Source organism: Tympanuchus pallidicinctus, unplaced genomic scaffold (assembly GCF_026119805.1).
Source record: "Tympanuchus pallidicinctus isolate F22 unplaced genomic scaffold, pur_lepc_1.0 scaffold51, whole genome shotgun sequence".
Lineage (NCBI taxonomy): Eukaryota > Metazoa > Chordata > Aves > Galliformes > Phasianidae > Tympanuchus > Tympanuchus pallidicinctus.
In genome coordinates this window covers 84634-225473 of record NW_026294771.1, presented here as the reverse complement: position 1 = coordinate 225473, position 140840 = coordinate 84634, and the positions used below count along the sequence as shown (strand labels likewise).

Here is a 140840-nt window from a genome sequence, read left to right as displayed (position 1 = left end):
TGAGCCTCTGTGATTCTTGATGCTGGTGCACATCTTCAAGCCCCAGCAGAAAGCAGTGCTGGGATTGAAATGGGATAAGCCTGGCCTCAGAGGGCAGAAGCAATGTGCCAGTGCCTTCCAAGGCAGAACAGAACAGGGGAAAAGGTGACTCAGGATGTCCCCACATGGACAGGAGACACAGGGGGGCAGGGTGCAGATGTCCTGGCACACAGAGTTATGAGATGAGGACATCTGGGTGGGGACAGAGCCAACGCCATCCCCTGCAGCCACAAAGCTACCCCAATGTCACGCAGCCAACAGACAGCCCTCCTTCACTCATATGGGAAGGATTGTCCACATAACAAGCAAAGACAGAAGAGACCTCCAAAGCACAACCCACTTCACCTCCTTAGACAAGGGGAAAACCTCCTCATCATGCACAGGGCAGCAGAGACAGAAGGGAGATCTGCTCTGCCCCTCCTCACACCTAAATATCCCCCAGGTGACCCTGCTGGGCCACAGCCAGAAACAAAGCATGGGGATGGGAGGAGAGGTCTGGGTTTTAATAGATGTGGCCCTACAAGCAGAGAGAGGGAAACAGCCCCAGGTGGGTGCATTCAGGTAGAGAATTAATGGTGGAGACAGTGTGAGAGTTGATACCTCAGCAAGGCAATGGTCTCCTCCATGTACGTGCAGTTCCTACTGATGCTGTGTTGAATCATCTCTGTAAGTGCATGAGGGGTATGAAACGTTGCCCAAAACATGCTGAGAAAACCCAGATCCAAGAACCTGAGAGTAAGGATGCAAAGGAGGCACTCAGCAAACCCCATAGCAACCCTCAGTTAGGAAAGCCCGGGGATAAATGGGGGACAACTCCCTGATTTTCCTCAAAGCATTTCTGTGAAATGCAGTTTGCTACTGCACCACTGATGCAAGATGCAGTGACCATTTGCAAATGCTGCCAAGGAGCCACAGGGGCAAACCACAGTGCCCTGCTATGGAGAGGCTGCCCTATGGCCAAGCAACAGCACCGCAGCACCGAGAGGGTCTGTAGGAAACCTGCCAGCAGCTCATTTTCCTGCTCTTTTAATTATTTCCTTTATTTTAGTATGAAAGGGGAAAGAAGAGTGGGGAGGGGGGGGTGAATGATTTACGGAGACCGGGAGAAAGTGGCCGTGCTGGTTTCCTTCCAAACACAGCTGAAGACAAAATCACCATGAGCAGGAAAAAGCCTCCCCAGGACCTGGCAGGGATGACTTTCTCCTGTTTCAAAGGCAAGCGTGGGACAGATGAGGGAGATTTTCATTCCCAGGCAAATGGAAGTCCGGCTTTGCGCCCGCCGTGGGATGGGACTGCTCCAAAGAGATGGGAAAAGTCCTCTGCTCAGGGGCAAAAAGCAGCTGAGACCCAGGCCTGGGCTGCAAGGTGGCTGACAGGGCTCTCATTCCCTTGAAAGGTGGAAAAAGCAGCACGGTGCATTCACTGCAGCCCTGGGCTGACTCATTTTTCCCATATGAAAGACAAAGCAGACGTAAATCCTTCTCAGATACGAGCTCCCAGGTTCGTTTATTACTGTCTCATTTTAGAATAAATATTTTATCCATTTTTATCTCCAGCTGCTGCGTGTTGGAAACGTCTCCTTTTTGTAGTCAAGAGGGAAAAAAAAAAAAAAGTATATATATATAAAGAAAGAAAGAACAACCAAGAATGAAATTTTCATTAGATGCAAAACGAGACTTTGCCGTGCTGCCGAGCGCAGCCCCCGCTCCCAGCTGACGGCCGCTGGAGTTTTGCTGCACAAAACTACCGGATTAAGTTCTCAGGAATAAGGAGTTCTGGTTTTGTGAGCGGGGCGGGCGCCAGGAGGGTCGTGGGAAGGCAGTGGGGATGGCAGCCCCCTCCCCACCCTGGGCACATCTCTGCCACCCTCAGTGCTCAGGGCTGGGGCAGTCTGTCTTCAAGCTCAAATCCATCCCACGCAAATTCGTTATTCCCCTGCGCGGCTCCGGAGCTGGAAGGGTTTTGTTCCATCTCTAATTGCTGCAGACCTGCTTTGCAGCCTGGAATAATCAGGGTTTTTCTGCAGAGATGCTTCGGTTCAGCGCTGGAAAGCACCCAAAGGATCGCTCACATGGCTGCAAGGTCAGAGCCCGGAGGTGGAGAAGAGTTGCAGATCCACACATGGATCTCAGCACCATTCAGGTTTTCCCAAACATCCCATGGGAAGCAGCACCCAGCAGTGGGCTGAACCTGCCCATGCTTTGCAACACCGAGTGATGGAGGGCAGCCTGGGCTGGGGATGCGTTAATTATTATGGGTGCAATGAGGGAAATTAGTGAGGGAGGGATGAGACTCACACGGAGCTGGCAGTGGAGCTGGTGAGAGCACAGTGATGGGACTGCAGCACCCATAGACCCTCACCCACCCATTCCTGCTCCCATCTCTGAGTCTGATGGGTGCCCTGGACCCACACTGCACAGGGACATGGGGAGGACATCCAGCCTGCTCCCATCCATGAGTCTGATGGGTGTCACAGTCCCACACCATGCGTGGGGATGATGGGCAAAAAGCACGATCCTGCTGGGGGTGGATGACAGCCACACAGCTCTGAGAGGGGGGGAGGGAAATACCCCCCATGGCAGAGCTGCCTGCACAGCCTCAGGAAAGCACCACCAAACAAACAATTTCCTCCCAAAGAACCTCAGTTTTACACTCGGAGTGAAAGGATTGAGACATTTCATGATTGAGCCCAGGCTAAGAGTTCCTGGGAATTGCCTGCGCAACCATATGGATTTGTTCCATGGCTTAAAAAACACAAACACAAAACCCCAAAGACACCACCCCCCACCCAACCCAGCCCCAGCTTCCCACCCCCTTCCTTCCTCCCCTCTGCTCAGAACGCGCCAGGGCTGCTGGTTTCAATTAGCTCCATGATTAACTTTCTTCATTTTATGGGCAGCTCCTGCCAGGCGCCCCATTGCCACCCCATTGCTGGTGGGGGCACGGTGATGACTGTGTCCTTGCCCCACTGGCGATGGGGTGGATGAAGCTTTTTCAGCTCAGCATCCTGTGTGGTGAATGATGGCAGGCAGGGAAAACAAAAGGAAAAGGGAGAGAGGTAGAAAAAGGAGACGGAGGCAGAGAAAAGTGATGGATGGGGGTCAGGAAAGGCTGGGCAAGGTGGGATTTGGGGAGGGAGGGAGTGGGGGACCTAACGCTGCTTTGACACACACAGCTGCTGGGGGCACAGGGGAGGTGTGAAAGGTGAGGGCAGCAGGTGAAGGGCTTTATCTCATTGCTTCCACAATGCCCATGGCCTGGGATTCAGACCCCCCAGACTCCCCTAGGGTGTAGCCTCATGGCACCTCTGTTCCCCCCACAGTACCCTGTACCCATAGGAACCCAGCATTGCCCAGTGCTGCTCCCTGCTCCAGGAGTAAGGAGGGCCCCTGACCCCCACTGCCTCCCCCCCAGACCCTCCCTCACTGCAGGGTCCCCTCGCCAGCTGTGCTGCCGTCCCAACCCCAGCCATAAATCCTCCCCCAACATCGAACAGGCGCTAGAAACTGATTTAATTCTCATTTCCTTCTCTCATCTCAAGATTGAGCCTTTAATCCCCACATGCAAGCACTCCCAGACCACTCATTCCCTCTTTCCCTCCCCGTCCCCCTGCCAGCATCCCATTGGGATTGGGCAGTGATGAGGGCCACCTGGGCTCCAGCATTATTTGCCCCTTTACCCACTGTTCATTTGCCAGGAAAATGAATCTATGCAGCTTCTTGGGGAGGGGGGACACAGAGTGATGCCTGTGGTGTCCCCGTATAGGGCTGGCTTTGCTCAGCAGCCCCATTGTTCCCTACAAACGTGACACAAGGATGCTGCGCATCCCACGCATCCGTGCGGCTGAGCTGAGCGATGCACAAGCTGGAAGTCAGAGCTCAGCTTGGGATGCGTGCAGTCAATTAGCAGATTGGAGCATCGCTGGGAGCCAGAAAGCCTCAGAGAAGGTTTCTGCCAAAATTTACATCCCAGCCCCTCGTTGCATGATCCCCCACCACATCCAGGCTTCTGCTTGCAGCTTCAGCTTTGCTAACTGCTAACACTGGGTTGAGATGGGACAGAGTGAAGTGGGAGAAAAATGGGTTCTGAGAAAGAGTGTTGGACTCTGAAATCTGACCAAAAAGTGGAGGTGGCTGAATCCAGAAGCTGGGAATTCCAGCTTGGAGGAGATAGTAGGTGGAGGCTGCAGATCATCAGTACAAAGCAATGGGGAGCTGGGGTGGGGGAGCAGAGGTGTCCTGTACCCAAGCTGGGGATGCAGGGGACAACAGGGACACGGACACAAGGTGGGACAGGGGTCTTTCTGCATGCACCTCAGGACTGTCTTTGTCCCAAGTAAAGGCAGACACCTGTGTTATCAAATGGCATTCACCTCACCTCTCCTGGCAGCACTGTCTCTCACAGTGCTTTCATCACAGGGAGCAGAGATAACCCCTACCTGGAGCTGAAGATAAGATCAAGTCAGCAGTGCTCAGGACATCTGAAACCAGAGAGATTTTCTGGTGCCTTCTGCCTTTTTGCAACCCAGCTCCCTCCCATCGCTGCATGGGGTAGCACAGCCCCAAGTGGCTCCAGCAAGGCTTCTGGTGCTTGTGTGGCTTCTTTGTGCTCTCCTTCTGCACGTGAGGGATGAAATGGGGATCCTTTCAGCACATCACATCCCATGGGGCTGCTGGCAATTGGATGCTGAGAGCTTGGGAAGCCGGGCTGCTTCCCCACGAGGCTGCTGCAATGTTTGAGTATGGGGTCCCTGTGCCTCCAGCCCATCCTCCCACCTATATCCACAGCAGCAGCTGGGAAGCAGCTCCTGTTTGCAAGGAATAAGTCCCAAAATGCAGCTCAGCCTTATGGGCAGTGCCAGGTGGGCACCAGAGCTTCAGGTCCTGGCTGGGACGGGGTCCTGCAGCATGGGATCACTGCATGGAATGCACCATCCCCTGGGGCCGCTCGCTTTGAACCAACCCTTGGTGGGTGCAGAGGGCTGGGCGGCAGCAGGTGGGCGCTTTTCATCAGCCCAGAGTCACTCAAACGATGACTTTGTTCCCCAGAGAGACCTGCCCTTTCTTTGAAGTCACTACGAGTCCCCCTAAAAGAAGGAGTCTTTTATGGGAAGGATAATTGCTCCTCATTGCACTGGGGAGAAGGAATCAAAGGCGAGCAGCCTCTGGAGCATCTTCTGTGGGTAGAAGTGTTGTCTCTGGCTGCTCCCACCCCGCGGCTGCCTCGGTCACCTCTCGGTTTTCATTCATGATGTTCCCAAAATAACTTTGCCTTTCTCATCAGGACAGGAAGCTGTAAGAAGCAAATCCAACCCTGAGCCTGCTCAGAACGCTGATTCCTTCGGTGCGCCGGGTCAGCTGAGGCTGCCAGCGTTTGGGTAAGCAAAAACAGCAGAAAGGGCTTTTTAATTTCCTTGAAGCACAGCAAGTTGTCCGAATTTTGGCACCAACGTTGCTCTGCGCTGAATTCACTCGCAGCATCCAGCTCCCAGCGGGTTGCATTTCAGTGGATCTGAGCCTTCATTTGAAGCTGTGCATCACAGAGTTTCAGCGCTGGCCACCTATGGGGTTTCCACAACCCCGTGCCTTCCCTTGATCCCAGCAGCATCTCAAAAATTTAACACTACGCATCCTCACTGCCCATTGGGTTGGAAAGTGCTGGTGCTGTGGGGTGAAATGGGGCATGGGGAGGGGAGGTTTGCAGGTCAAGTGCAAGAACCTTTGGCCAACTCAATGGAGGGTTGGCCAACCCAAGGAGGTGGAGTCATCGCCCTTGGATGTGTGTTCAAGAAACATTTAGATGTTGTACTGAAGGATGTGGTTTAGTGGGAAATACTGGTGATAGGTGAATGGTTGGACTGGATGATCTTAGAGGTCTTTTCCAACCTTGGTGGTTCTGTAAGGAAGGTTTGGCCAACTCAGGGGAAGGCTGCCACTGGGAATTGGAAAAACCTCAGTGTTCTGGCTGTGGGGTGCTGGCTGTGAGGCTGATCTGGTGCTGATTGAAGGATGTCCTCAGTGTGGGTGGCTGTGATGCAAGGTTTGGATGCGGCCATGTGGGGAGCACATGGCGACAACATTGGCCAGGTGCACAGAGTGGAGCCACGCTGAGCACCCACTGCTCCTCCACTCCCCCAGAGGCTTGCAGGGAGGAGTTTGACCAGCCTGCAATCGCACAGTGCTGCGACTGTTGCAGTCCATGGGCTGGAGCATGTGGCATCCTATGGTGAGGGATGGATGAAGCCTTTGCCCTCAGCCCTTACCTTGCTCAGAGCAACTGCAGCAAGGGCAGAAACTACCAACCCAAGCAAGCAGCCCCATCTCTGCATGCAGGAGGTGGCACCGTGCACAGCCCCGAGAGGCACAGCTTCACACAGCACATCTGGAATAGGATGCACTCATCACACATCTGCCCGCCGCCCTCCAGCTGTGCTGCGATGCACAGAGACAACCACAGCTTCCCCCCCCAACCCATGGGACAACCGTGATCCAGTGCTGATGGAGAACTAATATTTTCACAAGTTTCCCAGAGAGCACAAAGGGAGCCGGGCCTCCGCGGCCGCCGGCACATCGGAAACATTCACTTTCCCCATCTCTTTTACACGCCTGTTATGCAGTGGTTTTAAGACACTCCTGACCCAGGCTGTCATATTTTAAGACTTCATTTTCAGCGCTGTGGGAGCTGTTTGGGCGAGATGGAGCTCTGCGTGCGTGCGTGGAAAAGCGCCGCCGCCGTAAAACCACATGGGAGCGTTTTCTTCTCTCAAAGGATAACAAAAAATGCATTAATGGATTATTATTATTAAGCTGGAGGAGTGACAAATAATCCACCTCTGAAGAATTCCACAGTGAGAAACAGCTGTGTAGCATTCGGTCATAGCAAATTGTTTTGCAAAGCCCGGCAGCTGGCCGGCATGGAGCAAAAGAAGGGGGAAAGGAGGGTCTGCATACAGAAGATGTTTCATCTGCCAGGTGAATCGTTTTGCTCGTTAGTTAAATGATTGGCACCAGAAAGAGGTGTTCGATGAATTTGCAGCAGATAAATAGATGAGAGGGGGAAAGCTGATATCTGGCCAAGGCTCAGCACCATCCTGCTGAAATCTGGTGTTGGTAACAGAGCTCCAATCTAAACACGTTCCACATGAGTTTGTGTTTCTCTTGCAGCGGGATGCAGCAGCAGAGACTCAAAAAGTGACCTCAAGACTTTCACTGGGATTGAGAAATCTCTGCCCAGCCCGTTGGCTCCTCTCCCCCTACAAATGGACAGAGAACAAAGGAGCATCTTCTGTGCACGAGCACTGCAAGTCGCAGTTCATCTCAAGATAGAGCCTGAGATTTCCCAACTCCTGCTGCCACGCATCTCTTTCCTTCATCAAATGGAAAATGACTCAAGGGGCAAAAAAAAAAACACAACTAAACACCCATCTGTGTGACCTTCAGCTGCCCGTTGGGGACGTGGGGCCTTTCTGGGCACAACAGCAGGGAAGCAGCCGCTCGCTCCCAGCGCTGCCTCTTCAATCCGGCACCGAGATGCGACGCTGTGATTTTGTTAATTAAAACATCTCCGTCTGCTCGATGTGTGCAGGGACAGAGCGTGGGGATGTGACAGCAGAGCGGCCCCGCTGGCTGTTGCTGACACATGCAAAACGAAAAGGAGCGATGCTGGGGATGGAAATGAAGCCTTCTGAAGGAAGGATTGATGCTGTTGCCTCCGGCCCTGCAGGCGTTGTGTCTCAGGCTGTCACTTTGGTTCTCTGACCCCAAGCTCCTGGTGCTGTGGGATCCGTTTGTCCGTCCCCAAGGCTGACACCACATCATGATGCTTTCGACACCCATCAGACGCCACATCCCCACCTGCTTCCCCTCCGCTGGCAGCTGAGCAAACCCCTCCTCTTCTCCACTCCTGGTTTATTTCTGGAGTTGGAAGAGCCTGGAAACATCCCCATCACCTCCCTGTGTCCTCAGTCCCCAGTTCCGCACACCCCGAGGCTTTGGGCACCCCCAGCACAGCCTTACCTGGTGATATGGAGCAAGGCAGCAGTGGGGTCTCCTAGGAAAATCCAGCAGTGGGCTCCTGTGCCAGAGACGTCATGCAGAGCTCATAGGAGATTTTACATGATTTTATTCATTGTTTCCTCCCCTCTTGGCTGACACCCCGCTCCATACCTGCTGTGCCTGTGGGGCTCCTGGCTCTGCTCTCCCACCCATTCCGTGCTGCAGCCCTCATTGGATGTTCCCACTGGGAGAGAGCTCACCTGGACCCACAGCATGTTCAACACTTTGCTAGGACCGAGGGGAAAGGAAAACACAGCTTTGTTACCCCTAATTGGAACAAACCCACAGACCTCTCCTTGGCCCCTGGCAGCAGCAAGCACTTCCCAAGGAAACCAAGAACACTCCCTACACCTTTCAGCCTCCTCCATATTCATTTAAAACCAATTAAACTCCACCACACCTGGCTTCCTCCCCATCTCCCCCCTCAGTGGATGCAGGTGAGCAGGGCTTGGGGATGGACAGAGCCCTGAGCACGGTGCAACTCCCCCCCCCGGGAGCAGTAAGGAGCTTTTATCAGCTCGGATGGGATTTCCAGCGGAAGGAAGATAACGGATACAGCTTTTCCAAGGGAAAAAATAAACAGCCCCAACGATGGAGACAATGCTGCTGGGTTTTACTGCTCTGTAAATCAACCCCCCCGAGCCCCAGGGTAAATCATCGCCTCCCCTCAAACAAAGTCCAGCTCTGGGACAATGGGAACTGAGGGAAACATTATCCCATTTTCCGTCTCTGTTCCCCCCCCTGGGAGGAGATTCGGGTTTTTCCAGTGAAAGGCACCGCAGATATTTGGGGGGTTTGGATTTTAGCAGCCGGCACCTCCCCTGCTTTCCATCAGCTGCAAACTCTCCGGTTCCAACGAGGGGAAGAAACAAATAAATAAAAGCTGCTATAAAAGCAGGCAAAGATTTGGGGTGACAGAAAACCTCAGCTTCCTGTTTATAACCAAAAGAAGAGTTGGAAGGGGGGGGGATGTTTTGATGAACTTTAATCCACTCTGCCCTCTGACACTGCCTTTGCCCAAGTGACCCCGTGGTTTGGCTCTGTCCCATACTGCCCATGTTCCCTGGGATGCTCCAGCAGCACCTCCACCTCTTCTGCCCCATAGAGAGAAGAAGAGCTGGGAACAAGTGGGTGCTGCTTGAAGGAGGTGCAGGGTCCCAAACTGCTGTGCATTCTGGGCACAGAGAGGGCTGGAAGCGACCTGGATGCAATAACTCATAGAAAGAACCCATGCTGGTGCCTCTGCAGACAGCACAGAGTTCAGATGTGAAATCATCCCCCCCCACCCCTAAAGAAATGCCTTTTCCCTGTGACATGAGCAAGGCCTGGCAGGCAGCAGCTGGGATAGCTCAGATTTACCTCCTACCTCCCATCACTCCCACTACCAGGTCAGTGATTAGCATGTCCCGTCTCCCCAGGTTGTGCTCACTGCTTGCAGATGTTTCTTGCTCAGCAGCAATAGAATCACCCTCCCAGGGGCTGGGGCTGCATTGCTCCTTGTGCTGCTACAGGGTGACAGCCCCATGCCCAGCACGTAGCGGGATCACAATGGGACTGCACTGATTTTCCCATGTTTGAGGCAGAAAATGGCTGCTTCCTGCACCTGTGCACCAACCTCTGCATTTCTGCGTCAGTTCACAAATTCAGCCTGAATGTTCCACAGGAAGGCAGCCAGCAGGACTTGCTTGCATCGTGCACTGCCATCAGCAATGGTGGCAAACCTCATTTTACCAGCAGGACAGTGCTGTGGGAGCTGGGTACCCAGCTCCTCTCCCAGATTTCTGCATTCTTTATATTTTGGGGCTCATGGCCCCAGTTCCAGCACGGATGAGATGCAGGGACCTCCCCTTGCTGAACCCGGGGTGGCTGCAGCTCTGTCCCCACCTCAGATCCATTCTGGATCAATGCATGTCTAGGCAGGAGGTGAAAGGTGAACACATTAAAATACACTTAGCAAACACCATCTGCAGAGCTGGTGAGAAGGTGAAGGCAAGAAATCATTGTCCCGGAAGGCACAGTGAGAGAGAGCTTCATCCCATGGGTGATAAATGTGTGGATGTGCTGAGCTCCCAGCAGTGAACCCAAAAGGAGTCCAGAGCAGAGAAACTGTGCTGTGGGTGAGGGGAACTGCGGAGCAGAAAGCAGAAATTGCATGGGAAAAAGCCTTTGGCTAAGACAGCCAAAGCCCTGCATCTATCCCAGTCAGTCTGTCCCCAAAATCAGACAATTCATGCCAAATGCTGGGGGTGGAGAGGCCACAGTTTGCACCTGATGGCACCTAAATCCCAGCCTCGTTCTGCTCATTGCATTGCAGAGAGCCATGTCCAAAGCAACAGAGCCAAGGAAAGGTTGGGATCAGTGCTCAAAGCAGGACTGATGGGGACAAGAGGGAGGTGGTTTGGATTCAACAAAGTATCACTGCAGAGCACTGCGCAGAGCTGCCAGGAGCATCCATTGATTGGGGGAATTTATTCCCTGAGGACTTACAGGAAATGGTTTGAATCAATTTAGCCCCAATTATCACACCCATCACATAAGCGCAAGGGAAGAAATAGCTTTTCCAGGCAGCAGAAACCTGTTACAAAGGAGTGCTACCCGAAGGAGAGCTCGCAGGGATCCTTGAGGACGCCCCAGTATTGCCAACAAAGAGTGTAAGTCCTCAAAAAAGAATAAAGCAACCCCACTGGGGAACAGCCCAGCATCTCCATGTAGGACTTCTGGCTCTGTTAGAGGGCAGAGCAGCTTCCCAAACTCGTGGAAACACTTTTGTGCCTTTACAAAAAGGAATCTGTTACAAAGCGCCCAACCCTGAGCTGCTGGAGGCGAAGCTGTCCCACTGCATCCCCAGCTCAGGGATGGGATCATGTGCAGCAGTGACAGCCCCTCTTGTAGCAGATGCACCTGAGGGGTTGTGCTTCATTCTAACGTGAAGAAAAGGGGGAAAAAATTAATTAAGGATGGTAGATTTTTTGGCACCTGGATCTCAAAAACTTGCAGAAGGAAGCAGAAGGGAGCACTGAGGAGGTTGGTGGCTGTGCAGCAGCAAGGCAGTGCTGGTTCTTGGTTTATGAGCACTCAATGCTTCTCAGTTGCCTTTGCAGAGCAAATCAGGCAGCAGAACTCCATGCAAAGGGTGGCCATGGTCTAGGCTCACTGCCCACAGGGATGTCAGCACCAGGAAACACCGCAGCCCCATTTTGTGTTATAAACACCACTCATGTCTTAGTGGGATTCGGGCACAGAGCACTATGAGGAATGAGGATGCGCACCCCAAAAACTGCAGTCAGATCTCCCCACAGCTTGCACTGCTCCATGGGAGGCAGCCATGGATGAGGGGATGATGTTCTCCAAAGGAGGCACTGAGCCCTATTTGGCTCTGTCCCCATGCCACATTGGCTTGGGACAGCTGGATGGGCTGCAGGGCCACCTGCCCGCGTGGCATCGCCATTAGCTGCCAGCTGTGATGTTGAAGCATGGGGATTTCAACTTCAGAAGGAGGAATGAGGAGTGAAACAAAAGACAGAGGGATGCCCAAATGGTGCTGCTGGGGAGGAGCGGGGAACCTGCAGTGCTTCCAGTGCTGAGGTCACCACCTGCAGGGACCCACCAGTGCCTCTCAGATAGTTGAGACCCGAGCACCATCATCTCCAGCAGAGTGCATCCAGAGACACAACTCGGAGGGCAAAGCCATCAGCAGAGGGAAACATCCCCAGAGACCTCCCACCAGCAGCCAAATCCCAGCTCCCTGAAGAGCAGCCTCTCCTCCAGCACAGAGCACAACCAGGCCTCCAGGCACTCGGGTAAACACTTCGTTCCTCCAGAAGGAGCCAGGAATTCATGTGACCCACACTATTTATTTGTGCAAGTTCATTTCTCTCGTCCTGGCACTGCTCATCCCGCTTTCACACTGACTTTAACTTGGAGACCAAAAATCACTGACCCTTTGTGTTTAACCCCTCAGTGCCTGGGGTCCTGGGCAAGGAGTCAGCCAGCGCCGCTGAGATTCTGAATGCAGGCGGATGGGAATCCTATAAATACTCCTGACCGTTCCCTACCCCCTTGGATCCTTCCAGCAGCTCTGCCTCCTCCGTGCCTTTCCCAGCCCTGCTGTCTGCTTCTTGCTACCTTTTCCCTCTGACCACATTTGGGCCCCATTCTCTCACAGTCACAAGACTTGGGGGGCTGCAGGGAAAGCTGGGCATTGAGCTGTGGATGTGTTATTATTCTTGGCCCCTGCTGGAGGGGAATGTGCTGCCAGCAGAGCCTGGGGGGCCGGACTGATAGCAGGAGCAGATACTGGGAGCTGAATGCAGTAACAAAACATCTGGATGGAGCAGCACAGCACCGAAATGCCCGGAGTCAGCGGGCACAAAGAAGGACCAAATGTCCCTCCTCTTTCTCCCATCTCCTGGGATTTGTCCTTCCCCAGTTCCTGGAGCAGCTCAGCACAGTGCCCACAGAGCAGACACAGGATCATGCCCTCCTGGCTCTCTCCATATTGGCCATGGAACAAGCATGCTGCTCTCTGCCCATCCTGTTTATTGGAAAACACTCAGCTCCCAATAGGAATCATCTGACAAAAAGGCAGGGCCATCCCTGGACACTTTTCTTGTAAAATGATGTCACTTCATGCTGCTTTACCCCAAGTCATGAGCTTGTGTGACCCTATCAGCACCAGCAATCCTGATGGCAAACCCTTTTGCTCCCAATCACCACCTCCCACGGTGAGGCCCAGCACGTTGGCTGCACCCAAGCTGCACTCACACTGGGGGCATTTCCAGGCCCGCCTCTTCCCAAACACCATGGGAAGGGATGAGTGGAAAGTGCCTCTCTCCCTTTCATTCCCAGAAAGGATGTTTTGGCTGGGAAGGAACTCATTGCACTGCTCAGCCACGCTGAGAGCCAAGTCCCAAGATTTGGCTTGGTGAGAAGGTCACAAGAGCTGACCCCGTTCAACTGCTCATAGCCAGGGGGGCTGGGAGTCCTGGGGGCTGGGAGCCCTGCAGGCCATGAGCCACAGCCCCAGCAGCCTTGCAGCCACGTGCTGGGTGCACATGGAGCCCCACACCACACACAGGGGTCCCCAGGGTATCCCTGATCCAGAGCAATGAGAGCTTGGTGAGATCGCTGCCATCTGGCTTCGCTTTCTGCTATGGAGCTCCAGACTGAGCAAAGAGAAAATAAAGGATAAAGCCATCAATTGAGACAAACTCACCCCAGCCCTCACCCATCGGTGCAGGGGCACAGCCAACCCTTGACTCAGAGCTCCAAAGCCTTCAAAGAGTTCTTTGTCTGCAGCATCCCCACCAGCACCAGCCCAACCACAGTGTGAAGCTGTCTGCAGGAAGGGACTGCAGGCAGTGGGGATGCTGCTGGGTCCCCTGGGCATAGGGGCTGTCACTTGGCTCCTTCTACAGCATCCCCAGCACAGCACCATCCTCCCACAGGCAGCAAAGCATCCAGCAGCTCTGCTCGCCTACATCAGGCTGAAACATCTTTGGATAGCTGTGCATGGGAAACACACACACTGCTGGATTTAAGCAACCATTGGAGCCATTCCTCCCATGGGATTTGGGGCACCAGCGCCGGCAGAGCAGCCTGGACCCCCCTGATCCCACTCTCAGGAGCCAGAAACCAGGAACTGCTCCCTCCAAAGCAACCTGCCGCTCTCACAGTCCCAAGCTGTAATTTATTCCATCAATCTTTGGATTGAGTCCTACATAGATTTCCAGTTTCCCTGGGAGGTTCGGAGTTTTTCCCTCCCCCCCCCCCCCCTCGCTCCCTTTGGCATCAGCTGTGCTTTTGGATGGGGAGGAGGGGAGCGGGGAAAGCAGCCGGAATCGGATTGCAACCTTCACACGTTTCCAGGATTTTGGAGCCACATTTCCCACCACGAAGGCTGCAAACCTCAATCTGTCAGGGCCACCTAAACAGAAACACATGGCTGCAGCTCAGCTTGCCAGCGAGCGACGATAAAGAGAGGAATCAAAGCAAAGGGAGAAATTAAAGGAATCACCCATGGGAACGAGGGGTGAGGCACAAACAGCGTGGGGCAGCCAGCCTGGGATGTGGGCAATTTGATGCCTTTTGCAAAGATGGGAGATGAAAGATGTTTGGAGTTGTAAAGGAGGGGAATCTGAAGCCTGTACAACACGAAGTGGGCAGGGACATGGGACAGGCCTAGGGACTGGGGGTCCACGATGCCTGAGGACTGGATGATGCCCTGTGCAGTAGGGCAAACTGGGGACAGCAGCATCAAAACAGGAGCTTGCATGTGGGCTGTGCATCCTTACACACCATTCCAGGGGAAAAATCCCACAGAAGCACTTAAAATATTTGCATTAAGTATCCTACAAGCCTATCAGGATTAATAGCATTACAGCAAATACCAGACAAATTAATAACCATTAGATTGTCATGTAAAAGCACTCCTGGAGCTGGCTGCCCTAAGCCTCGCTGTAAATCACTTTGCTATCAGCAGCCAATCCTTTGTTGAAGATCTGAGCTCTCCTTTTAGCAGCAGCACCTCACAGTGCGTGTAAGGGCATCTCCACAGCGCCCTGCATTGCATTGAGTGGGCACTGCCCAGCACTGGGAGGGAAACCACAGCTGGAACCGTGCAAAACGGGAATGGGTTTGCATCAATGAAACATTGCAGCACCCAGTTCTGCCCTACTTGCTGTCCTGCATGGGGCTGAGCTTGCAGAAAGATGCCCACACGTTGCCTGGGAAGGAGGAGGGATGCTTTGAGGTTAATGGGGCACTGGGAAGGATGCAGCTGATTCCCAGCTGCCATAAATCCATGACCTGCTCCATGTAACCCACTACCCTGGCACAGTTTCCTCCCCATTCCCACCCACTGAGGCGATGGCAGCGGCAGTTCTGCAGCTGGGGGTGTGCAGAGAACCCTTCAGGGTCAGCCCCTTGAAATTAGGAACGGTCGTAGAATGACAGAGCAGCTTGGGTTGAAAGGGATCTCAAAGACCATCTGGGGCCAGGCAAGGCTTCCCTGATACCTAACAGAGAAGCAGAAGGGCACAGGATGGAGAGAGTTCACTTCTCCAAAGCAATTACATCACCCCGCCTCCTGAATAGCTCTGCAAGTTGACCTCCACCACGTTCAATCCCTGAGATTAATTACCGGGGTTAATCACAGCTCTAATAACCAGCTTAGTCAGCATTACGACACCTCATCCTGCGGCTCTGCTGCTTACCTGGAAATACAATCCTGTCCTTTCCTGACCCGTCTGGGCAGAGAAGCTCCTGCCTTCGTGGGAGCGCTGTATCAGCCAGGATTTACCTTATTTTTTCACACCATTATGGTTTTGCCCCCTGCCCTTAGGCCCAATCACCCATTCAACCCATCCCAGCTGCTATTTCTTCCAGTTCAACCAGCATTTGACTCCATTCCCAACGTTCCACCGACCGGCAGAGCCTCTGTCACACGCTTGACCCCCCCATGCCATCACATCCCCACTGAATGGGGACGGACCCATCCCAAACCCACAGCCCAACCGCTGCCCTCTGAGCAGACAGATGTTTCCTATAAATAACCAAACAAGGAGCACAAAAGCTGCAGAAATATGGAGTGCAAATCCAATTAGGTTGGAAACATTCCTTGCTGGGTGAGCAAAGGGTCTGCGGTTAATCAGCTTGCACGGTGCATCACGATGGGAGCAAGGGAGGGATTTGGGTCCTGCATTCATCCCCAAACCCAGATGGATGGGGCAAGGAAAGCTGTGATCCATCCCCATCTCTCTGTCTGCTTTAGAAGCAAGAATGTGAAAACCTGAGCCAAAAGGGGGAATTCGCCAAGGGAAGAAGGGGAAAGAGAGCTTTGGAGTTTTGCTTTATTTCCTATAATAAGGATTGATTTCTTTCCCGCCGCGCTCTCGGATTTTGGCTCGGGATCTGGGGCTTCTCCAGGAGCCGGCCTGCAGGGTGGGTTTCACTTAAATGGACAATTTGTCGCCTTAATGCTCTGAAACCTCAAAAGCCACAGCGCAGTGGGGCTGCGCGGCTGCTCCTTTCCCATCTCAGGTCAGAGCCATCCAGGAACCACAGCACTGCAGCGCCATGAGTTTCTCAAAGACCACCCCAATGACTTTTGGTGTTCAAAGGGGGGTAACCTCAGAACAGATCTTAAAAGCAGCCCCAAACCCCAGCACAAAAATCTGTTAATCCAGCAGCAGGAGTCTGGCTGAGACGCAGCAGTGGAGAGGCTGAAGTGGAGCAAATTCAGCCTCCAGACACGGCTTTTGTTCTTAAATCAGAGCAAAAATTAATCAGAGACTGGTTGGGAAATAAAAATAAAAAATAAAATAAAAAAGAAGAAGAAAGAAGAAGAGAAAAAAAGACAAATCTTCTCATGAAGTCATTCAGCTGCGACTGGAAATTGTCCTACAGGGTCAGCCCTGCCGATGAGCAGCACGAAGCTGAGCTGTGGGTTTCTGTCCCCGCTCCAACGGCTCCTTATGCATTTTGCATTAAGCAGTAATTGGGTAAAACGCATAAACAGGCACTGGCAGCAGCACTGAGCGTGGGTCCCCTCCTCCCCGGGATGCTCTGGAGCCTGAGGGGTGCATGCTCTGATCTGGAGTGCAACAAGAGGTGGTGGAGCATCGCCCATCCCCACTGAGAGCCCCACATGGGGCTCATCAGCAAAGATAATGGCAGGTCTCTCCAGCCCCTGCAGTCCCCCCAGCCTTTATATGCTGTTCTGGGGTGCTTCTCCCAGTGCTCTTGCTGTTCTGAGCTGCCTATAGCAAGCATCCTATAGCTTGGCTGTGGCCTCAGCTAGTTGGGAAGGGGAAGGATAATGATCATAATAAATAATAAGAGTAAACCAGCAATCTTGCATTCACTGCAAACTCGGTGGCCCGAGGAATCCATCAGGAAGGCTGCAGCGTCAGTTTTCCAAGCACGAATCCATCTGGGTGGTTCCCCAGGGAGCCCAAGCATGTCACTATTGTCACCATTGTCACCACGCGTGTTGCAGAGCCCCAGCCTCCCCCTGTGCTGGCTGTGGCAAGAGAAAACGAAGTGGTTTTGGGGTTAAATGGATGCTATCAAGCAACGTTGAAAACATTGAGCTACAGCTGAGTCCTGGAGGAGTTTAAAGGTGTTAAAGCCTCTTTGCTCGTTAAGGAAAGCCTCACTTCCCCACACCCTGACCCTCTGGCCTTCCCACGCAGAGCAGGAAGATTTAAAACCAAAAAAGCAGAACCTGAAGGCAGGCAGGCATTCCCCAAAGCCCTTGAACAAGGCAAGCTGCTGCCACAGCAGTGCAGGGCAGGAGTTTCTCATCAATCACGGCTGCATCCGCCTGCCCCACGCACCAGGACAGGGGTGGGGGGGTGACTGGGGGTGGTCACAGCAGTGAGCACAGCCTGGGGGTGGGAGCAATTGCTGCTTTCCCTTGTGGCTCCAACCTATGCTGTGCTTTGGGGAATAAACCCAGAGCAACCCCATGATATGACTGGGTTGGACAACCACACCCAAACCCACTCTCAGCTCTCATGGGGATGGAGCTACAGGACCCCATGTTTGCCAAGAAAGCAAAAGAAAAAAAATATTAATAATAAAATCAGATCAGCTTTAGGGTAAGAGAGCCCTGAAAGGAGCTGTGTCTGCTGCTCTCATAGGAGGAATTACCTCTCGCAAGAAGCCCTGCTGCGCTTGAGCACTTGGGCAGATGTAAAGCATTAGCAAAGGGCCCCTCGCCTGCAGTTTGTTTCATGTTCTGATGCAATGCAAAGCTGCAGCTTTCGAGTCAGGGTCCCCATCCTGCCCGAGGGCACAGGGGCTGCAGGGGGGATCTGGGGGCTCTTGGAGGTGTGATGATGCCCTGGGGGGCTCAGAGCACTGGGGTGGAGCAGCAGAGCCTGCACAGCAGCCTGCTGCCCATCAGAGAGCCATTCCATTTTTCCAGGAAGACAAACAAGAAGAAAGCAAGCAGCTTTGCCCCTTCCCCACATATTTCACAAGAAAACAATGTCTTTTCCCCCCCTCCTTTTCACCAGTTCTCATCCCAATGCACCCTCCCCCTTTTCCCTGTTCCTTCTGTGTTTTTTCTTTTATGTCAATAGGGCAACATTTTCCATGGGGCAGAAGTAAAAACCAACCCAACGCTCACCCAGCCCGCCCCAGTGTGAAGAACCATTCATCATCAGTGTTATGACACAGACCCCAGACGGGGGGCATCTCCCCTCCACAGCTCCCCCAGGCACCAAATCAGGCTCAGCCCGAGCAGCTCCAACCTGGAGCGGGTTTGGAGCTGAGTTTTTTGGAGGTCACAGATGGTAAAACACAGATCCCTGCTTTTGGAGGAGCAGATCAGCCCCCAGATTGAGCTGGTAAATGCAGATCTGCCACAGAGGATGGGCTGATCCCCTTCCCAGCAGGGCTGGAGATGACTGGGGCTGCACCATCTCATTTATCAACACACGGACGGAGCAGAAATGGGAAACTGGGGCAGAATTGGGTGCCATCGGTGGCATCCTCCTGACCAACGAGGTCCTGGCAGCTGCAGGGTATGCAGGGCAGAGGGATGAGCACTGCAGAGCACCCAGGAGGGAGAAACCCCTGGGGATGGAGTTGGAGGATGTGGGAACACAGTGAACAGAGCCTTATTTTTGCAAATATTGGTGCTCCATGTACAGGAGTGTTGGGTTTGCAGCTTCAGCTGCCCCAGCTGCTCCTGAGCTTCCCAATCCTGCACTGCTGGAGATGCACACAGAGCAACTCCTGTAGGGCCAAGCACAGCTTTGAAGCACTGAGATTCACTGCTAAGAGTGAGTTACCTCCTTTCAGCCCATGTTCTGAGCTGTAAAGATCTCAGCCTTTGCTCTGTCTGGACTAAAATAGAACCAAGATCTTTTTGCACTCAGATTTTTTTCCCAACCTTTCCAAAGGAACGCAGAATATTCCGTCCCTACCAGAAGTATTGCAGCTTTCATTTCATTCCATGCTGCCCACTGCAGAGCCAGGCACAAAACCCCAAAGGCTGCAAAGCACGCAGCCTTCATGCCAACAAACTGCACGGTGCCTTTCATGATGATAGGACCAAAAGTATAACTATAGGGCACAACCCTCTAAGATATCACTGGGATGGGGACCCTTTCATCTCCATCATTCTGGCTCTTCTTTGGGTTTGGCTCTGCATCATCACTGCCCTTTGGCAGCACTTGCTGAGCCCTGCACTGGCAAATCACAACACTCCATCCTGCCTGCAGGGAAGGAGCTGTGCCAGATGCAAACACCACAGCACTCAGCAGGGACACCTGCATCACCTGGACGTGCCTCTCTTTCCCTGCTTCCCAGTCCTGCATGTGCTCTGCTTTCCTCCAGAGGGATTTGCAGTGAAATGAATGCTTTGCTGGGAGTAAAATTGCACACGCTGCAGCCAGAGTGCAGAGTAGGGTGGCTGATGGCAGGAGGAAAGCTGTGTGGTGGGCTGAAGGATGGATGGAAAACACCAACCAACCCTCAATCTCTCCAAAAACAGGGCTGGGAGAGAGGAACTGCTTGAGAAAACCAGGCAGCAAAGCCTATGGGGAGCTGGGAAATAGACAGGGAGAGGAGTGCGCTGAGGGAGCCCCTCTCCCAGCTTCACACGAGTTCCAATAGCACTGCTTTGTTTTCCCCAGGATTATTTCTTTTCCCATAGAGAGCCACATTTTCTCCTCTGTTATGTTTATGAAGCGTATCCAGCCTTGGGGGGCAGGCAGGGAACCGGGGACACAGTCCCTCCAAGCCATCACATGGGTACCCCCAGCACACCAGGCAACCAGGGACCATCAATTCCCATTCCTCCTACAAGCAGAGCCAACTCCTTTTCTCCCCGGTTTGCTGGGACTGAGAAATCAATGCAGATAGGGATGAAAAATCATCAGACCTCTGCACAGCACTGCATAACAGAACCACCCATCTGATGCACACATCCCCATATCCCCAGCTGTCGGGGTTCAGCTGGTTGCCTTGGACAATTACACTGTTTGCTTGTGGGTTTGGGGCAGCAGCTGCTTCTCCTCTTCCAAGCACAGCGAGTTTTGGGGACCCGGCCCAGAGCAGCTCCCTGCCTCCCTCTGCAGTCTCAAAGCAGAAGGGCTCGCAGCCTCCTCTGCTCCATCCCAGCCTCTTCCACAGGCAGGATTTGGCCCAGGAGCTCTCCTGTTGTGCACTAGGGCAGTGCCCACCTTGGCATCACCCCTCAGGGACAACCCCACTCATTTGGCTCCAGCTTTGCACAAACCCCAGGTTGCTCTGTTTGTTGCAAACATCAAACCATCTCTTTGCTCCCTCAGAAAAGCCCTCTGTCTGCAGATAGTACAGCAAAAACAAAGAGAGAAGGAAGCTTTTAATTTGCTTTCCCACTTCCACACCCAGGCAAGCACTCACAGCCTCAGCCAGGAGGTCTCAGCACTTGGAAAACGTGCTGCAATTAAGTGACATGCTTTGGAAATCATTCATTATTGGGAGAGGGAGGGGAAAGACCCGCATGCAGGATAGAGAATGGAGCTGAGAGGTGCAGGAAGGCGAAGCAGGGATCATTGCAGTGGGATTTCCCAGGAGTGAACGTTCTTTTAAAGTGACAAAGCTGCCCAGTCCCTCCAGCTGTAAAACCAAACTGTGCTCAGGAGCTCAGGAACTACAGACACACAGATCCCACCCAGCTGGGAGAACTTCACCAGGGAAACCTCACCTTGCACACACACCCATGACTTTACATCCTCCCCTGAATTTACCACCAGACACCAAACCGACCTGCAGAAATGCTTTTGCTGCCCACTGACAAAGGGGCAGAGGACACCTGAACCACCTTTCTCTCCTTGTTGGGTGAAGACAGCACCCATCTGCTCCCCACACAGCACCCACCTGCTGAAGGCAGATCAGCTCCTGGAGGAGGCAGAGCACTGAGCTGTGTCCTGGAGGAGCCGAGCTCACATCACAGCTGTGGCCAAATAACATCGGGGTGTAGGGCTGCAAAATCAAAACAAGGATGGCAGCCTCTCTCCCAGAGCATCTGGAAGGGGAAAGGGCTGCAGCGGGTGGAAGCACAGCATCTTCAGCTGTGGGTCCCTCTTAATCAGCACCTGAATTCATTTTCTTCCTCCCCTACCAGCTGTCAGGCTGAAGGCTGGGCTCCCATTCTCGCTACGCTCCCCTGCTTCTTTCAAGCCTTTGCATAAGCTGCTCTCTCTGACCTCACACTCTTTGCTGTCTCTCAGAGCATCTTCATTCTCAAAGTGTTTTGGTTTTTTTTTTCCCTTTTCCATTTCTTCAGCCTTTAGCACTCACATTCCTGACAATTCTGCTTTACGTGCAGCTGCTCAGGTTTTGCAGGATCATCCCCCAGCCCCTCAGCTCTGCTGCCTGCAACGCAGGGATGCTTGCAGACCCCATCCTACCTGCTGCTAAATGCGATGCACCAACAGCACCTTCTCCCCCTTCCCATCTCATATCTGTGCTCTGTGTCACCCCACCCTTTCTGCTTAAAAATATCTTCTGCCCTTTACAGCCTTTTATTTATTTTTTTTTCCCCTGTATCTTTCCAATCTATCCTTGGTTCTGCTGAGGCCGGTAATGCCTGCCTAAAAACGCTTCCAAAAATAAGATGCATCAATAGAAAGCTGCCGTAGGAAGAATAGAAAGCCGACAGAGGGAGCGGGGATGCTTCGAGAGACTCTGCCCGTTTCTTTCTGCTCCCTGCCCGTACCCGGAGCTCTGTGTCGGGCAGAGCTGAGCCCCCAGCCCGGCTGACCCCAGTCCCCCCCCCCCCATCCCCAGCCCATTTTCAGCTCAGAACCCGCTAGAGGGCAACAGAAACCCAGGAAAAGGAGCTCGGAGCCGGACTGAGCAGCCCAGGGAGGGCCCTGCGATCCGCTCTCGGCCCCATCGCACCCGAAAAGCGCGGCTGCAGCCTCGGAGTTTCCCCGGCTGGGATGCGGGTGGCAGCCCGTTTAACAGATGCTTCTCGAAATTCGGCAAGCTCAGAAAGACGAGCGATTCCATAAGGAGAAACCGAACTGGAGGAGCAGCTGCAGCCACTGGATCTTCTTTTAATGGCAAAAGCCACTCCGGAGCTGCAGCTTTGGAGCTTCCAGCTGAGCAAAGCCACACCAAACCCCATCACCAGCGCATACAAACATCAAGTCATCATGCTTGGAAAAGACTGCTCGGATCCCCACGTCCAACCCAACCCACCCCGTTGTTGGGGTGGCCCTCAGTCCATATCCCCACATTTCCTGAACGCCACCAGGGATGGTGACTCCCACACCTCCACGCCAAAGCATCACCACTCTTTTTAAGAACAATTTTTTCTTAATATCCAACCTGATCCCCTTCCCACAATTCAACTGAAGGGGTCGAGACGCCCCTTCCAAACCCACGCCATCCATCCTGGATCCCCTTTGGGGCACAAGGAGCAGGAAAGGAGTTTTCTTGCCAAGCTGAAAGCAGCACCCTGCCCTTCCACAACCCCCTCCCACCTTAAGCCACTCCAGCTGTACAGTGCTATGAATCCGTTTGCCAGTGTTTAGAAAGGACACCTGGCTCTAAATGCTGGCTGTGGGCTCACTCTGGTTTTAGTTCTGCCTACAGTGTCCCAATTCTGCACAGGGGGTGCAGGAACCACTTTGGTTGGCCACATCTCTGAGCTGTGCTGGGGGCAGCGTCTGCCCTGCGCCCACCACGCATGGACAATCAGAGCAGCCCCGCTGGGAACCATTGCAGCACCAGCCAAGCAGAGCAACTCCTAAATCAGCCCTGCTTTATGCCATGCCAGTCTTCAGCTCCCTCCAAACAGCAGAAAATCCAGCAAGTCGCTTTAAATCACTTTTATCCCCTGTTCTTCCTCCGTGTTGACCTCCGCTCAGCCTCACAGCCCAAGCACAGCACCATCCCAAAAAACCTCCCCCACCCCAAAGCAGAGCAGCCAACGGGTGAGATGCACCCAGCACCGTTGGAAGGGGACCTGGAGGGGGGGAACCTCACGGTGCCAACAGCTCCAGGGAGACAATGCAGGAGCTGCAGCTCTTGGAGTGATTTAGAGGCAGGTGTTGGCACAGGCATTCGGAAGTTTTATGAAGATCTTTTATCGAAATCACGGTAGTTAGAGACGTGCAGCCCATTAAATGTACCCAGCACACCACTGGGGCCGGGACAACGTTATGCTGTCATATATCCTCCACTGCTGTGTTCCTTCTGCTTTTAGGAGGCCCCGGGGTTCTTCCAGCGCTGCTTCTGGATAGGTGGATATTTGGAGCCCTGGCTGCCAGGAGGGATTGGCTCCCCTTGGGGCAGGCCAGCAGGGAATGGGGCTCCTGTCCCTCTGTTAGCACTAAGGATATGTCTTCCTGTGCCCCCAAATGGCACTGCTCAGTGGAGGCAGGAGGGGGAAGTGAGAGACTTGTGCTCAACAGCAATAAGAAGCAGTTCAGCCTCCATGGAACTCAGCTGCATCCATCTGAGGTGTAATCCCATTCTGCTTCCAGATGGTCCGGGGGTGAAAGGCAGAAATGCAGGCAGGTACCTTCAGAGCAGGGAGAGGGCAGCGGGCGCTGTGCAATTTGTCACTCACCTTCCTTCCTCCTCCCGGCCCCAAAACCATGAGGGAAGCCTGCCTGTCCAGATCCCAGCACTGCAATCACAGCCAGAATCTGGAGAGCATTGTTGTGCAGATGGGAGCGCACACAGGGCTCCCAGTGACAGCATCCCCCCCATCCAAGCATGCTCCCGTCCCCACAATTCGCTCCTCTTTAGCAGAACTGCAAGACCTGCCTTTCCAAAGTGGCTCAAGAAGAGCAAGGGGGGAGGAGGAGGTTGAGGGAGGGGGGAATATGGGCAGGAAACAGGAGATAATCTGATGGGAAGGAATGCGATCGTTGCCTGGGGTTTGAGAAATGCTGGGTTTCATTCAAGCCCTGTCCCTGGCAAGTGACTTCTTACTGCAACTTCTGCTGAGAGACGGGAGAAGGACAACTGTTCCCTTCAGTGAAACAAACCCAAACCAGCAAGGCTCCGTCTTTGTGTCGCACCAAAGCCAACCAATGAATTCTGTTTCCTTTTTAAGCACAACGCAGCCTGCCATCCCTTACTTCTGGGATAGCACACAAGCCGAACCGCCTGGCTTGGGGAACAGAATCTACATTTTCTTGTTCCTTTTTTAATTTCCAAAGCCTGAGGAGCAATGCTCAGCACAGCCGTGGATAAGGAAGGGGAGAACAGCTCTACTCAGAATTAATGCATGCGGATGCAGAAACAAACTGAAACAAAAATCACAACTCCACTGAAAAACTTCCTTCACAACCCTCACATTCTGCACAGGCAGAAGTCTCCTGCATAGACTCACCTCCAACCACCCCCTCAAACCTCTGGAAATCGATGATTCTATTTTATTTTATTTTATTTTATTTTTTGTTTCTTTTTTCCTAGTCTTCCTTTGAGTGACTGTTGGGAAAAGAAGTTTTTTATTGCTTTTTTCCTGATGGAGGGAATGGAATGGAGATAAACTGAGCCCCAAGGTGGAGGGGAGCATTATGATACTGCCTGCTTTTCTGGTGCAAAGATAAAGAAGTATCTAAGGCAGCCCTGGGCATTTTGCACACTGCTTTGCTCCCTTTATATGGGGATGCCTCTCTCCATGGAGGCCCCACTGCCTGACAGCACCCAACCCAACTCTTGGGGACCCTTCTGTGCCTCATCCGGCCCTTTGAGGACCCCCTGTTCCCTATCTGTCCCTTTGGGGACATCCTTGTGCCTCAGCCCCACACTGCCATGTAAGGACCGCTCCCTGCACACCATTGGGCCTTCTGGAGACCCCTCAGTGCCCCATCTCCATGCTGCCCTGTGCCCCATCCATCCCTTTGGGGACACCCTTGTGCCCCAGCTCATGCTGCCCTTTGGGGACACCGCAGTGCCCAATCTCCATGCTGCCTTTTGAGGATACCCTCCCTCTGTACCCCATTTGGCCTTTTGGGGACCCTCCAGAACCCCATCTCCATGCTGTCCTTTGGGGAACCCCCCGTGCCCTATCCATCCCTTCGGGGAGTCCCTTTTGCCTCAATCCCATGCTGCCATTTGAGGACCCCGCCCCCCATGCCTCATTTAGCATTTTGAGGACCCCCTTCATCTCCATGCTGCCGTTTGGGGACCCCCCCTTGTCTCCTATCCATCCCTTTTGGGATCCCCCTGTGCCCCATCTCTGTGCTGCCATTTGGAGACCCCTCCTGTGCCCTATCCATCCCTTTGGGGACCCCCCAGAGCCGTATCTCCATGCTGCCCTTTGGGGATATCGCCCCCGCCTCCCCGTGTCCTATCCATCCCTTTGGGGACTTCCCAGCACCCCATCCCCACACTGCCCTTGGGGACTCCTCCCGGGCCTCCTTTGGGGACGCGGTGCCAGGCAGCAAAGGGTTACGCTCGGAGGTGCCGCTCGGCTCCCGGCACCTGGAAGGAAGGGAGGGGAGGAAGGCACGGAGCGGAGTTTGCGGCGGTCCCCGAGAAGGCGGCGAGCGGCGGCAGCGGTGAAGCAGCGGCGGGAGCCGCCTCGCCCCCGGTCCGGTACCGCCGCCCGGAGCTCCCTATGGGCGAAGGGGGGGATCGAGGAAGCGGCTTCTAAAGGGGGACACCCCCTCCCTTTCCCCTGGCTGACGTTCTCCCCCGCTTAAAAAGAAGGGAGGGAAAAAAAAAAAGAAAAAAAAGAAAAAAAAAAGAAACAACACCAAAAAACCACCAGAAACCCACCCAAAGCCGCACTAAATTTGAGGGAACAGCGAAGGCAGGCGGCATCGGCTGGAAAATGCATCTCACTCGGAGCTGCATCGGCTTCCTGATCCAGGGGAGCATTTCTCTGCTGGTGAGTGGCAGGGAAGGGGAGAAGAGGGCTGCAGAGGACGGGGGTCGGGCAGCTCGGGGGACGGGGGACGGGGGGTTTGCAGCCGGGAGCGTCCCCAGATCGTTTTATCGCCCCCCACCCCATCCCTTGCCGAAACGAGCATCCCAAAACTTCTGCTATTTTGCAGCAGGGAGAGGCTGGGCAGCAGGCAAGAGGGGGGGCTCACAGGTGAGGGGTGACAGTGGAGATTCCTCCGGATCACCTCTAAAAGCTGCAACCTCCTCCTGGCGCAGCATCCCCGGGCTGGGGGGCCACCTCCTGCCCTTCGCGAGGCCGCGCTCAGCTCCTCACCGAGCCCTTCGCACCCCGGCGTTGGGAGCGAGCAGCTCGGCACTCGGCGCCGGGATCGCTCCCGAGCATCGGTGCATTTCCCCCCAGCCCTCGCCCGGAGCGATGGGGCTGCAGCATCTGCATCCCGCCAGGAAGGATGAGCTGCCTCGCATCCACCTGCCTGCTGGGTGCTCACCTACCTGCAGCTACGGGGCAGCCCCCAGCCCCCACCTGCACCTGTGTGGGGTTTGTGATGCCCTACCGGATACCGTCAGGCTGGTAGGGAATGGAAAGGAGTTTGCAGAGAAGCTCAGGATTTGGCTCTCGCTCACTTCTGCTGCCCCTGGCTCCATCTCTTCATCAGACTGTGGCATGGTTTGAAGGTCAGAAGAGGGGTCTGTGAGCGTGCTGTCAGCCTCAAAACTGGTGGAAAAGCCATGAAGGCACACTGATGTGCACCTTCTGCCCATTGGGGATACTCTGGGGGCAATGGCTCTGCCCAAGGAGTTCCCACTGGGGAAAACGCATCTATCCCAGCTCCCCTCACCTATTCCCTGAGCAACCAAGAGAAGGAAAAAATTGTTGCCAGAAAAGAAATAGGGGATATGGAAGGGTGGCAGAATGGAAAGACAAAAGAAAAGGGAAATAAGGAGAGCAAGGATAAGAAAGGGGATGGCTGGGCCATACCTGGAGATGGTGGGATGACTGGAGAACAAGATAGGGGGCTGGTACCCACCGCCAAGCCCTCACGCTCTGCCATCACTGTGTTCAGGTGGTCTGCGGCCAAGAAGGGCCAGGGAAAGGCGCTGAGCAGCGTGAGCCTGAGAGCCAGGAGAGAGACCAAGCTCAGGAGACCGGAGAGCTGCTCCCCACCAAACCCCTGCTCACCCCAACCTTGCTGCAGAACGTGACCCTCCTGGAGCTGGTGAGCAGCTCGCGGGAGCTGTGGGATATCCTGGACAACCTCTCGGAGCGGGATCACGCTCCACATCCCCGAGGACAGAGGGACTTGGAGTCGGCCTCGGGCAAACTGAAAAAAATATTTGGTTGGGGAGATTTCTATTCCAACATCAAGACGGTGAAGTTAAACCTCTTGATCACCGGCAAGGTGGTGGATCACGGCAACGGCACCGTCAATGTGTTCTTCCGCCACAACTCCACCGGGCAGGGGAACATCTCGGTCAGCCTCGTCCCTCCCACCAAGGCTGTTGAGTTCGACCTGGAGCAGCAGATCTTCATCGAGGCCAAAGAATCCAAAATCTTCAACTGCCGAGTGGAATACGAGAAAGTGGACCGTGCCAAGAAAACCACGCTGTGCACCTACGACCCATCCAAGACCTGCTACCACGAGCACACCCAGAGCCACGTCTCCTGGGTCTGCTCCAAGCCCTTCAAAGTCATCTGCATCTACATCACCTTCTACAGCATAGACTACCGGCTGGTGCAGAAGGTTTGCCCCGACTACAACTACCACAGCGACGTGCCCTACTTCCCCTCGGGGTGATGCGTGCTCAGGATGTCCCGGTGATAAGCGGGTGCTGGGGGGGGCGGGGGGAGGGATGGGGATGGTTTTTAAGCAGGGTGGGTCCCTGGAAGTGAGGAAGGAGGAGGATTTTCAGTTTTCCCCTAAAGCTCCAATTGTCGAGAGGAGAGGAAATTTGGGCTATGGGGGTAAAGGCGTTGCTAAAGTTGGCCCGGATCCGTGGTCTTTAGAGACTGGTACGGGGTCTGAATGTAGGATACAGAAAATAGGACATAAAGCCAGAATCAGGACTCACGTTTCTCAGTGCAATAACGGGTTTTTGCCTGGATCTAGGCCACGTGGGCCTAAAAGGTGGGGGACCAGGTGCAGAGGGTTGCAGGAGCAGGTGGGCACAGCACGGAGAGCGCGGCAGGGACAAGGGCACCTGGTGCACGCCATGGCTGGGGGACAGCCAGGCACAGCCACCTCATCTCCCCCCAACCAGGTGCTGGGAGGAACAGGGCTGCGTTTTCCCACACTTGTGCTGAACGTTGGGGTGGGACAGGGAGGGACACCCCGGGTGCCAACCCACCGCAGCCCACTGGTTTGGGGGACTGGGAAGGATGGAGCTGCAGAGAGAGGAATCCTGGTCGGATCTGTCGAATCTCGCTGACACAATGTGTGATTCATGTGTTTCCCCTGACGCTGTGTGATTCATGCGTTTCCCCTTCATCTCATTTGTGTTTCATGGGGCTCCCACCCGTGTCTGTGTGTGCTGGGCTCAGAGCTGCCGGTTTCTGGGTGCAGAAGAGGGCGGTTGGGTGGCGGAGTCGAGCTCTGACTGTAGCATTTAACTGACCTGGAAGGAAAAAAAACTCACAGTGCTGTCCTTGGGAGAGAGAATAAAGTTTTTACGGTGGTAACGAGGCAGGTCAAGTGTTGTTACTGACAGCAAATTCAGTCTGTGCCCGAGGCAGGCGGGTGCTCAGGGTATTGCTGTGCTCCCACTGGGCTGTGCCTGTCCAAATTCAGCTCTGCTCCGTTACCTGGACTTCTCTTGTAAAGGGACATTAGGCCCTATTTTGGGCATCAGACCCCTCCACTTTCCCACTGTCACCCCCCTGTCCAGTGGCCACTGATTGTACATGGAGCTTTTCTGCACCTCCCATGGCTATTCCCTACTTCCCCCGTGAGCATCCATGCTCTAGGTTCACACTTTGCTCCTACAGAGAAGACCAAACAAAAGCAGCATCCCCCCTCCCAGCCCTCCCTTGTGCCCCCAGACTGTGTATCCATAGCACCAGGCCAGCTTAAGCCAGCAAATCGCATTCAGCCAACAGCACCGTGGCCCATGTATTAGCAAGGTGTTACTTCCACAGCAGGTTTTACGCTTCAGCCTCTACAAGTCCAATCCCTTCCTTCTCCCCAGACCGGAGCTGGGTTTGCTGGGTGCTGGCACACATCTGCCAAGTTCCATCACGTGCACTCATATAGGCAGGAGCCAGTTCCAAAATACATCGAGCAAAGAAAGCCTTTTAGTGCAATAATCAATGAGAGGACTTTTACTCGGAGAACAGAAAGTTTCAAACGCTTTGAGAGAGCGGTTTCAGAAAATAACAGGATGAGCATTTGGGGAGGGGGAGAAAAGCCATCTCACCAAAGCTTATGCTGCAAGGAAGGTCTGCAGAAAGGCACAGACAAAACAAACAAAACCTCCGCACACAAAAGTTGCCCATTTGGAGAAATTTCAGACAATTGCCATTTGAAGAAACAGAGCAGACAGCAGGAACAGAAAAACAGGCTACAAAGGATGCACCATTGTCAAAAGTGATGTGGCAGCGCAGTTACTAGGAGACCAGGACGGGCCATTATTCTGGGTTGGGAGAAGAGGATTCCTGCTAGCGGAGTCACAACCCGCTCTCAGAAAAGGATTTTGCTGAGCTGGAGGGCAAACAACGGGAGGGAAAATCGTGCATCCCAAACCTGCACAGTGCACAGAGAGCACCGCTCCTTTGGGTCGCTGCCCTTGGGGATGGCTCGTGGGCATGGCTCACGTTGTGAGGGTAGCAAAGAGCTCTGAGTTGACCAAATCCAACCCCAGCCCATCCCCAACCCATCGCCTGCTGTCCACATCCCCAAGTGCCACATCTACCCTTGGCCATGAGCTGTGCCTGCTCCTCGAGTGGAGCCAGACCCTATGACTGCAGGATCACCAAGGCGAATTTCTTTCCCAATTAACAGCTGAACATAAAATGGATTTTTTTTTTTTTTTTTCTGGGGGGCGGGGGGGAGGGGGAAGAGCTAAAATTTGTCCAAATGAAGTTTCTTGAGTTGCAAACTTCATTACAAACAGAGCCTCGTGTAATGACTGCGGAAAGCAGACTTCAAAAACCCTCCGTGACTCCAGAGTTCAGCCAAGTGCCACAGAAGCGTTTGCAGCAGTTTTGCAATTAGAGCCCATCTCCGTGTATGAAATGCAGCTCCTTATCATCTCTGATAACCCAGCGGATGGGCAATGCCTTTGTCTCCAAAGCAGGAAGGGTCCCAGTGGGAACCACAAACCGCTGTCATCTACAACTACGCAGCGAACATTCTCCATCTCCAGTAATTAGTTCTCTTTAATTTGTTAATACTTCTTCCTCTTCCTTATAAAATCCTCCTAATTTAAGTTTCGTGACTCTCCCAGACAAGTTAACTTGTGCTCCAGCACATTTCAAAACCATCTTCCCAGAACACGCCACCCTAACGTCAAAGCTCATCAGCAGCCATTAATTGCACTCATTAGGGCTGCCCAGTGCTGGGATGGGATGAGGCAGGACAGCATCAGGATGCAATGCTGAGGCACCCAGTGCCCACCCAGGGGCTCCCATCACCTCCAGCTTTCAAGACTTTAGTGCTGGCTCTTCCACCACCTTCCTCAAAACACTGGTTAATACAATTCCACTTACAGTCCAAGCACTCCTTCGTTAATTTTGCCCTGTATCTTGAAAAATAATTAGGAGCAATCAACCTCAAATCCAACTCTTCGCGGGTTGAGTTCTCTCTGCCTTTTGCCATCTCCCAGTCCATCAGAAGTTGTCTCTCTGCCATTCTCTATATACCACATCCAAAAACCAGCAGCGGCCCGTGGCTCACATTGCTAGCAATCACCTTCATAATATGTTAATGCAGGATTTCAGAAAGGACAAAGCTCACAGGAAGGCACCATTCGCCGCCAGCATGGCACCACCGGATCCATCTTGCTGCTGTGACAGCTTCAAGGCATCAATTGTCTCAGCTCAGGGTTCTTGCAGAGAGCAGCTGGACACATGGACCAAACAAGGAGGAAGATGGTTCATAAAATCCTCTGTGCTAATTAATGAGCCACCAAGAGTTATGGTCGCAGTGTCCCACTTCATGGGAGAACCTCCTTAAAGGCGTGAAGGTGATGGAGGACCAAACTATCAGAACGTCACCAGAATTTGGCAATATTTGGAGGAGTTCCCACGGCAGTTGGTAGCAGAGCCCCTTGGTTACTCCATGTCCAGTTGCTGCTCGGGTCACATTCTGGCTAAGGTTTTCTTTTAGGAAGTTCTTAGGCTGGGGATACTAAATCTAGGTGAACTCATAATGAGGCAACTACTGGAAAATACACCCCGATATTATCACAGAATCACAGAATTGTAGGGGTTGGAAGGGACCTCCAGAGATCATCGAGTCCAACCCCCCTGCCAAAGCAGTTCCCTACAGCAGGTCGCACAGGTAGGCATCCAGGCAGGTCTTGAACATCTCCAGAGAAGGAGACTCCACCACCTCCCTGGCAGCCTGTTCCAGTGCTCCGTCACCCTCACTGTAAAGAAGTTCTTGCGCATGTTTCCCAGACTTCCCAAGCAAACACACACAGAAATATTCCCAAAATGGATTTGAATGCAAACAGAAAATTACTGCTGAGCCACAGGTGTGAGAGGACAAACCCAGCCCTTCTGTTCCTGAATAAAACCACCAAGGCTCTGCCTGGCGGAGGGAATCCTAAGTGCTTTCTCTACACAAATAAATACATTTTACAGTTCCATGCCCAAACTATCAAGCGGCTATTAGCATCCTCACCAAGCTTCAGCTCCTCGGAGCTGGGGCTGCAGATGCCCAACGCTGCATCTTTATAGAGATTATTAGACTTTAATGAGGTCTAGTGAGTCAGCCAAGCCTTTATGCTCATAATCCCCCATTTCAATAGCCACAGCAGCTCCTGGACGTATTACTGCTGCCACTCCTTCTGACACACACTCCTCCGTGCATAAAAGTGAGGGATCTGCTGCTGTCACCATCAGCACCTGATGACTGCATGGAAAGAGCCACTGGTGCAAGGATGTCACCATGCGGGGTTGGACATGGGCAGCACGGGGGTCCTGGTCCTGAGCCCCCTCGATGCCTCGTTGTCAGCACATGCTCTGCAACAGGTATACACCCCATCCTCTGCATGGCACAGCCAGAGGGTTCAACAATCCTAATTCCCAGGCATGCATCCTATTGGATCACCCAATAAACCTAGCCAAGTTGTTTCAGACCTTTGTCTGCTCTGTCTTATCGTGCTCTGTAAAGATAATATTCGTTTGCTTTCTGGGGAAGCGTGTTGGAAATCCTTCCCTGGAAGGGGAGGCGAGCAGGAATGATTATTCACAAAATCCCCAGTGTTATGACTTGCTATTAGACACAGAAGCCTAAAAATGCAAGTGGGCTGAGCACGTCATCTATTTGATCTAAGAATTATTACAGTTTTGCCAATTAGGCTCTGAACCCAAATAGAGCCGCTTCCCTCCTCCTCCTCCTCGCGCTCCCCTGCCAGAGCTGAGCACCAGCTGCCGCCTCATAAACACCAACATTTCCCCGTCTTCCTGAGCTTTCAACAAACTCCAGGAGCAGCAGGTCTCTGATTGTTTTCCCTCCAATTAATGGCAGTGTGCTGCTCTCTGGGCAGGATGCTGCGCCGCGCAGTAATGTCACATTGCACAACCAATGGCTCTCACATCCACGGCGTTCTCCTGCCCAAAGGGAGCTGTGCCAAGCTGGCAGGGGAGGGGAGTGAGAAAAGCACTCCGAAATGCAGCTCTTCCTACCTGAGAGCATCAACGGAGGCAGCCGGCCAAGTGCTGGAGGAGCATGGCACTGTGCTCCCCTGGGACGTGCTGTTCTGCAGCACCAGGACTGAGCCTCCGGGTGGGGAGGAAGGATTTCCTTTTGCCTGAGAGGTTTCCAAGCCCTATCAGCTCACCCATCTGCTGCCCAAATGGTCGCCTCCCCAAAGGCTTGTGCCCAAAGAGGAGGGAGATTCGGTAACCCCTTCCCCTCTGCTCCCCTACGTGCAGCAAACTTGCTGCCAGCACGGCCAGGCGTTCCCCTCACGTCCTGTTACATCACACACAGCTCTGAGCATATTTCTTGTTAAAATATAAATATCCCCATTTAAAAACCGTATGGATCATCCAAGTTCGCTTGGGTCATGCAGATCTCAGTGTGAGGGATGCTGCCATCATCACAGCTCCTGCATGCGGGGAACTGGCAGGTGCTGCCCCGACAGCAGAGTGGGGCCACAGCCCTGAGACCCCCCCCCAGACCCTCACCACAAGGGTCTGACCCAGCACCAGGGCTGCAGGAACACATGGGTGAGAAGGAGCTGGGTGAACCAGACAGCAGGGAGATGAGATTTTCAGGGGATATTAAAACCTGAGACCACCCTGAGCCACCTCCATGTGGCTCCTCCTTGTGATTTTGCATTACAAAATGCAAAAAACAACCCCCTCCCAGCCTTAACCACAATCCCTCCCTTCTCCTTCTCTCCCAGCCTTTCAGGTGGCTGCATTTCCAGCTGAACTGGCACCCGGCTCTGTGCTGTCAGTCCCATGGGAGCGGGCACAGAGCGTCACTGCGCCGGGTCAGTGCTGTGCCAGGTGAAGCATCCAAATGCTGCAGGAAGGAGAAGTAAAACACAGGCAAGGGAAGGAAAATTCAGACAGAAAAGAAACCAAAAAAAAAAAAAAAAAAAAAAAAAAGGCTGTCAAGAGGCAGCAAAAGATAGGAATGGAAAAAACTTGTCCGGCGCTCTCAAATCCCATCAGACCCCAACTCCTCTGCAGAGAATTCCCAACTCAGACAGCTTCAAACCCCACACCTGCTTGCACTAAAAATATGCTAAATAATTCAGTTTTTACTCATGTGCTCTCGAGCTGCAGAATCCTCCCGGCTCCCGGAGATTGGTGCTGTCTTTTAGGGGGAAATACCACCATAGAGTAGGGCAGGGGACACTGCTATGGCATCACATGTTGGGACAGCAGCAAGGAGCCCGTGGCTGTGACACACAGGAGATGTGTAGGAGGAGGGGGCTGGCGCGTTTTCCACCTGCCAGGCTTTGCTGAGCTGTGGCAGATGTCTCTTTGCTTTCAAACCACACCAAGGAGCTCCTGCTTTCATCCAACCTCCTCGTTGGGAAGTTTTCCCGTAAGGGATAAAAATTACCTTCTGCCGCTGCCTCAAAGCATTGCTCCAACAAGGACGTGAGCCTGGAGCATCGGTGCGGCCCTGCTGGCTTCATCCTGGGTCAGCAGTCATCCTTCTGCCCCCGTCTGCAAATCCCCTGGGAACCAAACACATCCTGGTCCCTCTCCATGTGGAGCCCCCACGGATGCACGCTGCTCCTCCTGAAGGCTCAGCAGGGATGTGGTCTTCCTGTGCTACTGCCCAACCCATCCATTATGGTAAATGCCTTCACGAGCAGCCAAAAAAAGCAGATTGCTCTAAAACAGGTGGGTGGAAGGCAGCAATGCTGACATAGGTGGGATGCAGTGTCCTTGGGCACCCCAGTCCTCAGCAGTGTCATGCTTCAGAGGTGACCACCTTCTGTCCCTGTCACAGTCCCCATGCAAACCACTCCCACGGGTACCTGTGCACTACCAGCACAGCCCCAACCCCAGCTGCACGCAGCCATCTACACCCACGTGCATAGTTTTCCACCCAGATTTTCTCCTAGTACAGGGTGTTTCATTAGACTGAAGCTATCAGAAGAAATTAGGAAAGACAATTATCAGCAATAGTAGGATTTTGGCTGGCATCTTGGCTGGAATTATCTCCTGAGAAGGGCGTAGAGATGGGCCCAGCGATCCTAATGAGAAGGAAATCCTCAGTTCCAGGAGGCGAGGCTCTTAAATTTTATGCCTTGTTTAGAAAACTGCAATCCCACCCTGAGAGCAGTGAACACACGGCATCGAAAAGGAGCTCCTCAGTGGGACCCGCACGTGGGGCTGGCAGATCATAACAGCACAGAGACAGCCGACGGTGGAGCCCACAGCGCTGCACACAGGCTGCAGGATACACTGGTGGTTTATCAACTTCTTGAAATTGCAGCCTTAAGACACTCACTTTGACTGCTGCGTTCTCCCTTCTTGTCTCTGATATTAGGCGCCGTCCCACCGAGACTGCAGCCAGCTGCTGAGCTACCCAACGTTCAGCCTCTCAGTCCCTGCTGCTGCTGCCTGCCTCCGAGTGCTTAACGATGTTTGCATCCAACCCACGTTGGCACTTTTTCCCCAGCGATATTCTTGCAGTTGCTGTTAACCCACAAGCAAGCGTTGCTTACCTTGCACATTTTGTTCTGACCCCTTCAGCCCACTGGATGCTCTGCACTTTGGCACCAAGTCAGATATTTGCTTATCCCATTGGTGGCCAGCTCTGTGTTTGCAGCCTCTGTTATAGCAAACATGATATCTTAATTAACGGACTTGCTGGCTTGCTGAACTCAGACAGATGGGAACTTAATTCAATTAGTATACTTTAATTACCTATTATAATAGGGCTTTAAAGAAATGTACAGAAGTGAAAGGTTTTCTGAGCAGCTATCAATTGCACCCTATGTTTATAAAGAGGTAGCAATGCTAATGATTCGGCCTCCCACTCCTCTCCTTACCCCTAAACAAGGATGAATTTTATCAACAGCTTTGGAAATGCTGCCTGATAGATCCTTACGAATTGAAAATAAACAGAAACAAACTCTGAAGTGGCAACAGACCCAAGTGAATGGCCTGGAAAGGGAACACCTGCACCACTAGCCATGATCTCCATCTTAAGCTATAGCAAGTCATCCAAAAAGTTCCAGGTATTTTTGCTTTACAGATTGTAACCTACTTTCCAGAAGTAAAGCCAGCAAAGAGGTCTGAATGTGATAGAAAAATAATTAATCTTGTCTTGGGAGGCAAGGATGTGCCAGATGATTTCTTCTGGATCCATTCAGAGTGATTGTCTGCGAAAAGCCCTGCATAAATCATCCAGGGTTGGAGTGAGATGATGTTTGAGGTCCCTTCCACCTCCAGCTGTTCTGTGATTCTATGATAAGTAAACCACTGAAGACTAAAACAATGGCTGGGGGTCAATTAGCAGCTTGCCTCTATGGTTGGTCTGAAACAACAGTGATAAACTGCAGGTTAGTAGGTGCCCATAGAAGAAACCTCCCCACAGCTGCTCTTCTGTGACGACTGCTCCTTCTGAGGTCTGCTTCTGTCATGCAGGGTTGTTTGTGCCCAGAGCTGGAACTGAACTCTGGACAAACATCCCTGTTCACATGGCTGTTCCATCCCCAGAGCACCACGAGAGCATCAGCGCGTGTCAGAAGACAATTCCCCACTGACATTTTTAGGAGCCAAAGGGTGGGTTTGGCTTTCTTGTCATCTTCTCTATTTCAGGACTGAAACAAAGAAAACAGGTGGAAGCCAAGCTTGAAATTGCTTAAAACTCTCTGACCACAAGATGTGACATTACAGCACGCCTGCAACATCCAATAAACCTTTGAAAACAAGGTGCTGGCCTGACCTCCTCTTGGCAGCTCCCTGTCCACACGTCCATTGCCAAGAACAGAATGAGCAGAGGGAGTGGCACTGCAAGTGTCCCCAAGTGTCCCCCGCTGACAAATGGGGAATAAACACAAAGAGCCACTCTGGGCACAGCTCTCTGCTGAGACTGCCAACGATGGGACCTAAGAGTGGCAACGCTGTGCTCTGAGTCTTGGCTATTATAAAACAAGAACAATTCTGGTAAGATACTGAGAGCCAAAAAACACCAAAGGTCTGAGGTTTGGGGCTGGTTCGTCGTCGTGTATTTAAACTACAGAGCTGAGAAAATATTTGTGCATGTTATTGATGCTTCAAAACACAGCTCAACTATTTTTACCAAGGTACCAAGCTCCCCTCCCACCATTCCTAAAGCCGTTCCAGCAGCTCCACGTTTCTTTCAATGAGTGTACAGACAATAAGACTTAAAGAGGAAACTGCTCATCAGTGTATCAATCCCACCACCTCTCCATCCTACAGCAGCCACTGTAATAAGCTGGCAGAATTTGGCATTTCAGAAGCCCCGGCAGCCCTTCAATGGGACTGAACCATTGCTGGGGTGCTGATCTTAAGGAAAAGGCTTCTTTAAACATTTGCTGTGTGCAAAACGCCTCCCTTTCTGCCTCGTCTTTTGAGACTTCCCTCTGCTGACAAAGGTGCTGGGATGATGGATGTGAACAGGATTTTCTTTGCACAGAGGGTGTGAGGCCATGGCACTGCTGCACAGAGCTGGGGATGCCCATGACTATGGATGGGCCCTGGGCTCTCCCTCCCACGGCAGGGAGAGTGAAACCAGATGATATTTAGGGTCCCTTCAAACCATCCTACAATCCTATGAATATCTTACGCAAGTTTGCTGCCTCCATGCTGTAGGGCAGAAGGGTGAGACCCAACGAGAGATGGAGCTGCCCATGAGCCACAGCGCTGCCACCACCACCAAACCCCACATCCTGTTCTGCTATTTTTGTCGAGCGTTTTGTTGGTTGGCAAAAATTCAGCCATCAGCAATAATTCTGCCAGCACCACCTGCCTAGAGGAGTGCGAAAAGTTAGCAGGAAAGAAAGGAAGCGAGGGCACAAACTGCAATGCAGCAACCAACAGAGCCAGCAGCGTGGAACTCTCCATACAAATCAAAGAACCAAAACCTGGCTGTCCCGCCATCAGTTCAAAATACACAGCTGCAAACGAGGGGAAAAAAAAACCCAAACACCTCAGCTAGGAGATGCAATGATCTTAAGGTTTACGCTGCTTCATTTGTGCTGCACGGTGCAGCAAAGAGAGGCTTTGCAGACCTCCGTGCACAGATGCTGCCTTCCAGCACACTCAGCCTGGCCAAGCACTTTGCTCATGGCTCCAAATGCTCAGGGCTAACCCCCCTGTTTGCCACTACATCTACAGCTTGAAAGGGGTTTCATTTCTTCATTTTGTTACCCTTTGCTGCACAAGTTGTGGTTCAGAAGCGTTGTCAGCAGAGTGGTTCAAGGGCACTCATCCCCAACACTGCTCCACAGCAGCCAAATTCCCATCCAGATTAAATGCTCCATCAGAACACGGGGTGCCACTTCTCTCCTGTAGGGCTGTTCCCACCCAGTTCATCATCCACCATCAGCTTCTCTTTTTTTTTTGTGGCCATTGAAGTTTTTAAATTATTCAAAGGGGAGGCCTACATTTCATACCGCTCCCGTCTGTGATTTTTCACAATCTGATGGAATAATTGCAACCCTCTCTCCATCCCTTCCCAACTTACCCCATCAATTAACGCAGTTCCTCAAGCGACTTTAATAATTCAGCCTCAGCGACAGTCTAATGCATCAAGTAGGAGCAAGAGGCAAAATCCAATCCTAAACTTAAGGAAAACGAGCCAAGCTTTGAGCTGACTTCATCCTGCCCAAAGAACCTCCACCAGGTTAAAAGGCCAGCTCCTCTGCTGACCCACTCCTGCTTTATTACATATATTTTCTAAAGACCTTGCAGGTCACTGTAATCATTCCTCAATCCATACCCCAGCAATCCCTTAGGTTATCATTTTTCTCCTGTTGTCTCCCTTTTTTTGCCTGTTTTCTGTGCAATTCAAGCTGCTGCCCGCCTGCTCCAATACCCAAGCACACGCAAGGCACTGGGATTGCCAAGGCTCTGTTTGCTGCAGCATGTGGCCAAAAATTGCAGCCAAATAACCAACCGGCCAGCAGGTCAGGGAAGAAAGAGACACCTTGTATGATTAAATGTCTTCCTATCAGATAAACAAACAAACAAGTCATTAAAAATAAGTGAATTAAGTAACTCCACAGAGAGAATTCCTGAGAGAAGAACAAACTGCACAGCCTGAGCTGACTGGAGGGAATTATTCCAGCAAAACCTTGTGCAAAATAAACTGCATGGAAGTTGAGAAACCTTCAGAAATGAAGTTTAAAAAAAAAAACAAACCCAAAAAACACCTCTTTGGCTCCTTCAAGGAAGTGCAAAATAAGAAATAAATAAAGAAAAAAAAAGAGAGAGATGGCATTGTGTCCTTAACAGCAGTTTGGGAACCAGAACAAAGCCAGAGAGAGTTTCAAAGCACAGCAGCTCTCCCCACTCTGCTGTTTGTTCTGCTCATAAGCAGACAAGCTGTTTCCTTTCATCTGGAAAAACTCACACAATAAGAAAAATACCTCAATAGAATCTGACTCTGTAATAACAAAGCCCAAGGGGCAGCCAGAAAGAAATCTTCTGGTAGGTAAAAAATATTTGGTGTTCGGATCCTCAGAGAAAGCTGACTGCTTCTGGGTGTAGGGCAGCCGAACATCCCACTGCTGCTGGAGGAGGTCAAGGGATTCATTGAGGCATCTCTCCTTCTCGTCTCTCTTCCCCAGTCCCAGATGAAGGCTGCAACCCTTGTAGGTCAGCACAAAAGCAAGCAGAGGAAGCAGGAGCAAGGAGATAATAGGGAGAAGGAAGCACACGAAAGGCAGCACATAGGGATGAAAGGACTCTCTGTAACACCCTTGAGGAGGGGGAAGAGGAAGAATCACAGGCACAAAAGGAGGGCTCAGCCTAAATTCTGAATCTGGACCTGTGGTAGCGGCGCTGCAGTTCAGAAGAGCCAGCAAAAATCTCTCCCCGAAACACTGTGTTGATAAATATGCCATCTCCTTGTGGAATTCAAATCTCCAACTGTTCAACTGGCATGGACATCTCTGCAGTAACAACACATGCCACAGATTGTGAGTTAACTTGAATTACATTTCAGATCTGGGGAGGGGAGGATGTCAGTGGGAGGTTTATGAACAGTATGCTCCATCTCTGATGTTGTTATAACCAGATGGCTTCAGCTGTATCGCTTACAATTAAAAAAAAACCACCAACAATAAAAAAACCAAACAACAAAAAAGGCAAAGTTGACCAATAAATCATTAATTCACCTGCAACTGGAGGTAAGTTGCATCCTCCACATATCTTCTATCTCAGACCTCCCTTCACAGTGTATTCTTGAAATGCACCTGGCTCTGCAGGAAGGACTGGGACAGAGAACAGATTATTTTCCTGCAGGTATCTCTCCATCCTCCAGAGCAGGCTTCCAAATCTGCACTGCCTGCCCGTAAATACCTCCCTCAAAAAGGCTGAGGGCACACAATGTCAAGGCCCATTTACTTCCTCCCAGGCACGTCTGCTTCTCAGGGAAAGGCTACGCCAGGGACTCTCCTCAAACAGCTGGTCATTCCACCACAACCAGGAGAAAAGGTCTCTTCCAGCAGGTTTGAGTCTTTCAGTAAACAATGCAGTTACTGCGGTGTAATTAGACATCACTGAAGCACACAGATAACTTCTGCAGTTACCTGGCAATGAACTTTTCATGTCTGCATGCAATTATAAGCTAGAAACGCCGGTCTGAGTTCTGACAGGGTAGTGGGGAGCATCTCCTAATGACTAAGTGCTTTGCTTACCTAAAAGGGAATGCATATTGAATCCAATATAAAAGGAATTAGAAGAGTTGAAGGAAAAGATGCAATATGGGAGTTTGTGAACCAAGGAGAAGGAGGGCTTCACTATACAGATGGTTGTGTACGTTTATGATGAAGGTCTCAGTGGGGGACTCAAAAAAGGGCAGGGACCTTCTCATGAGTCACCATCCGACAAAAATAGATGGCAGTTAGATTAAAATGTGGACGTATGAACGGAGCTCTCCTTCTCACAAGGGACAAAAGGCTGTAAGAGAAGTATGACAACAGAATGAAGAGTCAGAGACAACTGGTATCTAATCTGTTTTCTAGACAACACAGAGTTACTCTCTGTAATCCATTACGTGCCCTACCTGACCACCTTAAGGTCAGACCAATTTGCCACTGCCATAACACCACGTATTTCAACCTAACCTCTCTGATATCTGGGATTAATGACGACATAATGGATGGTGTCTTTCCTACCAGGACATCCTGCACTGCTCGTTAATGTCATAAAACAGATGGCTTATTGTACCGCTCCCCCATCCCACATTTAAGTCCAGGTACAAGGTTTGGACTACGAGTTAGCTTCACAGCTGCTATTAAAACCAACCTTGTCTGCTCTGTGTTAACACCCACCATGAGAAATAAAACAGTTTTATATTGCAAATTTGTGTGCAGACTTCCTTACTGAAGTCCCATTTGAGTTCCAGGAGCTGCACTAACGTGGCACAGGACACGGCAGCAGAATGGAAGTGCTTTAGGGAATTGGTTTTAAGCTGATAAGTGTTGAAATTGAAGCCAAAAAAAAAAAGAAACCAACAGATACGACGCAGTACAAAATAGTAATTATTTATATTTTCAAAAAAAAAAAAAAAAAAGTTAACAGCTATTTTGAAACTTCTTCCTTGTAAGAAGAGTGACTAATAGAAAGGAATAGGACTGGCTCCTATACAGTCGGCAAGTCAGGTACAAACAGTTGTTAAGAATCATTTAGCAACTCAGGACAGGGACTTCTGACGCAGCGATCGTGAACAATAAAATTTCTTCTTTTTCTTAAAAAAGAGGGAAGGAGGGAAATAAAGCAGGGAAAAATGCCAAAAAACATTTTCCACAATATCTAAAAACAGTAACCGTTGTTCTTATCAGACAGCACGCTCCAAATCAAGGATATTCTAGTCCTTTCAAAACCAATACAGACTTGCCAAAGGCTGCCTTCAGTCTATTCACATCCTCCAGAACAGTCTCTCAGTCCCCTTTCACTTCAACCTGTCACTTTATAAAAGGTGTTTTTCTTTTTTTTTTTCTTTTTTTTTTTTTTTTGCAATTAACATACAAGTGCTACTAACAGAGAAACTGATCTTCTTGTTGCTGGATGGCAATAAGGAGTTACACAAACGTCCAGTTTTTAGCTCAGCTGGAAGGACTTAAATTCTCTTTTTTGATATAAATACTACTGGAGCTCCCATCAGGTACTTCCTTTCCAGAACCTCACTGGAAATCCTTTTTAACTTCGCAACGCTCTCTCCAAAACTAAAATGTCCTCTTGCTCCAGGCATCTGATGGTTTGTTCTGTGCTGCCAGACGCAGATGTTGTTTTCCCCAGTACCACTGCTGGGTTTATTCTGACACGGATCGGCACCTAAACCGAACCCTGTACTTAATTGACTCAGCCAAGTTGAAGGGAACACACAGACGATGCAGCGACAGGGATTCATTAGGTTGAACAGCCCCAGAGCCCCAGGCCCACCCTCCCCCCTCTCCCCAAGTTACTTGGTGCTGTTTTAAAAAGTCTGGGTGTCACGAAGCAGTCTCTTCCCCCCAACAACAGAGTATAAGCTCCACAGATTTCGCTGTCTACCTGGTGGTCAAGGTTTGAGCAGCAACAGCTGATGCTGCTTCCAGAAAAACACGTGGTGTTGCCAGAGACGGGACTTTAGGATTGCTTCAGTCGCTTACGTGGAGGTCCCAGGAAGGGACACTGTGCAGAGGCCAGAGAGCGATACGCCTCAGCCACCAAGTGAGGGTGTGACACTACCATCGACTTCCAGCCCGATGTCTCCATGACATCAGAAGCATGACTAGAAACAAGAAAATGAAGACGAAGTTACTGACTGGAGACAAAAAGGATAACCATCAGGTGCTGTCCACGTGCTTCAGATACCCAACGTTTTTAGTGTGCTGTTGTAAGAATGTATGCTGGACAGTCCCTCAGCTTGCAAACAGACATGAGCCCCAGAGGATGGCAGTAGGAACACAAAGCTCATCTACTCTGACCCCTCAGCATGCAACAATTTCAAGCAATACAGAAAGTACTGACAGAAATCGTGTTAACTAACACAGAATTAAGATGTTTCTGGACATCAAATCAGATGGCTGTCAGTGACTACCTACTAACAGGTCTGTAGCAGTAGTAGTTGCAATAGTCCTTAAGTATAGAGACTAACTGATCGACTGCTACCTAAGAGCTCTCAGGACCTTAAGAAGAAAGCCAAAATATCTCAGAGGTAGCTCTACTGTACACTGACCAGTTCCAGTAGCACAAGACTTATCAGCCCTTAGGGCAACAGCACCTCTGGAATGCCAGATGAAAGAAAGATCACAATAGGAGAGCTTTAAAAACAAAAACTAAAACTGAAAACGAGGAAAATCTCCTCTGCACATGATTGTTTCTGAGTGCTTGCATGCCAAAACAAGAATAAACTTACTAATTAATGAAGTCCACTGCTTGAGTTTTCAGTTGGTCAGCACTATGTAGGTCAGCCAGAATGAGGATCTCAGCTGCATTTTCCACAGACAGGTTACTGCACAGTGCATCCTCACACATCACCTTCAGACGTTCCAGAGCATACTGCAAAACACAAGCCAAAGTACAATTACAACAACAACAACCTATTCAGCTTGAAGTTCTACTTGTGCTCCTTTATTCTTCAGTAACAAACTACTCTACAATGCTAAACAGACTTTATTCTATGGAGCTGAACTGTACTCAAAGTAGTGATCAGCAAAAAGGGAGCAGCAGTATGTGCCCACCCTGAGGAAAGCAATGGGGAAGAAGCATACCCACCATCACTCTCATCCCAGGCTTCTTGTGTTACAGGTTTGCTGGTGCTGTGTTCATGCTTTGAAATGACTAAAGGTGATCTGAAATGCTGCCTCAGTGATTTCAAAGTACAAAATGCTAAAGCCAAATCTCATCCTCATTACTGCATGGCAGTTATTCTCCAGATTCAGTGGGGACCCAATACTGAATAGGTGTTCCGGTGATGTTTAGACAGCTTTCCTTCAGTTCCTTTGCCATTAACGTTTTGCAATTTATGACAACCTTGCTCAAATATGCTCCTAGTTTAATACTAAAATGCTACACAAATGCCCCTGATTTCTTGTGGCTATCCATCTGGAAACAAAACATCTCAGCCTGTCTGTAAAGTCATAGCAAAAGCCTTACTCTAACTTCACATTCTCACCTGAAGCATTTATGCCATTCAGTGGCACATTTACCTCAACTTCTCTTTTTCTTCCAGATCCACAGCTTTGGATTGGATCAATTATTCGAGAAATGCAAAGGAATTCAAAGGATTTGCTTAGAACAAGAGAACCCTCTAATAAATTCCACGCTACTTTCTGCAGCACTTTAGTCAGTACTGGAAGCAGCAGACACACCAACATTTTCAAGAAGGTCTATAGTCAGAAAAGCATAAGCCTCTTGTCAAGAAACAAAGGCCAAACTCCAAACCTCAGCCTGTTAAAATATGATAGGCTGTGGGCACTAAGAGACTGAGATACTTCTGAAGATCTTGGTATGTGTGATGTGATTATGGAGCAATTTGGATAAAACACAGTCAGGAACAGCCTCGATCCCGTGACATTTTTTAGTTGAGAGAGAAAAGCATTTGGGAGCAGCCTTCAAATTGTCTGTAAGGCTTTTCTGGAGAACTTCAAGATGGCTTGGTACACAAATGCACGTTCTTCACTTTGTGTTGCCACAGTCCAAAAAGATACCAGATTTGTAAGGACTGATCTGCCAACCCAAACAGAGAGTTGGTAACCAGCTCCTCTGCATGGCGACTGGAGCGCCTGCCATATGATAAGCACTACTACATGATAAATTAATTTTATATTCTTATTGAGATCTTCATTCTGTTACGATTAAATTTAAATGAATAATTTTAAATCATAAAAACATCTTTCACTTAAGGCTCAGCAACAATAATTATTATGATGTCAGTTGAGGCATGGCACTCATAACCAGGACAGTTTTCTCCCATCAGAACATCTGAGAAGGCGAATCAAATTTACTTCATCTGTATCAATAACTAAAACGATTGCAAAGAAGGGGCAAACCATTATGTTACTGTTTGTCAGTAGCTTAAAATGCAGTAAACAAAGCTTAAACTATTCCCTTTGTAAACTGAGTATTCTCTTCTATGCATGTACAATTTTTATTTTGATTTTCACTACAAATACCCCAACTTCTAATTACGTGTTTGGGCAAAAGTAGCCATGCTGGTCTCTCAGGTATCCAGATTTCCCCCTCCCCATCTTTCTTAATTACACTAAAGAAAAAAAAAAAAAGAGGAAAAAAAAAAGCCCTACCTAATAACATTCCTACTCCAGAGGCTGAAATAGTATCTCCTGGGTTCAGAAGACGTGTTTTGTTTTGGTTTTGGTCTAATTACTTATTTTCCCCAAGAGGTAGGAGGAACTCAGAAGAAGCCGTTTCAGTCTCTTGAGTAAATATTAGATGCCTTATGTGCTTTCTTGAAAGATTTTTTTATTTCTGCTTTTAAGAGACGCACAATGAGTTTAAAAGAAAGAAAGTCTACATTAAAAGCCAAGAAATTCAAAGTTAAAGCCTACTCTGGCCTTAATGTACTGCTCCTTGCTTACACTTGTCTCAGTTAAAGATGGTATGCGATCTCTCCATCAATACTCTTTAAATATTGAATAAAATATGTGGCAATTATCATAATCAAGCCAAGAATCTGCCTGCATCATTTCCCATTTTAACTCCAGTTGCAGTGGCCTCCTAACAGCACACGGAGCATTTCACCTTTAAATCAACATTCCTGATGAAGCCCAGGTCCACAGCGACAGGGAACCTAACGGCTGTGCAGCGGTTTGAGTGGAACAAGGCTACATGCATCCACATCCTAAAATCCACCACCCTATCTGGAACCCACAAAAGAATCCAAGGACTGAAGAAGCACGGAGACTGAACTACGCTCTCACCCCCAGAGGTGGTCCCTCCAGGTCAGTGTTGAGGCACAGTGGCAGGGCAGTGTGGAGGATCTTGCACTGCTGCTACCCGTGCTGAACCTGTTCCATGGATAAATTCAGGACTTAGTCTCCAGTGCTGTCAAACTGGCATCTTTCACCAGCACTAAGTTCACTTTTAAGAGAGAGAAAAACAAAAAAAAAAAAAAAAAAAAAAGAAAAAAAAAAGGAAATAAAATTTTGGTTATATATTACGAATTTTCACTGGTTAATACGGCTCACTGGCCAGCAAAGCACTCTCTTCCATCCTTGGTGCTGCAAAGGGAAGGAGGCAGAGACTGGAGGGCTGCAAGGCACTGTGCCTGCTGCATAGGAACAACCAGCAGCTTCAATCAGAGCATCCCTGGAACATCCCCTGGCAAGGAGCCTGCAAAACCACTACAGATTAGGCAACAGGGCTTCCTCCAGTGCACTCCTTGTCTCCACAACCAGGAAGGACTGCCACTGCAAAAAAGAAAAAATAAACAGGACCTTCCCACTTATCCATCACTTCAGAGCATCTCTTGAAGCTGCTGCTAACAACCAGACCAGAAGCAGCAGCAGGCCCTGTTTGCCAAGACACAACACCACTTCTGAGATTTGGTAACAAACATGTTAAAAAAAAAAAATAAAAATAAAAATTATTTTTTAAAAATTGAATTTTTCTTCTCGCTCCCAGCTTTTATAGATTACATTGAATAGCAATGCTTTCTGCAATTTTAGAAAAAGGTCTTAAAAACGAGCAATAGAAACTGATATTCCTGGTCAATGTATCTGGTGATATGCAGCTATACATCTAAGTACCTTAAGTGTATCTACACCACGTTCAGGTTTACTTACAAGCCACAACCAGCTGATATTACGATTCAAAGAAACTGCCCAACCTCAATGATTACATGAAAAGCTTACTACAGGAATCGGAGAGCTCTGAGTAGAGCAAGGCACACATTGCTTGTTCTCTGAACAGCCAGAAATCCCAACTGTACCTTGTCAGCAGCTGCCAGCAAGTCATCAGCCATTTTGTCAAGATTTGGTGCCTTCCCCGTGTAAATAAAGCACATCATTTCCTTAAAAACTTCAGGTTCCACATCATTGATTTCAACCCGATTCTGTATTGGAAAAACGCAGCTTGTTAAAATTCTGACAAGATGTTAAAGGTTCTACCCAAGGTCTTTTAGTATTTGGAGATTTGCTACAAACTATTCAGAACATGACTTAATTTAAAACAAACAAACAGAAATTGATGGAATAAGAAAAACTCTGAGTAGAGTTGTGGATCATCTACTTCTCCCTGTCCCACCCTAAACTCTTTCCCCAGAGTAACAAAGGTGACAATTGCCTCCTTGATCCCTTCCTTCTCCCTTCAGAACAGCTGAAGCAAAGTACTGCATCTAATGTGAGAAAGAATTAAGGAGGTGACAGTAATCACAAATGCCACCTAAGAAACTTGACTGACTGACCAGAGATGTTAAGAGTTGACAAAGTTCTTCCTCCTTCAGGAACTTACCTTTTTGCTCTCTTCCATCTCATGCTCAAACATGGCACTGAAAACCGGGGAACGTGCTACAGCAGGGGGGCAAAGAGAACAGTTAGAGACAAGCCTTTTGCTCTTCAGGAGGAGATGAGCACAGCCTGCCAACACCTCAACAACCGTCCTGCTATTTAATGCAGAAAAAAATCCCACAGCAGATAGAGCAAGCTGAGCATGGCTGGTGAAGCATACAGATTGTGACATGGTGTCATGTGGTCAGTGCAGCTTCGTGCTCTGAGAATGGGCATGCAGGGATGTCACGAGGCCCTTCAAAAAAGGCCAAAAGAGCATACAGGCATTGAGACATCTTTCTTGATTTGGTAAGAAAATACTCTGATAATTCAGTAGCTTCTCCTTACAAATGCTTTAGGGATACATTACAGTAGACTACAGACACAAAGGACACCTCCTACCGTCCTCTTTGTGTGGAGAAAGCAGGCAATTAAAAAGCAGCAGATATATCTTCCTGCAGCACTTCACCAAACAGTCTTTTACTATAGCTCTGCACTTAAAAGAGCTGCAGAACCCTCCTTTAAAGGAGCAATACAAAAACCACCTCAATATCACGGTATTTCACTTGCTATTGTTATTATTCCCCATTCTGCTGAGGCCCATCCAACACAATACTGACCTGCTAGGATGGCTTTATGAGCCTGGAACTCCTGGCCTGCAACACACAGGCAGCAATCTGTGAAGCGGGAGTTCTCCCAGAGTCCTCCCAGCTCATCTGCCAGGCGGCACTCCGGCACCTTCACCATGTTCATAGTGTTCTGGCCAGAGATATTTACAGAGTCCTGTACCACACTCACCTGCAGGGTAATAAACAAATTACTCAAACTCCACGCTGGAAAAGCAATTTCCTTTCAGGAATTTTTAAACTGTGTGCATAAATTGATGGCACTTTCATGCAGGTTCACGACAGTTTTATTATGTGGTCTCCTAGGGAAGTAGAATCTTCTTCTGTTCTTACAGGCATCATTCCTGACCTATTTTTTTTTTTCCTTCTATCAACAGTCTGAAACCCTCCCAAATCAATAATGCAGCACAGAGAGCAGTACAAATGAAAATGAAACGTACACAGCAACCACTGCATCCATACATGCATGCAAGAGCAGTGTCTGATCAGTGCAGGACATTCTGAGCACCCCAAATGCTTTCCTGCTTCTGGTTCAGCAGTAGAATTCCAATTTCTTGAGTGCAATGCTTCCAGTGCATTGAAAAAGAAGAAAAAAAACTGAATTAAGAAAGCAACTTCATGTCAAATAAGTAGGAGATTTTGGAGAAGGCTGGTAAGATTCCTGACCACCTGCTCTAAACTAGACATGGCCAGGCAGAGACCATATGCAGCCAAACCAGCTGACGAATAACCTACGCAAAGGGAACAGCTAAGAGTCTATTCAGCAGCAAACCATTATTGTTAAACATGCAGTAAATCATACGCCTTCTGCAGCAGACTCAAATTAGAAGAGATCAGAATGACTAATACTACCCTGCTATAACAAAGAGTAAAGGAACAAGCTGATTGACAAGGAAGCATATGGGAAACCATTTGCTGGATTTGCTGTCAGGTTCAGGTTGAATTTCAGTTCTATTAATAACAATGGCCAGAGGAGAACAATGGGCAGCATAGGAAGCTTCCCAGTTAAGCAAAAGGAGAAGTAAATTATGAAGGGAGAGAGATGACAGAAACACCTTATTAGGGAAGAACTGCTGACAGCACACAGCCCAGCTCTTAGGGAAACCCCCAGTGGGTTCCTGAGGGTGGGCACTCTTGGGCATTCCCCTCAATCTTGTACAAACTATCTGACACCCAAGAACGAACAAATGCCAGCTGCTGCTTGCCAAAGGGCACTGCCAATGATCAGCCACAGCAGTTGAGAGAAAGGTAATGTTCTCTGTCATTAATTGGACTGCTGTAACATTTTTCTGCCCTGTAACTTCTAGTAACAGACTCAAGGACAGCAGAATCGATTCAGATTCATTAAAAAGCATTTCTAAGATGCGGATCCCTCAGAGTCCGACCCTGACCACAGACCCACCAAAAAGACCTGCAAACTACCTCAAATCAACAAGTAAATCATCTTCACGTATGAAACAAAGTCCGTTACCAGCATTAAAAAAATTACCATGTGGCTTTTCACAGGAGTTTAGACTGGTAGACCTGAAGCACTGACCAGACTCAGGTGCCAAAGCAGCTAGTTTTGCTTAAGCTATTTTCAACGACTTAGCAAGGGAATTCCCAGCTGCTCAGAGGAGGATTACTGCTGTAACTCTGGGAACTCTGTTCTTTTTTAGGTTCATCAGATCTCGTTCACCTATAATGCTGGAATATAACTTAAAACAGCAAATAAGTCACGCAGATGGGATATGAGCAAATCAACCCCATCTGCAGAACAGAGGTGGAAGGATCTCCAAACTGTAAGCAAATGAGGTCAGACTAAAAATGATTGACAATGATCAGCATTCTGTTGTAACAGCATCTTCAGCAACACATCATGTGAGTTCAGAGCTGCCCTGCGCAGAGTGCAGAAGGCTCCTTCCTTTAAAGTCTTGTAAAGCAAAGAGAGAAGGCGTAGCAGAGTTGCTCAGCAACCTTTTGGTCCATAGAAAACCCCAATATATCTCCAAATAACAAGTGTCTCATCAAGTGCTGCTAACAAAACATGCTTGTTGGAGGTACAGATGTAGCAGCACCACTTGGCACCTGCGGCCAGAAGAGAAGTGTTAGGAGAACATATGGTACACTAGTTTACATCCTAAGAGACTTAAAAAACAAAAATAAGCTGTTGAAAGTTCTCTCCAAACTGTTTCCAAACAGCATGGCTTTCCCCTCTAATATCACTATATAAACTTAAGACTTTTTATATATACTAAGCTACAGAACAAACCGAAATAGAAAAACAGAAGATATCCAGATCCAGGTCAGGCAAAGCAAGCAGTGGGTTTGTTCTGGATGAGGAACAAACAAAAATGCTGAGCTGAAGCATTTGAAGGGAGTAATTCAATGGAAAGAGGACTTGACATGGTTCTGGCTGCCAGCACGGCTGGTGGATTTCCCTTCTCCAGCATTAATTCTTGAGTTACCACCACAGTTTTGAGGTCTGTGGCTCATTTATCATGAAAGAAAGGCTAACTGCCAAACCTAAGGAGGTGTCACCCAAGACACTGCTCTCCTCTTCCCCCACATTGCTGTCAGTGTTAAGGAAGAGCTTCCTCCTTGACAGTAATGGTTTACAATGACTGAATGAATACAAATCCATCAGGAGGTGTTTGCTAAATTAGGTATGGGTACATTTATGATGGCCAGGCAAAGCTACAAAACAAGCAAAACAAAACCAAACAACATAACCAAATGGCTGTCGAATGGTTTGGACTGAAGCATTCCCTGCAACCCTGGAAGAAAACATAGCAAAAGAAAAGACTCTACTCCCACAAAACACCCTGCAGGAGATCTGAAGACAGGACAGCTTTTTCTACCTGTGCCCTGGCGAGAATCACAGCTACAGGAGGGATCTTGCAGTTAAAAAGACGAGAGAAACAGACACCAAAAGCTCAGGAGACACTAAATTAGGAAGTTTAGGTTTCCCCATGAAGGCTTCTGAACACAGATATCTATCTTTAGAAATAACTGCACCCTCATCTGCAAATAGCAAAGTCTGAGTGTTTTGTAGAAAAATTATAGGAAAAAACAACAAACAAGAGCTGTGGTGACTGTGGAATTCCTTTAGCTTAGCTTTTTGTTTCTGTAAGATATACAGACACAGGAAAATAAAGAAAACTTGTCCTTTTTAGTCAGAGGACAACTACCAGGCATGACAATTTCCACTATACAGCTTGCACTGGTTATTAACCTAAGTGAATCTTAAATTAGGGATGGTTATTATTATTAAATCAGTCGGGAAGTAATAATCAAATGTGCTTAATTTCTACTATCACCACAGGTAAAAGACGTATAAAGTAGCAAAAAACAAATGAAAGTAAAATGCAATGATTCACTCACAGAAAGAGCCACCCCAGACAGAGGCACACACACAAGCAGACACAAAATCTAAGTGTTAAATAAACAGCCACTGCTCCTCCTGACTCCACTGACGCCTTAAAAGCAATGATGAAAAATAAGGTCACATCTACCTGAAGCTAATGGAACTGCTATTCTTTCAGCCGCAGAGGAAGGCTTACCTCACAGAATAGAGTGAGTTTGTCATCAGGAAGAAGTCCATTGGCTTCATCTAGAAGAAAGTCTCTCCTGATAAATTTTTTGAATCCCCAGTCCTTGCCTTGCACAAATCGATACGCTCGCTGGCTCTCTGAAAGAAAGACACAGTGCTTCAAACAGCAGCTCAACGACTTGCTTGATCAAACAGCAAAAGACAAACAAACCGACCCCTGCAGACACAAAGTGTTTTTACACACCCATTGCTTTTGTTTCTTCTCCTTTAGCATTCAGGATGGAGAATTTGAACTTTGCTCGAACTTCACTTTTTGGACAGCTCACCAACAACAAATAGAGGGATAGATAATCTTTACTCTCCTCGTCCAAGCCTTTAGGGTTCACACGTAAACACCTGCAGAAGAAGAGAGCTGAATGAGAGCAGGACCAGCTTTTGGCAGGTCATCCACAGCTTTTGAAGGAGGTGGAATTTTCATGATAAAATGTACAGTCCTGATTACCAACCATTGAACCACAAGGAAATAACAGACAGCTAAACGGAGTGGAACTGTGCTTCACAGGCAGCCTCAGGCTACATCTTCCAAGACAGATATCAATACCCTAGTAATAGTATGGGTAAATCATTTAAAAACAAACAAACACAGGGCTTGGGAAGAGTGGAGGTATACATGGGATGCAATTTCACACACCAAAAAGCACTGTGCATGACGACTTCCACAGAAAAATAGCAGAATAGAAGCTAAAGATTCAGAGAAGTGCAAAATTTCCAAGAATTGACTGTTAAAATCACAGAGGAAGCAACTCAGAGGAAACACCTGATTTCTAGAGGGCTGAAAGCTTCCCAAAAACAAAGCTAGGGAAAAAAAACCAAACAAATTACTCCTTGGTTAAGAAAAGATAGTAAATGCATGAAAAGGCCACTCATAAGCAGTTCTGTGATCTGAAACTAGACAGAATGTAACAAGCAGGGAGAAAAAGAAAAGAACAGGCCAAACAACCAGCAGCTCAAACACAGTGACCAAAAAAAGTAAATAAATCAGAAAGACCAAGGGATGAGAAGGAGATCTGACTTGCAAAGGTTGGAAAATGAAGTAATTTAATAACAAAAAGCAGTCTGAGGAAAGCACAGGTCTGCCACCCAAAGGAAGGGAACACAAATCATATCTCGCACACACACAGCCCTAAATTAAATAAGGCAGTGGAAAGCTTGCTGCTATCTAGACTAAGGAAATTTAAATAAAAATGCTGAAACACTTCCAGGGGGAAAACAGGAAGGGTTTAAAAGGGTAAAAATGTTGTCTTTAAAAAAAGCAGAAACTCTTGGGCAAATGGAAATAGAGAATACAGAGATGATAGAAGGAACTATTGTAGGGCTCTGAATATATAAAAAGCTGCTGAGAAAGTAACAGTAGAAATAGCCTGAAACTGCAGGAAAGAGAATTTAAGAGTGCATGTGAAAATCAGCTTTTTAGCAGCATGGCGAGGGAGGCTGAAACTGGGAGGCTGAAATAGAGCTTTACAGCCCTGGCTGTAGATTCTCACTGGCTTCCAAGAGCTTGCCAAGATGAACATCAGTCATTTAAGACAGAAAATAATTTATAACAGATTATTAATCTTCCATGCTTTGCCTCTGCATCAAGGCAGGATGCAGTCTCCCTTCTAGCTGCAGCATCTACAACTTCTGATGTTTTCCATTACGTGAAGCACATTTCTAATGGTCAGATCCTCACATTTGTTCTGTGTCCAAACACTGTGCTGAAGCAACAACACTCTCTGTATGTTGTGCATCCAAGGAAGCCAGAAATTGCATGCAGCACAAGGCTTTTTTTTAATTATTATTATTATTATTATTTTTTTAAACATACTTCTTTGTTATAGAGCCCCAAACTCTTCCACACCGTTGTACAAACACAGCCACCCTCACTTCTGTATTCCTTACCATTTGAGTTTATCATTGGCTCCAGATGAAAAAGTTGAGCTTTTGATCACCTCACCCATCTCCTCTCGGCAGAAGCTGAAGTTGTTTATGGTCCACATGTAGGAAAACTTCACCACTTTAATCTTAAAACCGAGAATAAGAGGTGGGTTAGGACCATTCACTTTCACACTGCTCATAGAAGACAAAAGGTCTTAAAAGACAAAAACTGAAATCCTGGACGTCGCACAGAACCACCTGTGTTACAAGTAACCTCCAGATACGAAGGAAGAGTCTGGCAATAGCTAGCAGCAGTAGCTGCACCACCAGAACTCCTCCTGACACGTCCACCCTCCAACACGGGTGCCACAGAACAATGATTCTCATTGCCATGGTGAATGGCAACACGCAGCGTTACCAAATTCCACGTTCTCTGAAACCCCAGGACCCTCTGTTTGTTCTGAACCAACCTCTTGCTGCAGATTCTAAGTGAGCACAGCCCAGTCTCACCTGAGTGTAGCACCAGCTTTCTGCCACGGGTCCACTCGACATTTCTGCCGGAGGAGGAGGACTTGGCACCCTTGACATCGCCAGTTTGAAGATTAAACAGAACGTCACAACTCAGGGGAAGAAAGTTATGCTAGATCTTCACACTGGGAGAAGAAGAAAGGAGAACAACAACAACAACAAAAAAATGAAGCCAAAACTAATAACAAAGAAAAAAAACGTCCCGACCGCTGCTAAAACTCACTGCATGCAAGTTAAAGCAATCATGATTCTCACCTTGTTTCTCTCTCCCCACACCTTCAAGATAGGTTGTATTATACACCAAAACATTAGGAGTGCTCCCATATGTTTCCTGAGGTGGCAATATACCACCACCACTTATTTTTTCAATATGCCAGCTCTTCATAGGAATAAACCCAGCCTATCATTTCCTCCAAGGAGTCCAAAACCAGGAGACCACTGACTTCATTTGGGATTTACTGCTTACCCTGAGGCTACGACTTGAATTCCATACTCACTCCTCACTTTCATGTCAAGTCTCACACCAGCAGACCAGACCTCTCTTAAGAAAGGCTCCCCTCGGTCTGCACTTCAGTTGGGAGTCATTTACTTGGGTTTTGAGTTATGCTGACCTGCAGAAAGTATGTGACAACGCTGGCACACAGGTATGATCTAATCTGTAATATAAAAATGAGTGATTTGGTTTTTTCCCCCCTATTCCTCAGGTTTAATTTCCTTTAAAAAAACCACAAATGAGTTCATGTAACCGCTGAAAGAGAGATACTGACTTTCAGTTGCTTAGAAATACACATTTAACCCTGCAGAGCTGCCTATTTAATCAATGAAAATGCATCTCCCAGAACAAAACTTGAGGCCTAACAACTGCCACAGACCTGAACCCCTGGCACTGCTGTCAAACCACCTCTGCTTCATCAACTTTTTGCACTTGCAGTTTGTGCTGTGGATATGCAATGAGGAAAAGGCTTAAACAAAACAACATTCTAAGAAGGCAATGTCGGTATCCACCTTAGGCACTTGCTGCAGGTTTTATTACATTAAACTTAAAATTACCTCCAAAGAAATTCAATTAAACCACTGTGCCGTTCAAACTAAGCCCAAATTAGCAGATTCTAGATGTGAATACGTGGCTGAACTGCCTTTCCACTCGCAATGTCTCCAAAGGCATTTCTCTTTCACCATCTCCAGCCACGGGATTTGGGGATGGACAGAACCTGGAACTGCAGCACAAGCAGCAGACAAGGCACCGTGTGCTCCTCATGGCTGGGGAGAAACACCTTCCTGTTGGTTTTAGCTGACAGGCAGGAGAGACCCAAGATCCTTCCTTCCCCTCTGGGTTCACAGAAGCACTCAACTCCACACTCAGGCTGTTTTACTGCTCTGTTCGTGTCAACCTACATTACTGTGCCCATCCGTTACACTGCACAGGTTTCCCAGTCACACAGGCACAAACAACAGGGACAAAACACAACCACCAGAGGAGAACAGCAACCGGGGAAAGCATGAAGTGTCCTAAGCTCACTGAGTGCAACCTGTCTGCACACAGAGCAATGAGATGCTAAGCCTAAAAGAAAGGCTTGACAAGAAGAAAGACAGCTCAGTAACGGAATATGATGTTTTTTCCTTTATTTCCTAGTACTACGGTTGCTGCCTGACACACCTAGCCAAAATTGAAGCTCCAAACCTGCTTGGTTCTCTCTCCTTGCAGGGATTCAGGCACAGCTGATCACTACAGGATACCTTCCAAGAGTTGAAAGTCATCAGCCACGACTGCATGGCAACACCAGGCTTCTGTTGTGCAGCGATGTCACAAAGCTGCTCACCTGCACTGGTGTCAGAGAGATGATGAGCCTGGTTTACTTCCACATCAGAGACCTACCAACATCAGGCAGGTTTCTGCAGGAAAACTTTGGCTTCCCAGTGCACTGAATCAATCAAGTAACAAAATTAACACTGAAGGTGATCACAGAGCCCCGCTGGAGTCTTTTGGCTTTCTCAAACACACTAAATTTAGTGGTAACATCTCACTTCTGGCACAAAATCAGGGATTTATGAGGAGACATTTGCTCCTATGCTGTCATGGCACATTGACCACGGCTGCTGAGATGCCAAGGACTTTCCTGGATGCACACATAACCCTGCACCCCCTCAATGCGCAAGGAGCAAACTCCCTAAGACCACAGCCATCAGTCACATAATGGGAAATCAAGAGGTTTTGAAACTTCCTGAAGAAAAAAAAAAATCAAAAGTTTTACAGATACTTTCTGCATTTCCACTGGGTTTTAAGACGTCTCAAAGGATCACCTGCACCTCACTTCAGGACAGAAGTTTTAGAAAGCTGTGCTCTAAAGGCTGGACAAGTGCACGAGCTTAAGACACACAAGACTATTTAATTTCCTATGAGTAACTGTCACTTCTATCTCTGATGTCCTTTCCTCCCAGATGGTTTGGACAGGCAGGTGGTAATAAAAGTTGTGACAGCGTGCTAATAGAATTGCTGCATGCCAGCACGTCATTCGTTACCCCTTTAGAAAGGCCCAGAGGAGACACAGGGTCCAGATTTTAGAGATTTCCTATTATTTGGAAAATACTTCCAGCACAGTGTGTCAAAGCTTTCTGCAGACCTTCGGGGAGGCAATTTAATACAGATGAGGAAGAAAAAAAAAGTTAAACCAGAACGTATCCCCAGCTCAAACCATAATAAAATAAATGCAATCTCCTTTTCTTTTCCTGTAAAAATGGCAAGGAAAGATTTGCCACTTGCTTTGCTTACCAAGCACACACGCAGGTTCACTGAACAGCCTCAGAAACGTCTGTGTGCCACTCCACCCTCAAACACTGACGAGCTCTTCTGGTATGGACCAATATTAAACACATTTTAAAAAGGAACAACAGCTGACTTAATGCACTCCATGCATGCAGTTTCTGAAAGCAGCAGGCTCCCCCGGTGTTTATTTGCTCATGAGCACTTAATGCCTCACCAGCTCACACGCCTGGAGTAACAGCCTGGCACCTCTGAAGCAGGAGCAGATCAGAAAGCGGCGCAGGCAGAGGTTTTAAGAGGACATTTTGTAAACAGTATGGATATCAGAATTCCTTATGGCCAGGAAAGGCAGGACAGACTCAAAGGGATAAATATCAAGTCAGGAAACAAAGAACAAAGTGTTATCTTATGGATCCTCAGTAGGCCAGGTACAGCCTGCAAGCCTCTTACTTTCTGGGACACCATCACAAACAGCACTTGTTTTTGGCATGCAATTATTGCATTACTGTTATTTTTAAAATGAGAAAGAGTAAATTCTCACCTCATCTGCAACCACTTCCAGATGAAGAAATTTCCTCTCAGAATGAGAGCCACACCAGGCCCTTCTCAAGCACAGGAAATGTCCCATTGCCACTCTGTCCTACTAATTACCTCCTGACTTAGCAGCCATACCCAGACATCTCAGTTCACAACTCCATCCACTGTAGGGACCAGCAGTCAAAGCAGCAGCAGAGATTTGACCCAATAGAGCTGAGGATTATCAGCTCAACCAGTAACTCCAGACCAGGTCTCAAAATGACTCAATTTTGCCAAAGATTAATTTCTTCTCAGATAAGTTAATTACCTTTTTAAGGAACCAGTAGCTTACAATAGAAAATTTCAAATAGATTCCTTCCCTGAGAGCATTATTCAGTGAGTGTCTGTAAAACAAATGTCCTTCAATTAACTGCTTCAAAAATGGCTGTTTGCTTAACAGATAAACAACATTATCAATGACTACCCAAGAACAGAGCCAAACTGCCCAAAAGCAGCAGGACATGCAGAGAAAAGGAGTGAGACAAAGATAACAGAAGCAGTAAAACAAGTGGGATGAGAAATGGAAGCACAGGAAAAGACCATTATCTTCCTGCATTCTTCACAGCCTTGGAAAGGACAACGGGAGGATTCAATCTGCTGCCATAGAGGAGGAAAAAAGGCAAGTTCACAGAAGGAGCAAGGTGGTGTGCAATGCCATCTAAGCGGTGGATGGGAGAGTTTTCACATTTTAATGTGTTTGCTAAAGAGGATGCACTTTTCCTGCTTGGAATATCAGAGAGGGAAGCAACGATGGGCTCAGCAAAGCACTCCCAGTCTGCACTAATGGCTGCCAAGCAGCACTGATTACAGCCAGCACAGATCACAGCCATCACATCACACCCCACTGCAGCAGGAAACCTCGTTGTGCTCCAAAGGCAGGCTGAAGTCGGGCCCAGGGGAACACAGAGCTTGCCCAGTGGTGGTAGAGGACACTGCTCCTTAAGTGCCATCAACTCAGTGACACACGGAGCTTTGTGTCAAATACAGTTAGAAAATAACACAGGAAAAAATCTCCATCGCAGCAGAGAAGTGGGAAGGAATAGACTGGCATTCAATGGAATATGCTTAACAGGCTGAGAAGCCCATAAGGTCTCTTTGGGATGCAGAACACATAGATAACCTGGTCTGCTGGAACACAGAACAGGAGAACTCTCCCAGAGCTGAACGTCTGTGCTTTTCTCTTCAAGCCACTGTTTTTCAGTCCCAATCCTGCCTGCAAGCTGCCCCCATCGTCAGCAGCATTCAGGAACTTGGATGGGCATCTAAACTGAAAAATACAGCCTTCCATTTCACTGCTATTACACCAAAGTTATTATTGCACCCCAGTTCACGAGGTCACAACAAGGCCCTCTGGACACTGCATGAGAAGATGACTTTGATGCAGACAGACACAAACCTCCATCCAGTTTATTCCAGATAATTCATTGCAAGTCAGTTATCTTAAAAAACACATACAAAAAAAGCCAAAAGAAAACCCCTATTTCCTACACAATTAATAGTTATAACACAGCAGAACTCAGTCACTAAAATTCCACTTCAAAAGATTCCAAAAATAAGGGATTTTTCCCATTCTTGGAACGTTCATCTCTTTTTTCCCCTTAAATTCATTCTTCTGTTACAAAGCAGGAAGAAAAAAAAAGGAAAAAAGTTGGTTCATCTATAGAAGCCATCATTTGTATGAAACTATTAGAGGATGGGAAAGGAAAGAGGAAATGAAACAGGGAGCACTGCCAGCAAAACGTCAGCATTGTAAGGAGAATCCCAAGTTTTACATATATTTCACAAAACAAGGAAATACCAACATTATTTAGAGACCATCTACCAGCCGTTCCCCTCCTCTCCAAACATCAGATAAATACCAAACAACCAAAACCAAGGAAGATGGATGAAGTCAGGGGTAAAAAGCAGCCAAGAGTCCTCCAGATAACCATCTCCTTTTGTAACAAATCCTCCACGTTTCTGCTCTGCAGTCATTAAATTAAGCTGCAGCTTTGCCATTCTGCTAAGATTGCTCTGAATAGTGTTTGAATGGATGCAGGAAAGTGCATCCCCTGTAATCACACCTCACCCCAACTAGAAATTACCCAAAGTACGTTAGAATCACATCCACATGCAGAAATAATCGCATTCTTAAAAGCAAGCTGCCTCCTCTTACTGTGCTTTTCACCTCCCTTCTTCCTCTCATCACAAGACTCGTTAATCCAGCACCAACTTCAGGCTTCCACAACTCCTGAACGGAGCACAGTTCTGCCTTCTTCATTTTGAAAAGGAAGATTTTGTTACTGCCTATGAACACTTTCAGTTTAGATGATGCATTGGTGCACTGTACCAAGCAGCACTGAAACACTCCAATGGGACTGCAGGTCTGATCTCCTGCAAGCCACCAAGACCAAAATCCCCTCCAAAACCTTTTATTCAGATCAACTTTCCAGCAATATGAACATCTGGCAGTCTTCATGTAATGTTTTCCAGTTGCCATCTTGCATTAATATTCCTAAGAGCTCATCGAAAATCAACCTGAGCTGGAATACTGTTTCTGTCATTATTATTCTGGAAATTGAGCTTTCAAGTAATAAATTTAGAGATTACAACACGTGGTAAAAACGTGGCATCCAGTTACTGGGTGCTCTCACCTGCTTGTAATTGCAGCATGACTTCCAAATGCTTGTAAGAATTACTTTCGTTGCTAAACATAAAGATTGAGTGAGGGCCAAAGAGCACTCACATGAAACCACCCTTAGAAATCAGTGTGAAATCCCACCTTTTTGGAGATGCCTGAAAATAAAGCCAGCAGCTTTGCTTCATTTCAGTAGAAAGCTCATTCCAGAGTTTATTGCTAACAGGTCATAAATAGCACTGCAGAAACTCCTGTTCGCCTGTCCTGTTGGGTGATGCTTCTCCCACACGTATCTGCATGGGCAGGAAGAGTCCTTTGCTATCTTTTTTCACTTTGCTTTTCTGTGAACGGATCAAACATCAACATGAAAAGGCAAAAATAGAAGAAGGAAATGAGAACCAAATCCCAACCAACTTCCAGTTCCAAAACAGCTTCATTTTCCTCATGAATCAGCGCTGTGTTTTCTAGAGAGCTCATCACACCCACTTCAATAAGGCATGCTGGTGCTGCTTAGCACCACTTTAATAACCAAACTCACATTAACATCAAAACACTCACAGCTGACCATAAATCACACTGAAAATAACCCAATCACGGCATTCGCCTACACCCTATTTGAATATCCTCACCATTCAAACCCAGATTATCTAATTAGTGTGACAAAGAACAAAGAAAAATGTTGGTAGCTCCGAGATTCTATATTTAGTGCATTTCTAATAGAGGGAAGAAGGGCCGGGGCAGTGCTGGATCTCTGTGTATCAGTGGCACTGGGGAAGCAGGGCAGTGAGGTGCACTCCTGGCACTGATGTTCATTTGTGTTTCCAGTGCAAACTCCCAAAGGAAATATCTGGGAACGAACTTTTTGTTTTGCTCATGCATTCTGAGCTGATGTTGGCATAAGCTATTTATGGAATCTTTTAAAAACAAAGGGAAAATATAAAAGGGCACAAAAATAAATTCCCAGAAGATACATAAATTTGTTTTCCTTCTTGCAACAACGGGCCACCTCCATAAGCTGCTTAAAACCCAGGCTCACAGAAACCACAGTTAATGCTGCTTCTCATTCCTGCCTGGTTCCCCTTCCACCATTGGAAATAACACTAGAAGAAGCCTTCCTACTGTTTTCCCCATCAACAGCAAAACTCACTAAGCTGCTGGGTAATATTATCCAGAAGAGAAATATCAGTTACCTGCTACAAGAGACAAATCAAACGACAAAAGTTAAGATTTGTAGCTATCAAGCAGCATCAGGACTCCTATCTCTTTCAGCTCCGGTAAGGTGGGCTCCCAGCTCAGACCAGCACCTTGCAGAACATTTCAGGAAGCAGCTGAATAAATATTTCTGACATTTAAACTCGGGCCATTTCCCTGTAATCCCACTTGCTGCAAAAGCAGAGGGCTGTAAGGTAAAACTCACCACAACAGCCATTTTCAACGCTTCTGGACTCCAGTGCCCATACACACAGTGTATTCTTCTTCACAAGCAGCAACAGAACCAGAAGCCAACAGGAAACCTAAAGAAAACAGCCCGCATCTCCAAAGCAGCAATGAAATACGGTTCTCCGAATTTCATTCACGGGCCACAAGTACTTCTAGGAAATCCATCAAAGTGACGTGTGTGGTTTTTAATCACAACTTGTTGAGGTCAGACACTTCTACAAAGATGCAAGTGAGGAAACCAAGGCCCCAGTGTAGCTGTTCTCATTTTGAAGTGTCGGTCGGGACAGGCAGCGCCCCAGCAGCTGCTCTCTGCACACACAGGGAACACTGTGTGATGCTTCTACCATCAGATAATAGATTCTCCAGAGGGTTTAAAATATATATATGGCAACACTCCGTAACAGACAAAACAGTTCATCTGTAGGCATGATTACAGCCAAGTTAACTGAAAACTTTTACATCAATGCAGGCAGCGTCTGTTCCAGCCTCTTTATGCAGCGACTCTTGGGAGGCAGCCAGGCAGCTCCTCTGCATTGCTCTACAGCAGCCCCAGACTGAGGGTGTTTGTCTCCACCTGCTCTCCAGTCTCATCAGAAGCATCTCTGAGCTTCCTTGCAGACAAAGGCAAATCCCCTATTTGAAACCAAAACTCAGAACGAGCTGAAGATTCCAGTCAGGCCTCGCTAGTTTTAAAGCCTAAGCTGGAAAAACAAACTCCATAATCTTGTGAAGGCCCCAGTGCAGTAAACCACTGCTATATGCAATGACGACCTCATTCATGATCTGCTGAGCAAGTTTCTCCAGCAACAAGAAAAGAACGAGTGCAGAACAGTAACTAAAACCACACTAATTAATCCTGCACCTGATTGAGTGCCACGAGCAAGATTTTACTTCTTGTTTGGCTCTGAGATCCATTACTTCCTCTCTGGCCACCCTCATTTCCCAGGTTGTTTTGCTTAAATATCAGTACTTGCCACAGCCCTAGAGAGATGCTCAGCTGTTACACACACTTGAGAGATACCTGTTTATTGAAATATGACAATTGGTTCTGATGGAAAAGAGGGAAAAAAAAACAACCTGAACAATTACACATTGCTGTTTAAGTGCAAGAAATCTTTGCATGAACTTCTAGGTACCATCCCAGCACACTGATAGTCATAAGAGTTTAATGCTCAAAGTTGTGCAGCTCCCATCAGGCTTTTCAGACTGATGCTGTATTGCTGTGTTTGCTGTCACATAGGAAAGCATTTCAGCTGTAAGTGAAAGGGTGCCACGTTAGCTCCAAAGAAAGAGCAGTGATTCACACAACTCCAACCAGCAGTCAGCAGTTTAAGTACACCAGCATCCAGCTACACGCCCTACATACATTTACACATCCAACGCCACGAAATGTTTCTCAATGTGTAATAAATTTAAGTGTACCGAGCTCCAAACCTTCCTGCATATTTTTAGAAACATTATTACTAAACTTATGAGGTCCTACAGCATTAAAAACTAGCATATTTTCAAGTGAATATTCCAAGGCTCTGTGTATGAGACGCCTACAGACATATACAAAGACATTCCAATTTTTTGCAGGTAAATGATTCGTTATCAGATATTGGCTCTGTCTTCTAGCACTAACACTAGTTGATACGATTCACTGCCCAAGCTTCACATCAGCCCAATTTAAATGCACGACACACAAAAGCCACAGCGCCAGCAAAAGCCATTTTCCAAGTGCTCAGCCATAAAAAACCACCACAACACAGGCTCCGAAATGCCAAACAGGTTATCTCCATTCGTCAGTCTGAATATGACTTGAAGAGCTGTAAGGCCAACTACGTCTCATGGAACACAGCAGTGCCACTCCTGCCTGCAGCCAAAGGGCTGACTCAGAATAAAATGAACTCTGAGTTTTCTTGGGGTGTTTGCTACACAGTCAGTGGTTCTGCACCTTTTTCTTTCCCCCCTCTAAAAATGCAGAGGGGAAAGAAAGAAGCAAAGGGCATCTGATGGATGCTGCAATATTCAGGTATGCGTATCAGCAAAGAGGAGAATTCCAGAATCACTCAACTCCTTCCTTCCAAAAGAGAGTTCAGTAAAAGGACACCTGAGAACAGAAACTGAAGAAGAAGTACTAAATGTACCTACAGATACAGTTTATACAAACAACAGCTTTTCCTTCTCAAGGGAAGCATATTAAAGTATGAGTTTTAATCCCATGCTGGTTTCCTGCACTGTCATGTGTTTCCAGATCTTGGGACAGATGCTTTAAGTCTGAATATTCTGCACAAGACAGAATGGGGGAGCAGCTCATCACCTGAGAACCAGGAATTGATACCTTCAAAATTCTCTCCATAAAGGCTTACAACAAAAAGATGTTGGGTTTTATTTCTTTCTTTTTTATTTCCTCTCTGTGCCGAGCAGAAAAAAATATCAGCAACAGGAGACAGGAGCAATACAGCACGATCTTATATAATACTCCGGTTGAGCAGAGAATTATGCCAGAAGTAGGAGGAGAGAGGGGATTTAACAAAATTACAGCAGATACTTCCAAATGTGAGCCTAGGAATGCAAGTGACAACCCAGCAACAGCTCCTGATAACACGACAACAAAACATCTCTGCCAGCTGTGTGCCAAACAGAAGGAGCAGGAATTAAAGCAGGTAGTTCCAAGTTTACAGGCCAGCAGCAGAACAGCCCGACACTGAACAGAAGGGTGTGCCAAGAACAAAGCTGGGAAGTCCCTCTTCTGGTTGAAGTGTCTGGAAAAATCACACAGGGCAACAAACTGGCTTCACAGCGGTGCTCACAGCAGCTCCGTCCAGAAATTAACCCCCACCACCCACACCTCACCGGTCAAACAGGCTCAGGGAAAACTAACAGGAGAAATTCTGGTGAATGGAATTGTTCCTAATATTCCTCAGGTCTAACACCCCACAACAGAGCCAGCACTGATACCATCCCCACATTAAAGACCACTTGCAAAAGGAGTAGTTTTGGTTTCTTAAAAGGCTCCACTGCGATTTGGGAGCAGTGGTGGCATCGCTCACTGAGGCTATGAGGCAAACACAGCTGTCCTGCATTCGTGCCGTTCATTATCTGCAGCTATTTGCAAATCCTGGAGGCTTTTGGGGAGGCAACATGTAGTCTTCCAACAGCGATAAGGATGCTGAGCTTTAAATCAGGATGTCACACTCGGCAGTAGTTTTTATCATCTCAAGGCAGGTACAGTTGTTTTGTATGACTGTCCTCTACTGACACAGAGACAGGATGACAACTCCTGATGTACTCCTGCTTGTCCTGACACCAGCACCCATCCGTAACAAAGTACCATAAATAAAAGGTAGTTTTTATTCAAGCTATAATGGAACAAGTGATGTAAGGAAATCTAACCAGAGGTTAGAAAATGTCACCGAAAAAGAAGCAATCCTGTTATATGTTTCACTCCTTTGGTTTTACGTTGTTTTACTCATACAGTTTCACTAATGTGGCTTTTTTTTTTAAACAACCGAAGAGTTTTGCTTTATAAATTACAGAATGGTCTGGGTTGAAAAGGACCATAATGATCACTCAGTTTCAAGCCCCTGCTATGTGCAGGTCACCAACCAGCAGCCCAGGCTGCCCAGAGCCATATCCAGCCTGGCCTTGAATGCCTGCAGGGATGGGGCATCCACAGCCTCCTTGGGCAACCTGTTCCAGTGCCTCACCGCCCTCTGGATGAAAAAACTTCCTCCTAATATCCAACACCCCCCCCCGTCTTAGTTTGAAACCATTCCCCCTTTTCCTATCACAAAAAAAAAAAAAAAAACACAAACAAAAGTGAAATATCAACGCTTTTACAGAGTTACACTTCAAACAACACCAATAAAGTAAAATAAAAGATTACAAGAAAAGATTTTTTTTCCCCTATGTGTATTCCTACCTAATAAGAGTGAGTGAGAGAAAAGAAAACAAGAAATCCACCCACCCTCCCCCCCCCCCAACCCCCAAAAAATAACTTGGGTTTCACAACCAGCTTTGGGAACACCACAGGATTCCCAATCCAACACCAACTATCAGCAATGAAGCTGGTGCTTTCCGTGAGCTGCACCACCAGCAGACCCCTCTGACTGAGGGCTCACACCAGACCCCTCTGTCCGCACTCCCAGCTGCCCTCCACGCCTTCCCCGCACGATGATGCTGCACCATTGAGCCCACGAGGCACGCCGCACTGTGGGCTTTCCCGTTTTGCAGCTGTGCCCTACGCCAGGCCAGGACCTGTCAGCCCTTTATGGCTATGTGTTCCCACCTAGGCTTTTCCACTCCTCGCTCCCTCCCACCCACCCACTGCTGTTCCCTCACGCAGCTCCCCGTATCCCAGCAGCCCCTCCACGGGGGACCGCACAACTTCTCCCACCCCCCCCCCTCACGCCCCGCTGTGCCGCCCCCCCCCCCCAAACCTTCCCCCCCCAGCCCTCAGCTCCTGCCCCTTCTCTCAGCTCTTACCTCCCAGCCCGAGAAGCCCCTCAGGGCGGCAGGGGGAAGGCAGAGCAGCCCGGCCCCGGCAGTTGCGGCGCGTGGGGATGGCGACACCCGAACTCTGCCCCCCGCTCCGCAGCCGGCCCCCCTAGGAGAACACCAGCAGCTGGAGCTCACTATTTGGCAGCATGTCTTCCTCCTCCGATTAGTCCCACGCGCTCGTTGTGGCTCAGTATTCCGCAGGTCCCCGCAGAAGCGCACTGCGCAGGCGCCGACCTAACGAGCAGGATATGGCCGTTCCCAGCGCTCCCCTGCCGACCGCGCACGCGCACTGCGCTAACCCCCGCCCCCCCCCCCGCTCGCGGCCACTGCGCACGCGCACATTCCCCCACACAAGACCCAGTCAAGTGCCTCGACTTCCTCCTGCGCATGCGCCTTTTGCTACCAATCCGGCTTTCGCGCATGCGTGCCCGACCCCGCCCTGCTTGCTTCGCCCTCCCCTCATGGTTCACTTTCTGGCAGTGCGATTGCGCATGCGCTGTATGACTCGGAGTCCCCTTACGCTTCATACCTCACTATTTGGCAAGGAGCCACTCCTGTCGCAGCGCCATTTAAACTGCCGGCGGAGAAGCGGGGTGGGGGGGTGGTAGATCTGGGTTGGTCCCTCACTTCTCAGTAGTACCGCAGGGCCGCCGCAACCTCTCGGAAGTAAGCGGCGAGGGGACGGCACTACCTCCCCCCCGTCCCTGTGGCGATTTCCAGTCCTCACCCGATTCCTTTAGCTTCTTCCCCCGCACAGCCCCTCCCACCTCACCTGAGACGGACACCACTGCCTGCTGTCCCCTGCGGTCTCCTCATACCGCCCTACACTGACACATCCGGGCTCCCCACTACGCCGCCTCCCAGCGACGCGCCGCCGCCGCCGCGGGGATCACTGCGCATGCGCTGTGCGCTAGACGAGCCGCGGCGTGAGGGGCGGGGGAAAAAGGCGGGAAGGCGTCGGGTGAGGTGGCGCGTGGCGCCGCGTTGGTGGCGACGTCGTGCCTTGGTGTTGCGTAGGGGTTTGCTCTTCCTACCGCCCTACAAGCTTCTTTTGGTGGCGTGTTAGCTTTTAAGGTTAGAGCTGGTGTGTGGTTTAGTTTTACACCTTTCTCCTAAAATTTCTGCCAGTACCCAGCCTGAAAGTTCCTTGGTGCAATTTAATGTTGTCAACCTAAAGAGAAAGCTTAAGAAAGGCCTCACAGCAGCTGTGTGGAAAACCTCACGCTGCCTGTGTACATGAGGACTGGATGATCTTCTCTTTAACAACCTTGGTGTTTCTGTGAGGACATTGTGGAGCAAAACAGAGATACAGCCTGACTGTAAGAAATGTTTTTACCAGATTGCCCAGAGAGGCTTTGCATCTATTTATTTTTGTGTATATATCATACGTGTACACTTCATATATTTATATCACATGCTGATAGCAGTGCATTACATGTTCTCAGGCGCAGCACCGGATTCTCCCCAGTATTCTGGTGTGTGGTGAGTACACAGCCTGCCAAATGGCAGCTAATGCTGTTAGAAGTGTGTGCTTCTGCACTGAAAACAGCGCTCCTTTATCAGATATGAAATGGATTCGTGGTACCGAGTGATGAAAAAGCTATTTGTGACTGAAATGAGAAAGGTTTTTAGTTGATTTTGCTTTGCAAAATTCGTACACGACGACACTTCAACAAAAAATATGTTGTCTTTTTATTTCTTATCCCATTCTTGTATGGAAAATGGAGCTTCTCATAGCACAACTGCTCCTACATACTGAGCTTCCACATTTGTCCACTACTGACTCAGACAATATTGCCTTTTTTATTGCTAACGCTTTCTGCAGCATCCTGGGTTTTCTTGGCAAGTGTCTCATCCAAATCACGACTGGTTTTTGGACCCTGCTTCATTCCTTCATTTCACAAACTGCTGCCTATGGTGACAAAACAGCAGGTAATGCTGCACTGTAATGAAGAAATGCTATAAAACTGCCTCGTGGGAAGTACAGAATTGGTCATACCATTGCTATTCTGGATACACGTTTCTCCTAGAAGTTTATTTTCATTCTCTTTCTTTTTTTTTTGGCTTTCGGGTTCCTAACATAAACTCTCAATTTCTACTACTGTGCTTGTTCTCCTCTAGCTGAAACATAAAAGGAAATTAAAGCACCAATTTTGGAGAAAACTAAAGGTTTTTTTTCCCCTCTGCTGCGTTAGATTAGTGCTCTGAGGCTGCGGGGCTTTGATAGGAGGTTTTTTGGGGGGGATATGATAAACAGGAATGTCACCTTTAATTCAAGGCTGCCCGTGTGTCACGTGGCAGCAGGGAGGTCAACCTCTTTGGCAGTTTATTACATTCTTCTGATCAAAGTTCTCTTGTTCCCAGGAAGTGGAAAATTAAATTGGATATCTGCAAAAAGGAAGATGCAATCTCACCACTCCTTCGTATAAACAAGCAATCGAAGGGTCGCTTCTGTCCTGCTGAGTGCAGACATCACGTGAAGTGCTGTCATCCTTTGCAAGCTCTACCTTCTATCTTTAACACAGTTCAGTGCTACTAGTAGCAGACAATTCCTAGGCACAGGTAGTGTTTGGTCCTTGGAAGTTTAATGGGAGTATGTGCATGTGAGAGTACCAAATCCCCAGAGGCTTTGTGGGTCCTGGTTATAAGTCCCAGTATCACCTAAATGATACAAGGCAGGTTATTTTTTTTTTCAGCATGGAAAGATCCAATGAATACTAAAGTATACATAAGCTTTGGAAGTGCTTTGTGTGAACGTGAGCTTGATTTTCATGCGAAGCTGATTAAACTGATGTCCATGAAGGAGTTGTGTGTGAGAATTTTAAATAGCTCCTGCTTTTTAATATTCACTTCCTCTTTGGTTTTAATTATTTTGTTCCTACATTTTCCCTTTCAATTTACTAAAAATCTAGAAATGTAATTAGAGAGAGGCTGAACTCAGAGAAAGCTGCCAGCATTTCCACATCATGATTAAATGTATCAGCCATCCCTTTAGTGAGAGACTGAAAAACAGGATTCTCATAATTATCTCCCTGTTATCCAGGAAAGAATCTGCAACACGTACAGATACAAAGTTATTGAAAATGCAGCACTAATTAAAATCTCATATAGGCTTCTGATGATCAGGAGAGTCTGAAAACACAGTTATTTAATTATTTCCCGTATTTGCTATCTTTGTTACGAAAACAAACAAAACCATTCTAAACAAAATCCATCTCCAGTCGCTGGGGAGACTTAATGAGGCTTTTATATATGCAACAGCCAAAGAAATGCTGCGAGTTACTTGATTCACCTCTTCTTATGCTGATGAGAAATCCACGAAGCACATTTTCCACATGCAGTGCGGAAGGAACGCTGTGGTGCATTCACAAGAAGTAATAGAATCGTTTGTTGGCTTAAGGGTATGGTTACTGTTTGTTTGATTTAGGATGTAAAAAGAATATTGGTATTACCAACTTCATGTTATTTCATTATGAAATAGTAATATTTGCGCCACAGCCATTTAAAAATCAAATAGGTTACCCCTGCAGGCTGACTTCTGCTGGGTATCTTCTCCACCCTCTTGAAAATGTCACCTTCTCCCCTAGCCCAGCACAAAGCTGACACTGTTATTATCTTGTTGCAGGAGGCTGAGCTTTGGCACCAGCAGGGCACACTGGAGAACAGTAAGTGCTGATATGGTTGGTGATGAAAGGAAAAGCTTCTGAGATCCAGGCTTCTTTGAACCAAGCAAGTCTGAGGATTCACCAGGGACAGGAAACTGGGGGTTTTTTCTTCTGCATCACTTTTCCTCAAAAATTAATTTGCAACAGAACAGCAAATACTGAGCTTGGCAGAGTCCGGTACTCTGACTTTTCCTTAACTGTGAATCAAATAATAATTAAAGACATTTTTCAAGCTGTTGTACCAATTAACTAATCCTCAGGGCTGCACCAAGGAGGAAGGTGAGTTGAATATAACTCGCCTTAACAAAAAAAAGTTTTTGAAGTGTAGAGAAGTTGAGCAGCTTATTCATATTAAAATAATAATAATTAGAAATACAGAATTGGGAACCAGCACTCCTTTACAGACTGGTTGTTTCCCTTTGCTCCGACCTTCCCTGCACGTGGCTCCGGCAGCACCCATGTCTGGTGGAACAGGAAAGGATGCATTCGCTCTAGCAGAGCAGCCACGTGCAAACAGCCCAAATCACAGCCCTACAAAACACAGCCACCATCAGCACCTCTGTGAGAAGCACCTGCTGCTGGTGATGCCACAGCTGCCTTCCACACAGACCCAGAGCTTTGCACGCTGCTGCTTTGCTCGTCCGATTTCAAAACGCTTTAAGACACTTCAACTTTGGCACTGCCGCCCTGATTCAAATCTAGTTTTAATTGTGAGAAAACAAACACTGTGTAAAGAATCTTGACCTTTGGAAAGATTCTGACTTGGAAGCTTGAATTGAAGGGAATCTGTTCGTAGTGCTATTTGTACGTGTGGTGGAGACGTGTCGAAGCTAATTTTGGAGAAGAGTAAATTGTACTTGAAAATGCACAACTGTGAGAAACTGACTCCCAAACGTCTTTGAGTTGGTCCTTTGTTTCTCGTTAGAAGCATCTCCTATCTTCCCTGATGAGCCTGCTCCTGTTTTCGGGGCTGTTTTGCTTTAAGATGCTTTTGATCCTGTATTCATTAAAACCTGATCCTGCTGCTTCCCACCAGCCCTAATGGTCTGTGAAATTATTTTCCTTTCTCTAAGATGCTGTTAACTCTGCTGGCACCTGCAGAGTAGAGGAGCTCAGAACATTGTCGAAACTCCTCGAATTCCTCCAAACCACCTTTTCTCCATAAACAATCCTCAATGTTATCACAGCAATCTTCTGTAGTAGAGAAGCGGGAGTGGACTGAACAGAGTTTAAAGTTTTTATCACTGCTGTTTTCCACTTCTGCAGGTACAGAGAGATAATTGTACAAAAGACTTGGGAATCCAGGGTAAGATTCACTCTGTGGAGCACGGAGAGAAAGTATGAATGAGCTTAAAGGGCTCAAATAGCCGGGGAAGAAAAGAAAAGGTGAATCAACTAAGAAAAAGGCGGAGGACAATGAAAAGCGAGGTCAAGAGGGAAATGTAAATGTGCTTTGCAGCCCGGACCTGGCAGGGAATAACAGGTATGGATTCTGGAAGTATCCTCAGAGAAAGAGTTGCTCAGTGTTTCAGTTACTGAGCTGCCATCTTGTTCTGACTCCTGATGCTGCCTGGTTTCGTTTTTATGCTGGTGAAGAGGAGAGCTCGCAATGCCTGGTTTTGAGCACAGTGAAGGTGAAGGTTTGCTGTTACCATGTGTACAAATCCCAGCACTCTGATTTAAGCGATGCTACTCTAGAACGTTCTTACAGCACTAATCAGAGCTAATCAGTTCTTTGTTTACGCCTTCTCATTAGCAGTCCTGCAATGACTATTACTGCATTAAGTTACTGCAGCCAGAATGGCAGTAATGAGTAGCTCAATCTTTAATTTCATTTGAAGCTGCGTTCAGTTATTGCATGGAAAATTGTTTTCTGGAGAAGCGATTTCCAAACCAAGCATTCAGAAATCACGAAGCCTGACCAGATTGAGGTTCTCCCCTTTGGATATTTTGGATGTACTGTACATAAAGATCTACAGATTGTGGTCTTGTAACATTATCCTTAGAGCAGATAAAATGAAGCTTATGTTAAAGCATCCAGCTGATAAAATCCAGCCCTCGTTAGTGAAGATTGTCATTCGGTTGTGCTTTTTGTCTTCTGAGTTTTAGATCTCTCCAGCCCAGCTGTTCATACAGAAATGCAGTTAGCTGCTGGGTTTCTGCACTGCCACGCAGGCAGGAAGCAGGGGCAGATCTTTTCTCAATCCTGAGACCAAGATTTTGTCTTTCCTGCCACGTTCACTGTAAAACAAATTAACAAATTACAGCCTATCACGTTCCCTAAATGAGATTTGCCGAGACCTTGGGAGAAAGTCACACTACAGTTCTGAGAATAACTTCAATCAGAGGAGGAACTTGCACATTTTTTCTTGAAAGCAGGTCCAGCTCTTCAAAGCCGATAATGAAGAGAGGCTGTGTTTGCCTGGAAAACAGTTTGCATTGTTCTGAGAAGTGATTTTAAGAAGTTTAGCTAATGAGTGTCAGGCGATCAAACTGCCAGGAGATACAAACTCAGCTGCCTGCTTTACCCGTGACCACAGAAGATGGAGATAACGATCTCTGCTGTTTAAATGTACACGGGGCTGAGACTTTATTGCCTTGGAGTGTTTCATTTCTCCAGCCTTAAATGCCATTTGCATTTTAATTTTTTTTTTTCCTTAGAATATTTAAAACTGTAAACATCTCATTGCGCAGTGACATCCAACTGTGGCAGATTCAGTCTGAGGTAATTACAGTCCTTCCTCTTCTTCACGTGCATCTTCTCACCACTGCTGAAATGCTGTTAGTGATGCACTGTAACTATGAGACGTTATGAGAATACCTATTCCAGACACACGTCCTCCCCCCTGCCCTGCCACTCTCCACACTGAAATGGGACTCCGAAGCTGGCATGTTTTTCCCCAATAGATGCCTGATTCTCGTGTACTTTTCAGTCTGAGAAATCCAATAGGAATTCTTGTTTCCTTTGCGAGAGCGCGTGGAGCCTGCTGTGAGCTCACATAACCACTGAGCCTTAACTGAGTGCCACAGAGCAGATCCCAATTGCTCTTAACGTTACCATTGGGGTGATGGGGTTGTTTTCAGTGGTATCTTTAATGCTGGTAAGTCATCAATTTCAGAGCAGCGCTGGTAGCTTCAGTGTCCCTCAGACCTTGTCATTTAACCCGTCTTTACTCCCCCACAACCAGCAGGTCACCACTGTTAAACACTTACTGCACCTCCGCATGCACGCGCACAGAACATCTCACCTCTTCTACATGCACTCTGAACATTATTTTAAAACATCTGTTGATGGAATTGCAGAGGGAACTCAGAAAGGCAAGGAAGATGAAAGGAAAAGGAAAGCAGCTGCCAAGCCTTCCCCCCTGTGAACGCCGTGTCTCAGTTAGGTATGAAATAAAGCTTCACCTTTCTTTGCTCATACATCACCGAGTTCCTCCTGGAGAGACAACAGGCACAAACACTGCCGCAGTGTTGTCTGCTGTTTATTCTCAGTGTGAGCCTGACTCTCATCTCCCTGGAACCACCACCAACTGACAAGGTTCCTAGGAGAATTCTGGCAGAAATGTTTTTGCAAACGTCAACTGCAGAGCCTGTGGCTGCTGCTGCGCACGAAGGCAGCTGTCTGTGTTACCCCAGGACAGGAGGTAGATGCACCTTCATAGGCGTGCATCTGCACTGGAGAGCTGAAGGCATCGTCTCAAAGCTTCTGACAACTCCAGCGTAGTCTGCTCAACATCAACAAATCAAGCAGACTAAAAATGCAGGAAGACCTGGATTTCCACGTTATCCTTTTACTGCAAACCAAGGACTTTGGAAGTACAGTCTTATTGCTAATTAGGCAAGGACCATTTTTTTGTTGCTTCCTTCTCATGTTTCTTGAAAATTATTGAAAGAGTTCCCCCTGCTGGTAACTGCCTGACTCATAAAGGGACTCAGGGCCGGCACTTCAGACCCAACGAGAAAAGGCAAGGTGGAATGGCTGCCTCATTTGTCCGACCTTTGTGTTTTGCACTTGCAGGTCTTTTTCTAAGGCACTTAAGTCCTACTCGACTCAGTTCCCTTCTCCTCACAGAAAAGCCACTCATCTGCTAATGAAGGAGCAAGCCTCAAGATTTCACTTTAGCAACTCCTTGGCAAGTCAGCTCCAACTGGAAACATGCAGTGAGTGTTCAGAACATCTGCCAGCCTGACTGCAAAGAGCGTCGACACCTCGGATTTCACTTTGGAAAATATTCCACTATCACAATAAAGCTATTGCTTGCAGCTGGGGAAAGAAAAATAAGTGACAAATCAAACACACACCCTAAAAAAAACCCATGTTATATATAGAATATAATATATATATATAATCGTTATTTTGTAATGCACTTAGCTTATCTGTGATGAACTGGGGAGTGTCTAAAAGAGCAGAGACGTGCAAAGCAATGCAGCAGAACAGGCAAAGCCCAAACTGCTGGCAGAGAACGCGGGTGCTGCACTTCAATCCTCAACACCTCTACACTTCTGATGAATTTGGAGCCCATGCTACCACAAAACACAACTGGACAGCAATACTTAGGCTAAAGATTCCTTTGCGTAGCCACCCACCAGGTGTTATGCAGTATCTAGAAAAGCCAGAATAAACTGTAACTGTTTTGTTGATTACTCATCTCTTAGTTGAAGACAGAAAGCCTTTGCTACACTCCATCAGAAATCCCAGCATTCTGATTGAATTTCTGCCTTCTGCCCTCGGGTTGAAGACACTACAAAAAAAAGAACAAAGCCAACAGAACAGTTCAACAGCTTCTCCTCTGCAAAAGGTGCCTCGGAGAGGAGCTAACACTTCTAATAATACAAAGTGACACAGGATGAGAACTTCATTAGCTTGTAAAGCCGGTTCCCTTGGAAGTTTCCTTGTATTTATCTGGAGACGGCTGAAGTCAAGCAGGAACACACAGCAGAAGCCACCAGGCAGGCTTCTGAGAACGTGGAAATCAGCCTGTCACTGGGGAGAGCCATTGCAGCAGCCCTCCTGGCAGCTCAGAGCTGGAGACCTGTTCTGTGGCAGCGCTGTTAAAACCAGCCATGAAAAAAGCCAGTGCTGATTTGAAAATAGCTTCTCGAATTGCTTTTGCAGCCTCCTCTGGGATCTCGCAGTACATGAGGTCTGGAGCAAAGACAGCAAAGCTGTCCAAGGAAATCCAAAAGATTCAGACTCAGGGTGAGCACAAGAGCCGGCTTTAAGAATTTCTTACTAAGATGTGGAGGTGCAGTGAGAACCAAGTTGGAGCCACACCAGGAATAGGCTTTAGAGCTAAAGTGGGTCAAGGCAGCCTGCAGAAATCGGAGAGAAAATCTCCTTTATTTTCTTCCTTCTTGGCAGGCTGATCCTTATGTCTGTGCTCTGAATACAGACAAGTTGGAGATACTGGGAAAGACGAATCTTGGCTTAGAAAATAGGCCCTAGAAAGCTCCCAGCTTTTTAATTTCTGCCAGTCCTCCAGGCTGCTGCGGCACGGAGGACAGCCAGACCTGTGCTCTGAGAAAACATCCCTTGAGCCCCCGATAGCTTCTTTTCCACGGTTCAGGAATCATTTAGCAATGCTAAGTCTTTTTTTTTGCCTTCTTTCCAATCAGACACCCTTTCTAGAGCTACAGCTGGACTCAGGGCAAGAAGAGGAGAAAAGCTCAAGAAGAGAGCGGTCTTGTGGTCCTTCCAACACACACACCAACGCAGTTTGGAAGGTGCCTCCTCTCAGCCAGTCCTCAGGAAGTAACTTGGCTCGAGGTGCTGCAAATTAGGGAGATCACAAACAACAGCCTGACAGCAGTGGAGAAAGACTGGTGACGTCTCAGCTCCTCCATTTCTCATCACACGCGTCCTTAGGAGCACTGGCGACTAAAGAACTACAGCTAATAAGCAATCTGCTCCTGTGGAATCAAAACAGTCATTTCCATTTTATTTGCAGCAAGCTCCCTAGAGCAGAGAGGTGCTTTGGGAATTAACAGGTGATGCATCTGAATAATTTTCCTGATCGTGTGGAGGAACACGGCTGAGGAAGTGATTTGTGGCATTTCTCAGCTGTTTGCACTGTGCACAGTGACGGGGGGTTATTCCTCATTACATTACTTATTTAATAACGGGCAAAACGAGTCTGCAGAACTGTGAGTGTTTCTGCTGATGCTGGTTACTTAATTTGAGAACTGGCTGAATTCAAAAGATGCTCCTCTATCCCTCAGCACCAAGTCCTGCAGAGCAAAGACACCTTTACCACCCAGACAGCACCGTAACTCAGTGCTATCTATCGCACAGCACAAGTCATTCAGTATTTCTGCTCCCATTTATGAAATGGCAATTAATTACCTTGAATATACAGTTCTCAGGGCAGCTGGGATCTTCATACGGCAGCAGGTGCCAGCACGAAGTTCATCAAGCAGCATCCATGGAGTTACATCACAGAAGCTTTTATTTTGTGGTTCTCTACTACTGAGAACACATTTGTTTGCTACTTATCATCTGACCTTCAAGGCAACACAAGTCAGCAAGGAGGTGAGAGTGACAGAAAAAAACAAAACCTTTCATATCCTCAGGTTTAATTCTGCAAGAAATGTGTTGTTGGAGGAGCGCTACAGGATAACGAGGCAGACTAAATGAAAAACAAATTGGAGTCCAGAAAAGTTGTAAGAAATACTGCAGAGTGGGGGTAGAAGGGGCTGGAAAGGGAGACTTACAGCAGCCGTTCAGTAAAGAGATCAAGATCCCATCTGGAGGGGCAAAAGGCCAAAGCCACAGAACAGATGGAGACCAAGCGACAGCTGGTGCAAACGTGCTTTCATGTGTAAAGTTTGTTCTGGGGAGAATTCTGCTCTCCAACTCTGCAGGCATCGCTCTGATAGCAGCTCCTCCCCCTGCAGCACTGGGACCCAGCCTGCGCCCAGGAGCGGCAGCTCACCACGATAGCGGTTAATTAACAAGGGCCCTTTCAACATTCAGAAGCTGTTGTCACACAACCTTGGCACCAGTTTAGCGGCAGAGGTTTCTGTTCCTTCCTCTGCAGGGGGAGATGAAAAGAATTCATTTTAACCCCGGCGGTTCAACAGATTTCCTGTACGTTTTTACATACGCCAAGGGCTGCCTGTTCAGAAGGGCTCAGGTGAAGAACGCAGTGCAGCACACTGTTAACAGCAGAACGTCCGACTGCCTGCTCCACTGTGAAAATCAGCACACAATCAGCCAGGAGGGAGGATCCTCTTCAACACAGGCATTTAATCCGGGACCTCCCCAGGCTGCACCATGCTAACGCCATTCTGACAGCCTCTCCTTGGAGAAAGCTGTGCTCTGCCTCCCCACCGTCAGCCAAGAACCGAAATCAAAGTCCTGGAGAAGAGGCCATTGTTTCCTTTTCTTTAATAAAGATAGGAAGTTTGTTTTTTCTGTTAAGGCAAGAATGTCATCCTGCTGCTAGGATCTAGTACTGCACCTTCGATTACAGAAAAAAACCATCATACTTGATTACAGTTAAAACTGAAGCAATTCGTAATTAAAAAACTAAAACAAAAAAAAACCCAAACATTCCCCTTCTAATTACCTATCCTGAGTCCAGTTTCATGACAGACTTTGAGGTACAAGACAATAAATTAAAAGTTCATTCCGACAGCACAGATCCACCGCCTCCTCAATGCGACGTCTTCTTTACTCCCTTCCCAAATTTGGCATCAAGTCCAAGGCCTGCAAAGAGACAAAGCAATCTGCGTGCACGGAAAGCTCCCTCTTCTTCCCCCGCTCTGAGCTGCAGCACACTTCCATCAGAAGCGTTCCACACAATTCCATTTTCTGACCAGCACCTTTTACAGCTGCCCCCGCTGAGCGCTGTTTATGTTAACGGAAGGAAGAGCTCAGCTCTGCTCCCAGACTTACCCAGGAACACCAGGACCGTCCCCACCCACTGCATGCTGCTGATGGGATTGGCAAACAGAATGACGGATGCTAAAATGGTGAAGAACTTGCGTGTCGTGGTGATGATGGAACAGGTCAGAGGTCCGAAGTAAACCACCGTCATGAAAATGAAGCTCTGGAAAACAAACAGGTGCTTTTCATCACAAAAAGACACAGCTGGGATCACATTTTCAACCACAGAGCCAGAGCTGAAAGAACAGCTTTCGGGTTGTTTTTTTTTTTCCCAACTCCCCATTACTTCCATACAACCATTTTAATTTCGTGGTAGCCTACAAGAAAAGCAGCGATAACCAAAGCAACAGAAAGCGAGGCAACTTTGCTCTGCCATCTCCCAGCTGTGCAAACAAACCCCAGTGAAGGCTGCAGAACAAGGGCAGTTTACCTGACCCAGCGCGCTCGTCAGGCCGAACAGCAGGATGTTGTAAATGATGCTGGGATAACGCTCAGTGAAACTCAGGAACTCCCAGAGCTCTCCAGTGAACAGGATCCCTGCGGGAAGGGTCGGGATGAGAAGTTATTCACCCGAGCATCATCTCAGCCTACGGAGCATAACCTCAGTTCGCATTCCCAACGCAGCCGGCAGCACGGAGGGCTGCTCAGCACGGAGCTCAGCTGGGGAGTTCAGCTGTGTGTGAAGCAGCGCCCCCTGGTGGGCATCGGAAGAGCTGCACCGAACACCCAGACACCGAACACCCAAACTGAAGCTCTTTTGCAACGAGCGTTTCCAAGTCCTTCAGGGAGCAGAACACGGCGCTGCTCCGCAGGGCGCTGCAGGGCAGGCCGTACTTTGTGCAGGGCGTTCCTTACCAGCTCCCAGGAACAAGGTGGACCAGAGGTTAACATTCAGCATCATGTGATTGGAGCCGGTTTGATAGTGAGCTCTCATGTGGTCCTGAGAGACACCTGTCAGCCCATCCAAGGTCAGCGACAGCAACTGACAAAAGGAGACAGGGATACGAGTAAAGCAAAACCTTCTCTAAGGTGAAGACCTTCAGCTCCCTCCCTCGTTTGAGGCATCCCAAACAATGACAAACCCACCAATGATGCGACCTCAGAACAGACAGAAAGAAACATGCATCCCTCAAACTCGATGAGGCGCCCACTGCACGGAAGCATTTCCACATCAGCTTTAAGGTGCTCTTGCTGTACAAAGCTCTCACTGCTCCATCCTCCCACCCGGCAGCCCTGAGCTCACTGCACTGCAGCAGCACTCACCAGAAGGAGCTCCCCGTAGCCAAAGATGTGGTCGTCACCTCCAGCTCCCTTTTTGGGCTTATACATGAACAGGGCCACGCCTGTGACTATCAGGAGGACGCAGAGGTACTTGGCCAGCGGGTACTTCTTCCTCAGCACAGTCACACCTAAAAGCATGACTGCAAAAGAAGCGACACCATGAAACCCACATCCTCACCTGGGAATCCAGCTGCCCACAGAACAGAACACGGGGCTGAATGGTGCACAGCTGCCGTTCCTGCAACACAGCGCTGTTTTTACAGCTGAGCTCCTCGGATCGGTCAAAGGACACGAGAAACCCACAGAAACACAAGCAAAGAAGCATTTTGATTTGCTTACCTGGAATGGGCTTACAGGATTTGCCTAGGACCTATCAAAAAAAAGAGCACATTAACCACCTGCACACCAACCTCCTGCCTGCAGTGTGAGCCCAACACGAGGGCGACCCGACCGGCACCGACACACTGCACCTCCTGCAGGAAAGCCAACAAAGCCCCGCCACACAGCGACCGCAAAACCAAAACCTGCAGCCCACAGCCGTCAGCGGCAGCTCCCAGCCGGCGAACGGAGCTCCGTTCCCGGAGCGGCCGACGCTCACCTGGGTCGGGTAGTTGACGAACTGCAGGGCCGAATTGCTGGAAACCATCGCGCCCAGATAAGAGAGCGAGCAGGCGGCGTACAGCCAGCCGTGCGTGCGATCCACCCTGACGGAGTCAAAGAAACGGATCACTGCGGGGAGAGCGAGGGAGGAGAAGCGTCAGGGCTGCGACGGAGCTCAGGGCGCTCAGAGCCGCGGAGCGCGGGGAGCCCCGCCGGCAGCCCGGACTCACGCAGCTTGGCGAAGGCGGCGTTGATGACGCACTGGATGAAGACCAGGCTCAGCGCGTACGTGAACTTCTCCTGCCGGGCGCCGTCGCCGTATTTCCCCCGCGTGCTGCAAGAGCGGGACTCGGTGAGCCGGCGGCGCGGGGAAAAACCCGAGTCCCGGGCCGGCCCCGCGCCCGCTCACATGCTCTCCTGCAGGATGCCGTAGTAGAAGTAGCAGGCGAAGACGCCCAGGAAGCAGATGGGCAGGCGGAGGCGCTCGGGCAGCGCGGGGCCGCCCGCGTTCGCTCCCATAGCGGCGGCGCGGCCGCTCAGCGCCGGGCCCACGTCCAAAGCCACATCGCGCAGGGCGGCCGGCGGCGGCGGAGCGGGCGGCCTCATGCACGCACCGTGCGCCCGCCCGCGGCGCAGGACCCGCCCTGCTCGGCTGCGCCCGCCTTCCGCGCTGCCGGATCCGCGGCGGGGTTGGGGGAGGATGAGCGGCGGAAGACGTCGAGCAAAACCATCCCGGAGCTGCGGAACGAAACCTTTCGCCTCCTCTCCGAGGTCGCCGCCGTCGCGGTTCGGCCACGATCGCGGCTGCGGGGATTTCTGGAGACAGGCAGCGCGTGGGGCAGCCCCGGGCTGGGGGCCTTCAGTGAGCGCTGCCCCGGCGGTGACGCAAGCAGATGTGGAGCTCGGTGATTGGCTGTGCGGCCAGAGGGCGGAGCCCGGGTGGCGTTCCCGCCGTCGCCCGAGAGACTGGGGCGTGCCGTGCGCATGCGCAGCGCCGAGCCGTTCGGCGGCCGGGCTCGCTGCGTTCCCTCCACCCGGAGCTCCGCTCAGCGCCTCCCAGCGCTCCGACCCCCGTCAGACTCGGGAATATTAAGTCCAACCCCCCCCAGGAACACGAGGGCTGTCGGATGCACGAAATAGTTTATTTTCTCCATGTAACTGTCAACACCAGCATCTGCAAAAACCCCTCTAAACACAACTCCAAATCTAACTTTCCTCCTTTAAGCTTTGCAATACATACATAAAATACAAACTTCAAACAGCTGCAAAAATAGTGTCTTTGGAAGAAAATAGAGTTTCTACATCAGATATAAGAAAATAGGCTTCTTCAGTACAACCCAGAGCCTTTGCAACAGAACACAACCAAACGCCGCTGTTAAGAGGCTTTTTACCATCTGTGTCCTCGTGTCACCGCTCTGCTTTCTGCTCTGCGGCCCACGAACCCCACACCCCCCCCAGGCAGCCCCAGCCCCGCTGTGCAGCTGTGTGGGCTCAGGGCCGGGCGCCTTCCAGCACCGCAGTTTGTTTCCCATCCTCTCTTCCTGCAATGTGGCCGCAGCACCGGGGACACCGGCAGGCAGCTCTGCCATTCCTGAGCAGCCACCATCTCTCTCCTTCACTCCTTGCAGTAAGGCAAGTTTTCCTCCCCCTGCTGAAGGCGGCATTCGGTCACCTGCGCTCCCTCCCCTCCCCCCGTTCAGCACAGCTGCCTCAGGGCTCCCAAAGCTCCGGGGTTTCAGGGGCTGAAGGCGTCCATGGAGGCGCAGGCAGAGAACGCTGCTGTCTGTGTCACCACTACAGATCAACAGCAGCTCCCACGGCCCCGGAGCAGCCGTCCTACAAGACCCTTCTCCCCCTTCCCACCTCCCAGAGCTCAGCAAGCACCAGGCAGCGGCAGCAGCAGGGATGAGAAGCACTGGGAAGCTCCACCTGAATCCTCCCGGCTCAACTGCACTCAGAGGCCCGGTGCGCAGCTCCACCCACGGCAGGGGTGCCCAGCTGCTCTTCACCAGCAAAACAATCATACAGGAAATGACAATTCAACGCAGGAAAGTGCTTTCAGCAGGGGAGACTCGGGGAAATGAGCCCCTCCCGCAGCAGCGAGGAGTCCTGTGGAACGTGGTCCTTCACAGCTGCTTTCATCCTTGGCAGCCCGCTGTGGTTTTCAGGCCCAGCGCTGCCCCTTGGCTGTCAAGTCCCAACCTCAAGGCACTGATCTCCACGCGATGGCCGAGATGCACTGAGGAGCCAGAGCTGCTGTTGCTGGCTAACTTTCCCAAAGGCTTCACACAACGAGGGAGCTGTGGAAGACGACGTTCTCCTCTGGCTGCCCACGTTTCCAGTGTTCATAATTGAGTGAAGGCGACTTGGAGGCGTCGCTGAAGTTATCTACAGCAGCGTCCTTCCGTGCCCCAAGGAATGGCGTGGGGGCCGAGGGCTGGCAGGATGTAAACGTGCCCGTGCCAGGGCTGGATGATGCTGGAAAGCCCCTGCTAAAGAGAAAGCCCACGTTTGGGAAGAGAGGCTTCACCAGGCTGACCGGGCAGAAGGCAGAGCCCGTGGGGTTGAAGTGCACTTTGTTCTTATCCGGGCAGGAAGGCTGAAAGGTGTGGTCAGGGCTGGAGCTGAAAGAGACACAGAGGATGTGATCAGCAACAGATGCTCCCCAAGAGCACCAAACTGCCTGCGGCTGCAGGGACAACACCTGGGGTTGCGCACTCTTCAAAGAGCCTGACTAAAAGCTGAGTGGCTGGGCTGTGAGCCGGGCTGCTCCTCACGCACAGAGCAGCACGACGAGGCTGTTTTGTTTTGAAAGCACACTTATTTACAGGAAAAGCAGCTCTCTTTCCGAGGGGCTGTGCTGGCTGACAGTTATCTACCGCCTAGGAAGGGCAGAAATCGCAACACCCTTCCCAGTGTGTCTCAGGGTTAACACTGCAGCTTTCACCTCTTCCACCAGGATCCGAGCAGCCAAGGTTTTGCTGCAGTGTTCCTTAGAGGCTGTTCCCTACTTTCAGAGCAGGGCACAACAGCACAACTGGAGGCTCAGCTGCTCCCACCCCAGCATCCTGCCATAGGAGCAACCCCAGCTGAGCTCTCCTCTGCCACAACTCCTCGCACTTACGAAGCTTCTTCAAAGGCCCGGACCTTCTCACATCCCTCAGGAGGCTCCCGTTTGAACATGTAGCTGTGGTTGGGCCGAGGAGAGGAAGCGAAAGCCAGGACTGGAGAAGGGCTGCCCTCCTCTACAAGAGATGAAAGATACTTTTAAAGGAATTTTTATGAGAATCATAGAATCACAAGGTTGGAAACGGCCCATAAGATCATCTGATCCAGCAGAAGTTTAAGCTAATCCCAAGCGTGCTCTTCCAGTACCCCTGTGGCTGTGGGCTAAACCCAAAGCACTTTATTTGTGTAGCTCCCTGCTCATAAGCACCACGCAGCACAACAGGAGAGCATCCACCTGGACACCGATTAGCAGGGCTTAGGAAGTCCACCATTATTCAAAGTGGCCGAGATCCCTTCCAACCTCATCTGCAGCTTGGATCCATCACACAGCCTCCTCATCCCCCCACAGCTTCCCAGCAGCATGGGCTCAGCGCTTGCCTTTCTCTTTTGGATCCAGCTGCATCTCATCCACAGCAGAGGAGAGTTCTTCTGCCACCAATCTCACTGGAGTGTGTGGAGAAAGGCGGAGAGGCACAGAAGGGGAAGGAGAAAGCGAGAGGCTGCTGCAGCTGCCACTGCTGGGCTCCAGCATCAGGGAGGCATCCCCAGAGCCTCTCGGAGCAGGTGCTGGTGCTCTGTGGCCATCTGGGACATCCAAGATCTAGGGAAAAAGCAAAATCTCAGCAGGACAAGAAGAAACCCAGCCCTTCCACCACAGAAAAGGTGAGGAAGCAGTTGCACCTACAGACGGTATTTTTTGGGGTGCTGGCTCCCAGCAAGGGCTCAGCCACAGACAGAGCAGAAGGACACAGACCCTTCTGCATCCCCTGCACCACTTCTGCTCACAGGCTGGCTGGGATCACCTCCCACACCTGCATGGTACGAAGCAGCCTTTGGATGCTGATCTAAGACAGCGCCTCAGTGCTGCTGAGATTCCTGCTGGCTGATTTCCCACAGCACCAAGCCTAAGGAGGGAAGCCCAGAGCCGTTCAGGCAGCCATGTGCCCAGAACTGGACACAGACATCGTCCCCACAGCCAAGCAGCAGCTATGGGCAGCAAGCGTCACGAGAGGAAAGCATTCAGAGACCATCCAGGAGATTCAGGACGATCCTTCAAGCTTCACTCACCCTCAAAAGCTCTTCATCTCCATGCTCCTTCACAAACACTTCCTCTAGTTCCTGGTTTAGCCCTTCCAGGCTCCTGTGCAAGCAAGGACTGAGCCTCAAAACGGGAGACAGAGAAAGGAAGCCTGAAGGAGAGTCCTGCAACAACCCAGAGTGAAAGATGTTAGCTGTGGCAGCACAAACTCAGTCATTTCTCAGTTCCATTCCAATGTCGCCGCACTCAGTGCTCAGCCAGAGCCTTCGAGGAAGCTGACTGGCAAAGACCGACAGAAGAGCCACGGAAACCCACCAAGGGCTGGTCAGAGCACGGGGATCTGAAGCAGCGGAGGAGGAAGAAAAAACGCCCCCCTTTCACCCCCCCACCCCCTTGCTCAGAAGTCTGAGAACAGCTGGGATGTCTGCACTCATCTCATTGGGACGCACTGACAGCACGGGGAGGTGTGAGCCTACATCAACCCACCCGCAGCGATCCAAGCACGGCGTGGTCCCCCTGCAGCGGGGAGCTCTTCTCCTTTTCTTTGCCACTTCTGCCGTTCAGCTTCGTTCGCTGGAGCTGCTGCTTCAGTTTGGCAATCTAGCAAATAAAGTTTCAGCTGCAGAACGAGGCAAACCAATACACCTCCACCAAAAATCAATCATCACATCTTGTCTCTCTCCTTCCCCCTCTCTCGACCCATGAGGAAGTGCCAAAATAGTGTCAGCTCCCATGGCACAACAAGCTGCTCTGCCTCTCCAAGGATGAGCAAGGACTGCCCACGAGGCCTCACCAAAAGCTGCCCCCTGGCAACGTGGGCAGCACCGCTGCATCTGGGTTATCTTCCACCTGCAGCACCAGGCCCTGCTGGAGCCCACGCACACTGTGACACCTACCAGCAATGCGCTGAGCTCCAGGGGAGTTTCTTTATAACAGCTGCCTGTGAGATCAGCCTCCTGTCCAAGCACAGCATTAGGGGTGAGAATGAGGGCTAACATCTCTAACACTACAACCCCGTCCTCCCACTCCCCTCCCATGCAAGCAGGAGCCTCCTGCACATCAGCAGCTAACACAGACCTTGCTCAAGTGCTGGGAGCGATCTGTTTTACCTCTCTGCGGTGATCTGTGCTACCCCAGGAAGCAGAACGCTTGTGAGCACTGGAGCTGGCTTTTCCCACTTCTGCATCATGCCAGGACACCGGGGTCTGAATGAGGAGAAACATTGCTGAGAACAATCGCCACCCTTACTGCTCTGAGGCTGCTGGAAGAGCCCGAAAGAATAAAAGCGATCAGCTGCTGCTCCTTCACAGCCCTGCTCCAGTCCTCCCCCACTGTCGCTCAGTAATTCAGCACCGAATTCTTTCAGCACTCACCAAAACCTCACCATTTTAACCAAATCTGTGCCTCTGCAGGAAAACTGGGCCCCACGGACCTGCATGGCAACTGAGCTGCTCGGAAGGCAGTGCCTCAATTCCCACGGGTACCTGGCAACGTGAGGCACAGCCATTGCTCCTCACGCCCTGGCGCTGCCTGCAGCCCAAAGCAGGGTGACGTAGAGACACAAGCACTCGTTTGTACACAGCAGCCTTACAGAGAGGAAAAGCCTCACCCAGCTGTGAGAACACACAGCTTGCTTCTGAGACCTCAGGCTCCCATTATCGCAGTTCAAAGGCGTAACCAAAAGCAGGGTTTGGCCTGCAGACTCGATGCTGCCGCAGGAGTGCTGGAAGAGTCCAGCTGCCTGTGCTGCTCACTGGCTGAAGGGCTGGCAGCTCTCAGCTGACTCTTGGTGCACAAAAACAGCCCCAGCGCACTGCACAGCTGTTTTCCAAGCAACAGCCACGTTATGAGCATCAATGGCAGTCAGAAGGGGCCGCTGATCTGATCGGCCATGGGTGTGAACTTCCTTCCGCTGAACTCAGTCCTGCTCAGCGGAGCCTCCAGCACCAGAACGCTCCCAAGGCACATCAGCTGCAGGGCTGCTTTTTCCCAACATCGCATGTCAGGCCCTCTCAAAACACCCAGCCCCTGTCCCCACTGCCTGCCGTGCTGTGGGAGGCTCTGACAGCGCTCCCCTCCTCCATCCTCAGGGACGGGCTGCCCGGAGGTGCAAGGGCCTGAGAACAGCTCCTCTCCATCTCCCCTGAGGCCACTGCGAGAACAGCAGCTGTTGGAAGCAGCCCCATCGAGTCAGCAGGATGACAGAAACCTCTTCTCTCAAAATGTGTTTTAGTATGTATTGAAAACAAAGGAACAAGGCGGGTTACCTGGAGAGGTACCAGGCTTTCCTTTGCTAACTGGATGCAGAAGACTTCCAGACAGAAATCCAACCCTGCCCCAAGTCACAGGCTCCAATGCAGCCCCTCCTTGCACCCCCTCCCCCAAAGCAGGGCACACCATTCCCACCACAGCATGCACTGCCTGGGTCTTCGTCCACAGGACCAGTGAGCAGCAGGCACAGCAGCTGCCACAGAGTGCAGCGCTCAGTTTGGTTTGACAGAAGCAATCTGCTCAGCCTAAAGCATTACTGCGAGGTCCTGCTGAGCTCAGAGCAGCCTCAGCCGCCCCGTGGAGGAGCAGGCTGCTCCCATAGGAAGTCCTGCAGCTCAGGCTAACCCCACACTTTGAGCACATGGCACATCTGATCTCATTTCCTACCTCAAATAGTCTCTCCTAAACAACTCGGACAGCGTTCAGTGTTGATGCCAGAACATTGTGTCATTTCACATCCCAGCAGATCACGTACGTAGGAAAGCTAAGGAGGAAAGCTAGAAGAGGCAAGACTCAGCTCCATCTCATGTTACTGCTGAAGGAGAGGCTGGGAAGCTCAGCTTCAGCTGCTGGAAGAGCCCAGGATGTGAGAAAAACTTAAGGCACCTGAAGACTCTCAAGCAACAACTCCTTTAACACCCTGCTCTACTGCTGTGACACCCAGAGCAGCGGGCTGCCAAGAAACAGGGCCCAGAAAGGAAGAAGCGATGATTCTCGCAACAGGAAAACCTGAAAGTAAAGAATGTTTGTGCACCCCACTCCTTTTCTAGGCAGAGTGTCAGGGCAGAAGGAAATTACAGAACTTTTTGTACTAACTGTGGCAAAACTGCTTCCTCAGAAAGAGGGGGGGAAAAAACACTTTGCACAGCAAGATAAAGGCGCAGGCTGCAGCCATGCACGCTGCTGCCACTCTCCCCCACGCTGAGCACCTGCAGTTGTATCTCACTTAAGCACCTTACGACAGCAAATCTACAGAGCTCTGCACAGCAGCTGATCAGTAGCTGCGGAAGGAGGAGAGTAAACACGTACTGACAGGCAGAGAAAGTCCCAGCTCAGAGCTGACAGCATGGAAGGGGCGTCAGCCTCCTGGAGGAACATTTTGTTAGAGCACAGAGCAGGCCACAACAGAGGACTTCATTCCCAGCTTCCACAACAGCCAAGTCATCTGATGTGCACACAAACCAGTGGAGCACAGCAGTAGAATGCTGGAGATCACTGCTCCTCTCACTGGTGCGTTGCAAGGTCAGCGTCTGCAGATAGCAGGGCTGCAGCACAGCTGGCCCACTGAGCACAGCCAGCAGCTCCATCCTGAGGAGGTGCCCCCACTTCACAGCCCCTCTCCTCACAAGGACCGAATGCAAGGGAAACTGAATGGCTGCAAAGTGCCAGAGCTCAGCGCTCACCGATCTGCCTTGAGACAGAAAGGAGGAGCGCGCTTCCCTCGCTCAGAAATGAAGGTTGACAAATCTTTTCCTTTCCAGAACGTCCTCTGCAGCGCTGCTGGGCACAGGACTGAAACAAAAGCAGGCAGAATACAGTGGGAAAGGACAAGGGAAGTTGGGAACTTCCTGCAAACAGCCCAGGAATAAATTGTCAAACAGCAAAGATCAAACAGCAAGTTAACACAGATTGAGTGTGCTAAACAAACGGCTTGCTAAGCTAACGGATGCTCTTATCCTCCTGAATTCCTTCACCTCTGCAGATAGGCGAGCACTATTTGCTGCCATGCAGTAATATTTACAGGTTGCTAAGAGTTCCTTGAGGTCTGGAGCTTTTCCATCCTACAGTAGAGCTGTGCTGTGTTAGTGAGCCCTTCTGTGGGAGCACCCTCACCGTCTCAGCGTGTGGCACGCAGCCCATGTGTGTTATATAAGGACTTGGCCCATAGCTGCAAGCCAGAAAAAAAACGAGCAGTGAGCCAGGGCTGGAGCAGAAAGCCAGAGGCCATCTGCCTCCAAACAAGGCCAAGGAAATTCTAACTGCACCGAAATGGAATCATGGAGCTGAAAAGCACAAGGGGAAAAACAGCCTTCCTAGAAAGCTGCAGCTGGATGGAGGGGAATGCAGCATTTCCTCTCTTTGCCCAGTTTACAGCCATTGCAGTTCTGCAGCCCCTTCCTGGCCCAGGGACTTCCCGCACAGCCCACATCCATACCTGGGTAGCTTTGTCATTCATGCACGAGGCAGAAGCTCCATCAGCATCCCGTGGCCACTGCCCCAGCAGGTAGGAGCCCACGATGGTGTCCAGCGAGAAGGTGCGACGCACGCGGGGCTGCCGGGGCCGGCAGGGCTTCTCTGCAGCAGCAGCAGCGCAGGGAACACTCGCTACACAGGAGAGAAGAGAGGAGGACGTTCAGGCTCTCAAAGCACAGCTCCAGCAACAGCCACCCCTGCCAGCAAGCCCACATCCACTGCAGAGATCCCAAGAAGGGAGGGAGCACACAGAACCTGGAGAAGCTCATTTGCTTCTTGAAAATCTAAGTGCTAATGAAGGCCCTGAGCTCCCAGCCCCGCAGCAGCAGCAGCTCTGGTGCCCAGGCCACGTTGCACAGCACAGCGCTGCTGCTCCTGGGCCATCAGAACCACGCAGCAGAGTGGGTCAGTGAGGGCTGGTGGAGCTCCTGCTTTCCCTTATCGCTGAGTGACTGCTTCTGTACAACAGGAGATTTTACTGCGGCCCTTCAGTGCCTGCTTGAAACCAGCAATCAGACACTCCATCCTCAGCCAAAGGAGCTGCCACACGAGCGGGTGAAATGCTCAACAGGGCAACCTTGCTTCTGCGTGGGAAAAAACATCACGATGTCCACAGAGCCCCATTTCTTATTAGCTGGAGCGCAGTGCTTCAGCTGCAAGAAGCCGGGCTCCTCCCGTGGGAAGGCCCAGCAGTGATGGGCAGCCTGCATGCCTTCACTTCAGCAGAGGAAGCACGCAATCGTCTGCTCCCAGCTAAGGGAGGCCAAGAGAACACCTGCACAGCTCAGGATCCTGCAGGCAGCCTTGAACCCTCGCTGCCGTTGGCAGCTGCAGGCACTCGCCCAGCAACCAGCAGGAAGGAAGAGCACAACCTGAGTGCTGCTGTGACCCAGGGCAGGCTGGCAGGACCCCAGCACCCACCCTGCAGCCCAGCTTCCCCCTTCCAGGAGGTGACCACCCCTCACCCGTGCAGATTTTTACCACGGTACCGAGGAGGAAAAGCTTCGTGCATACAAGTAGTTCAAACAGCAACAGCACAGCTGCCCTCTCCTGCAGCTGAAAGCTGTTATCACCAAACCCAAAAAAGCAGCAATCATGAAAGGCAAGTTCAAGCCAGCAGAAAAGTCTGTTTGCATTTCATTTTGATTAGACATGCAAATTACCATGCATATTAGAATCAGCCCCATGGCCTCCTGGCAGGGTAGTGAGGCCACGAGCAGCTCTGCTCCAGGTGTGCTGTGCACAGACATTCTCTCCTTCCTCCCCAAACTCAAGGTAAGGCTGGCAGTGAGTTGGCCGCGTTGAAGCCAGCATCAGGACTGCCCAGCACCACGCTGTGTGCCAAATTCCTCTACAGAGGTGTCTCAGCTCTCACTGCTTGGGGACGTGGCTGGGTAAATACCTCTTTTTATCAGCTAAAATACCATTTGAGAAGTGGAATTTGAGTTCTAGGTGAGAAGGGTAGGGACAAAAAGCCATGTGGGAGGGCTGGAATAGCATTAGTCCTTGCACCACAGCCACACCTCACAAGGTCCACACAGGATTAAAGGCTTATTGTGCTGGCCCAGCTGGCATCTCAAGACACACTCCCCGCTTCCAACAGTTAATAGCCTAAGACAGCTACCACTAATTTAGAAACTCAGCGTTTGCAGCTTCCTCACTCACTCACACCTCCATCCTGTGTGGCTGCTGCCCCTGAACTCAGCCCACGAGCACCTGGAGCACAGCAGGCACAGATCCACAGCACACAGCACAGCAGCTCCATCAGGAGCAGCACAAGGCAAGAGCTGGGCTGTGAGCAGCACGCAGGGCAGGGAGGCCGTGCCACGGCTGCAGGGTGCTGCAGCAGGGTGGAGCGTCCTGTTTGCAGCCCTGAGCCGTTATCAGCGCTCTGCACTGAGCTGCACAGCTGCCACCTGGTACCGGTGCTGGGTCTGGGCAGCTCCGCAGCTGGGAAGTGTTGGCTGTGGTGCTTTTAGTTCTCACGTGACAGCAAAGCTGCTGGAGATAAGAGAGCTATCGCTGTGCCTCCAAGAGCCACTGGGCTGCTCCGATTGCTGCGCGCATCCCCAAGTTCAGGAGATCGGTGTGATGCATGCAAGCACAAGCAGGAAGCCTTCAGGATGGAGTTCTGGATCTGCAGGATCTCTGGTCTTTCCCAGCCACAACACAGGCAGCTCAGAGCTTCCAAAACCACCCTGGACCAGGCCATCACTGCGTCTAAAAAGAGAAACGCCTACAGTCCATCGATTAAAACAATAACCAAAAGGATCTCTCCATTTTCCAGAGTCACCATTCAGCGAGCAGCACTTGGAGCTGAATCCACAAATGATGGCAAACAACAACAGTGCTCTCACTACTGCTCTCTTTTTAGAGTTGTAAAATTTTATTCCTTCCTTCCCTCAATTTCACCCTGGGGAAACCCACCCTCTCACATCAGAAGGCTGTTTAGAGATTGAGGGACGTGCTGTTCAGACCCTGACATTTTTTGGAGCACGGCCATGAGAAGTCTGCCTTAAAGTGACAGAGCATGAAACAACAGCCCACGTTCCAATACAGCCAGCTTTAAAGAGAACCACAGAGCAACGGGAGCCTCAGCCTCCTGAGTTCTGCACCAACCAGGCACAGGGAATGCTCTGGGACACAGCTTTCCTCTCAATGGCTTAAGCAAGAACTGTTAGCATTCCTGAAGCATCAGGCTGAAATGGAACCTAAGCAACTCGGTCAATAATTAACTCATGCAAATATCTTCCACCCAACTGTAACAGAAATTACAGCTGATTATTTAAGTTCTGCATCAGCTTCTCTTACCCACACCTTGCAATGCTCTTTACAATGCAGCCCATACCCAGGGGATGCTCCTGACCAAGGGCAAAACAGTGATCAGCAGTGCAGATGGTGGAAACCAAGATCAGAACTGAAGCCCTGATGTTATAAGCCGTTCAGGTCTCATTTCAGCCTCTCCTCAGTCCCACCAGGGTGAATCAATCAGGCTACCTGACAGGTTGCTGCCATATAGCACTGAATTCTCAGCAGCAAGCAAGCAGGCAGTTCTACGTACAATAAAACTTGAAATCCTCTGCTTTGTGCAGCACAGCAATCTGCAGGCAGAGGCATTCCCTCTGCAGGGACTCTCAGCTGACCAGATGGGCAACAAATGGGCACCAAAGCACCACAGAGCTGGAGCAGCACTGAGAGGCAGCATGCAGAGAAGGGACAGAGCTCCAGCCAGGTGCCTGGAAGCAGAGGTGACAGCAAATCTCAAACTCTGACCAGAAATCGATGAGAAATCCAGAGAGGACTGCAAGCATACGGCTACTGAGGGACGAGGAAGGTCTGGAACCACATCATGAACTGAGTGCCACAGCAAAACCTCGGGCATCCAGCCCTGCCACAGGACTGCATAGGAAACAATTGACATCTCCACCTCTGGCCACGTTTTCAAGCTTTGGTTCCTTTGTCCTTTAAGAAGATACGCAACTCACAGTTGTACCAGGATGGGATTTCAGAGCTCTTTGCAATGTACATTAATACAGAAAGGCAGGGAAATACGGTGAGGAGACAGAAGCTGTGGTTGGACTGCAATCCCCCTCATGACTGTTGCTCAAACCATACACACATGGCTTGAGAAAAGCAGAAAGCACACAGCCCTGAGGATAACACAGATCTGCCTCTGCTTCAGGGCTTCTCCTGCACACGAAACGCTGGGAACAGCGCTGGGAAAGCAGGACTGCAGCGTCCTGCAGCCAAGGGCAAAGAGCACCAACACCTCCAGGCCAGGGGTCTGCAGCACCAGCAAAGGGATCCCAGGCTCCCAGCCCTGCTGGTTGGATGCTGCAGCGACTACAGCTGGACAGAGCTACCATAAATACAACAGGAAGAGATCAGTAAGAGCCAGCAGCAGCTCAGGCTGCTTGGGACAGTCGGAACAGCAGCTCCCCAGCCCAGGGACTGGAACTGAGCACCCTGAATGGAGGAAACGAGCTGAACTTTTCACCTTCATCTTAATTCTTTCAAAGTTTGTTTTCCAAATGAGAAAACAATCTGAAGAATTTCAGCTTCCTCAGAGCCTTTGGTCCAAGTGAACATTTCCTCCATTGGGCCAACGCACCGCAAACCCATCTGCTCCCATTGGCAGGAGGGCTGTGTTTCTGGATGGGCTTCTGGATGCTGAAATTGGTGGAAGATCAGAAGAAACCAGAAGGGCAGGCAGGCAGCCTCTCACAGACTGTAAGGGTGGTTTAGAGACGAGCAAAATTCCAACTTCAGATTTTGAGGTAATGTTCACTCTGATCTGGAAAAAGAGTGGTGACCAAGGAGCTGCTCAGATCACCCACATCCCTCTCAGAAGAGTGAAACCCCAGCTATGAAAGCAGAGCTGGGGGTGTTTTCCTCCCCCCTTTTTTGTTACACCTCTTTAAATCAATTCTGATAAGCATCTAGGAACCAAGATCTCAGCGGAAGGCAGGGCCAAGGTGAGGAACCTTTGATTCCTGAGCCCTTGGAAATCTTCCAGTACAAAGTAAAGCAAACACAGCAAAGACATCCTCAGTATTTCTACAGTTACAATCAAGCTGGAAAACAAGGAAAAAGGAGGCTTGTGCTTTATACACGCAGGTACATAAATCTCACCACACTGCACGACAAGCCCTTGTCCCTTTCTCTTTCACAGCCATCATTAGGATGAGTTTCAGTTGAGCCTGCAGAGACCAAGTGTGAAACTATTGAGAAAAGCCTTCATCAGGGAGAAAAAGTAAGAATAAAGCCTCAGGATCTGCTACTCCTTCCTACAGCCTTCCTTGTGCCTCCCACCTGGGGCAGCAGAACGGCACAGCTGCTATCAGCTCACTGCAGCACCAGCCTGAACGGCACTGCAGGGCAGCAGCCACGGGACCAAGCCAGGAACTGCACTCAGTAACTCCTGCAGACTGAGAGGATGGCAAAGTGGGAGAAGCACAGGGAGGGCAGGAGCAGCAGCTCTGTGCAGTGGCACACAGGCATGGCAGGCAGCACGGAAGCAGCCATCTCTCCCACTGTGCAGACCAACCACGCCACCATCTTCAACGCTCGCCTGGTTTCCTCTACAACCATCCCAGAAAGACCAGGTGCCCACAGGCAGCACCACAGGCATCATTTTTAATGCAAAAAGACCTGAGTAACATAGATTCCAAAAGGGAATGGATTTTACAAGTCCTGTACCCGTGCACGGACATCTTTTGTACGAGCACAATCGCACCCAGTGCCTCGGTGCCATCACCTTGAACTGCACGAGCAATGGGGAAAGTGCCAAGACGACCTGCTGCAGTCAGTCTTAAAGCTCTTGCCATGCACACGCTATTTCAACACCCAAGCTTTGCATAAAAGAGAACTTGCTGCACTTGGTGCTCAGCATCACTTCTCTGGCAGCACTTGTTTTTGCACCACGCAGTCACACAGGGAAACATTCACTCCACCTGGAACGGCACAGATCAGCGCCCAGGTTCTTCCAGTTCTTACCCAACAAATGTGAGAAGTCGGCTGTGCTCCACGCAGCTCTGAGAGACAAACCCCAGCTGATAGAAAGATCCAGAAGCAAACATCCATGTAGGGGAAATGAGCCGAGCGTTCCTGCGGAGCATTCTGCTATAAAAGGGGCAGATCAAACTCACCGCGTGGCCCCGCTGCTGCTTCCTGCACGTTTCCCTTTAAATGTCATCTCCAGAGTTTGAAAGCAGGGAAAAACTCGTTTCACCCACAGAACGTCAACACAAGTCAAGATTAGTTATAGATGTGTCCTTTGTTTCCCCTTTCCCACACCCGTATCCACAGGCTGACAAACTGGGAGCAGCAGGTTTAGATGGAAGGTACGATCCGTATCAGCTGAGGACTGCAATGCCATGAATGGGCTCCAATTACTCGGCCAGAAACTCGTTCTACATTAAACAAAGCCACCTGCAATGCTCCGACCCCAAGCCTGAGCCACACATTGTGCTCAGCTGTTTTATACCAGCAGTGATTTGATTTCATAGGACAGAAGCGGGATTCTTCCTGGAGAGCACAGCAGCAGGGCATCTCCAGGGCTTTCCCATCCCAAATCAGTCTCCACACGACTGCTTTTCCCCATTGCAGCTCTGCCTGTGCTTAACCCTTTATTTCTATCAGCTTGTTTTCCCATAGCAAAACCCAGAACTCCAGAGCGATGAATCTCAACGTTTGGGAAAGCAAAGTTTGCAAAGCAGCCATTGGCACAGCGCAGGTTTTCCCATGGCAGTTCTCTGCATCCACACTTGAGGGCTTTTGTTTCTTTTCCGGAAAGCTGGTACCCAACAAACTGCTCCTTCTGATGCTCCTTCCCCTAAGTTCTCAGTTTCACATCAGACTTGTGATACAGACCATGCAGATCTGTGTGCTCCTTGTTCATTTGCTTAAGCGCCCCCCTAAACAGCTGCAGGTGTCAAAGAGCATAAAGGGAAACTCGGGAGCAGACACCACGAACATCTGGAGCGCTATTTTGGTAACGAGAGCCTTCACACACATCCCCAGGATACAGAAACACCGCTGGGTACCAATTCCTAAAGCAAACACAGCGAGGCCTTGAAGCAGTTACCAAATTCAACTAATAAGACGGGGGAGGCAGAAAGGAGACCCCCACACTCATTATTTGAGGCCTGCAAAGGGAAGAAGAGATGCTGTTACCAGCACTGCTCTATCAAGCAGGCAGCCCTCCCGCAGCATTTCCAAGAGGTAAACAGACATTTTCTTTCTGCTAAACACACACTCAGTACTGCCTACAAACAGTGTCCCACTCGTCTGGCATGGCTTTCATTCAGATACCAAATAAAGCTATTTGGCAGTCTGCTTACTTCAGGATCCACGCAGCAAAACAACTGGACATCTCAGAAGCAAGCAAGTTGAGCAGGCAAGCAATGAAATCCCAAGGAGATGAGTCAGCCCAGCTAACCAGCTTCCTGAAAAGCTGCAAGGCACACACAGGTCTGGAGCAGCAGTGCTGGTGAGGGAAGCCTGCTGGCCATCAGTGAGGATTCAGACTCAGAGGCTCACAAGGGACATGAATTGGTGCACAGCATTTGTCAGACGCTCCTGGAGGACGATCTGCAGTTCTGCTGTTGTCCTTCTCCTTTGCCACACCGTCACTGACAAACCTGCACAGGGCTTAGAAGACAAAGGCACAGCCTTACCTCCTTCCAAGGAATCACCCCCAGCACTGCTTGGAAGAGCAGCTGGTAGGCAGCTTCTTGTCCAGCCCTCACCCTCACTTACTCTGATTTTAATGAAGTGTTCTAAAAACTGCTGAACTTGTAACACAAAACACGACTTTGCTGTTCTACTCTATTCCATCTTCTTTTTCTCTGTGCATGATCCAATTAAGACAGCTAAGCTTACTTACCTGCTTACGTTCTCAAAATGCTACGTTCACACATTAAAATGTAAGCTCCTATTTCAATAATCCTATTTCTCTAGTGCTGCACTGGAAAAAGCATAAAGACTTCTGGTCATCTTACTTTAGAAAACCAGGTTTCAGTTCTGTGATGAGGAAGACTGGAGCTCAAAGCAACTCGAGCATGGAGGTCTGAGGGAGGAACTTCCAATGCTGCAGGAGCTTCGATGTGGGCTTGGGAGGAAACAACCCAGAGCACACACAGCACATGGGCTGCTTTCAGCTTCAGGCCCTCCATCCCCACAGAGCTCCATCAGCCCCAGGTCCACCTCACCTGGGAGAAATGAACGCAGCAGGGACGGGCTTGGCCTGAACATGGAGGAAACCAGAACAGACCCACCTAACCACTGAAAGCCAGAGCACTTTCAAGATGATACAGAATTTAAAAAGACAGCAGTGGCACAGGTCACGATGCCTAGCGATGAATGTGATATCTCCATTTCTAAGCAGCAAGTCAACTCCTTTAAAAGACTCTCAGCCCAACTTCCTGGCATCCCCCAGCTTCAGCTCTCCCTTTCAACAGAAGCCCTTTGAGAGACTCAACAGCTGCTCCTCGTTTCAATGGGATCCTCTATTATCAGAGCAGCTGCAGGATCAGCCCCTGGATCTCACAGCATCTCTCTCTCAGCACAGAGATCCCTGTAAAACCAGGCAGCTCCAGAGCAATGCAGAAAGGCAGCTGAGACAGAAGGGGAAGAGGTGACAAAGCAGCACGTTTCCACCCCAGCTCCCAAAAGGTGGGAGCAGAGCTCTCAGATGGTGAATCACCACGATAGCAGTTTTTGGTTAAAGCCTGCCAGTGTGCTGCTCCCACACACGCAGGGAGCAAATTGAGGCTTACGACTGAGGCAGAGAGCAATGGAAATTCAAACACTTACAAAACTGCATACGAAACGCCTATGATCAAGAGGAAAAAATCAAGCTGCTACAGCCCCAGCAGTGAGGCACAGAGCCAGGAAGAAATGAAGAGCAGCAATTCTGGTTCGTGTCAGCGGAGCTGCAGCCTTTTTGCCCTGGGAAAGCTGCACGCTGCCGTGTGCAGGCACAGCACTCAGCTCCCACAGCTGAAGGCTGCAGGCAGCCTCCTGCCTCTCCTTTCTTTGAGGTTTGATTTTTGGTAACATCTGAAGCTACCGAATAATTGCCCTATTAGCAGCAAGTTCACCTTCCTTTCAGCACAGTGCTGTGAAGGAAGAAGAGCCCAGCACTCAACATTTATTTCATTAACTTGGATCAAGCGTAAATTGAGCAAGTAGCTTTCTAATAGCTCCTCCGATCAATGCAAACCCTGCCAGGGGCACGAGAGACTCAATCGCAAGCAATGAGGAGCACAGTGTTTCGGGAAAGGCTATTAATTCTCATTTCGGGACGGGCTGCAGCACTCCTTTCTGCAGGGCAGAGGAAGCAGCTGCTGCATTCAGTACGGGAGCAGCACGCTGCTTGCCCGGCCGAGCAGGCAAACACCCCTCACTGCCATGCAGCCCCGATGAAGGTTGCAGTTAAGACCCAAACGCTCTGGTTGCTTATTTGAGTGCTTCTCGCTGTAATTTACAGCCAAACCAGAATCCGACCCCCAGGAGCAGTCCCACGAGCAGCTCATCCATATGCACATAAAGGAAAGCCGAAGGCTGAGAAGAGGTCACCAAAAAGTTCTATTTCAATCAGTGTTTCTGAAGTAGTCAGGAAGAAACCTTCGCGATGCGACTGAGGATGAATTAGGGGAAATCGAGTCACCGCCGCTGTAACACGGCGGTACCGAACAAAGGGCCGGGTTTTGGGAGCCACCCCCGAGCGGAGCTCTCCCCACGCGTGGGGCCGGAGCTCGGCTTTGTCCCGACCGCTCCCCTATCCTTCCCCCCTCCCCCCCGCAGTCACGTTCTGCTCTCCCCGGGCCTCTCCTTCTCTTCCCTTCCCGAGTTTCGGCCCCAGCTCCACGCGCTGTCGCCCGGGCCGTTCGGAGGTGACTGTAGCGCCCTAAAGACCCGAGTGCGGCCGCGCAGCACCGCCCGGGGCCGAGCGGGGGGGAAGGGAATTGATATTACAGCACTCCGCGGCTGCGCTCCTGGACCAGACGCTGCCTGTGCCCAGGAGGGGTCCCCCGGTGCCGGTTACAACCCCCAGCACAGCCCCACCAGAGCTCGGTTGGTGGAGGAGGTACCCGCAGTTACCTGCCCGGCCCCCGTCTCCGCTGGCGCCGCGGCGCTGCTGGAGCTGGAAGGGGACGGTAGCGCGGAGCGGCTGGAGCCCCCCCGCCCCGCCGCGGCAGCAGGAGGTGCTCGCAGCACCCGCCATGCCCGGCCCGACCCGCTGCACTGAGCGCCCACCGTCGCTGCCACCGCTTATCAGCGCTCGGGGGCGGGGATAGCGGGAGGAGTCCGGTGCTCATTGGGTGGCTGCGGCGAGGCTCCGCCCCCTTAGCAGAAGCCAATTAAGACGCCTCGCGAGGTCCTCGCCGCACGCGCTGTAATTGTAGCCAATCGCAAACGCTGCCATCCTCAAGAAACGTCATCCCTTTCTTCAGAGCCAATCACTGACGAACGAGATCCTCAAGTCCCGCCCCTTCGCCCTCCTCATAGCCGCAGCAAAACCAATCACCACAGGAGAACGCCACGGAAATCCCGCCCTACGGCGTGGAACCAATCGCGTGCCCACTCCAGCTCCCTTCCCGACAAACACCAATCGGAGCGAGTCGCCAGTGTTTGTGTTCGGCAGCCAGGCGGCCAATCAGCGGCGGGGCACGCTGCGGCGCTCACGCCCCCGGACGCGGTTTCTCTTTCGCCTTCGCAGGCCGCTCCCCCGCACTCGCGGCTGGCGGCGCCGGGCCCGGCCCAGGCCTCCCCTCGGCCCAGACAAAGAGAGCGGGGCTCGAGGCCCTGGCCCAATTTATACCGGTGCTGTTGTGCCACATGCCATCCCCTAAACGTACGGCTTTTTTTATTTCACCGAGACTCTCCCCAGCTTGCAGAGCGCATGGCCTGACACCGTGCTGCAAACCAGAAAGTAGAACAACCCCTACCCACGGGGTAAGAACCGCTTGCACCCCCACATCTGCTCTGCAATGGGCCAGCTGTGCAAACAGCTAGCCAAGCTAGCAGGCATAGCAGCCTCCTGTCTGCCCCTCTTCACAACCTTCAGCCCTCACATCCGTGCTCCTGAGCTGAGCTTTGTGTAAGCTGCTTGTTGTCTTCTTTTCCACCCATGCTCACGTTTGTTGTCTTTCAGCCATAAAAACACGCTGCAGAAGGAAATTCTAACATGTTTTACTGCCAAGTGAGTCTGCCATTTTTTTTGTATTATGCCTCAGACAGCTGAAATTCAGAATGTTTCACCAGAAGCCCTACCAGGTTGAGCTTAGGTACACACACACACACACACACACACACACACACACACAAAGCAGAAGTGCTGGGATACAGCAGGGCAGCTCTGCCAGACACAGGTATGGGCATTACGTGGCCTGCTGCTCAGCCTGTGCTTGGGCCTCAACCTTCTGGGATGGGCTGCAGGAGAGGGGGAACATTCCGGATTTTTGGGGAGCCAATGCAGCTTTGCAGTGCTCAGCATATGCAAACCTGATTGAGGGCCTTTTTCCAAGCTTTGGCTGCTGTACTGTGCCTCAGTCCCTTTCATCCCGGACCTTTCAGCAAATGCAGACTTCTCTCTCCCTATCCATGGCTCTCAGCAGCCAGCCATTACCATCCTTTGACTTTCTGTTCCCTAAGGATCACTACTGATCACGGGTGCCACTTAAATCTCACCATTATACCATTCTGTTTAGCCTCCTGAAAGGCTTCACAACATCTGCACCGATCCCTTGTTCCAGTCCCCTATAACACTTGTATTTTGGTCACTGTTCCTCAAATAAGCACCATTACGATTCACCCCCTTTCTTCTAGCTGTACCTCTACCAAACCCACAGCAGAATGCCCACTTTAGGCCCCAGCCTGCACTTTGCCTGCAGCAGGGTGCAGCTGTGGGGGATTAGGGCAAGGAAGCACTCATCCCAGTACAGAGGGTGGGGCAGATTGGTCCTATCCAGGCTTCTGGGAAGCCAGATAAGAGAAAGGGGATGGCATGAGATGGCAAAGTAGCCTGGGCTTCGTGCCAGTCTCTCTGGAGAGGAGAGGTTATGACAGCAGCAGGCGGTTGGCCTCCCCCAGTGGCTATCACAGCAGAGCAGCACTCCCCATCCTCTTCCTGTATCTCTGCTCACAAGGCCGCCTGTTTCTATTTGCATGTAATCAGGCAACAGATGGGAAACTAGACAGTGCAATCGTCTTGCTTCTAGAAAAACCCTGCAGGGGGTAGAAGCAGCAAATATTGCAGTGCTTCAGTTGCTGAAAGAGGACAGAATGTACCTCCTGATGGAACCAAAGATGAGATAAAAGCCACAGCTTTGGTTATTAGATCTTGGTAAACAAACAGAATGCCACCCATCAAACTAATCAGCCCTATCTCTTCTTGCAGTACTCCTTGCTAGATCTGATAACACTCAAGAATCGTAGCTGTACAGAGAGGCACAGTGATCTCTGTTCAAGACCGTCTTAAGAGTTGGAGAACATTCCAGAACAGCAGCACCATTAAGGGCAATTCTGGGAGTTGAACAGTTAAACTGTTTTCTGGTGAATGCTTTTATCTACGCATTCTTTCTCTCATCCTGAAATTAAGTTTCAAACAAAGCAAAGGTCCTCAGGTGCCTGCTTTCCCAACACTTCTTCCTATTCCAGCTCCCAAGGCAGAAAGAAGGTAAAAACAAAAAATCACACCAAGCAGAACTTCAAAGTTTGGCTGCCATTCTGCATACAGACATTCCTTCATATCAAGGATTCCCTTCCTGAAAATATCTCCTCCCCAGTACACACAGCAGCAAGATGCTGAGGGGGACATCAAGTGTTCTTAAAGGCCAAACAGAGAATTGTGACTTCTTTCTACTGCTGGCAGCTCACCCGGCCTTCTTCCAGGATTCTGTCAGTCCTTCCAGCCTATGAATTCAAATTCACCTTTCAGTTTCTTTGCCACACTTTTAAGGCACTGCAATTGGAACCCAATACTTACAGCTGGAACAAAGTAAAAATATTCACTCCTCTGTGTTGTTTTGTTTTAGCATAAAGGTCACACAGCTGTGCCTCTGGCTGTTCTTACCATATCTCATGCTATAAATACTGCAAGGACTACTCCAATGAAAGTGGTTCAGCACAGCTAAACGAAGCACCACGTTGTCTCAAGTCCAAGTTTTGCTTTCATCAAATGTTTCCTCCAAGCCTTAAAACTCCACATTTTGCTTTACCACATAGGAAGAAGCAAGACATCACCAGCTGTCACCTATCAAGGGGCTGCAGCCATGCTAGCTCAGATGAGCTGCACACTATCAGCCAGCTGAGTTTGTTTCACGTGCAACAAGATCAGCCCTTGCTGTGCCATTGCTGGGGAGAGATACACCACAAACAAGCACTGTAAAATTAAAGCTCCTACATTCCTGCAGGCTATGCTCTAGCCTACGCAATGTAGTCACCTCCCAGTAATTAAGTTTCCTAATGATGTGCTGCATGGTAGCAAAAGTAACAAGCTTTTACAACTGCTCAAAGACTGCAGGTCAAGGATCCACGTTATCATACTGTGTCTGTCCACTCCTATTGCATCTGCCACAGCCGTTTCTACAGCCTTCTCTCCTCACACAGAGTTGACCAACCTCACCACTGGTTAACCTTCCTCAGCTTTCAGAGCCCTGGGCAGACAGTCATTTCATCACACCGAGCAAACACCGCACAGCTTTAGGGTTCTCTTACAGCTATGGGCTGACCTAAGCAGCACGCTCCAGAAAGCGGCCTTCAGTGCTGCAGCGCTGCAGCGCTGCCCAGCTCCTCAGCTTACAAACATGCAGCAAAATAACTCTGTTTAACAGCTCTGGCTTTACCCTCCCCCATTTACTCCTGCAAGTGCAACCAGTACCCACCCCAGAACAGCTACATAGAAATAACAAGCAGACAGGAGACATGCAAGGCTGAACAGATGTCACTGCAGTGCTGCCATTCTAGCGCAGGCTCGGGCCCTAAATGAGGGACATTTCTGGCCGTTCGCTATGGGTAGGAGCAGACAGAGCTTAGATTTAAAGTCCGGATCAGCTCAGCATGAACGTGGAAGATCAAAGGGTCATTGAGCACACAAGCTCAGTTTCCCTCATTGTCCTTAAACAAAATTCCTCTCACTCTAAACCGTGTAGTAAAACGCCTGCCTGCCTCCCACTCTGTTTCCAAGAGAGACGGCTGCATTTCACTACTGGACAGTTTCTGCACTCAAATGTTTTGAGATGAAAAGCCCTATGGAGTAAGATAAATACAACTGCCGTTTATTAAAAGAGTCTAACAGATTATTCACCAGACCAGCCAAGCTATTTCACAGTCTGGTCATGCTTGCAGTGAAAACAGTGGGAGTTTTGGGAACAAAGTATAAGCTCTGCTAAGAGTAAGGAGACGTTATGAAAAGGATTGCTTTCTCTAAGTCATGGAAAGGCAGGAAGCATCTCCTAACAGCATGAATCATCAATAAAACAGAAAGGAAGATTGCACCTCCAAGTATTCACTGACATCCAGCACTGCCAACATCAGAACAGAGCACGTAAGCGAATGCAAGGACCGAGGAGAACAGACAGATGGATACAAACCAGGGAGGCACTCAGAGCCAGGAGAGCAGCTCTCATTTAAAAACAAACAGTGCAAGCAGCAGTGCCTGCTGCAGGAAGAGCCATAACAAAGCACAACGAGCACCTTCAGCACATCCACTGCTGCTTGCCTTCCTTCTACCCACTACAACAGCCTCCTGATCATCCTACTGCTGTGACCCTGAAGTTCATCCTACTGGAATACAAACACAGAAGGAAATAAATTTACTATCTTGCATGGGATCCTTTCATCACATGCTTGAAGGAACTTGGACGCAGGATTTCTGCTTTGCTTCTTTATCATCATTAGTATGAAGGTGTTCACAGCAATCCCCACTCTTGTGCCAGGCCACACACCTATGCAGGAGCTGGCGTTACCTGAAGGATGCCAGGACTTGCAATCTACAATGACAACTCCCAGTTACCTGAAGAGATGACCTCGTTTCTCCTGCCTTTCCCAGCCACTTGTGTTCAGAAATTATAAATACAATTTCCTAAAATAATACAAGACTGCAGTAGATGTAAAATGTTAACTATGAAGGAACGACAGCTTGCTTAAGGGAACGTGTTGAAGAACAGCAGGAGAAGCTTTATGTTCTCAGGATAGGCAAGCCCCTGGTTTTTCAGCTGGCAAAGAGAAGAGTCAGCAAGGAGAGCTGTAGCTCACCCATCTGCCACTGCCTGGCAAAGCACAGCTGCTCAGTCACACAGCACCACCTCTCCGCTTCCTGAAACTGAATCACATTAGAAAATGTTAGAAACGTGATACAGAAAAAAAAATGTTTATGTCAAAGGCTGTGTTTGGCACAAGAGTGTTATTCTCTCGGATACCAGGCAGTCCCAAGACGAGCTCCAGAAGAAACACTGCTGAGCCTTTTGAGAACATGAAGCCTGTGAATTTTGAAGCACAGGTAAAGAAAACTGCGTGGTAACAACTGGCACAAAGTAATTAGGAAAAAATGCAGACATTGAAGAAAATAACCTACTTGGCTCACCTCACAGCTCAGTAAGCCAGGAGTTCATATGGGAAGAAACAGTTCTTTTTGCCATGAATAATTACAAAACCAGGAGTTTTAAAGGAAGTCAGCAGTTCCAGCTGGCACATAAGCCTTACCTAGGAACAGCCATTTTGCTGCACTGCACTTCAAATAGGACACAAGCCCCCAAAAGCAGTAATGCTGCTCACCCCAATCTTTACTTGTTTGACTCTATCTTGTTTTCTACATACAGATCTAGAAACACAAAGGACAGTGAACCTTAACATAAGAACAGATAGAAGTGACTGATTCCATCTTGAGACACGCTTCCTCCAGTTACATTCCCCATCCATTTTACAGGCAGTTTGCATTTATTGCTGGAGAAAGTGAAAACAAATTCTGCCCCCACCATACACACACATGACCCCTCGTTAATAGCCTCAAAGTTCTTGCTATAATCAAGTTATTTAGGACAGCTGGAAACTGAGCTACTAAATCTCTGCTGGTTGCCCACAGTACCCAAGTCAGTTCTAAGGAAAGAACTGCCCAGAGGCTCAGAGGTGCCAAACAGGATTAAAGTTTGGCCTTCACATCCCACATTGGTGCCATCTGCCAGTGACAAACGTTTCTTACACCTGTGGAAGTTTGTGTCACTGGGCTGAACAACATGAGCAGAGTTTTCCTTTAAGGAAGCATGGAGTGGACTTGATTGATTAGGAAGCAAGGCATTAACATCAGTGCCAGGCAGTTGGGGAACACTGCCTAGACTGGAAGGAATGTATTAAAGGAACAGATCACAAATCCAAAAGCAGACAAGAGTCCAAAAAACACCCTCATTTTGGCAGGAACAGGACAAGGATGGCATAAAAATATCTTCCCTACCAATAGGCTTTAGTCCTGCTAGGGCAAAATGTACTTTTATTGCAACTATTTAATAAGTAGATTATGCTATGAGACCCAGGGGAGGCAGGGAGGAGGGGAGGGAGGAAAGCAGGAAGTGTGGCTATATTCAGCTGTAACTAAGTGTAAAACTTCTGCTTTCAGACTCAGCCTGGATCCTTTTTCCGTTACAATTAAAAAAACCAAAACAAAACAACAAAACAGATACAGGCCAAGCTGGGTTGACTTTCCTTCTGTTGCCATAAAACACAGGCTCTACTCAGATGTCTGCATGCCAGAGCCCCTGGGGAAGGAGTGAGTAGATGGCTTCTGTTCAGGTTGACTAAAGCACTCCTATACAACTACAGCAAGCCCTGCTCTGCAAGGCCTTTAGCTCAATGCACAGCACGTGGTTGCAATTCTCCTACAAGGGTTTTCCTGACTATTTATACCCACAAGACAGCATCCATTTGAATCTAAACAAGCTTCAGGCTTACAAATAATAATAATAATAATAATGATGCCACCCACTCCCTCCGCAGACATACAGCTTGCCAGGCTCCTGTTCTGTTTTATCGGAGAACAGGGCATGGAAGAAAGGAAACAGGTCGTTTATCAGCTGCTGAACTGTCTGCAAACAAACCCTCAAAACTGGAGTGTTTCAGATGTGCAACAGCTGGCATTCACGTGGAAGTGAGAAAATAAAGATACCACGATGCCAACCTAAAAATCAACCCAGTCTGAAGTGATTTCATCACTGTTACTGCCTGCGTTAATCCATTTGTTGCTGTTGGGTTTATTTCTGATGTGTGCTAAGGCCCAGAGGAGAGAGCTGGTCTCCTCAGTGCTGAACAGAAGCCAAGGCTCAGAAAATACCTAGAGCTATGCTGGTTGTCAGCCCAGGTTCCACAGCCTGTTTTCTATAAATTCTGTGTTTTGCACCTTCTGCCATTTGCATACACATACCAGCAATTAACTTGCTTGCATGTCACTGTCTATACTATGTTTAATCCAGGCAATAACCAAATTTAAGCTTCCCACCAGTCACAGTAAACATAATTTAGGCTCCAACCCCTGCTCTAAAGAAGAGCCAAAGTAGATCAGGTTGCTCAGGGACCTATCCAAAAATATACCCAGCAAGCAGCAGCCAGGCTTCAGTTATTTTATAGTAAGAGCGACCCACTTCAGTACAGGCCTTTAAGACACATCAAGCTGGGAGCAGAGATTCTTCAAGCTTTATATCTCGAGGCTCTGTCATGCTGCTCCATTGCCCTGACTTACCACACTTACAGAACAGACACTCAAGGGTACAAGGTTGGAACCCAAACCAGATCAAAGTCAACTCCACTCACCCGCCGAAGATGTGAACACAAAGTGAAGTGGCAGCCTTGGATCCTCACGTCTGTGTGGCAGCACTGCAGGGAGCTGCAGCATGCAGCCATGGTGCGTCTCTGAGTACCTGCAGCCCCCACAGCTGGTCTGAGAGAACACCTAAAAGCAAGCAAGAATCGTTGAAACGCAGCACTTCAGATCTTTCTACAGCAGATTCCCATCACCCAGCGTTTGTCCCACTTGCTTTAAAACATGCTGAAGCAGGTAAATTAACCCTGTAGGAATGCAGCACAACAAAAAGAGCACAAAGCAATTAAAGTGAATGCTTCAAGATCTGCAAAGCAAGTGAAAAACCCAGAGCATTCATTCTGCTTCAGAACAGTTCCTACACAAGCAGCCTACCCTGTACCACCACTGACCTAAGCTGGCTACACTGAGATCCCTCACACAGACTCTGTGCCAGAGCAAGCACGAACCAAGGCAAAAAACTGGACAATCTAATTTCAACCTATTGGTGTCCATACCTGTTCACAAAGATTTTGGGGTTTTTTTTGGTGGAAATTCCCTTCTCATTGGCTGTATTTGCTAACATTCAGCAAAAGATCCCTCTCTTTACCTAGGACACTTGGATTTCAAAGAACATTAGTGAAGATCAAGGCATAAAAAGACACCAACAGATTCAGCTAGGTTTGCTGTTATCTAATCCTGCTGCCCTTCACGGCAATTGAGAAGGTGTACATATTCAAAAAGCTAGGATTTAAAAAGCAAAACACACATTTTTGTGTCATTTAACATAGAACTTCAAATCATCAAGCACCTTCTAAACTTCCTTTAGAAGCAACACCAGGAAATTCCTCATTTCCTGCCTGGAACATTCTGACAGTGAAGACACTAAACGTGTCTCCAGGACCTTATTCAGGGAATTTAACCCCCAGGAGGCATAAGGATGAGTAGCGAATATCATTCCTCCTCCTCCACTGATTCCCAATTTGTCCATCCTGCTCGGGTTGCAGTTTCGTGCACTGACATCTAGTGGCGAAGCCAACAAAGGAGGCATCTCCTCCAGTTTCTCTGCTTTTCCCCCACAGCAGCCCTTCAACTTCAGCTCCAACAAAAGTCGATAATGGAACCTTCCAGAGCCAATCACGGGCGCACACATCCTCCACACACAGATCCATTAAAACAATACATGGATTTTTATTTCCGCCAGAAGCAGCCTAAATTTGGGAGGCATTTTAAGGAGCATGGCAACAACACGTTACCCTATCAGTATGTGCACGTATGAATACAGAAGAGGACTTAAAGGCTCTGCCATGGTCACAACACATTTTCCCCCAGAGGGTGGTGAGGCACTGGCACAGGTTGCCCAAGGAGGCTGTGGATGCCCCATCCCTGCAGGCATTCAAGGCCAGGCTGGATGTGGCTCTGGGCAGCCTGGGCTGCTGGTTGGTGACCTGCACACAACAGGGGGTTGGAACTGGATGAGCACTGTGCTCCTTTTCAACCCAGGCCATTCTATGATAACACAACTGACCACTATTCTTCTTATAGCATGCAAGAGTTCCACAGATGTAAGGCCATCATTACCACCTTACTGTATAAACACACTGGGCAGTGTAGAGTTACATCATTTCAAACTGCAGAGAACTGTTTGCATGGCCATTTTAAATAGCAGGACACAATCAGACCTCATGGGGAACTGGATTCCTGGCTGCTACTCAACAGCTGCCACCTCTAGGAAAGTTATTAAGCACCACCCACCTCTGCTTGTCTGCTTCGTTCTTCCAGTAACATCCTGCTGATGGTGAGAAGTCCTGCTAACATGCATTAGTACTTAACTTGTTATTTCAGAACAGCAGTGACACCTAGAAGTTCCAGTTAACGCTTTTCTTGTTTTATCCAATATACTTAAAAGATGTAGCTCTCACGTGATGCACAGATTACAAAAGAGGAATCCTCCAGCAACCACTGACAAGCGACTCTTTCACTGGGATGTGGTAACTTATAACCCTTTGAATTTACACAGGCATCACATTCTCCTCTCTTTTTCATCCAAGCAAAGCAGTAATTCAATTTGGATACTTACAAAGTCCAATTATGTTACGCTGAAACCACCTTTTAAGCTAATTGCAGTTCTTTTAACACAGATAGAGTCTACTTAATGTAAGAAAAAGATAAAAAAAAAAAAAAAGAAAAAAGATGATGCAGTTGATAAGCCTTTTAGAAGCTTTTTCATTGCCCCTGACTGTCCTCCATTTCCATTAAAGCCCTTCATCAGTTTGCAACATGATGCACATTCACTCTGGCAAGGTCTCACCAACAACTATAATGTATTCAGACCAACGCTTCCCTTCTCTATCTATTAAGGAGAAGTGTGTTGTTTTCCTCTGTTCCCATTCCTACTGCCCTTTTAGGCAACAGCTTTAGTTACACGCAGATCATTTTTTAAACTAAGCATTTCAGGTCAGTCTAACAGACTGACAGCTGTTATATAGAGTTCATGAGATGTTGGGGATCAAATGCAATTTGAGACACGCTTGAGCTCCTGTCAGTCCATTCCTCTCATGAAGCTGGAAGAATTACTGCGTTCCTGCAGTGCTTTCTACTGCAAATTGAGACACTCAACTCGTCAGATTCCTATGAATAGGTTGTTCAGGGGATTAGTGTGCAAAATGTTTACACAAAACGTATCCCTATTTGCCACCAATGCAAACATTCCCAGCTCACATACCACATGCGCAGCTTCCCATTCCTCTCCTTTTAGACAAAAGCAGACTTTCCATCTGAATTCCTCACAGAATCACAGAACAACCAGGGTTGGAAGGGACCTCAAGGATCATGAAGCTCCAACCCCCTGCCACACGCAGGGCCACCAACCTCCACATTTCATAGCAGCCCAGGCTGCCCAGGGTCCCATCCAACCCAGCCTTGAACACCTCCAGGGATGGATGGGGCATCCACAGCCTCTCTGGCAGCTGTTCCAGCACCTCACTGTTCTCATAGCAAAGAACTTCCCCCTGACATCCAACCTCAATCTTCCCTCCCTCAACTTCAAACCATTTCCCCTTGTCCTGCCGTTATTGCCCCTTTCCAAGAGTTGATTCCCCTCCTGCTTGCAGGCTCCCTTTAGGCACTGAAGGCTGCAATAAGGTCGCCCCACAGCCTTCTTTTCTCCAGGCTGAACAAGCCCAGCTCCCTCAGTTTCCTCCAGGTTTGCCTTCCAGCATCCCACAGATCCAGCACACCTCACAGCAACAACTGGCAATGAAAGAAGCATCCTGACTCGCATGACGAAGTGAGACACGGGATATAGGATTAAACCCCGAGAATTCGATAATCCCTAAAGATAACCTTGGCTGCAAAGAGATCTCACGTCTGAACAAACGGGCCGAAGGAAAACCGTCTCCATGCCACAGGAACCCGAGCTGGGAGAGAGACACACGGGTAAATCTTGACACACACACATACACGCATATATATAGAAACCTCCCCCTGAGGAAAAAAGAAAGTTTAACCGACGGAAAGGCCCGTCTAAGGAACAGAAGAGAGGGGAGGGAAGGAGGGAGGAGGCCCCGAGCGCCTCAGGCCTGCAAGGCCCGCCCAGGCCCGCCCGCCACAGCGAGCAGCCGCGGCCCAGGCAAGGCCGTGCGCAGGGCAGACGGCGGCACCCCCTGACGAGGAGGGCCGGCAGCCGCTCCCCGCCTCCGCCGTAAAAATCAACGGGGACTCACCGCCTTTCCTCCACCCAATCACTCCATCACCCCGACGGCGCGCTTCTGCCCGGCTCCAAGATGGCGCCCGCGGAGGTCCGCGGTGCTCGTTGACTTCACGCCCTCACTCAACATGGCCGCCGCCGGCGCCCCGATTCCCGCCGAGAGCCCTTCTGCCCAAAACCAAGATGGCCGCCACCAACTTCGCCGCTGGAACGCCCAAACAAAGATGGCGGCTCCCGCTGGCGTGAGTCTCGGGCGGGGTCACGTGACAAGGGGGTGTGGGCCGTGTCCCGGCGGAAGCGTGAGGGACCGAGCGGGGAGCAGGGCTGGCGGCGGGAGCGCGCTGGCGCCGCCGGAGCAGACGTGCCGTAGGGCGGGCGACACGGCCGTCACCACGGAGCCCGCCGGCACTAACACGGCGGCCACCGCCGCTTCACGAGCCGGGGGCGCCGGGGACCAGGCAGCCTCGCTGCCCCCGCCCCCTCCGAGGATGCCGCGCAGGAAGGTGAGCGGAGCTGGGGAGGTGGCTGGGGAGGGAGCGGTAGGTTCAGGACGTAGCCTTCCAGCTTTCCCATCCCTTCCAATTACCTCTTACCGGTAGAAAACCAGGGGGAAAATAGCGGCCTTCAGCCCCCCCGCGCCCGCCCCACTCGTTCCCTCATTGGCTGTCGCAGAGTCCCGCGCAGCATTGATTGGCCGCCCCGCCCGTCACTCGTCGCCCCCAACGGTTACCCTTTTCCTCCCCCCCCCGCCTGCAGCGCGGCCCTCCTCTCGGTTTCTCCCATAGGACAGACGGTCGAAGAGCCGGCGCCGTATTGGCTGGGCTGTCTTGCCGGGCTAGCCACTGATTGGCTTCCATGGCTGCCAATCTCCGCTCCCAACGGTCACCTCCCCGCGCGTGCCTTGTTCCTCCCTTCCCCCCATCCCACTCCGCCCCCGGGGTGGATGTTTCTGTGAGAGCGAAGCTCTCAGTGATTGGCTGTCGCCCGCTGTCAGTCACACCCTACCGGCATGCTCCTTCTCTCCTCGAGCTCCTATTGGCGGAATCGCCTTTTCGGCCCCACCCACGTGCGTTACGATTGGCCGAGACCGACGAGTCGCTGTAGAACGCAAAACAAAGCGGCGCAGGGCGGTGTGCGCTCTGAGGGGTTCGGTGCCGTTCCCACCTCTTTTCTCGGGGCTGCTCTCCTCACAGTAGCCACTCTTGCGGCCTCGGGTGAACGCAGCCGCGTTCGTTGCCTGCTGCGCTCCTTTCCGTTGTTTTCCCAGCCCGTATTGCTCTCAGTGATGCACAACCAACGCATCCCCTGGCAGAGCCCGTCTGTTTCCCCACCACCTCCCCCTTGTGCCCAGCTGGGCCTTCAGGGTGACGATGCTGTATGGATGACACACAAAGCTTTTTGTCTGTCGTGAAATTATTAGTCTGAATGATTTCTTCACTATGAGAGCAGTGAGGTGCTGGAACAGCTGCCCAGAGGCTGTGATGCCCCGTCCATCCCTGGAGGTGTTCAAGGCCAGGTTGGATGGGGCCCTGGGCTGCTATGAAATGTGGAGGTTGGTGGCCCTGCGTGTGGCAGGAGGTTGGAGCTTCGTGATCCTTGAGGTCCCTTCCAACCCTGGCCATTCTGTGATTGTGTCAACTGTACGTTATCACCACCTGCTTTCCGTGTGGTTGTGGTTAGCATCCCTGCTAACGTCTGCGTCTGTTGTTGCAGAGGAACGCGGGCAGCAGCTCGGATGGAACAGAGGACTCCGATTTCTCCACAGATCCGGAGCATACAGACAGCTCTGAAAGCGATGCCACATCACGGCGATCCGCCCGTGTGACCCGCTCCTCAGCCAGGCTCAGCCAGAGCTCCCAAGGTAAAGATGTATCTCCTTAAACACACCACTGGCAGGAGGCTCGGTTTGCTCCACATTCACTTTCACAGATTAAACACGTGGAGTTTCGCACCCAAATGTGAATACGTAACTTTTTTCATTGGGTTTTATTGTATCTTAGTAAAATCCAGTCTTTCTGACTGCAGATTGCAAACATATGAGGTTGCATAACGTAAGGATTACAGTGGTGGCAGAAAGGAAAACTTGAGCATCCTCAGTTCTAAAAGTAAAGCTGTTTCTTTATTAGAGGAGATAGAAATCAAACCCATTGTGTTGAGGGACATGGTTTAGTGAGACTATTGGTGATGGGTGGATGGTTGGGCTGGGTGATCTTTGGGTCTTTTCCAACCTTGGTGATTCTATGATTCTATGAACCCATGATTCTGCTTTGCCTGATTTATGTAAGAACTCTGTCAACTTATCCTGTTAGTTAAATATAACTATATAGGCAAGCTCGAGAGGGAGCATTTAGGGATAAAAGTTGCTGTCGTTTGCTTTGTTTCTTTGGGGTTTTCTATACAGCAAGGAAAGATGTGTTTTCAGGATTTGCTGATGCAAAATGTCAACAAATTTTGCATGCTTCTACTTTTGCATCCAATTTAAAAGAGGAAGCACGTGTCCACCTCCTCGTTTTTAGCTTTCAGATAGCAATTCCTAGGCTGTTAGCTATTAAGAAAATGACAGTAGGTAAGTTTGTTCCTTCCATCTGTGCATGCACTGTTTTGTGATGGATTTTCTTGTAGGTGAAAAAACTTATGTGCACAGTCATCTGGTGGTTAGGCCTCAAAAACAGAAGGAGGAGCGATTTGGGTTGGTATGTGGGATGCCTATAATGCTATTAGGGTGTGAAAGCATTGTTTTCATGCAGAATAATCTGTTTTATTGTCTTTTGAGCAGCATGTCTTTGTAAAACCATATGTGGTGTCCCAAATGTACCTCCATACCAGAAGCAGCTTTGATATTCTCAAGAGTTTTCTAAGTGCTGATGGTTGTTTTCTAAGTTAAACACTACAAGCTTTCTGAATGGGAGCTGTTTGTAATTCCTAATCGATTCAGTTATCATCTCAGAGAAAGTGAATCAAATTCCAGGTCCATCGGTGTTTGTAGAAGTGATGATTTAATCTTAGAAGTGTATATCATATCTGCGATAATGCGCAGTGATTGCACAGGATCCTGTGCTGTTACCCCGTGGTGCTATCAGAGCACGTGTGAGGCAGTTCACTGGCATTCACTGCTTCCTGTGGGTGTAATTATGGCGTTTCCATGAAATTAGATTCCAGCCCGGTTCGCAATCCGCCCTCGTTTGGAGCAGAAGAACCAGTCTATTCCACGAGGAGGGTGACCCGCAGCCAGCAGCAGCCTGCCCCTGTGACCCCAAAGAAATACCCGCTCCGGCAGACCCGCTCGTCTGGATCAGAAACAGAGCAAGTGGTTGACTTCTCTGACAGAGGTACGTAGGCACAGAGAGGTGCTGAGAGCTTGCAAAATGCTGTTGGAGAGGATATGCGGCTCATTCCCTGGGCACAGTGTGATATCCTCGGGTCACAGGGTTTGAGGCAGCTCTCCAGAGCTGCTTTACGTATTATTTTTTATTGAAAGCTTTTTTTTTTTTCCTGGCAAATTTGTAACATCTGGATCCTTGTTCAGACACTAAAAATGCAGCGGATCACGATGAGTCTCCACCTCGTACCCCCACTGGGAATGCTCCTTCCTCAGAGTCTGATATTGACATCTCCAGTCCAAACGTATCCCACGATGAGAGCATTGCCAAGGACATGTCCATGAAGGACTCGGGAAGTGACCTGTCTCACCGCCCGAAGCGCCGCCGCTTCCATGAAAGCTACAATTTCAACATGAAATGTCCCACTCCTGGTTGTAACTCCTTAGGTAATTTCAGTTCCAGGGTTGATTTGTTGGTTTATTTACTTTTTTTTGCCTTGATATTACGTCCCCCTCCGTTGACTTGTACAACGTAACAGTAAGCAGTTGCTTGGAATCAGAAACACTACTGAGAAGTGGGTGCAGAGAAGGGTTATGGAGCATGTCCACAGGTATATCTTTATTGTCTAGAGGTCTTCAGGGGATGATGGGATAAAGAGCAAGTTGGGAGAGTGAGTGAGTGAGCACAGGCGTGGGAGGAGAATGCAGAGCCTTGGGGGTGAGGGTATTGATCTCAGACTGAAGACAAAAGGTTCTCAGCAACAAATGCATGCAGTTATCTAATATACGTGGCTGCTTGCATGGAGTGCAGCTTTTGAGTTAGTGTGAAAAGGATTTTCCTTCTTTGTTCTTATAGCTTGTGCCACAAACCATGAAATGTTTTCCTTCTACCGCAGTGTTAATAAATGGAGTTGCCTCTCCTGAGAAGCTCCTATGCAGTATCTGACCATCTGGGCTGCAGTTAATGATCCTATGTTAACAGCTTTCTCTTTTTCCTGATCCTTTACAGGACACCTAACTGGAAAACACGAGCGGCACTTCTCCATATCAGGATGCCCACTGTATCACAATCTGTCAGCAGATGAGTGCAAGGTAGAGAAGTCTTCTGTTTCATCTTCTTATGCTTTTATAGAACAAAATACCAAGACTTGCTTGTGCACAGGAAATAACGTCTTCCACTGATGTCCTTAGCTGTGAGACAGCAGCATTTGTAGTGTGTCAAAGAGTTTATAAATTACACGTTGGAAAATCCAGCTAAACAGAGAAACGGAGGACGAGGTGGAAGCTCTGGCAGCACTTTGCTGCAGTGCTGACTGAGGAGTTCTGACTTCCAGGTGCGAGCGCAGAGCCGGGATAAGCAGATTGAGGAGAGGATGCTGGCCCACCGGCAGGACGACAACAACAGGCACGCCACCAGGCACCAGGTGGGCAGTCTGCACGTGGTGGAGTGGCTGCTCCGTTAAGAGTGGAAAAAGCTCAGTTGTGTTTCTAGTGACAGCGGCTTTAACTTGATTCTCCCTTCCTTACCTCTTAGTTAAGCCATTGTGCTGAGTCCCGAGGCTCCCTTTTGCACTCTCCAGTTTGTTTCAGCAGGGGAAATTCATTTTCTCCCTTCAATAAGAGCCTGGAGCAGCCAGTGAGAGCCGAGAGGTGACTCTGGGCAGTGATATGACAGAGGAGGCTGGAGTTGTTCTCACAGTGGTCTTTTCCGTGTGCTTTCATGTGTGTGACAGCAGAATTTCCATGCCACCATTTTACTCTGCATGATTCCAGCAGGGGAATTATGTTCCTCAATTCAAATGAGTCTTGATTGAGAGTCAGGGTGACCTGATGAGTCAGCAGTGAGCTTTTCCATGTGATTAAGCAGTGCATAAGGAATGCACCCTGTCTTGTGGGACTGAGGTGTGTTGACAAAGGCAGGCTACAGAAAGTAGAAAAGATTTCCATTTTACATATTTGCATTTATCTCATGCATGCAGGATTTGGTTTGGAGACAACAAAACTGATAAAACAGAAGCCAACACAGAGCTCCTTTGGATTAGGTGCAGGTGAATATTCGAAGTGCATGAAGACTCATGAAGCTTTCCAACTGTTTTTTTTTTTTGCAGGCACCAACAGAGAGACAGCTTCGATACAAAGAGAAAGTAGCTGAACTCAGGAAGAAGAGGAATTCAGGACTAAGCAAGGAGCAAAAAGAAAAATACATGGTAAAGGCAGCACTTCTTTTATTCCTTTGTGTCTGGAATGAAACCACTAAGGTGTCATCCTGCAACATCTTCAGTTACAAAAAGGTACAACGTTCAACAGCCTAGAATAGCAGTGAAAACTCCTTTTTTTGGTTTGTTTTTGCTCTAGGAACACAGGCAAACCTATGGCAATACTAGGGAACCTCTTCTTGAGAACCTGACCAGTGAGTATGACCTTGAGCTTTTCCGAAGAGCACAAGCACGGGCATCTGAGGACCTGGTAAGCCTTCTAACTGATAGTTGTTCAGAAATTTAATGGTTTGGGGCTTTTGTTGTACTTGTGCAGATAGAATCTGCTGTAAGGTGAGCGCCCACAGCCCAGCCGAGTCAGCAGAGTTAGAGTAGGTATGATGCTGAAATCATTCAGTAGGTTTACTGAAAGTATAGGTGGACCTCAACGTCTGCAGAGATGAATGCCTTGGATGAGGAATAATCAGTAACAGCCTCGTTTAAGAGGTGTATCTTTTCAGTGAGGGAATGGGCAGCTCCAGCTGTGGAAATGGCAGCAAAGGAATGATTAGAAAGGAAAGACGGAAAGCATCTTGACAGTATTTGGTGACTGGAACGGGGTTGAAATCCTTCTATTGTGGCTGAGGCTTCTGTAGGTGCTCTTCAAATCTCCAGTGCTCTCCCATCTCCAGAAATGAACCCAAAGATTCTTTGATGCTTACCAGTGGCATTGGTATCTGGCACATCTCAAGGCTGAGAGTTAGGCTGTGTCTCTCCTTGCAGGTGAGGGAAGGAGCATTCAAAGATGTTTTCTGAGTCCTTCCACCACTAGCTGTCGCTTGTGAACGGGGCTCAGGCTGAGTTGACTTGAGGAGGGGCTTGTGGGAGGTGTCGGTAGGTCACAGAGCTCACGGGATTGAATCACAGAATTGCAGGGGTTGGAAGGGACCTCTGGAGATCATCGAGAGCAACCCCCCTGCCAAAGGAGGTGAAGTGAAGGATCTCCTTGAGGGAAATGAATACAACCCCTTCCTCTCAGCACCCCTTTAAAACATTTCTTAATAGCTGTTCACGTCTTTCATCCGTAGGAAAAGTTGCGGCTCCAGGGCCAGATCACAGAAGGCAGCAATATGATCAAAACCATCGCTTTTGGCCGCTATGAACTGGACACCTGGTACCATTCTCCCTACCCAGAGGAGTACGCTCGTCTGGGACGTCTCTACATGTGTGAGTTCTGCCTCAAGTACATGAAGAGCCAGACAATACTGCGCAGACACATGGTAAGGGCTGGGGAGGATCTCAGATTCCTGAGCTTCGAATCAGGTGTGAGCATGTGGATGTTTGTAAACGTTGTCACTGCTGTCAGTTCACTTTGAGAGCTGAGGAGATTCTGAGTCGTTTTGAGAGAAAGTTTTCCTAGATGCAGGCTTGATTTCTGCTCTGTTCACTGGGTTACAGAGGCTCAGAAATGGGACCTAGAATTGAATTTAAAGGGTCTGAGTGTTTCCTGGTGTATCCAGCAGCTGTTGTAACCTCTTCTGCCTTTAAAACAGCAGTGTCACCCTAATTCTGTTTACTTGTCATAGGCAAAATGTGTTTGGAAACATCCACCAGGTGATGAAATCTACCGCAAAGGCTCCATTTCAGTTTTTGAAGTGGATGGGAAAAAGAACAAGGTAATTAATTGTATTAATAGGCCTAGCACTGCTTTTCCTGTAGAGAAACAGGATGCAAACGGCCCTTTCTCTCTCTAGTGGTGGAAAGGCTGCTGCAGTCAGGTCTGTCCATTCTTGATGTTTGTTTTGTCTGCGTTTTCATTGTGGTGATTCCTCGCTGCTGTTGTGCACAAGCAGTTTCCCCTGTTCTCTTGCACTGTGTTGGATCAGTAGCTTTTGGGGGCTTATGCCAGGATCCCTTTCTTAAACTGAATGGGGAGCTTCTGTGTGTGGCCTCAATACATTGCCACTGCATCTCTCATTCAGCTGAAACATTCAAACTTGTGTTAGAGTGGAAAGTAGGCTAATATTACAGGGGGTGACCCTCAGCTGAAGGGTAGAAGATGAATCTGCAGCCACTGGTTCAGTGCCAGGTAGCAGCAGTCTAGGTGCATCCAGTCCTGGAGGCTTCAGAGGGAAGAACAGAAAAACAGATTCACAGCTAAATTTTGCACTGCTGGAAGCTGGGAGGAGGCTTTTCCATTTACCACAGATGACCTTGAAGCATGGGATTCACACAAACAAGCTGAGGTCCAACCTTCTGTTTCCCTTCACTGAGGATGTGATGTTTTGAGCATCCAGAGATTGGTATCACAAACAGAAATTCCCACCTTGCAAATTTCACCTTATCCAATTTCTTCAGAAATGGGATTGTTCCCCAGCCCAGCTGCTCTATCTGAAAGGCTCCACGCCATTTCTGAGATGATGCAGAACTTTCTTTGTATTTCCCACCTATGTCTGTTTTTGTTCACGCTCTCCTTTTGTTTCTAGATCTACTGTCAAAACCTATGTCTGCTGGCAAAACTTTTCTTGGACCATAAAACATTGTATTATGATGTTGAACCCTTCCTCTTCTATGTCATGACAGAAGCTGACAACACTGGCTGCCACCTGATAGGATATTTCTCTAAGGTTGGTTGCTTTCTTCTTGCATATAAACCTGTTAGAAGTGGTAGTGAGAGTGCAAGTGGCTGCTCCTCAGGTGCAGCTCCACGTGCTGCCACCCTGAGCTTTGCACTGTGCACCAAGCACCCACTGGCTGATGCAGATGATCACATTACTGGTTGCTAGGCAGGAATTCCTGAAATTGCTGCTTTCACCTTGTATTGAATCAGTTGCACAGGCTTGTTCTGTCTGTCAGGGTTATGATGCAGCCTATTGTTTGTGCAGATCTAGACTTGCTAACTTGTTGTGTGTATTCCTGATTTTTAGGAGAAGAATTCTTTTCTCAATTACAATGTCTCTTGTATCCTGACAATGCCCCAGTACATGAGGCAAGGCTATGGCAAGATGCTCATTGACTTCAGTAAGTATAAAGAGAATCATTCTGGAAACACTCAGTTTGGTATAATAATCTCACCCAGTACCTAACACATGTGTTAGATGTGCAGCAGTTTTTATTAGAGCTGATTTCTTCTCGTTCTGAAGAGTGTAGCAGTCAGGAGGGAGCAGTTTGGGAAGGAGAAATAAATCTCCTTTTCTTTACAGGCTATTTGCTTTCTAAAGTAGAAGAAAAAGTCGGCTCTCCAGAGCGACCTCTGTCTGATTTGGGTCTCATCAGCTACAGGAGCTACTGGAAGGAAGTTCTCCTTCGTTACCTGCATAATTTCCAAGGAAAAGAGATCTCTATAAAAGGTATAATTTCAACCTAAACGAGCTGGTTCAGGAGCATGCCTGTGTGACCTCCAACATGAGACAGGTCACGCTCATTGCACTGCTGCACGTGTTTGTGTAGCAGCACAGTTGGTGGAATGTTCTTTTGTTTGGATGTTGCTCCTTTTTTTAGTCCATCCAACAGCAAAAATAATCCAACTTGATGAGTTCTTAAAGCGTGGATCGACTTCTTATAAAAATATGAAAAGCTTTTGAATATTTTGCAAGTGAATTGAGCACAGACAAGTTGTGTAACAGTGCTACAGGTAACCAGAGCGGTCAGAGGCTTCAGGTCAGGCAGCAGCAATAGTGCTGCACGTGCCTCCACCATCTGCAAGGCATTTTGTGTTTATCACCTCAGATGTGATGCCTAAGACTTGAGTTGAAAACTGTCAGAGACTGTTGCAGTGGAATTTGTTTCTGTTCTAACCTGAACTGATACTGGTTTGCAGAAATCAGCCAGGAGACTGCAGTAAACCCTGTCGACATTGTCAGTACATTGCAGGCACTGCAGATGCTGAAGTACTGGAAGGGAAAACACTTGGTCCTGAAAAGACAGGTAAGGTTTCTCATAGCTCTCTCTGCACCTTGATTTCCTGCCATTTAGCTGTTGGACTCACATGAACTAATGAAGTCAGTGTTATCTTTATTTGGTGCTGGGGCTTCCCTGCCCTTTGATTCCAGCGGGGAGCACCATCATTTTGAAATGCAGTGAAGTGCAGCACTGGCATTGAGCATGATTCTTCACCAGTGTAGAAATAGGCTGCACAGACTGACGTTTTCTTGATGTATGGAAGAACATTGTCCATTGTAACTCCTCTCTTGCCCCTCATCGTGCCTAACCTTTATTGAGCAATTGGATGCACAGTAGTGAAATGAATCCTGCATGTGTCCTCATGGACAATGAGTTATAAAACCCCATAGACAGGACAGTTTCTCTCGTTGATGTGCTCTTTCCTGAAGCTTTGTAGCTACAAGTAGCCTTATCAGTGTGGTTGGAAGTGCTTCTAGAAAGTGCTGTGGAATAGGAGTTATATTTTCGACGTGCTCAGCAGTATGGAGTGGGCTGATCAGATTTCTGGACTTTGATGTTTGGCGTTGGACTTTGGATAATCCTCTCATCGCAGCCTGTTTGCTTTAACCCACCCTTTCGTGCTCTTCTCCCCAGGATCTGATCGATGAATGGATAGCCAAAGAGGCAAAAAGATCCAACAGCAATAAGATAATGGATCCCAGCTGTTTGAAATGGACCCCTCCTAAGGGAACTTAACTGTCTGTCACTCCTGAAGCCAGTGAACCCCAGCAGTAGGAAGTACCCTCGGGATCTCTGTTGTACCTGTTGCTGTTGTGATTGGCTGGTACAGTACCCTCCCAAAAGATCAGCTCCCCTTGGTACTGTTCTGGCCCAGATCTTTTGTGCACACCAGAAGCTAGTTCTGAGGAACTTGATGTTTCGGCCTCAATGAGGTTGCAAGGATTGGATCTGTGTAGGACCCACACGAAGCTCCTAGCAGCGCTGGCCCAAGGAGTTCTGATATCTGGTACTGTACCTGTCCAGTCACTGGTCTCACCCTCATGTTCTCATTCCGATGAGGTTGTGTTGTGTCCCGTTACCTGGTTGTTTCTTCCTTCAGGTTCCTTTGTACGTAACGGAGGTGACTTCTGTGGCTTTGGAACAAGGTCTAATAACACTTGTTTGCAGAAAGGCTGTTTTCCTAGCGAGCTGCCATTTACACTGACTTCAGCATTTGTAACTAGTCCTGTCTGACAGACTGTTCCATTCCACGTATGAAATAATTGTACTAAAGCAACACGCCACCTCTTTGGGCAGTGTTTTCTCCTACAATCCAGTAGGTCTTCACGTAGTTAAGGTTGTGCAGTCAGAAGCTGATGTATCTTAGGAGCGAGCGGTGGGATTGTTCGCGTTATCCCAGGGAGTGCAGGCTGACTGCCTGAGGGTGTCACAGTCTGATGAGCTTCATGGAGCTGCTCTTGTGTGCTCCTGGAGCTACAGCACTACCACTTCTGTTGGAGGCACTTCTGTCACTGCTATTGCTGCTTGCCTGGTTTTCCTCTTGGAGTTGATGGGTTCCTTCCCACAGCAGCAGCCCGTGAGTGTATTTTGCTGGAGGTGTTTTGGATCGTAGGCCTCTTTCTACTGAGGAAGATTTTTTTCCTCAAGATTGAAGAAATGAAAATCTTCGCTACAGATAAATATTTGCCAGCCTTATCCAAACAGCCACAGAAACCCTGACATCCAAATATCACCAGTTGTTGGATTGCCTACAGTTTATGTTCTGTGCATCAGTGGCAGCTTCACGTAGCTGTGTGGATGGTTTGTTTCTCTGACAGTGCATCCTGGTTTGTCTTTGTAAAACAAGAAAGCTTTTACTTCTTCTGTCCCATCAGCAGCACCAGATGAAACTATCATGCAATGGCTTTCAAGTATAACCACTGTCCTTGTGCCACGAGTTTGCTATATGGCTCCAGTGTGATTAAAAGAAGGGGACACACTTGGAGCAGGCGATGGCAGCGTCGTACAGTGCTGATTTCATCCTTCCAATGCTTTTCTGTTGAATGGTGACTGAAGTGAAGCACTTGCAGCATACCATACCAGTAGGTAGGAGCTGTTTCCTGTTAACCACTGACCCATCCTTGTGTGGAAAAGTTCTCTGTTGCCCTTCTGGTGGTTGTCTGCCTTTCTCTGCCTCTTTAAAAAAGAAAAAAAGAAAAAAAACCAAGAAAAAAAAACCCAGATCATCAGTCAATGATGTGTACTTTGTGGGCATTACTGAATTTTGCTGTCTCGTGCCCTTTGCTCCTGTATTGTAACTAAATACAGCTACTCATGAAAATATCCAACCAAGTAGATCTGTGGAGTAGGGAAGAAGGCCGTTCTTGTACAGAAGCTGATCCCTGTTCCCATGATGTGGTAGAATGTGCTGTTCTTGTATCTACTTCTCAATAAAGCATGTTCTCTGCTCAGGTTTGTGCCTGCCCTGTATTTTCTTGTTAGATAGACTGATCTGCATCTTCAGTTCAGCAAAGCTGCTGCTTTATGCTTCAAGGAACTGATTTGGAACCCATCTTTGTGCCTGGTGGAATCGATTGTAGCAGCCTCGAGGTTGGATGTCACAGAGATTGATGCCCTGTGTCGTGGATTCACGTGAGCTGGTCCTGCATGGAGGCTGCCAGGAGGAGAGTGTGGATGTTTCCAGCAGCAAGTTTGCCATGGAAAACTGGGATAGCACATCGAGTTGAAGTTGTAAGAAGGAAGGAATTGCCCTAAAAAAACCCCTAGAAATCAGGTAGTCCCGTGTCCAGATCTCCCTGTACTGTGCAAGGACATGGAGCAGTGAAATCTTTGATCTCTGAAAAATAGCAGCTGGAGTTCATTGCTGAGCTCGAACATTTTGGATCTTTGAATTTCTGATAGCAGGTTTCAGCTCCTTCCCGGGAGTCAATTCAGTGGGAGGAAAAGAAAAAAGAGGGGATGTTCTTTGGGCTCTGAGCTTGCAGAGAGGCAAGGATGCTGTTAAGAGTGAGGCCAACATGTCAGTGCTTGTGGCTTGGGACTCAAAGTGAGAGGAAGCACTTGGTGGCTGTGATCTCTGAGATACATGAGGAACAGATGATCAGAACCACAGACTGATGTTTGCTAACTCACATCGAGGCTCCTGTTTCTGCCTTTCCTAAATAACAAAACCATTTAATATCAGTACAAATAATACCAGTTAAGGAAATACATGCATATGGGAGCATTACTTTAACTTGAGCACGGTTTTGCATCATACCAGTTGCCAGATTTACTTTTCTAAGCACAGGAGGATACAGCCTGGTTTAATCTGTAGATAACTGTACAGAGATGGGATGATGAGGGGCTCAGTTCCCCCGCTGCTCTGCTGTGGGGCAGCCAGCCCCTCTCACTGCTTTGTTTCCCTTCCTCTGTTTATGCTGCGTGTTCTCAGGCTGCTCCCTGCATGTACAGCCCTTAACATGACGGGGTCTTCTCTTGGCTGGGACTCCAGCATCCTTAGGTAATGCAAACACTAATTAAGCAGTGAGTCATACAGAGAGCCATAAACATCGCTAGGTGACCGAGGGTGAGACATGCAACCGCTCACAGTTTCACCCACGGTTTATTCATAGCGACTGCAAACTTGCAGATGTTTTACACTGTGTTGGTGGTTTGAAGCCCGCTTTAAAATGATGATGCTCCCAAAGAGCAGCGGGTGCTTCCAGAAAGCATCCTAGGTGATGCCATTCTTGCTCTGCCTCGTCTCAGATGTAAAACACATTTGCTTTCTGCCTTGACCTAACACAGGCACCGACTGCATATGTGATTTTAGCACACTGGTGACCCTGCTGTGTGCTTTGCTACGACAGACCCTGCAGGTACAAATTCAGTGTAAGGCAGAATCACAAATCGAGAGCCAAACTGCTTCACTTCTATTATCCCAGAAACAAAACCAATGGAATTACAAGTCATGTCAATTAGGTAAGACTGAATGCCACTGAGTGTGAATGGTTGGAGCAGATGCAGCATTACGAGCTTTCATTGAAGGCCTCAGGTTCTGTGCCCAGAATCACAGAGGTGCTCTGCCTATCAAACTGCAGTAAGACAGGCCTGCCAATGTTCAGTCCTGATGCTTCCCATCAAACTCATTTTCTCCTGTGAGCCAGCACTGCGTTGCCTTTGTTCTGGGTGCAATCTAATGCACCTTTCAGTAACTGTGAGAAATATGTATTTAAAACAACAACAACAGCAGTAAATGGGTAGTTCAACAGAGCCAAAGTTGAGAAATGTTTTATGGTGCACGTTTCTGTGCTGTCAGAAAATGACAAATAGCCCCGTGGAAGCTTTATGGGTGCAGCAGCAGCCTCCCTGCCCACTGATACAACAGTACTGTTTCCTGTTCTGTTTGTTTCCCAGAGAACTTTCCACGGCTTCTGCCCCACTGCTGGAATGCCAGCAGTCCTGGAGCCATTTCACCAGCAGTCCTGCAGCCTTTTCCCTGCTCATTTTGCAGTTCCTGGCTTTCCAGTGTCCTTGCAAGCCGTGTATCCATCCCAGGTGACCAATTATGGTCTACCCATACATTCTCTATCCATTGTCTGCCATCCCATCGTGTGTCACAGAACTCTCAGGGCTGCTGTGTGTGTTAACCCAGCACTTCCATCAGCCTTAAGAAGGGGAACCAAGCCTTTCCTCAGCCTCATCCCCAAATCCAGGCTCCAGAAGCACGAGGAAAAGAAGAACTTCAGAGGTGGTGACCCCGACAAAGAACAAACTCTGCACAGGGTTTTCTCAAGGACGGTCACGTTCACTTTTTGCTGCTGCTGCTGCAGCCCCGTGTGGGTGAAGCTGGGATTTTCTCAGAGTCTGCCACTAGAAAAAGTTCTTTTGACCACAGACGTTGCTAAAGCATTTCTTCCTCTTGATTTTCTTCAGAAGACAAGGAAAATACGGCTGTTCCAGCATGGAAGCTGTCCAAGCTGAACTTCTGCCCAGTTTAATTTCTGCAGTTTAAACCCCCAGAATGAGAATTCTGAATAGGCTGAGGACACATCGTTAACTGCTGCCCTGCCTGGGAAGTGGCTACGTGTGATCATCTCACCCTCCGTGCACTGCAGCCAGGCTGTGCTCCATGCATGCCAGCCCTCAGCCCTTCAGGCCTCGTTCAATGAAAACTAAGACAGCAAACAGGCACGGGGATCCCATGAGCACCAACCTTGCACTCACTGTGCTGCCCTTATTTGTACCAGTGCAGTGCTGGTAAGCGCCATTCTGAGCCAGTTCACACGACACAAACATCTCCATCTTCACAGCAGTCAGACCACAAAGCCCCTCCTCTTACAGTCTTCCTCCCCCAGACTCCTGGAATGTGGGCACAATAGGATCTGTCAGTGCAGAAAGGCAAACCAGGGCTTGTTTTTGTTCACCAAGCAGGTCTGTGTGCACCCCAAGGAGCCGGCAGGTCGTTCCTGCTGCTCCCAGCCAGCTGAGCACTGCCGGTTCTGATGGCTTTTCCTTTTTGATGTAATCGTTTGGGGGCAGGATGGCAGGATGTGGTCACGGCGCAGCCACACAGGATCTGCAGGGAAGGGATTGGTGGTTGATATCCCTATAAAGAGCGTGAAAGGAAAAGAGACAGCGGGGAAGCAGGAAGGAAAGGAAGCTAAATATGTCAGATTACTTCAGTTGTTTCTATTGTGACGGCGGTGTAAGTGAGCTTAGTTTAAACCCGTGTAAAGCAGTAACTCTGCCCTTCTGTTGATCCAAAGCTGTGGAAAGAACCAGAACAACACCTACCTCTCACAGCAGCTCACGGACGAGGGGAAAAGCAGCTCTATTTTTGAGAGCATCCCCTGTAATTAGCTCTGCTCTTTCCCCCTCTCCCCTGAGCTCCTGCCCACACGTCCCAAGCAAACAGCCAACCCCAGCTCTGTGACAGCAGCAGAGGTACAGCAAGAAAGGGAGAAAAAAGAAGGCAAAGAAAACATCCCAAGGAAGAGAGCGGATCTCTTCCTGTGGGCTTTGTGCAGAGAAACATTTGGAGTTAGAAGAGAGCTGTTAATTTGGGAAGAACCGAGCCTACAAACAGGAGGGGAATCAACTCTTGGAAAAGGGAGATAACAGCAGGACAAGGGGAGATGGTCTGAAGGTGAAGCAAGGAGGATTGAGGTTGGATGTCAGGGGGAAGTTCTTTACTATGAGAGTGGTGAGGTGCTGGAACAGCTGCCAGAGAGGCTGTGATGCCCCGTCCATCCCTGGAGGTGTTCAAGGCCAGGTTGGATGGGGCCCTGGGCAGCCTGGGCTGCTATGAAATGTGGAGGTTGGTGGCCCTGCGTGTGGCAGGGGGTTGGAGATTCAGATCCTTGAGGTCCCTTCCAACCCTGGCCATTCTGTGATGCTGTGAGCCATGGCTCCCTTCGTGGGTGTCACAGCTCCTGCCCAGCAGCAGCACAGCACTGCTGCATTTGTGCCTTCTTTCCTACAGAGCACACACCCTGCCAGTGCTTTGTGCAAGCCAGCTGCTTGGTGTGACATTAGTGGCCATGTTCAGGTCTGGTTGTATTCTATCTTCCTTTGGATCTATGTGACATGCTCTGTAATTCATAGAAATGAATCAGGAAAAGGATGAGCTATGTGATGGGATATAAAAGGCAGCATGGCTTTGAGAGCAAATATGCATCAGCTCAGTTCAGTGGGGGTGGTTAGAAGGCAGCTGTTGGAACACAGGGAGATGGTGATGATTTATTTTTTCTTTGTGTTCAGTCCCCCTGGTGCTCAGGTAGGTGATGGCACACCAGGCTGCTCCACTACCAGTGCTTTTAGGTGGAGATTAATGAGGAGTCTCAGTTGGGCTCACAGCTGAGATAAATCTTTACCATAATAACAGGAGTAGGAGGAGATCTGTGGGAGAGCAGGGGATTTGTGTGCTGCAATTCTGCATCCTGCTCTTACCTTGGTTGGTCTGAATGATGAGGAGCGTTGCAGCCTGAAGCTTCAATGATAGGACGTTTCCTGCATGGCAGCCCTTGGTTTTTGTACCTGGGACAAAAAGGACATCGGTGGCTTTCAGCTCTGCTGGATGGTATTTCCCTGAAGCAACATAAACTGCAAATGCTGCTCGTGAGAGATTATAACACCGTTCCTATTCCTATGAAAAGAAATAAAAAGGTCTTAAGGAACTCTTCTGCTTCACCTGGGATGCACCACCAGAACTGCAGCTCATGGACAACCTGTGGCTTTGGATGCTATGCTGAATGCATGAACCTTTCGCATCAGGTTAGAGATCAACCACTGTGCCAGGAAATCTTTGCTTTGCTGTAATGGCTCGTGTGAGGCTAACATTGCTCAGCACTGACTTTGAGAAGATCATGGCTGGTCAGTGGGACTTTGACTTAGAAAGAAATGGAACCTCCTGCAGATCTCAGTGAAAATGGAGAAGCGATGCCCTGTGATGTGAGAGCCTGGGGTGCCTTGGTGTGCTGCAGCAGCCTTGCTGGGAGCTCCCAGTTAGCAACAGCTGCTCCCACTTGGCTGCAGAGCAGCAGCAGCATTCATTAATGCTGGCCCAGGCCAAACCAGTGGAAAAACTTTAAACGTGTTTCCATTTCACACTAGAACTCCTGGATGCTTCTCTTAGCTCAGCCATTGCATGATTGCCTTCTGTAGGTGCATCAGTGAAGTGCAGGCCTTCTACAGAGGGATGCATTTGGCATCTAAATGAAGGTAATCCCAGCCTGGGTCTGACCAGAGATCAACTGCACAGCCACAACGAGGTGCTGCAGCATAGTGCAAGGCACACCAGGGCAGAAGAAGACATAGAAGTACAGTCTGCTCTTCCCAGAGTTCCCCCAGCACACTTCATCTGGCTGTGCATCCTTTCACCTCTGCCCTGAGAGCAGCTTCTTGAGCAAAAGCAGTGCAAACAGGAAGCTCTCCTCATGCTTCTCCCACCTCTGGAGATGCAGACTGACCCCGTGGAGCAGCAGCAGAGAAACAGGATGTCAGTGAACCATGCTGGCAGCCGTAGCGCGCTCCTGACGAGCCAACAGCCTGCATCAAGATCCGTGTTTGCTTTCTGTCCCGCTGGGGAGTTTTCCATGCAGACCAATTAGGTTCTTTCCAGCCTGCAAATCGCTTGCAGTTCGAACAACTCTGCGTGTTACTTAATGCTGGCACTGGAAGCTGGCTGTCAGAAGTCTGTAAGCAATCTTGTTTTGATGGGCCAGCCCTCGTATGAGAAAAAACAAAATTCAGATAGGGAACAACAACAAACTGCTGTGACTAAGCTTCATCTTGGCCAAGATGCCTCTTCTGCCTGGTTTTGTGTCTCAGCCTGCAGAGGATCACTGCACAAATGCAGGCGATGCCTTTGTGCTGCCCTGCTGCTCTCTGGTTATTTTTTCAGCCACGCTGATTCTGAATACTTCTTCCTTTCTCCTTTTTTTCCTTAATTTAGCTAATTCAATTACATGCGGGTAAAGAAATCTGTGGCTCCAAGAAAGTCTGTAGGTGAAAGTACAGAGGGAGGTTTTGCAATTGAAGATCACCTGTTGAATCGCATTGTGCCGGAAAAATCTCCCCGAGGTTCCCATTACAAAGCAGAGCTTTGCTCTGTGGGGCTGTAGGTGATGGATTTCCTATACGAGCTGGACTGAGATTTAAGCATCCTGAAACATTTCCCACCCTCCAGAGGAGGGATGCATGTGTTAAAGCATTGCATTTCAAGCCCAGCAGTCCCTCCTTGCTCACACTCTGCCTCGTCTTCTACAATCACAGGCAGCTCATTAAAAGGGTTTTACAAGTTAATGGTTTTCGTTCTCAGCTCACTCTGATCATCCATCATACTTGCTAGCAGAAGAGGCACTGCACACATGACTGAATCCAAGCAACCGCAGAACTGCCTGGAAATCCCCAGCGAAACGTCAGCGATGCTCTTTGCTCCGAGGCGGCAGCAGAGGGTGCTGCATCCCCAGGGCACGCAGGGCTGGTCTGCAAAGCTCGGAGCCACTCAGGGCACCAAAGCACCTTCTGGGAGCCGCCCCACTTTCATCTGTCCACCGATGTGTATTTTCTGGGCCCAAATTGCAGTTCCCATTTAGTGATGCTTGGCTTGCACGGTGGTTTGCACGTCAGTGTTTGTATCAGCTTTGGGAGAGGTTGGGGGAGGGCTGTGCATCAGGAAAAGCCTAAACTCACTGTCAGAGCATCTCCCTGGGGCTTGGGAGCTGGGTTTTCCTCCCAGTTTGGGCAGGAGCAGGTAGCTTGGAGGTGACAGATTGCATCACCATCGTGTGCTGCAATTGCTCTACTTATGGGACACGTTCTGCTCTTCTCATCCCTTGCTATAAAGCAGCATTCACATCTGGGGGTGCGTGGTGTCCCCATAACTCAGGACAGGACAGTTTTTCTTCCATTGGTGGCTTTCTGACACACTGGAACAGGTTGCCCAAGGAGGCTGTGGATGCCCCATCCCTGCAGGCATTCCAGGCCAGGCTGGATGTGGCTCTGGGCAGCCTGGGCTGCTGGTTGGCGACCTGCACACAGCAGGGGGTTGGAACTGGATGAGCACTGTGCTCCTTTTCAACCCAGGCCGTTCTATGATTCCATGATTCTGTATTGTCCCAGGTGGGGATGCCAGGCTGGTGCCTCCACTGCCTTCAATAGGGCCCTTTCCCCCCCATCCCAGCTGACAGCTGCTCCATCAGCACAACCCAAACCCACAGCTTTCCCTGTTCTCAACTGAACGATGCCATTTCTAAGCAGCAATCCTTGCAGCCAGCCCCATCCCCGCTGCTGTCCCTTCTCCCATCTCAGCACAGAGAGAGTGACCGAGGCAGGATGTGACCCATAGATGGCACTGGCCTTCCACCACCGCTGTCCTGGGATGCTGCATCTGCCGGACATGAGTAACCCAGCACCACCCACGGCCCTGCAGCTCTTGTGTCACCCCTGGGCGACAGAGGTGGGAGGCCAAAGCTGTCCCCATGGCTGCAGATCCTCGCCATGCATCGCAGCCTTGTGCCGTGCACCTCGTGAGGCAGCTCTTTAATAACCTGCTGCCTGCAATGTGGGCAAGCAGCAACAGGAGGCTCTCTGCCTCCGACGCAGGGATGTGTGGGTCGGTGGGTGTTAAGCCACCTCTGGTTTTGCTGTTTTCACTAAAATAAGCCAACCTGCCCCACACAAAGCGCTCAGACTTTTCTCCTTCTCTCAGTCTGAATGGAGAATGTTGCAGCTGTAAAAGCCATCCTTCTCCTTTTCATGTCCCTTCTTCATAAAGATGCAGACTTCATTTTAGCACTGGGTGAGCCGGCAGCAAAACGTGCAGTGGGACTTGAGGGTGGTTTGCATTGGTGCTGGGGTTTGGGGCCCCTTCTTGTCTTCTCTCCCGAGCAGCAGACAGCAGTTCCGTGCCCCCAGCTCTGTGCTGGTGTGCTGTGTGATGCTGGGATCTGGTTCTGGCTATGGAAAATTTCAGCCTTCCGGCCGGAAGAAAACCACTAACAGAATTCAGGAGAGAGCAGTAAAGTGGTGAGGATCTGGAGGGACTGGTTGGTGACAAAAGGCTGAATCAGATGGTGGGGAGGGGCTGGGAGATGCCCAGGGAGAGCGAAAGATTTTCTAGGGGACATCAGCAGGTAACTAATTAACTTAAGGGATGAAAGAGAGGGGAAATAGAGGGTGGCTGTCAGATAAAACCGCCATCTGCTGAGCTTTCAGTGTGTTTCTGTAGCCCTGGGAGGCATCCCATCACCAGGGACAGCAGTGGGAAGAGGCCCAAGGAGACGGCCTTGTGTTGACCCAGGGGATGAACCACACGAAACTGTGATCGTTTCTGTGCTGGATCATCAGCCCAAGATTTTAATGACTTGCATTTATTCCTCTGCAGATTATCTGTACCCCTCCTTTGCTGCGTTGTCTGTTCTGTTTCAGTGCTCTCACACAGGAGTTGGAGGATGTTTGGTACGGTGTGAGACCTCTGTTGGTAACCACCAACCCAGGCTCTTATTCCAATGCAATATTCTGTTCTCTTCTACTTTTGCTCTTCTGGGAATTACTCCCTCCCATCATCCCAACTCCACTCCCAGCAGGAACACAGCATTGTGTTGGAAAGTTCCTTCCCCAAAGCACTCATTGGGGGATAAAAGCAGAGGGGATCTCATTCTGAAAGCCATCGCCGGGGTGTTTGCCTCTCTTATTGGCAAAGCGTTCAGAGTTCCCTGCACTCAGTGAATCCATATCACTGCAAAATGAGTTTTTCCAAGTGCCCCCATCTCTCCAGGTTTGGGTTTCCAGGTGTCCCAAACTTTCACCCATTTTGCACCATTGGATTCAGACCCACAGTCCTGCTCACTCCTGTTTAGGGTTGCACCCAGATGTGCCCATTTAACTCGGTCTGAGGGAGAGAGCAGCACAGCAGCTCACAGCCCTGCCCGATTTTGCAAATCCACGCTGGCATCCCGTGATCTGGGCACAAGTGCACGAGTGCTCAGCTCTCGTGTTGTGCATTCTCTGCTCCTGGGCCGGACGGTTTTTCCACCTCCACGGCCTGGTAAGAGTGCTGCAGCATCCGGTCGGTGTCGTGTAAAGCTCTCGGCTCTTCCCTTACTCCACCACCTCCTCCCACGCATGGAGAGATGCTGCCAGAACGCCAGAGGCGCAGCAGTGGGGAGCCAGGCTCACCCTCCTGAGCTGGGAGATGGGCAGACAGAGAGCCCTGGGATGAGGAGAGCCGAGGCTGCCAGGCAGACACAGACAATGTGCAGTCAACAGGCAGAGCTTCCGTCCTGCCCAGACGGACAGATGGAGCCTATCAGACTGGGGAGAAGAGATAACCAAGGCTCCTCAGGCGAAGGAAAGGGGACGGCAGGGGGAAGTGCTGCTTGTGCTGTCTTGCTCCTGCTGTGAAAGCAGCGGTGCGGTGCAGTGGGAGTGAGCCCTCCATGCAGGCTGCTGTCTGCTGGGTGGAACACAACTGGGGAGCGCTGGCATGGGGAGGTGGCTGCTGCTCCCAGCCCAGCTCAGCCTGCAGTGGCCGTAGCACCTCGGGCAAGGTGCTCCTCCTGCCTCTGTGACACAGTTCTGCGGCAGGGAGGACGAAACAAATTCCCTGAATTCCTTGGGGTCTTCACATGCTGTTCTTGTGCACGTGATGACCGGCTCCATTTTGACTCGGGAAAGCCCAGTGAACAAGAAGTGCATCCATCAGGATCCTTACTGAGCAGATGCTCAGGGCAAGGCCCCGTCCTCCTTGGCCAGCAGCCCTGCAGCTCCCACAGGCATGGCAGAGTTTGGCTTGGTCAGTGGATTTCTGCCTGGGAGTTCTCCCCATGGAGCCGGCTGGTGCAGGAAGCTCTGCTGATGATTCAGCAGGTGATGCTGTGTTTTCTGAATCACTCCCCAGGAGGGCCAGGAAGGGGGAGATGGTGCCAGCGGAGATGCTCTCAGCCAGACCAGATCCAAACCTGATGGCTTAGGTCATTAGCTGCCCTATGACAGCTGAGGATGCTGCTTATCCAGAACTGATAAGAGGAATTGCTGCGTGGCTGCTATGCTCCATCCCAAGGCGGATTCATTTCAGCTGGAGGACTGCGAATTTGCAGTGCAGCGCAGGTAAAAGGCTTCAGGGCTTTTTTTCTTGGCCATCCACTGAGAAAGGCACGTGTTCTTTCATTCATCACCTGTAAAAATGAGATGGTTACACTGAGGGTTAAATGCTGAGAAAGCCATGCGTTAAATGCCGGGCTGTGCTTGGGCCACCTCAGAACCACAGTCAGACAGCAGAGCACCTGAGACAATGCAGTAGTGGTAAGCAGGAGTTAAACAAGGATGTTTTCTCGGTGTCTTTGTTCCTTGGAAGCAGGAGCAGAGAAAATTTCAGGTCCTGACACGGTCCTGGCACCAACAGTCTGCTCGATCTATAGGCAACATTCAGCAGTGATGCTGAATCCCCGATTCCTATTCAGGTCGATGGAATCATTGGCTTGGGGCTGGAATTCTGCTGGGAAAACCCTGCAGAGCATCGTTTTGCTGGGGAAGCTGGCTGGGCCTTCAGCCCTTCCTTCCTCAGCTGTGATCACACATGAATAGAGAACCGTCCTTCGTCACCTCTGGCTCTCAGCAGGCACAGGTAAGGCACTGAGCAGAGGACTTCAGCTGCCTCAGGTCCGGCCCATCGTGTTGCTTTTGTGTTCCCTTGAAAATGGTAAAACATCCTCATACCCCCAGGAGCAGAGAGCCTGGAGCCTCGGCTGCTGTTAGCAGCAGGGCCAAGAGCTCTGAACTCCAAACACCCTTTCCCTCTGTAATTATGTTTTATTTTTAGGTGTCCCTTCCTTTTACTATTTCGAGCCCGCATCCTCCGCAGAGTAAACCGGAGAAGGTGCACCGAGCCGAACCCGCTGTGTTTGGGAAGCAGTAAAACGAGGCTTCTAAACTGGGAGCAGAGGCGTAGGAGCCATTGGCCAGGGCTGGCAGGGAGCCCTGGCACAGCACAGACCGCAGCTCTCCCCATGCAGGACGGCAGGGCTGCAGCGGGGCTGGGGCTGCAGTGGGACTGGGGATGGAGTTGGCTTGCAGGAACAATGCGGTGTTTTTGTTGAGCAGGTGGATGTGAGCCCTGCAGACCTCAGCTGGGTCTGATCTCAGGGTGATTGGAGCCGAAGGACCTGGTTTTGGTCCTCCGTGTGCGGAGCTCCACAGCTTTAGTGATGGGCTCTGCTCCATCTTTGGAGAGACTGTGGTTGTCCCAACTCCGCAGAGCTGAGCTGAAAATGGAACTTCCCTTTCTTCAAAGCCACTTGCAAGTCCTTCCATTTCGCATTTGTCTTTATATGACCTGGTATTGTGAGCTTGCCACATCCACTCTGTGGACTGATTAACACTTTGTGGACTGATTAACACTTTGTGGATTGATAAACACTTTGACAGTGACAGAATGTTTCCCAAACAGGACCATGGGAGCTCCTGCTTATTCACATCCAAGCCCTGGGGGGGCTTTACCCATCCATCCTTCCCACGTCCCCACAGCAAGGAGGTTCATTTTGCAATGCTGTCACCACCAGCTGGTGGTAGGATGAACCTGGCTTCTCCCTGCTGCTCTTGGCTAAGCCAAATGTCTTACAATGCATCCTCTCAGGGCTAATAAATGGTCATTTGCCACAGATCCCTCTAGAGATGTTCTCAAACAGAGTCACTAGGTCAGCCCTGGCTTCCAGAGAACCCCTTGCTGCTCAGCTCAGCTGCAGGGGCTCAATGCTGGAGTCCCTCCGCTGTGTTTTGCTGTGATGTGGCACTGAGGGACGCGGTTGGGCACAGCAGGGACGGGTCAGTGGTTGGACTTGGTGATCTGGAGGTCTTTTGCAACCTTTATGATTCTGTAAGTTCTGATTCCACGCTGCTTGCTGAGGGAATCACCTCTGCAAAGACAAGGAGAGAAGGGGAAGGGCTGCTGAGCTGCCTTTGCTTTCCCCCCAAGCAGCATTCAGGCTGAAGCAGCCCCTCAATCTCAGCACCTCGGGAGCTCCCCATGTTGCAGCAGCCTCCCGCCAAGCAGTTTGGATGCTGCTGCATCTCAGCCTGGCTGCAGCTCTGTCCCACTGAACCCCAACCATCCCACCCTGCTGCAGGCTCTGCCAGTTCCGGGCTCTGGAGCAGCAAGCAGACAACAGCAGGGCCCGGGAGAGCGGATTTACCATTGCAGATGGTTTCAGTTAGCCCTCAAGACACATTAAAGCCAGCGAAGGTTTATATTTAGCCGGTCTTCTTTAAGAGGAAAGCCTTTTATCCTCCTGGCTGGTCATCCATCAAGCCCTTGGGAGGGCGGGGTCGTGTCTCCAAATAGATCCCACGGACAAGCAGCCACTGTGAAACCACATTTCCTCTTGGGAGGGCCCTCCAGAGACGGGCGCTCTGCGGTGCAGCCGTGGGTCGCCAGCCCTGGGCTGCTCACGGGAGCTGGCAGCAGCACAAAACGGGGGCAGGGATGCAGCCCAAGCCGGGCACTGTCTCAGCATCGTGGCATTTCAAGTGCCTCACAAACCCCAGCCTGCGCTTCTTGATTCTGCAGCCTGGAATGGAAACTGCAGCTGGAACGGCTGTAGCCAGAAATTAATGTTGGGAGCTGAGCTAGAGGTGGATCCAGCAGCTCCTGGGGTGTAAAGATCTGCTGGACAGGCAGCAGCTGCACTGCTGTGATGGAGTCCTGCAGGTGGGGGTCTGAGAGCAGGGCTGCAAGCTGGCTGGTGCCAGCCTCACTGGCATCACGTTTAGCCAGCAGCTAAAAGGAAGGTGACAGCAAGGAAAGCTGAATAAGGAAATGCCAGGATAATGGAGTGCCTGGATAACGAAATACCCAGATAATGAAATGCCAAGCAGCTCTGCTGCAAAGGCTCCTAACGTCCCAGCTGTGCGCTGTGTCACTTCTTACTGCAGCTTCTCTGTTGCATTTCTGGAACTCCAGGTAGCACAGATGCATCCCTGCAGTGTGGACCTTCAGACCCAGGGGGCACGGCGTTCCTCTCGGAAGGTTTGTGCTCTCCTGGCATTGCTACAAGAAGCTCCCAGTGCTGATGCTTTAGACATGAGTGGGAAAAATTCAGGGAAGGAGAAACCTGCAGTCAAGGACAGGAAAAGTTCCTTGGCTGGGAGCTCCTTTTGCTCACGCCAGTATAAATTTTAGTGGATTTACTTCAGGTTTACATTGGCATCAGTGAGCGGGGAGTTGGACCCTGTTTCTGCATTTCACAGCCCTTGTGAGAGCATGAGTGCATTGGATCATCATCACTCCCTTGGCTTTTCTGAGGTCTGTGTGTCACTGATGTTGTTCTAATTGCCACAGATGGATCAGGAGCCCCGGCCTGTCCCCCTTCATTGCCGCAGTCGCAGCTCCCAGCAGCACGCTGCTCTGCCTCAGCACCAGCAAAGGGCAATGGTGTTTCAGGCTCTGCAGACATTGATGTCTGGAGGACATGGGGTGAATCACATCTGTGGGGCAGCAGGACCCATCTAGAGCATTTACTGCTGATCCTGAAGGGCTTCCATCCCTTGAGAAACTGCCCAGGCAATCGGGAGGGGCTGCGTGTGTGCAAGCAAAACCAGTTTGGAACTGGAACCAGTCTGAGATTAAGCCATTTCCTTTGCTCTCTTTCCAAGAATGAACTTTATTTTTCCAGTTGATCTGAAGCGGAATATTGGGATGTTTTCTTTCTTTCCTTTTTTTTTTTTTTTTTTTACTTGTGTCTGGATGCTCTCCCAGAAAAACACAGAAAATGAAACATTTAGTTTTCTTCCCAGTGAGAAAATTCTTCTTTTCTGGGAAGAGGTGCAAGGGTCGGACCAGAGCTCCGGTCATCCTTGTTTAGTGAGGAGCAACTGTGGATAGGAAATGCATCTCCTGGCCACACAGAGGCTGTCTGCTGAGGAAGGCTATGGGATGAGGATGTTAGGAAGTGAACATGCCACGTTCTTGGTGCTTGTGTCTGGAAAATGTGTTCATCCATGACAGCTCTGCACGCTTGGAGCCCTCTGGATTTCAGAGCCTCTGTGCTTCGGAGAGGAGAAAAGGGAGAGTTCACACAGGAGGAGACAGGGAGATGCACAGTGGCACATGTGCCAATTTAACTCTCGTTGCATCGAGCAGTGCTTTAGTTCTGGATGTCCAACACCGAGTGGGTGCTGCATGGAGCTGGAAGGAGCAGCTCTGTGTCCTGGGGACCACACAGGGCTGTGGTGATGCTTCCCCATGCAGCGCCAGCTCCTTCCTGCCCTGGACTGATTTGCCAGGGCAGTGGAGAGGAAGGGGCTGACGGTTCTGTTTTGCTCCCCATCTCCACTCCCCAGCTTTGAAGACCTCCCAGTAAGTAACCCAAGCCCAGAGCTGTGGTGACAGACTCTGCTGGGGAGGAACTTGCAGTCTCTGAGGCTCTAACCGCCCCAGGAACCACCTCTTCATCCCCACAAATTACAGGCTCCTGCCTGCCCTGGAGAGACGAGCAGGCACCATGCAGAAAGGAGCTCACGTCTGGAAGTACCAAGCAGATGCTCAGGGGGGTTATTGGTCCCTCCTGGGCCCCCCAGAGCAGGGAGGTGGGAGTTCGCCTCCCTTCTGTCAGCAAGCTGCAGCCCTGCAGGCTGTGCATTAGCAGATGTGCAGCACAGAATTCTCTTGTGGTTAAGGGATCGTGTTGCATTCAAGATTCAAAGCTCAGCTATGGACTCTAGGTTGTCCCCATGCCCAGTTCCCACCTGTGAAACAGAGCAATAACGCAGCTTCTGTCTTGCTGTAGATCTGGATGAGGGGACTGAGAGCACTCTCAGTAAGATGGCATTGAGCTGGGAGGAAGCATTGAGCTGCCTGAGGGTGGGAAGGCACTCCAGAGGGACTTGGATTGGCTGAAGCCAACTGTATGAGCTTTAGAAAGAGCAAGTGCTGGGTCCTGCACTTGGTCACAACAACCCCATGCAGGGCTGCAGGCTTAGGGCAGAGCGGCTGGGAAGCTGCATAGAGGAGAAGGATCTGGGAATTCAGGTTGGGTATTGGGAAAAATTTCATCTCAGAAGAGTGATGAGGGATCAGCATGGGCTGCCCAAGGCAGCTGGGGAGTCCTCATCCATGGAGGTATTCCAGAACCACGGGGACGTGACACTTGAGTTCAAGGTCAGTGGGCATGGTGGCATGGGTTGGGGTTGGGTTCGGTGATCTTACAGCTTTTTTCCAGCCTTCATGACTCTATAATTCTATGATCCCAAGGCCCAGGTGTTCAAATGTGCTCGGGCTCCAACTTCTCACTGCCTGCTGAACTCAAAACGTGCTTTCCAAGGATGTGGAGATGAGTTCTTCGGATGGTGGCTTTCCCCACTCTTTATTGCACAGTGGGTGCTTCTCTCACTAAGCAGCAATGGGCAGAAAATTAACCCCAGTAAATAATAACACAGAACCAGCAGCTTTGAAAGCAGCAGCAGGCCTGGCTTGGTGGCAGTGGGTTCCTCTGGAGTGAGAACACACCAGAGACAAGCTGAGATGCTTCGCTGAGTTCATCTCAGGTCCTTTGCAAACAGCCCCATTCACTGGGAAGCTGGGAGGAGGGAGGAATGATTAATAAGGGCAATGTCCCAGTGAGGAGGTGGAGAAGGGCTGCTGATGCTCATAAATACTGCCCTGCTTGTCAGAAATGCTGTTCCTCTGCTTTCATTGCAGCCCCTGATTTATGAGCTGGGCTGAGTGCCAGGCAGGAGGAGATGTGTGTGCCTGCATGCACGCGTGTGTGTGTGCACACCTTCACATGGCACGCTCAGCAGCGCACTGCAGGAACCCATCACTCGGATCCCATCACTCTGAGGATTTGCAGGCTGCCTGGAAGGGCTTTGCAGGCTTCATTTGGACAATGCTCTCACTGCAGGTTGGATTCCTCTCTGCTCTCAGCCTGCCTGCCCATCTCCTGGGCAGCATCCCACTGCGCTCTGCCCATGCGTGCTGAAGGAGCTGTAGGAAGCACAGTTTGTAGGACACACAAGCTGCAGCTGCATCAAATCCTTCAGCTCAGACTGCTCTTCCCCAGATAAGAGAATGTCCTGGACGCTGTGGCGTTCTGAGATATCTGAGAGGTTGTCCCAGTCTGTATCCACTCTCCAAACCTGGTGCCATTGTCAAGTCATGTAGCCAATGAGAATCACTGAAAGATGCTGTTTTCACTTGATGTCAGGGAGGGTTTTACAGCAGCAGCAGAGGCAGGCAGACGCTGCATGCTTGGGAAAACCCTCTTGATTTTGCACCAGCAGAGCTGCATTGGCTTGAGAACTGAATGAGCTTCAGGACTGCCAATTGCAGCTCATTGATTGCAGCTGCAGGAAGTCTGCTGGCCTCAGCGCTGGGCAAACATCAACCGAACAACCAGAAATGAGAGCTTGGCCTTTGTGATGGAGTGGCTCCTGGCACAGAGGTGTGTAGAAGAACACTTGAGTAGGACTCACCCAACAAAGCTGAGCAGAACACAGGGCAGCACCACCTGCTGACTCCAACCACACCAAATCCACACCGAGAGATGTCCAACCTGCCACGTCCTTCGGTAACCTGTGCTAGTTTAATTACCTGCTCTGCTAATGATTTGCATAGTTATATATTCGTAAAACGCACTCCCCGTGCCACACATTGGCACAGTTGAGCAAGGAGCCTTTTTCCTTCGTGTCCCCCTGGGCTCACCCCCAAGCACGTTTCCTCCGTGGAGAGCAGCCCACCAGGGCTGGCGGTGGCTGCTCTGAGTGTCACTGAGTCATCCATATTCCCCTTTCTGTTTGCCAATGCACGTTTTATTTAGCAATGGGCATGACTCACCCATGGGATGATGACAGTGGAGAGATGGAGTGATACGGGCTGCTAATGCTCATTTTCTTAGGGCCGAATGCTTCCTCTGCTTCTTTGCTTACATCACAGCTGCAGTGTTGGGTTTGCAATTCACCACTGCCCCGGAGTGGGATGTGTGGATGTACTCAAGGATGCACACAGTGATGTGGGAAAGAAGGAAGCATCTCACCATGTTCCTGTGGCTGAGCCTCAGCCAGAACTGTGCAACCTTGGTTACAAAACACGAAACTGGGCTGAACTTCTCCGGTTTCAGGTTTCACATCATGCTTTGGGATTCGGCCAAGCACCTCAAGTCAGGACTGGGGGATTTTGGGGGGTGACTTCCAGCAGCTCTGGCAGCATTGGAGAAGTCACTGGTCAGGTACTGCAATGGATGCCCAGGGAGGTGGTGGAGTCACCGAGCCTGGGGGTGTTCAAGGAAAGGCTGGATGTTGTGTTGAGGGACGTGGTTTAGTGGGAGCTGTTGGGAATAGGTGAACGGTTGGACTGGATGAGCTTTTAGGTCTTTTCCAACCTTGGTGATTCTATGATTCTATGATTCCATGAAGTCCTGCAGGTTTTCATGTTCTCCTTAGGACTCCCATTGCTGGACATCAACATCTTCAATGTGTGCCTTCTCTAAAGCGATGTCAAGCCAACAAGATGTGAGCTGTCCTAGAGCTGAACAGCCCTCAAAATCCAGATTCTAGCACGCATTCTGCTGAAGAAAAGATCTATCAGTAATTAATTTTATATTAGCAATCAGTTCTATAGAAACACCCAGCACTGATTTGACATTTTGCCTGACAGACTGATGGCGTCAGCTGAGTGGATGGGAGCCCACGTCTGTATGTGATCTGTAGCTTTTGAACAACAGAGCAGTGTAGAGTTGAGTTGCATCCACCTCCGAGGGCTCAGGAAAGACTTCCATCAGAATGAAAGCATTTTCCTGATGTCAGCTGTGCATTTGTTACAAGATGCTTCACTTGGTTTTGTTGCATCTGACCTCATTTTACTTTGGTTTTTGTATTTAAATACCATTTTCACCACCTATTCTATCAATAGCCGTGCTTTTATTTGCACGTATTGCACAATATCTCCATTTATATCACATTCTGATGTTATGAAACGAGAAGCACCCAAGCAAAGTAATTTTGATGCCCATGTTTTTTCCGAGCTGGATGACACGATTTGGTTTGGGGTGTAGCTTGGAGAGGATGAGCCTGACATCACATCCCATGCAATGGAAATCTGGTCTCCTTCACCAAATGCAAGCTTTCTGGGTGCTGCTTGGATGCAGTAGGTCTTCACTTCAGAGCTGCTCCTGATGTCTGAACCCCAAACGCTCCATTGAATGGTAATGGTGTCTGCCCCACTGCCCCCACAGTAGCAGAGCTGTGGGAGCTGACATCACAGATGAGAGATCCCCATCTCACCGAGCACTCGGGATGACAACGCACCCATATCTTGGTTCTTCTTGACACCACGAGATGTGCCTGCACGGCTCCTGCCCTCCCTCCCCAGACCCTGCACTCCCCTTTGATGCCTCTCTGCTCTCAGCTACTTCAAACAGCCCAGGAGGGTGGTTCAGCCCCACTGGTAATTACACCCTACTGCAGCTCGCTGGTGCTGGAGCCCCTTTGAAGTGAATTTACCACCCAGCCTCGTCGCCAGGAGCCACACGCACGCACATACCACGGAGTTCAGCCTCCCTAGCAGCTCTGCCCTAAGGGCCCTATGGGAAGGTGGGAGTGGACGGGGGACAAGGAAACAAGATGAATGAGGGCTTCCAAGAAGAAAAAGAAAAGAAAAATCTCGTAAACCATCTCCCAAATATTTTATTAACCCTTCGAGTGGCCGAGAACGTCCCGGTGGGGTCTGTGCATGTGCAACCAGGTGTTTCTACTCCTGAGCAAAACCAGGCCATGGCAAGAGGTTCATCAGTTGGAACTCTCCACCTATTGGAGGGAATCAGGAATCTCTCCCTGATGCTGGCAATGATGAGCTTCGTGCCCAGTGCTGGGAGCCTCCCTTGGATGGACACGTTTCCCATCAGCTCAGCAGGCAAAGAGCTCCTATTGCTTCCTCATAAACCTGCCTGGGGATAGACACTATGATGGTGCAGGCTGTGATGCTCAGAGATCCTGTTTGTCATTAGCAAGCTGTACCCCTACTTCCATTTGTGGTTTTGTCGTATCGTTCCATTTACGTACCTCAAATATTTGCATGTCTGACCCGAGCAGAGTCTGAGGCTACACCGTGTTGTTTTCTCTGCCTGCCCTTTGGAGCAATGGGCTCTGATTTCACCCCCAGTGGTGCAGAACTGAGGCCATCTAAACCATCCAAACCTCAGTTTGATGCAACACCGATGGGCTTTTCTCTGCAGGCAGCTGAGCTCCGAGTGTAAATGCAAAGAGCAAAGGAAACCCAACCCAGGATGCCCCAGCCTTCATCTGAGCACCTTTAGGCATGGCTGAGCACCACTGGCACCTGTTTATCTGTTGGGAAACACTGAAAACCAACCATGACCCACAGACTCAACGAAATTGCAAGCAATGGCTCTGAAGCACCTGGCACCAGCTGCTCCCAGAGACAAGAACCAGGCTCTCGTTGGGACGTGGAGATGTCCATGCTCTGTCTGACCAGAACCCCCCACCCCCCTCTTGCTTTGTTTGGTGAAGATCACAAACCTGGCTCTTTATCCTGGCTTTGGCTGCAGCAGAGCCTCTCCCTGATTACAGACACAGACCAACTTCTTTTGGCTCGGGAGCCACTCAGTTGTGCCCTGGCAGCCCTCCTGGAGCCACAGAGACAAATGCACAGCCCTCCTCCCCGCTCACCACCACCTTAATCACCAAGGCTGCCATCAGCAGCTCTCAAACATGCAATTGTCTGGCAGACACACCACTGCTCTGAGGCTGCTGAGGGGCAGCTGGAGGGAGCAGAGGCAGCTGTGGGTGAGCTGCAGCCCTCTGGCTTTTCATCTCCTGCAAGAGCACAAGTAGCACCACGTAATGCAGAATCGCCTTTGTTAGCAGCTGGCATTTCAGCAACCTAGCTTTATCCCAGCTCTTCCCATTAAGCTGGGACTGCTGGGGCAACTCCTTGTAATTTAGCTTTTAAAGGACAGCATCTTCCTGAGACTGAGGCCGACGGGTTTGTTGC

The 140840-nt window shown here is 49.7% G+C and overlaps 5 protein-coding genes across 18 annotated transcripts; 2 read left to right on the top strand and 3 right to left on the bottom strand.

The window, feature by feature from the left end:
* Positions 1–25528: 25528 nt before the first annotated feature.
* Positions 25529–27789, top strand: NXPH3 (neurexophilin 3). Its single transcript, XM_052705058.1, has 2 exons — positions 25529–25950; positions 27032–27789. Exons 1-2 carry the CDS (start codon positions 25894–25896, stop codon positions 27761–27763), a joined length of 789 nt encoding a protein of 262 aa, XP_052561018.1. The 5' UTR covers positions 25529–25893; the 3' UTR covers positions 27764–27789.
* A 13729-nt stretch (positions 27790–41518) lies between these two features.
* Positions 41519–66668, bottom strand: SPOP (speckle type BTB/POZ protein). 6 transcript variants are annotated; one of them, XM_052705047.1, is made up of 11 exons: positions 66543–66665; positions 65756–66004; positions 53874–54016; positions 53388–53509; positions 51691–51842; positions 51457–51584; positions 47909–48086; positions 47254–47309; positions 46733–46855; positions 43199–43341; positions 41519–42571 (listed from the first exon to the last, which is right to left on the bottom strand). In XM_052705047.1, exons 3-11 carry the CDS (start codon positions 53949–53951, stop codon positions 42427–42429), a joined length of 1125 nt encoding a protein of 374 aa, XP_052561007.1. In that variant the 5' UTR covers positions 53952–54016; positions 65756–66004; positions 66543–66665; the 3' UTR covers positions 41519–42426. The 6 variants fall into 6 exon arrangements, with proteins under 6 accessions (XP_052561007.1, XP_052561005.1, XP_052561008.1 ...); XM_052705045.1 differs by lacking the exon at positions 66543–66665 and adding an exon at positions 66300–66519; XM_052705048.1 differs by lacking the exon at positions 66543–66665 and adding an exon at positions 66300–66519 and having other exon boundaries at positions 65756–65876.
* Positions 66669–76808: 10140 nt separating this feature from the next.
* SLC35B1 (solute carrier family 35 member B1) lies at positions 76809–79838 on the bottom strand. Its single transcript, XM_052705053.1, has 9 exons — positions 79617–79838; positions 79438–79541; positions 79206–79336; positions 78947–78977; positions 78590–78747; positions 78182–78308; positions 77757–77863; positions 77336–77489; positions 76809–77146 (listed from the first exon to the last, which is right to left on the bottom strand). Exons 1-9 carry the CDS (start codon positions 79811–79813, stop codon positions 77094–77096), a joined length of 1062 nt encoding a protein of 353 aa, XP_052561013.1. The 5' UTR covers positions 79814–79838; the 3' UTR covers positions 76809–77093.
* A 492-nt stretch (positions 79839–80330) lies between these two features.
* FAM117A (family with sequence similarity 117 member A) lies at positions 80331–109090 on the bottom strand. 9 transcript variants are annotated; one of them, XM_052705035.1, is made up of 10 exons: positions 108954–109073; positions 108574–108647; positions 105243–105381; positions 87901–88070; positions 84584–84679; positions 83961–84074; positions 83504–83638; positions 82814–83036; positions 82332–82452; positions 80331–81831 (listed from the first exon to the last, which is right to left on the bottom strand). In XM_052705035.1, the coding sequence occupies exons 3-10, from the start codon at positions 105322–105324 to the stop codon at positions 81492–81494; spliced, it is 1281 nt and encodes a 426-aa protein (XP_052560995.1). In that variant the 5' UTR covers positions 105325–105381; positions 108574–108647; positions 108954–109073; the 3' UTR covers positions 80331–81491. The 9 variants fall into 9 exon arrangements, with proteins under 9 accessions (XP_052560995.1, XP_052560993.1, XP_052560996.1 ...); XM_052705033.1 differs by lacking the exon at positions 108574–108647 and having other exon boundaries at positions 108954–109090; XM_052705036.1 differs by lacking the exon at positions 108954–109073 and having other exon boundaries at positions 108596–108780.
* A 129-nt stretch (positions 109091–109219) lies between these two features.
* On the top strand, positions 109220–120804 carry KAT7 (lysine acetyltransferase 7). The gene is made up of 15 exons (XM_052705020.1): positions 109220–109440; positions 110651–110798; positions 112090–112266; positions 112464–112703; positions 113266–113348; positions 113591–113680; positions 114365–114463; positions 114612–114722; positions 115540–115731; positions 116038–116127; positions 116938–117078; positions 117379–117472; positions 117655–117801; positions 118272–118378; positions 118988–120804. Exons 1-15 carry the CDS (start codon positions 109426–109428, stop codon positions 119087–119089), a joined length of 1836 nt encoding a protein of 611 aa, XP_052560980.1. The 5' UTR covers positions 109220–109425; the 3' UTR covers positions 119090–120804.
* The last annotated feature ends 20036 nt before the right edge of the window (positions 120805–140840 follow it).

Coding starts and splice junctions, on each gene's coding strand:
- NXPH3 (XM_052705058.1), top strand. CDS start 25,894: ATGCATCTCACTCGGAGCTGCATCGGCTTCCTGATCCAGGGGAGCATT. Junction 25,951..27,031: donor AGGGGAGCATTTCTCTGCTG/GTGAGTGGCAGG, acceptor CACTGTGTTCAG/GTGGTCTGCGGCCAAGAAGG.
- SPOP (XM_052705046.1), bottom strand. CDS start 53,951: ATGTCAAGGGTGCCAAGTCCTCCTCCTCCGGCAGAAATGTCGAGTGGA. Junction 53,510..53,873: donor AAAGCTGGTGCTACACTCAG/GTGAGACTGGGC, acceptor CTCGGTTTTAAG/ATTAAAGTGGTGAAGTTTTC. Junction 43,342..46,732: donor TGCTGGCAGCTGCTGACAAG/GTACAGTTGGGA, acceptor TGTGTTTTGCAG/TATGCTCTGGAACGTCTGAA.
- SLC35B1 (XM_052705053.1), bottom strand. CDS start 79,813: ATGAGGCCGCCCGCTCCGCCGCCGCCGGCCGCCCTGCGCGATGTGGCT. Junction 79,542..79,616: donor GGCATCCTGCAGGAGAGCAT/GTGAGCGGGCGC, acceptor CCGCTCTTGCAG/CACGCGGGGGAAATACGGCG. Junction 77,147..77,335: donor GACGGTCCTGGTGTTCCTGG/GTAAGTCTGGGA, acceptor GTCTCTTTGCAG/GCCTTGGACTTGATGCCAAA.
- FAM117A (XM_052705036.1), bottom strand. CDS start 108,688: ATGTGTGTGTGTCAAGATTTACCCGTGTGTCTCTCTCCCAGCTCGGGT. Junction 88,071..105,242: donor TGTGTTCACATCTTCGGCGG/GTGAGTGGAGTT, acceptor TCTCCTGTGTAG/CGAGTGTTCCCTGCGCTGCT. Junction 81,832..82,331: donor CGGGCCTTTGAAGAAGCTTC/GTAAGTGCGAGG, acceptor TGTCTCTTTCAG/CTCCAGCCCTGACCACACCT.
- KAT7 (XM_052705020.1), top strand. Junction 114,464..114,611: donor AGCAAAAAGAAAAATACATG/GTAAAGGCAGCA, acceptor TTTTTGCTCTAG/GAACACAGGCAAACCTATGG. Junction 117,473..117,654: donor CAAGATGCTCATTGACTTCA/GTAAGTATAAAG, acceptor TTTTCTTTACAG/GCTATTTGCTTTCTAAAGTA.